This window comes from Lissotriton helveticus, chromosome 6, assembly GCF_964261635.1.
Source record: "Lissotriton helveticus chromosome 6, aLisHel1.1, whole genome shotgun sequence".
Taxonomy (NCBI): Eukaryota; Metazoa; Chordata; class Amphibia; order Caudata; family Salamandridae; genus Lissotriton; species Lissotriton helveticus.
The window spans coordinates 126,401,976-126,546,154 of NC_136067.1; positions in this window are offsets into that span (position 1 = coordinate 126,401,976).

A 144,179-nucleotide genomic window follows, 5' to 3' on the forward strand; every position below is an offset into this window, starting at 1 on the left:
CCCTCCACGGCCCGCGGCTGCTTATAAGTGTTGCTAACTCTTATTCATTTACAGCATGTTAACATACTGTCACCATTCGCTTTTTATGTACTAGTAACTATGCTGGTAATTTTGCTACTGATAATATGTGTACTTGTATTCTCCACCCTGCTTCTCCCCCTCCCCGCCTCCCTGCCTCACCGTAACTCCCTCCACGGCCCGCGGCTGCTTATAAGTGTTGCTAACTCTTATTCATTTACAGCATGTTAACATACTATCACCATTCACTTTTTATGTACTAGTAACTATGCTGGTAATTTTGCTACTGATAATATGTGTACTTTTATTATCTAAGGTACTACGCCTGAGAAGACGGCATTAGTAAATAAACATTTCAAATACACATGTGTTCTTCTTAACTCCATGTTCTGGTTTCTAAGAAATATATAACGACCGACTGTTCATGAGTTCCACGTATCCTGAGGTACTATAAGTTCATATTATGGATTGTCTAAACATTGAGAGTTTGTTATATCCAATGTGACACTGTACCTAGCTTGCTAAATAGTTTTTGATTACTAACGTGAGTTTTGGGACACCCTAATTCGCCGAGGTTCCAATCCTCTGTCCACAGTTCTGTGTGAGAACAGAAACCCTGCGACAGGGGCACCCCCGACCCTTGCTGGACCTTCATCACACTTGCGATACAACTCCAGCAATGCGCCACCTTTACGGCACAGATACATCACGCATCTGTGCTGTTTTTGCCCCGTGATGCGCCGCATTGTAAATGCAGCACACCATAGGTGACGGAACAGCGGCACAGAATGACTAACACATCCCTGGTGATGCGCCAGTCATCATAAATCTATCCCTATGCTTCTTATCTTGTTAGAGATGAACCGCCATATGTATCATCAAAGTTATTTGCATTTCCTAAATAGCGAACTTTAAGGAATAAATAGCGATTCTTTACCATTCCTAGTTTGCGATGAGCTATTTGCTAATTAGCCGAATGTAGCCCAATGAAGCCCAATGTAGCCCAATGTAGCCCAAAGATGGCCGCCAGACACACAAAAAAACAAATGTAGCCCAAATATCAGCCAGATGTAGCCCAACTATAGCCCAGTGACAGAATGACCAATCAGCTTCGCAAACCTCCGTTACGCGAAGCGGAGCGCTGTTACAGATATATATCTTTTTTTGAACGTTAATTTCTCAAAATCCACTGGAGCACATATATTGAGACCTAGCAAAGGCACATCGGGCTACCAGTCCCTAATATTTTGCCAAGTTTCGTGCAAATCCATTCAGCCGTTCAATTATTATTTTTATTATTTTTTTTTGCCCCGCGGGGCCCTTTTAAAACCTCCACATCAAACCTAGGGGGTCAGCGAGGATCTACTATGCCCCCTTATAGTTATTTCCCCCTTTGTTTTGACCTCCTCTTGTCTCTCGATCCTACCGAGAGACAAGATGGCGGCCGCTACGGACTGTTTGGAATGTTGACAGACGCCGGAGAACCAATCAGCTTCGCTTCACAAAGCTCCGTTGCGCGAAAAGTCCGCGAACCAGAGCGCTAACCGGTCCGCTGTTACAGATATATATCTTTTTTTAAACGTTAATTTCTCAAAATCCACTGGAGCACATATATTGAGACCTACAAAAGGCACATCGGGCTACCAGTCCCTACAATTTTGCCAAGTTTCGTGCAAATCCATTCAGCCGTTCGGGCTAAAAGTGAGGCCAACCGCCCTATGGAAAACTCAATGTTAAAAACACGTTTTGGGACCCCCCTTTTTTCTCGGCCCCCACTGGACGAACCCCCCCCAAATTTTCAAGGGCTGCTCAGAAACAAAATGTGCCATTTTCCTGAAAATTTCAGCCAATTCCGTCCACAAACGCCAAAGTTATTAGACATAGAATTTTCAAAAAACCCATAGAGAAAAAATCCTAACTATATATACCTACTGGCGACCGCCAGTAGGTAATATATATATATACATATTTTGAGAATGTCGCCATTCCACAAAATCCTGCTTTCATTCGGAAAGAATAACGAAGAGTGGACCCAATTTTTGTGCAAATCCTTAGTGCTTTATTTTGCTAGTGAGCAGCCAGCAATCCGCCACGACGCGTTTCGCCTCTAACGAGAGGCTTGATCACATGGTGTGTCATAGACATAGAGGTAGGTATTTATAGTATGTACAAAAGAGAGCGAATATCAGCACTTAATGACATGTACATAAACAGTGAGGAAATACTTCCAAGTAGTAGTGCGACATTTAAATAAAAGACATAGGGGCCCATTAGGATGTCGGGCGGATTGCCTCCGCCAGGGTAGCAGTGGCCACCGCCACCCTGGCGGAGGCAATCCGCCCGACATCCTTCCCTGCATTCCCCCCGCCATATTACGATGGCGGAGGGGACCGCAGCGGTGGGACGCACCGCCCGCCTGTTTTTCGCCCCGGTTGCCTTGCGGCCAGGGTGGAAAAGGGATAACATGGTGGCGGTGTCTATCAGACACCGCCAGCCATATTAGCATGGGCATTTTGTAATGCCTGCCGCCACGGAAAGGCAGGCGGACTTCACTCTGGGGGCCCCCTGCGGGCCCCCAGAGTGAAGCTCAGTAGGGGGGTGCACACGGGGGGTACAGGTACCCCCCTGCATTTGCATAATGAAAGCGGCAGGCACCGCGCGGCGCCTGCCGCTTTCATCATGCAAATGCTGCAATGCATTTTCAGCATTGTGCAGGCGGTGCAGAGAGCACCGACCGCCACAATGCTGAAAATACAGGATGTGCCCGCCACTGTGGAGGGCACATCCTAATGGCACTCCCGGGACCCCTGCCCTTAAGGCGGGCCGTCCCGTTTTCCGGTAGGGTGCCCGCCCGCCATCCTAATGTGCCCCCATAGTGTCTATAAAAGTCCCCGTTTTTTTACAGATATAAGTACGTAATAGAAAAATATATATTTGTCAGTTCAATAAATACATGTATCAAAATCTATCACAATTACATATAAAATATAAATTCATATATATACACTCTTATTTTATTTATTTATTTTTTACACTTGTAATGCGCACAGATACCCACAAAGGGTTTCCCGGCGCCATGGCTAAGAGAACGAAATACAGAAAAGCAAATATCGTCAGAAGATCAACAACCATTTATGTAAACAGTTATTTATTAAACAGCCAGGTTTTAACTTTTTTCTTGAAACTGGCGAAATTTTCCTCTTTACGCAAGGCTAAAGGGAGGGAGTTCCAGAGAACTGGTCCCAAGTGGGAAAAAGATTTACCTCCCATTCGGGCCAGTTTGAATCTGGGAACCACAAAAGTTGCTCCATTTAAGGAACGGAGATTCCGTACAGGAACATGGGGCCTAACCAAGTTCTGCAGGTACCGTGGTGCGGTTCCTGCCCTGATCTTGAACATATAGGTCAAGGCCTTAAACCGGACCCGGCTTTCAACCAGTGTAGGTCTTTAAGGTGCTTCGAGATCCTTGCTGACCTAGGGATCTTACACAACAGCCTGGCTGCGGAGTTCTGGACCAATTGTAGTCGTCTGACTACGGCTAGATTGGAGCCCAGGTAGAGAATGTTACCGTAGTCAAGCCTAGATGTTATTAGCGCATTGACTACGGTCTTGAGTTCAAGACCTACCCGCTCTGCTAGATCAGCGCTATGATATCACTCTATATACATACAAATTTAATACCCTATAAGCAAAAAACGGTTTTATATTACGACTAGGGCCTCCTAATTATATTGCTGTTCCATGAGACACTCATTATCAATCATTGTTACACATTGTATGTCGTACCTATACAATTACTGCCTCCCTCACTGTTATTGATTAAACTCATGTGAGTGATCTCAAACTGCACTTAATGCTTGACTTCGCAGTCACTCTATTCAATCTCCTCCTCTGGGTGCTGTATATCAGAACGTGAATGTGAAATGAATAAGTGCAAGTGCTTTAAGAAAAATTTCTTTCATATACAGTGGTAAGGTGCTGTCGAGCCAAATATAGGATCAAACTATCATTCAATCAACCCCAGAGCCCTGGTGAATGAAGGAATAAAAAACACTCTTATTTCGTAATTATACTAGTCTGATCCTGTTTATATCCCTATCCTTGCTGGTCGAAAAAGAAAAGAGAATAAAATCCTTATCCCATGACTTCTTAATTACAATTAAAAGATCATAAACATGTAATCAAATCTTCAGTCGCGTTGAGACCCCCCCGGATTCTTACTGTCCATCTCCAGTATATAACGTGTTTCTAATGACCGTGACCGTCCTGACTTGCTCAGAAACGGTCGCTCCTCATGCTCCCTGGCCATCTGGGTATCGTAGCGCTATACTGCTCACTGACGCTTAGAATTATTTGTGCATTGCTCGCATTGACGATATTATTATTATTATTATGTTTCTTATATAGCGCCTGAATCGACCCCCGAAGGGGTATCTCCGCGCTTGCCTTGGGAACCCGTCCTGGCTTTTCCCTGTGAGATAGCCCCTACAGGGCATCCCCAAGGTGAAAGCCAGGCATCCCGCCGCAGGGGGGCCGTTGTGGAGATTAAGCAAGCTTAATGCCCAGAGTTGCAGAGTGTGAACCCATGATTAGGTCAGGCACCGAAGCGAGAATTATCGAGTCCATGGACATTTGAGCTCAAGACCCTGCCGCGTCAGGAATTGAACCCTGGTCCCGGGTCTGACCTCTGCTTCAGGGTCTGCCTGCTCTAACCAGTGAGCCACACTTCTCCACATGCGCTATACTGCTCACTGTCGCTTTTAATTAATTGTGCTTTACTCTCATTGACTGTATCGTAGCGCTATACTGTTAACTGCTGCTTCTAATTAATTGCATTGCTTATTTAAATTATCTGTGCCTGATTGTGCCGGTGCCACTGCCCATAGCATTGCGATATTACAGATTGTGCCCCAATCTCGTCCTGTTTCGCTTTTGTTATTGCTGCCATCTTGTTGTTGTGCCTCCTAGCCCATCTCTCCACCCCGCTCCCGCCTCCCAGCTGCTCCTCCCTCCCACTGAAAAGTTGAGGATCGACCCGTGTGTGCTAGCGCTGTGACCGTCCAGACTTGCTCAGAAGCGGTCGCTCCTCACGCTCCCTGGCCATCTGGGTATCGTAGCGCTATACTGCTCACTGACGCTTAGAATTATTTGTGCATTGCTCGCATTGACGATATCATAGCGCTATACTGCTCACTGCCGCTTTTAATTAATTGTGCTTTACTCTCCTCATTGACTGTATCATAGCGCTATACTGTTAACTGCTGCTTCTAATTAATTGCATTGCTCGCATTGCTTATTTAAATTATCTGTGCCTGATTGTGCCGGTGCCACTGCCCATAGCATAGCGATATTACAGATTGTGCCCCAATCTCGTCCTGTTTCGCTTTTGTTATTGCTGCCATCTTGTTGTTGTGCCTCCTAGCCCATCTCTCCACCCCGCTCCCGCCTCCCAGCTGCTCCTCCCTCCCACTGAAAAGTTAAGGATCGACCCGTGTCTGCTAGCGCTGTGACCGTCCTGACTTGCTCAGAAGCGGTCGCTCCTCACGCTCCCTGGCCATCTGGGTATCGTAGCGCTATACTGCTCACTGACGCTTAGAATTATGTGTGCATTGCTCGCATTGACGATATCATAGCGCTATACTGCTCACTGCCGCTTTTAATTAATTGTGCTTTCATCTCATTGACTGTATCGTACCGCTATACTGTTAACTGCTGCTTCTAATTAATTGCATTGCTCGCATTGCCTATTTAAATTATCTGTGCCTGATTGTACCGGTGCCACTGCCCATAGCATAGCGATATTACAGATTGTGCCCCAATCTCGTCCTGTTTCGCTTTTGTTATTGCTGCCATCTTGTTGTTGTGCCTCCTAGCCCATCTCTCCACCCTGCTCCCGCCTCCCAGCTGCTCCTCCCTCCCACTGAAAAGTTAAGGATCGACCCGTGTGTGCTAGCGCTGTGACCGTCCTGACTTGCTCAGAAGCGGTCGCTCCTCACGCTCCCTGGCCATCTGGGTATCGTAGCGCTATACTGCTCACTGACGCTTAGAATTATTTGTGCATTGCTCGCATTGATGATATCATAGCGCTATACTGCTCACTGCCGCTTTTAATTAATTGTGCTTTACTCTCATTGACTGTATCGTAGCGCTATACTGTTAACTGCTGCTTCTAATTAATTGCATTGCTCGCATTGCTTATTTAAATTATCTGTGCCTGATTGTGCCGGTACACTGCCCATAGCATAGCGATATTACAGATTGTGCCCCAATCTCGTCCTGTTTCGCTTTTGTTATTGCTGCCATCTTGTTGTTGTGCCTCCTAGCCCATCTCTCCACCCCGCTCCTGCCTCCCAGCTGCTCCTCCCTCGCTCCGCCCCCCTCCACTTTCCACTAATGTCAGAGCAACATACGCGCATCGGTCACGCGCAGCCGGCGCGCACTATGGGCGCCGAAGGTGCGCCAAAGGTAAGCCCGTCTACGCCCGTCCGTGCCTGGACCGCGCCCAGCGCCAGACCCCCTGGTCCCCGCAAAGTCCACCCCACCCGCATAACGTACGACACCGCAACCCTCTCTGCACTCAACTCCGGCCGTCTCCCAGACTGCTACCAAGCCGCCCCAGAACGCACCCATGGACCCTTCATCTGCCACTCCTGCAAGTTCGACTGTATCAGGACCCACACTAAATCCACAAATGCCAAACAGAGCTCCGACACTAACCACTTGAAGTGCATCCTACTCAACACCCGCTCTGTCCACAAACACGCCACTGAACTATGGAACCTACTGGACACCACTAAGCCGGACGTCCCCTTTCTTACAGAAACTTGGATGAACGCCTCATCAGCACCCGACATCGCCATAGCCATCCCGGACGGCTACAAGATCATTCGAAAAGACCGCATCAACCAAACAGGAGGCATAGCCATCGTCCATAAGAACACCATCCGCATCACAACCAGTTCCGACGACAACCTGGCAGCCGCCGAACACCTTCACTTCCAGATTCACACCGACCCTAAGACCACACTCAGAGGCACCCTCATCTACAGACCACCAGGACCCCGCACACAATTCAGCGAAGACATCACAGACTTCATCAGCCCACACGCCCTCCCCTCCGAGGACTACATTCTACTAGGAGACCTCAACTTCCACCTGGAAAAGAACAACGACAGCAATACCACCACCCTTCTGGACAACCTCGCCAATCTCGAACTCAAACAACTGGTAAACACCCACACCCACTACGCCGGTCACACGCTCGACCCAATCTTCTCCTCCAGCAAACACATCTCCTTCAACCACGCCACGAACTCCATTGGACGGACCACAACTGCGTCCACTTCAATTACAGAAAGACCACAACCTACCACCACCCACAACAAATCCCCCGTAGAAACTGGAACAAAATTACCACCGACCAGCTCACCACGTCGCTCTACCAAAACCCTCCCACCAAATCCCTAGACCCGAATAAAGCAGCCATCAACTTCACACAATGGATCACACATAGCGCTAACGAATTAGCACCCCTGAAAAACAATCTAAACAAGCCAGGTATCAAAAAAGCCCCCTGGTTCAATGACGAATTCAAGAAATCCAAAAAGATCTGCCGCACCCTCGAAAAAGCCTGGCGAAAAAACCCAACCACAGACAACATGACCGCCCTCAAGAACGCCACCCGCAAACACCATCAGCTGATCCGTTCCACCAAGAAAACAACATTCAAGGATCGACTCGACAACAACGCCCACAACAGCAAGGAACTCTTCAACATCGTCAAAGAGTTTACCAATCCCAGCACCGGCACCAATGACATCACTCCCTCTCAAGACCTCTGCGACTCTCTAGCCTCGTTCTTCCACAGCAAAATCACTGACATACATAACAGCTTCGGTGACCAGCCCACCCCCCTACCTCCAAACCGAAGCCCCCCACCACCTACCTTTGCACATGGAACCCAATCAGCACTGAGGACACCATCCGCTCGATGAACTCCATCCACTCCTGATCGCCAACCGACCCATGCCCCCACCACATCTTCAACAAAGCCGACTCCATCACCGCACCCCATCTCCGAGATATCATCAACTGCTCCCTCAACACCGCCACCTTCCCGGAAAGCTGGAAACATGCCGAACTCAGCGCCCTCCTGAAGAAACCCACAGCAGACCCCACCGAACTTAAAAACTACCGCCCCATTTCGCTCCTTCCATTCCCTGCCAAAGTCATTGAGAAAACCGTTAACAGTCAGCTCGCCACCTTCCTCGAATCTAACGGGTCCCTAGACCCATCACAGTCCAGCTTCCGAGCCAAACACAGCACCGAGATCGCCCTCATCGCAGCCACACACGACATTCGAACACTGCTTGACAACGGAGAAACAGCGGCCCTCATCCTACTGGACCTCTCCGCAGCATTGGACACGGTCTGTCACAGCACCCTCATAAAACGCCTCAGCAACGTCGGGATTCAAGGAAAAGCATTGGACTGGATCACCTCGTTCCTCACCGGAAGGACCCAGAGAGTCTGCCTCCCCCCTTTCAGATCAGACGCCACTGAAGTCATCTGCGGCATACCACAAGGATCATCGCTCAGCCCCACCCTCTTCAACGTCTACATGAGTCCCCTCGCATCCATCGCGCGACAACACAACCTCAACATCATCTCCTACGCTGACGACACACAGCTAATCCTCTCCCTCACCAAAGACCCAAACACCGCCAAAACCAACCTACACGAAGGGATGAAAGACATAGCAGAGTGGATGAAGAACAGCCGTTTAAAACTAAATTCAGACAAGACGGAAGTCCTCATCCTAGGATCCTCCCCTTCTTCTTGGGACGACTCATGGTGGCCACCGGCCCTGGGCAGCGCACCCAAACCAACGGACCACGCACGCAACCTGGGCTTCATCCTGGATTCCTCCCTCTCGATGACCAGACAAGTCAACGCCGTATCATCATCATGCTTTAACATCCTACGTATGCTCAAAAAGATCCTCCGTTGGATACCCACGGAAACAAGAAAGACGGTCACCCATGCTCTTGTCACAAGCCGACTGGACTACGGAAACACCCTCTACGCCGGAACGGCAGCCAAATTACAGAAAAAACTCCAACGCATTCAGAACGCCTCCGCCAGACTCATCCTTGACATCCCCGCCAGAATCACATATCCGGTCACCTAAGAGACCTCCACTGGCTCCCAGTCAACAAGAGAATAACGTTCCGTCTCCTCACCCACGCACATAAAGCCCTCTACAACCTAGGACCCAAATACCTCAACACGCGCCTGACCTTCTACACCCCCACCCGCCAACTACGATCGTCCAATCAAGCCCTCGCCGCGATCCCACGCATCCAAAGATCCACCATGGGAGGAAGATCTTTCTCCTACTTAGCGGCCAAAACGTGGAATTCTCTCCCCACCCACCTCCGCCTTACACAAAACCACCTATCCTTCAGAAAACAACTCAAAACTTGGATATTTGATAATTAACGTACCCCCCCTCCCTCAAGCGCCTTGAGACCCTCTGGGTGAGTAGTGCGCTATACAAATTCCAACTTGACTTGACTTGAACTCGACTCTAATAGTCTCAATTTCGATTCCCTATCTCCACCTCGTTTAAGAGGTGGTATAGTGTATACTAGAAAATACTGGAGATGTCTAGGGTCACTGTCATGCAATGTCTCGAAATGTCGAGGCACAGGGTATGCCTGATCTTTTGGTGAGATTGCCCCTATGTGCTGCATGATCCGTTTGTGGGCGGGCAAACGTGTTCTGCCCACATAACATAGCCCACACGGACACTGCAGTACATAAACCACATACTCCATCTTGCACGTAAGTCTTTTGTTAATAGCGACTGGTTTGCTTTTAAAGGGGCTGACATAATGGGTCTTATTTATGCCAAAACGGCATGCTTTGCATGACATGCATTTTTTAAAACCCCTGCTTAAGGACATCCATGTACCTGATAGCATGGTGTCAATGCTGTTACTGACTAATGCATTGGCCATTGATGGAGATTTTCGGAATGTTAAATCAGGTTTATTAGCAACCAGACCCCCAATGACTGGATCTCTTCTCACTAGATTCCAGTTTCTGGTAAAGATGTTTCTGATTTGGGAATGCTGTCTGTTATACGTTACAATGGCTCTTGCCTGTATCTGGCTATTGTCAGCTTCTAGAAATGTCAGTTTGGATTTGGGGACCAAAGCCTGTTGTCTTGTAATCGATCGTGTGCGGTCTATCGCTTTGTCTAATATTTCCTCTGTGTACCCCCTTTGCATAAAGCATTTCTTGCTTTCATTTTGGGCTTTTACACAATCCAAATCAGAACTGCAGATTCGTCTTAATCTTAACATCTCCCCATAAGGGATGCTACGGATAAGGTGGCGTGGATGTTGACTTGTTGCATGTAGCAACGCATTCCCTGCAGTTATCTTTCTATATAGTCTAGTTGCTAGGCCATTGTCTTTGATGAACACCTCAACGTCCAGAAAACTTACTGATTCTTTGTGTATGTTAGATGTAAACTGTAAATTAAAGACATTCATATTTAGTTGTTCAACAAAGTCTTCAGCACTTTTCTTGGATCCTCTCCACACCATAAAAAGATCATCAATATATCTCAGATATAGCATGACATTTTCAGACATAATGTCTTTGTGTTGGTCCATGAGGACCCGCTCCTCCCACAGCCCCATGTGCAAGCACGCGAAGCTCGGGGAGAAGCAGGCCCCCATGGCCACACCATGCATTTGTTGATATACCTGATTGTTGAAAACAAAAAAGTTTTGTTACAAACACAATTTCAACATTCCGATGATCATTTTGTTATGCTTCAAGTGATTGATGGAACGTTTTTCCAAGTAGTGTTCCACAGTTTTTATGCCATCAATATGTCTTATCGACGTATAAAGAGAGGTGGCATCCAAAGTCATTAAAAAATATTCTGCATTCCACTTAACCTCTTCCAATTTGCAAATGAAATCAGTGGTGTCCCTAACATAGGATTTTAATTGTTTGACCCAATCTTGTAAAAAGAAGTCTATCAGATAGATTCATCATTGTCCCGTTTTGCGAGTCCTTAATAGCGATTACTAAGGAATCGCTATTAAGGACTTGCAAAACGGGATTTATGTAGGAATTGTAAAAAATATTGCGATTCCTACATCTTCCATATTTGCGATTAGCAAATTGCTAATCTCAAATAAGGAATAACTCCCCATTCATTCCTATGCGCCTAAAGGCCCATAGGAATGAATGGGGAGTTATTGGGGAGTTTTTCCTTATTTGCGATTAGCAATTTGCTAATCGCAAATAAGGTTGCGATTTCAAGGGTGCCAGGGGTGTCCAAAGGACACCCTGTAGCACCCCTGAAAAGCAAATGTACACAGGTGTTGCGCACACACATGTCCAAAGGACATGTGTGTGTGTAACATGCAACTGAGAAAAATGCACTAAAGTGCTTTTTTCTATTTTTTCGCTATTTATCACGAAGTCAGACTTCGCGGTAAATAGCGGCCAAAAATTGAAAATGGTTAATGAATTGCATTTAAGGAATCTCAAATAGAGATTCCTTAAATGCAATTCCTCGCAAATTTGCGAATTTGCTATTAGCGATTTTTGCATTTGGGATGATGAATCCCAAATGCAAAAATTGCACTTGCAAAGGGCCAGATTCTCAGAATCTGGCCCTTTGCGAGCCGTTTTCGGCTTGATTAATCTAGCTGTATATATTTTGAGATGTGTTCAGTTGAACTTTCAATGGCCGATATTATTGGCCTGCCAGGTGGCCTCTCGGCGTTCTTGTGGACCTTAGGAATTAAATAAAAACTCGGGATAACTGGATGTTCTTTTTTAAGGAACCGATACTCATCATTGGAAATCAATCCTGCACTTCGCCAGGCCATCAGCTTAGAGTGCTGCCCCCCCCAAGCTGCTTTGATGGCCACAATATTGCTTTTCCTATAGCAGGAGGAATCCCCCAATTGCGATTCTGCTTCCTTGATGTATTGAGTTCGATCTCATAGCACAATATTGCCGCCCTTATCTGCTTGTTTCACAGTTACATTCCCATCAGAGCTCAATTTTTTAATCATATTGAAGTAGCCTTGATTTTGTCTGTTGAAAACGGAATGTTTTTTGTTTGTTGCAGATGGTGACTGTTCTCTCTGCGTCTCCTGTTGCAGCTGCTCCTTAAAGAAATGGATCCAAATTTTACCATTCTTGTGGCTTCTTCCACTGAGGGCTAAACTCTTTGTTTGAATATTTTGCGGCTGAGCCCAGTCGCGGAAGCAAAGCCCGCTGCTTGCTGCGGACCCGTGATTGCGCCCAATGGTGCGATCATTACACGGGGGAGTGGTGTCCAGAAGCAGCCAAGAGGACACCCAGAGCCACAGGCTCACCAGCCCACATGGGTTTTAATCGTAATTTTATTAACTGCCACAATGATGAACTCACACGAGGTACATGGTGTATGCACTACAGGACCGAGAAGGCCATTTCATCTGACCACGCCCTTGTAGGCAGGCTTTAATATCACGAGTGCATACTGCATCATCATTGCCAAGCAGGAGCCATTGAAGAAGGGATAGACTCCCGAAACCGGTCTGGCTGTACACGAACAGATGGTGACTGTTCTCTCTGCGTCTCCTGTTGCAGCTGCTCCTTAAAGAAATGGATCCAAATTTTACCATTCTTGTGGCTTCTTCCACTGAGGGCTAAACTCTTTGTTTGAATATTTTGCGGCTGAGCCCAGTCGCGGAAGCAAAGCCCGCCGCTTGCTGCGGACCCGTGATTGCGCCCAATGGTGCGATCATTACACGGGGGAGTGGTGTCCAGAAGCAGCTGACCACAGACAAGAGGACACCCAGAGCCACAGGCTCACCAGCCCACATGGGTTTTAATCGTAATTTTATTAACTGCCACAATGATGAACTCACACGAGGTACATGGTGTATGCACTACAGGACCCAGAAGGCCATTTCATCTGACCACGCCCTGGTAGGCAGGCTTTAATATCACGAGTGCATACTGCATCATCATTGCCAAGCAGGAGCCATTGAAGAAGGGATAGACTCCCGAAACCGGTCTGGCTGTACACGAACAGATGGTGACTGTTCTCTCTGCGTCTCCTGTTGCAGCTGCTCCTTAAAGATATGGATACAAATTTTACCATTCTTGTGGCTTCTTCCACTGAGGGCTAAACTCTTTGTTTGAATATATATATATATATATATATATATATATATATATATATATATATATATATATATATATATATATATATATTTTCACTGGGAAAAAACAAAGGTTATAAAGACGTTATAGTTAGCAAAGAGAATTTTTTGCAAACTTAGAATTTCACAAGGACATTACATTTAGGGGCTGATTTCATTCCTACAAAGCCAGAGAAATTCAGGGCCCGATTCACAGAACTAACAATACAAAATCCTAAACTTACTACCATTTTGCTATTCACAGAAGGCACTTACTCATTTTGGTATTCACAGAAGGCACTTACTCATTTCGGTATTCACAGAAGTTAGGAGTCCGAACTTTAGGACTCCTAAATGCCTTCTGTGAATACAGAAAGTCTTAAAGTTAGGATTTTTCTCAGTTTGGAAGTAGTAAAGTTAGGACTCCTAATTTTACTACTCCTAAACTGAGAAAAATCCTAGTTTTAAGACTTTCGGTACTCACAGAAGGCATTTAGTAGTCCTAAAGTTAGGAGTCCTAACTTTACTACTCCTAAACTGAGAAAAATCCTAACTTTCAGACTTGCGGTATTCACAGAAGGCATTTAGGAGTCCTAAAGTTAGGACTCCTAACTTTACTACTCCTAAACTGAGAAAAATCCTAACTTTAAGGCTTTCGGTATTCACAGAAGGCATTTAAGAGTCCTAAACTTCTGTGAATACCAAAATGGTAGTAAGTTTAGGATTTTGTCTTAAGTTTGTTCTGTGAATCGGTCCCTCAGCCATTAGTTACTTGAGCTAACTATAACTCGCACCCCCGCAATGCACTGCTTATGACCTCAGATATTTCATCACTCATGACATGGTCAGTGACATCACTCATGACTTCTCAGTGGTCTGCTCACGGGGCATTTTTAGGCTTGGGGACCCTATCCCCCGGGGCCAGGCAATTTCTTTTTTTGACATTTCTTTTCTGTTAAGGGGGGCATACTGCCCCCCTTCCCAGGCCGATTTCAGCCCAGGGGACCTCAACCCCCAAACCAGGCCATTTCTTGTTTTTATTAAAAAAAGGGAGGGGGCCCAGAGGCCATTTTCGGCCCTGAGTACCCCATCCCCTGGGGCATTGCAATCTCCTTAGGGACAGCGGGGATGCCTGAAGCCCCCGCGTTCACGTCCTGCAGTAGCAAGCATTGCTTTTTACCCCCATGGAGCTGCTAATATGCAGCTCCCTGAATGTAAAGTGCAACATGTGCTCCGCTTTGAACAAGCGAGAGCATGTGCTCTCATTTGTTCAAAGCGGAGCACACTGTTTGCTATGGGATGGCGGGAGCATTGCTCCTGCCATCCCATAGCAAACTGCAATGTCCCAGGGGTGGGCCCCCTGGGACATTGCTAAAACCCGACGTGGGGGGCGCCGGCCCCCAGGGCCATTTACGGTTCCAGGATGGGAGCCATGGGGCCCCCTTCCCATTTTGAAAATAGCTCGGGAGGTGGTGGTCCCCGGGACTGAAAAGGGGCACTTGGCCGACCCCTAATTTTAGTATGCTAGTCCCAGGAGGTGCGATCCTGAGGTCTGCATGGGCGGGCTGGAGCCCTCCACGCATCTTATTTGAATATAGCCCCGGGGCCGAAAATAACCCAAAAGGGGGCTGCTGGGCCCCCCTGCCTTCTAAAAAAACACCAAGAAATGGCAGGTCCCGGGGTATGAGGTCCCCGGGGCTGAATTTGGCCTGGGAAGGGAGGCTGCGCGCCCCCCTTAAAAGAAAAGAAAATTTAAAAAAATTGCTTTGTGAACTGCACTGATCACTTCAGCTGTCTCAATGTGTTCATCTGATTTACTCCTCCACTGCAGGAATCTTCTATCAAAGATGCTTCTGGAGGTATAAATCAATGTCTTGTCATAATGTGTGCTCTTTTCTATCGAGAGTGATATAAAACTCTGAAATCATTCACTATGACTTCGTCCCTTACCAGTAGTCCCCCTCTCCTGTCTTTGATCTTATGCACCCTCTCAAAATTAGTTACTGCCATCCGTTGCAGAGCAAATAATTTCCCCGCATTTGTCCCCAGCTGAGTATTTTCTTTGCTTGGTGCACGTTCAAGCATACTCCACTTTATCATATCACTTTATTATAGTCCAGTGCTTTCACCTCAACACTAGCTGCCATAAAAAAAATGCTTTTATCAGACAGTTAGATCAAAAATGAATTTTGTAATAGGAATATGAAGCGCATGATGTTGATGCACTAACATTTACAATCTTCACGCTCTGCTTTGGAGCATGCACAATTTGTTTGGAGTCCATTTCTTTTCTGTCTTTTTCTTCTATCTTTGATTCTTTTTTTTCTTCTCATGGGTCTGTGAGTATTTCATAAGTTAAGGCATTTTTGATCTAATAGTGTCTTATTTTTTTGTTGGTTTGTAACTAAGAAATTTTATTAGATTCCTTAAATAAATAAAGTGATTAAGTGTCATATTTTATTATATCCTAACATGTTATTTCTGTTCTCTTCTTTTTTGTTTGGTTCTTCCTTTGATCTATTGAATGCTGGCTTTTGGTCTCCTTTTGACAGTGACATGTAGCCTAATTATACTTCATTTTGTACTTATTAAGCTTGCTGGCTCTGACAAAATGACAGGATAGTCATGAAACACGTGTTGGGCTTTTTTCATTTTTCTTCAAAACATGGACTCATATTCTTGTTTAATTAAGGAATAAAAAAATATCAAGAATTTTCAGAAAAATAATTAGTCCTGTGTTTTGTCAAGAACTGTGAAAGACATTCTAAAGAAGCTGCCATAATTATAAACATTACTTTACCTTCAGACCTCAAATGTTGTCGTTTTACGCTTTATGGTTTGTTAGTGCATGGGGAAGGCACTACAATTATTTTTGCAGTCATGTATGTCTGATTATAGGAGCTCCTTAATTTTCCTCCTTGGGAGCCAGGTCACAATCTTGCAGTACCTACTGACAGATTGTGTTTGACCCCAATGCTTTGGTATTCCTTTTAAGATCTGCTAATTGACTCTCCATTGCTTCTCTTACCCTAACCTAGACCTTTCTCACACATGATGCTGCAGAGATAAAATGTCCTCTCAAGACAGCTTTTAGCATACCCTTAAAATGCAAGGGTTACACCCGGGGAATTCAATCACAAAAACAGGCTGTTTTTACAATATTCGTGGGATGATTAGAGAATATTTTGGACTCATACCAACTGGATGTACAAAATCATTTTGGAACTTATTTATTGTGGTGCACTTCACATTTGTGATTGAATCAACTTTGGTCCTTGGGATTGCTCTCTGGAAACAGCGGGAGTAGTGGATGTGCACACCATACAACAACATAATTTTGACTACTGGACGAATTGTGGGGGGCTATTGTGGGAGGTACGTTTTGCTTCTTAGGCTTGCTGTTTCGCTTTGGTTGTACATAACACCCGGGGAATAATTGTCTATCAAGTAGTCTTAATTCCTTAGGAGACATCTGCTGTAGTTATGGGATCTAGTAAAAGAAATGCAAATTTGTTTAATGCCCACTTATGTAGGGTTGTGTCAAGAGAAAAGTAATGTAAGTGAATACTGATTGGTACAATATCGGATATTTGCGATGTTGTCTATTTTCACTTTTCAAATTAAAAAGTGTCATCTACTTCGTCCAGGTGAAGATATTGCCCCCCTTTACCAACCCCTTCTCCTCCAACCACTCTCTATGGACTATGGTAGACAACCTCCCCCAATAAACCTCTGAGGAGGGAAATCTTTTGCCGATCTTGTGCTTGCCTTCTGCTGCTTTATCTGCGTGCATCCACAGTATTGCAATTTGTTACTGCACAATAATGCCACCAAATTTTGTTACCAAGGGAGCAGAAATTTGTATCAAGAAGTACCTGGATTTCATTCTATAGCAATCTTTTATTAGGAGGTGGGTCGATAGACATATGTTGCACCCGGTGGATCTTAAAATATTAAAGATAGCATGCCTTTTCTGTGGGGATTTTAGGTCCCTGACTTTGAGGCTAATTATTTTAACTAACCCACACGGCCCCATAGGTAGTGGTGAACATGTTCAGGTCTAGTGTGCCACCAATGATCACCATCCTTTTGCCAACCCTGTCTGCAACATCCTAGACCTGGGCTCACGACAATATTGATCACCTGCCCCACCCTTTCCACTCTGAAAACTCTCTCTAGCATCCCAGGCCCCAATGCCTGCAACCCATTGGTTGAATTGCACGTCCCATATCTTGAAGTAAAATAAGCATTCTGCTTCATGTGCTCCCCAAACGCTGCTCAGTATCAGAGCCTATACTCTGCCCCCAGCTCCCCATCCTGCGAAACCCTGTACGTTTCACTGAACTTAAAAAGTTAAGTCAATCATGGTGCACAGAGTATAGAGGACTGCCACCAGGTCTTGGCTGTTCTGATGGGGTTTTTCTGTAAGGATTCCAACTTATTTTATTGTCTATTGTTTAGCTTGTTCTACTTAATTTTTGAAGGGCAAATTACACCTTCTATTTTCTCGGAAGATCGTCCAAGTTTGAACTTTTCTTTCTTATTTCAGATTCGACTCCACCAGCTCCTGTGATATCTCCTTGTCTAGAGTGCCAAGTGATGGTCTCCTTTACTGTTTTGTTGACATGTTTCTTACAGTTCCATCAAAATATCACCTGAAAGGTTGACCCACATTAACATGACATGTCATGATTCTTCAAGCATTATGTGATTGCTCTAAACTCTTGTCAAATCCTGACAGTGCTTGAAGCTACATCCTTAAAGAAGAGCATCTTATGGCATTCAAACTTGACTGAGCCACCATTATGCACCAATAACATAATTTACTACTTGACAAATCATTGCTTTTAGATCCAAAAGGGATTGTCTGCGGCCCCAGGTGCTGATAATCAGTGTGCCCTGTCATTTCTGATAGGAGGATCATCCGATCTGTTGCTTATTTGATGGACTGCTGCTACACATTGACCAAGAAATCTGTGCCTTCGTCTATAGTAGGTAGGCCCCTGTCAAACATTGTTTTGCTTAGATATGTTCTCCAAGTGTTCGTGTTTAAGAGCTAAGTCTTCATATTCTTCTTCTATGATCACCAGTCTGACACCAATATGAGGTATTTCTTCAGGAACGGTCGTGGACTCCGCATTCCATCTCTCCATCCCTTGCTCCAGTGGCATGGAGACCACAAAGGGGGGCTTGTGTCACAAATGTGAGAGACCACTGCCTCCTGCCAGACAATCATCAGGCTGGGAAGGGATAACGGTGCACAGTGAGACCATCTTGTAAGATCTCCTTCATCACTTCTTAAAAGAGATAAAAGATGAATTAGGGGCAATCAGGGGTGTCTTGAAGAAACACCTGAAGGAGATTTGATGTTTTTTCCAGGGTGCTAGTTTGTCGGCGGTTTGGGTTAACCATTGTGTGAGGTTGATGGCGGCTTCGCTAGGGTTCGTTGAATAGGCAGGGGGTTTTTGAAGAAGCGATGTTGAGATCTGGTCGGTGGTAATTTTGTTCCAATTTCTTCGCAGAGTTGGTTGAGGGTGGTTGTGGATCGTGGTCTTATTGTAAATGAAGTGGATGCAGCTGTGGTCCGTCCAGTGGAGGGGTGTGGTGTGAGTGAAGGAGATATGCTTGCTGGAAGTGAAGATAGGGTCGAGTGTGTGTCCTGCGTAGTGTGTGGGGGTGTTAACAAGTTGTTTGAGTCCGAGATTGGCGAGATTGTCCAGAAGGGTGGTAGTGTTACTGTTGTTGCTCTTTTCCAGATGGAAATTGAGGTCTCCCAGTAGGATGTATTCTTCCGAGGGGAGGGCGTGTGGGGTGATGAAGTCAGTGATGTCTTCGCTGAATTTTGTACGGGGTCCTGGTGGCCTGTAGAGGAGGGTGCCTCTGAGAGTGGTCTTGGGGTCGGTGTGGATCTGGAAGTGAAGGTGTTCGGCGATAGTGAGATTGTCTTCTGAGCTGGTTGAGACGCGAATGGTGTTCTTGTGGACGATGGCGATGCCTCCTCCTGTTTGGATGGGGCGGTCCTTACGGATGATCTTGTAGCCGTCCGGGATGGCTATGGTGATGTCTGGAGCTGAGGAGGCATTCATCCAGGTTTCTGTTAGGAAGGCGATGTCCGGAGAAATGGTGTCGAGTAGATTCCAAAGGTCGATGGCGTGTTTGTGAACCGAGCGGGTGTTGAGAAGGATGCATTTAAGGTGGTTGGTGTTGGATCTCAGTTTGGTGTTTGTTGGCTTGGTGTGGGTCTTGATGCAGGTGAAACTGCAGGAGTGGCAGCTGAAGGGTCCATGGGTGTGTCCTGGTGCTGCTTGGGCGCAGTTAGGGAGTCGGCCGGGGTTTAGTGCTAAGAGGGAGGAGGCGTCGTAAGTAATGCGGGAGGGGTGGGTGATGCGGGGACCAGGGGGTCTGGCGCTGGGCGCGGTCCAGGCGCGGACGGGCGTAGACGGGCTTACCTTTGGCGCACCTTCGGCGCGACTGGGGCGCGACCGCTGCGCGTGACCGCTGCGCGAGAAAGCATCTGACATAAATGGATAGTGGAAGGGGAGGGGCGAGGGAGGGTCAGCAGGGAGGTGGGATCGGTCGGAGAGGACGGGCTCTGAGGCACAAACAACAAACAAAATGGCATCCAAGTCTAATTGCCTAAATCAAGGGGCACACCGAGTGAATAGCGGCTTCACAGCACGGTAAAATGAAAGTTGGACACTCGCCAATGCTTACACACACGAGCGCAATGCTAAGAGGCAGCTGGCAGAGACAACAGCTGAGTATGCGCGTGTAGCACCACGATAGTGCTTCAATCGGTAAAGCGCTAGTAAATGGAAATAATGCACACGCTTGGTCTACTGTTGCATACAGTGCAATGACAAGCAGAGGGTTTAAAGCACAAATAACACAGGCAGTAATCACAGGCTGGGTAGCAATACGATACCACTGGAGCAGGGAGCAGGGAGCGACCACTTCTGAGAGCGTAAGGACGGTCACGAAGTTTCTGGGGGTGGGGGCTAGGTTATGTACTTCATGGGAGGGAGGGTCAGCAGGGAGGCGGGATCGGTCGGAGAGGACGGGCTCCGAGGCACAAACAACAAACAAAATGGCATCCAAGTCTAATTGCCTAAATCAAGGGGCACACCGAGTGAATAGCGGCTTCACAGCACGGTAAAATGAAAGTTGGACACTCGTCAATGCTTACACACACGAGCGCAATGCTAAGAAGCAGCTGGCAGAGACAACAGCTGAGTATGCGCGTGCGATAGTGCTTCAATCGGTAAAGCGCTAGTAAATGGAAATAATGCACACGCTTGGTCTACTGTTGCATACAGCGCAATGACAAGCAGAGGGTTTAAAGCACAAATAACACAGGCAGTAATCACAGGCTGGGTAGCAATACGATACCACTGGAGCAGGGAGCAGGGAGCGACCGCTTCTGAGAGCGTAAGGACGGTCACGAAGTTTCTGGGGGTGGGGGCTAGGTTATGTACTTCGTGGGAGGGAGGGTCAGCAGGGAGGCGGGATCGGTCGGAGAGGACGGGCTCCGAGGCACAAACAACAAACAAAATGGCATCCAAGTCTAATTGCCTAAATCAAGGGGCACACCGAGTGAATAGCGGCTTCACAGCACGGTAAAATGAAAGTTGGACACTCGCCAATGCTTACACACACGAGCGCAATGCTAAGAGGCAGCTGGCAGAGACAACAGCTGAGTATGCGCGTGTAGCACCACGATAGTGCTTCAATCGGTAAAGCGCTAGTAAATGGAAATAATGCACACGCTTGGTCTACTGTTGCATACAGCGCAATGACAAGCAGAGGGTTTAAAGCACAAATAACACAGGCAGTTATCACAGGCTGGGTAGCAATACGATACCACTGGAGCAGGGAGCAGGGAGCAGGGAGCGACCGCTTCTGAGAGCGTCAGGACGGTCACCATGCTCTACTGCAGCATGCTCTACTTTAGGAATAAGAGCCTAATGAAAAATCTGTCAGTAGGTACTTAATCTGCTTGATCAGCCCAATTAGATTTATGTCACTGAAGAAGCCAGTTGTAGAACCACTAGGTACTGCTACTAATTTATGACTCGATCTGGCCAATGCGATTTATGACCCTGCCTGTTGGCCACTTACGAGACCCTGCACCAGTTCTCTTTTGCCTGCCTTGGGTTTCACTGGACAGTGTTTTCTTCATAGTCAGTGTTAGACCTGGCACCGTTGGTGTGGGTCTCCCTTCCATTTTTGCTGTTGCCTCATGTATTTTTGCTGGTGTTAGATGCGTTGGGCACTGTGTCACTGCTCTCCAATGCCACAGTGCAAGTGCTCCCTATTGTAAATTGATGTATTAATCAGTGGTTCCATGTTTGGCTATTTGGTTTACATGTCAGACCCTAGATTAGTGCACTGAGTGTTCCCAGGGCGTGTAAATCCAAATGCTGCTCGTGGGCCTGCAGCACTGGTTGTGCCACCCACGAAGCAGCCTTGTAAAATGTGTCTAAGGACTGCCATTGCAGAGCCTGCGTGCAGTCTGGTACTGCCATGCTGACTGGGCAAGTGCACCCACTTGCCAGTCCCTAAACCTTCCCTTTTCTTCATATCAGTCACCCCTATGGTAGGCCCCAGGGCAGGGTGCATTGTAAGTATAAGGTAGGACAAGCCCTGATGTGTGTGGCATGTCCTAACAGTGAATTAGAGCCATTTTCGTTTTTCACTATTGCAAGGCTACCTGTTCTCCATAGGCCAGAATGGGCTGTTAGATTATTACATGTTTATAATCCCAACTGTCTCAGAGAACATGGTAGAAATTCGAGTTTAGTATGCCGGAACTCAGAATGATAAAATACATCTGTTAGTGAAGTTGGTTTTAACATTCTGTGTTTGCAAATACCACTTTTAGAAAGGAGGTATTTGCTTGCCTAACCTTTCAAGCCTGCCTCTGCTAGGTTGTGTATTCCTTTGTCTGGTTTTGTGAGTGACAGGGCTGGAGGATTCCAAGAGACAGGATGAGTCAGCCCAGTGGTGAATAGAGAGATCTGCATCTAGATGGGAGGCAGGAGTTGCACCTGAACCTTGAATAGGGCTGTGCCTGCCTTCCACAATGCTGTCTCCACCCCCTTGGGAGCGGCTGATGTCTCTGCCCTGCACACTGAAAGAAGAGAAGGAGTCCTCTAAACAAAGTGCTCCAGGACTGTACTTGCCTTCCACAATGCTGGCTCCACCTCCTGTGGGGCGTCTGATGTTTCTGCCCTGCACTGTGAAAGGAAAGGAGAAGTCTGGTAAACAGAGTGCTTCAGAACTGGTTTGGACTGGGCAAAGGCCCACCTCCCCTCACAGAACAAAGGATTTTGGGGTATAAATATTGGGACTCTGATCCCATGAAATTAGATCACTTTTGGACTACAAGAAGAAACCTTTACTGAGGAGAGGAACCTGAAGAAACTGAGGAGAGACTATTCCCAAGCTGAAGTGCTGCTTGGGGGATTGGCCTGCAGTGGTTGCCGTACTGCCAAAGGAAGGAGAAAGGAACATACTTTGCTTTCAACTTGTGAAGGATCTCCAAGGGCTTGGAAAAGAGCTTGCCTCCTGCTGAATTCTCAGGGACAACAGACTTCACCCCCCAGCTCCCCAGAGTTCTTTGGAAGTGCCTGCTGCTGTTTTTGGGCCATCTGAGGAACTGCGTGTCGCAAGAAGCTGGAAGCGCGACTCAACGAGAAGAAGTGTGTCGCGGTCGCTGTGCCTGCTGTCGCAAATCCAAAGGAGGGTGTCGCCGCTGGAACTGTTGCACTGCACCGCCTCTGAGAGAAGAGTGCCGCAACGAAGAGGAAGCGTGTCGCAGTCACTGCTGCTGCCGTCGCAACTCCGAAGGAGGGTGTCACCGCTGTAGCTGTCGCATTGCACCGCATCAAGAGAAGAGTCTCGCAACAAGGTCGGAGCATGTCGCCATCGCTGAGCCTGCCATCTCAACTCCGAAGGAGGGTGTCGCCGCTTGAACTATCTCACTGCACCGCATCGAAGAAGAGCACCTCACATCCCTGAGAAGCACGCCGCCATCGAAGCTGCTGCCATCGCATCGTGGATGTCGCCACTGTATTTGTCGCATCGAGCGGAAGCTTCACGCATCGTGGGAGAAGAGTGTCGCCGCTGGAGCTACTGCCGTCGCATCATCAGGGGGTCGCCGCTGCAGTCCATGCATCGAACCAAGAACTTCTCGCATCCCCGAGAAGCGTGCCACATCTGGAAGATCTTCACGTCTTTATTTCATTGCACCTGAACTTTGCCGCATTTACCTCGCTGCGACATTGCTTGTCGTGGAACCGCAACACAACCTAAGGTACATTGACTCAAAGTGTTGCATCTAAGAACTGAACTGAACTTATCTAAAATCTACCATCTTAAAGTAATAGTATTGTGTATTTTTGTCGGTAATGGTCTTGTGGTAACTCTATATAAAGTCTACTTATTTTTTATATAAAACCTGTGTGGTGTCCACTTGTAGTGCTGTCACTGGGTTACTGTATGTGGTCACAAATGCTTAACACAACGCCTCTGAGATAAAGCCTGTCTGCTCGTGCCAAGCTACCAAGGGGGTGAGCAGGCGTTATTTTAGGAGTGTAATCCCCTTATCCTGACTAGAGGCGAGGGTCCCTATTTGTCACAAGTACCTACTTGTGCCAGTCTACTTCAATTTCCCCTCTGGGGCTTCACCATCATAAAGCAGTGCCATTGTGAGCAGGCTCACCCAAAGGGAGTGTCCTGCTCCACCATGATCCAGTGACTAGGTCACACACTGCACTGTTCTTCCATCAGGGGGGACCCGCATCTAGGCCTGATTTGCTCAGGATCCACATGTTACCAGTTGAAATGAAAGGTGTGCTCAGTCTGTTGCTCTGTTGTCCCTGTGAGCTTGCATCACCTAACCATGGCCTGTCTGGACCCCAAAGAAGACCTCCCGTTACCCCCGGGCACTGCTCACTATAGTGTTTTGCTTCTCTGTGATCTACCTGGCTTTGTCTGCATGCCTCCTGGTGAAGTTCCCTCATGGTGGTCCCAACCCACAGACCCGATCTTCTTTTCAGCCACCTGTGATCTCCGTGTGAGCAGGTGCACCCATAACACCGATTTGCTGATCCCGTGTGCATGCTCGACCTCCCTGCTGCCTGTTGTGAGGAACGCACTGCTACTTCTTTGTCATTTGAGACCCACTTCCAAAGGCATTGCGTTGCTCGGTGGTCCACTTGGCACCATTACCTCATCACCTGCTGCAGCCCCCATGGGGAAGGAACACACCAGAAGCTGATGACTTTACCAGCTGCTCACAGCATACTCAAGAGTCTCTGGAATGCTCCTGGCTTTAGTTTCTTCACTATTGTGAAGTGGGAGGCAAGGAGCCACAAATCTGCTTATTTGACATCTGTATAGATTTGCCCCCATAGATTTAGTTTTTAGGGTGGACTGGGGGGTGCGGATGCACACTGATTCTGGGAGCAAGGAGCAGAGCGCGAAAACTCACGCTCACTCCGTTTGCTCACTGGTCATGCCCACCGAGATATACCTTTAATATCTTAACAGTATTTTATTGTGAGTTTTTCTTGCAATCAATTTTCATCATTCACCTTGAGTCAAGCTTTGCCCTCTGCCAAACTATCAAAGTGAGCTATTCTTTATTTCTGTGAGTAACTGAGCCTGGATGTTTTGGGTGTTGACAATATATATTCAGTACTGTGGAGAGCATTTTGAAAAGTATTACAAGGCAAAAAGGTGAGCCTCAATTTCACACAGCTTTATGCAAACGTTTTTGAAGCTCTCGGCATGCCATATAGGCAATCCCTACCCTATTAATATCTACTTTTTAAGTCCCTCCAAAGAAAGATGACAGCCTTTTGTGGCAATCTCAGATGACAGAGTAAGGGAGCTCCTGGTAGTGACTTTTTTTTGCTGTGTCAGCCTTTCCCAAACCATATTGTGGAAGTGTGTTTAATTTTTATGTGGAATCCATCTTGTTTTGGTCAGGTTCCATGATATTTAATGATGACATGGCCTGAATAACTTGAAGAAGTAGAATGACCTTGTGTAGACTAATGTACAGTGCTAAAATCTACTACACTAAACAACTTGTAAGGCAAGGCTTGCTCAAGCACACTACTTGCAACATGCATTAGCTCACTAGCCCAACAACAGCCATCCTTAGCATACCATATATAGATAGGACCAAGTATCTGTCCCTGATTGGACAAAGTATTTAGCAAGCTATGCCGTCGCCAAGTTCTGGAAAGTCCCCAATGTCTCAATCGCTGTGGAATGTGGACATCACACACACAGCCATATTGTATCAGGCCGGTGGCATGTATCATCCTTCTTCTTTGATTGGCTATAAGCCGCAACATGGTGTAATTCTGTCTTGTCTGAGTGACAACACACAATGTATTTGCTCATGACAATGAAGAAATTACCATTTTACTGTATTCTGATTGGATGTGTGTTTAACCTGCCTTTTGTGATTTACAGGCATAAAAGACCTGAAAAGCCTCCGTACTTTGGGCATCTTGCTATTTGAGCTTGGACCTCTGTGATTCATGCATAAGGCTGTCCATGAAAATTGACTGTGTCTGTGACTCTTATTCAGATTCTACATTTGGTGTAGATTGTGGTCCTAGTATAGGTGATGTTCGGCGTTCACTCTGGAACAGCGGACAGGCGATGGGGGGGGCTTCTGACATGAGAGCTCTGCCCTCCCTGCCCGTGTGGCCTGAGTATTAGTATCATTTGCGCCCCTCCACTTCGCCATAGTGACAGTTCGCAAGTGTCCGTATCCTCATTGCCCTCACCCTAGCCAATCCCCGCTCTTGAATGGTTTTGCTTTTTGTAAGATATTGTGACATTATAGGTTTGATAGGCAACTTTACTTCAGGATATCCTGCTAAATGTAATGTTTTAATATTTAATTTTGTTTAATATTTTCCTTGCTGTGGTCTCTTTTCTGTTTATTTTTGGCTTTACCTGTCCCCTCGTGACAAAATGAAATTCTTGCAGCACTTGACAATTTTTTTTTTTTACAGAGTTTTATATAGCGCGAACTTGACCCGAATCGGGTATCAGAGCGCTTTACATAGCACCTGTTGCATTACATGAGGACACATTAATTTTTTTGTTAGGCACAGAGGGCCTCATTTATGAGGCCGTGCGTCACTTTTACGCCGCCGGTGCGTGACTTTTTGTGACGCACCAGCAGCGTAAAAAATGTGCCTTGTTGCACCATATTTACAAAGTGACGCATCTAGGTAGATGCGTCACTTTGTAAATCCCTGCGCCACATTATACCTACGCCAGGTATAATGTATGCAAGGGGGGCGTATTGACGCAAGGAAGGGTCGTAGAAGTGACGCAGTGAAATCTATGAGTTTTCACTGCGTCACTTTTAGGACGCCGTTGCGTCAAAATCTTGCGCCTGCCTCACAGCAGGCGTAAGACTGACGCAGGCCCTTTCACATGGGGCTTGCCCCATGTGAAAGGGCGCATTGCTGGAGTTGCGTCACTTTTGTGACACACCCCAGCAATGCGTCACTTTTGCGCTTACAGATACGTCAGAAATACTGACGTATCTGTAACTCCTTGCGACATGATGCATCATACATTAAATATGACGCATCATTGGTGTCGCAAGGAGTGCGCAGTGAAAAGTGACGCATCGCTGGTTTCACGCAGCGATGCGTCACTTTTCATAAATGAGGACCAGAGAGATTAAGTGATTTGCCCAGAGTCACAGGATGTTCAGCATCGTTGCCGAGACTCCAACCCAATTCCCCAGATTCGAGGCCGGACACCCTAGCCGTTGACCGTTCCTGATTGTTGGGTGTCCCTCACTTGGTGCATAAACCATATGACACACCTCAACCATGAAAGTTCCTGACAGTTGAAGGTCCTTCACAGGAAGGTGGTCTTTCCGGAATTACGCTGAGTAGTGTGTGCTTTTCTCTGTCGCCCTTGTGATTGGCTGATCTCTATGTTCCAGACACCTGGAGACTTGGGGGTCTCTAGTTGTAGCCAGGTGCAGAACACCCTGGTTACAAGAGGAGAGTTGTTGATTATGTCTTTGCCACACTTTGCCAATAACTGACGTTTTAGCATTTTAGTATTGCCACGTGGTATATATTGCTTATTTATTTTCTTGTGCTTGTGAATTTTCATGTTAGAATGCAGTGACCATTCTTCTCCCATTGCTTCGCAGGATAGGATTTTGGGTGTTTTTGATGTGTGGGTAGGACACACCTAGGCTATATAGTGTATATAGGTACTGTTCCCCCTTTTGCTGTGTGCATGTATATTTGACTGAATGAGGGTTCATCGCTTTCTGCAAATGTTCTTGTGTATGAGACATCAGAGGTGGATTCCGTTGGTTGCCCTTTCGAACTTAGCCGCACCTGTTCCCAGGGCGAAAAGCAAGGAGGTTCAGACACTTTGCTTATTCCAACTCTTTTTGTTGCCTCCATTTTGGCTGCAAGGGCGCCGTGGGAAAACCCCAGCAGCTTTAGCCTCTTTTTCTCTATGACGTCCTCTTGTGCGTGCCTCGTGATGAACCAGTAGTGTAGGATCTGTTCTCGGACTGTCGGTGTGATTGAACGCTCGCACTGCTTCTTACTAATAATATTGCACAGGGCTGAATGCAACCAAGAGAGGTATTTGAATGTGTTCCCCTTCCCCACTGTCATTCATGGGTATGAGGTTTGAGACTTAGGGGTAGATTTACAAGCCCCTTGCAAAACATTTACGCCACCGTTGCGTCACTTGTGTGACGCAGTGGCGGCATAAACCATGCGCCACGTTGCGACTCATTTACAACGTTACATATCTAGGGAGATGCGTCACGTTGTAAAGCCCTGCGCCACATTAAACCTGCGTCAGGTTTGATGTATGCAGGGTGGGCGTTCCGTCGGAAAAATTCTCGTAAAAGTGACGCAGTGAAATCTACAAGATTTCACAGAGTCACTTTTCAGAGACCACTCAGACAAAACCTTACGCCTGCTTGAAGCAGGTGTAAGGAGTGGCGCAGCACGTTAGGTATGGGCAGTCCCTGAACATTGCTGGAGTTGCATCGCACTTGCGACACAACTCCAGCAATGCGCCACCCTTATGCCATCAGATGCGACACGCATCTGTCTATCCCTGCGCCACTGTGGGCTGCATTGTAAATGCGACGCATCCGTGGTGGCGCAAGGTTAGAATTGCTTGTCGCATCGGTACTAACACATCCCTGCTAATATGCAGGGATGTGCCAATCCTTGTAAATCTGCCCCTTAGTTTCAGTTCCTACTACATCCTTGTGTCTAGTGTGAGTAGAACTATAGGGACAGTGCAAAATACAATTGGTGCCTCATGAGTACAAGGGGTATGGACAGCAGTAAAGTTCCCATGCCTAAAAATTCTCCTGCCTTCCAACATTATGGGGAAGGTTGGCAAGAGGAAATAGATACACCGATCAGTTCTACCCCCATGATTTCAAGTGCACATAAATCAGGAGACAGGGTGGGAGATGACTTGGTGGAACTAAGGAGACATCCACCAGGTCAGGTGCCAGAATTGAATGTAGGGAATGTATCTTCTCAATTAGTGCATAGGGAGCTAGTAAAATGTGTTTTCCTGGTTTTTTTTACATAAGGGAACACTGTACAACATGTTCCAGACTGCTCATTGTGACGTGGCAAATGCATAAACAAGTTCTATATAATATTATTCACCAGTGTTCTCAAGAAGGTATAGGCATTCCCTCCTGTGCGACACGTGACCTTGCTTGGCCTCATAAATATTATAACCCTTATCTCTTATCAACAATACCGGTCTCTGCACTTAATTGTCTCTTGTTGGAGACAGCTGCTAGAGTGCCAGAATGGCGTACATATCAGTATAATTTGTTCCAAGAGTTAAAAGAGGATAGAAATAATAAAAGGGACCAGAATGAGGTTGAAAAACCTCGCCCCACACAAATGCTTTTCAGCACAAAAAGTAACAAATGTGCAGAACTTATAGATAAACTAACTGATTTACAAATTGAAATCTTGAAAAGGCCCCAGTCTGTGGGTTCCTAACATCAGATGGCTGAATTGCTGCGCCTTGCTTGTGACTGGGCGACGGAGGACTTGTCTCTTTTCTATGGCCTCTATAATAATGCATTAGATTATCAGGGGTATTGTTTGAAGATAGCATTGGAGACCAGAGCATGCCAGATAAGTATAACATGGCTTCTGATGTGTTGTATTTTACTGCAGGTGAGCTGTGCCCCTATGAACATTTAGGAAATATATTCAAAAGATTAATGACCAAATGGTTAGTTTACAAATATGAGAATTGTCACCTCCTGGCATATGTGTATCCATATCCAGATCAATAGAGAGTAAACAAAGAGGTCTGACGTGTTCTCCTTGCCCGGTTCTTAATACAATGTAATGATGTGTGCCACTTGTCATCCTCTGCACAGGGTTCAAGATCAGTACATTAGTTGAAAAATAAATAATTAGAATGAGGATGTCAACCTTGTAGGCAGTGGAAGTCGATGTTAGTGAGGCCTGTCGCGCCCCAGCTTCTTCTACACAACTGCCACCATTCAGTGCATGGCAGAATAAACAATTACAAGAAGGAAATACTAGAGCCTGGAATTCAAATTAGTGCTATAAGTAGTGGAAGTGGCAACAGGTGCGAAACGCACTGGGCAGCCCTCTACTGATGCACACGAAAAACAATGTTGCAGCATGCTTTTATATTACTTGTGTGAAAAGAGATTCACTTCCCCATTAATCCTCACCCCACCACAGGCTCTGGGCATTGCTCCGAGAGCAAAGCCACGGATTGTTGCAGTATCCTGTGACGAGACAGATAGAAGTATAATGCGCAAACAAGTGGGCAAGGATAGCATGATGGGTTCACCGTGTGTTCTTGGTAGGGGAGAATGACACCGAATGAACAAACTAAATGTTGATGAAAAATAAATATTTGAATTTTTAGGTCGAGCTGGCGTTGGAGCGCGAAGCGCTCCCGCCAGCGAGTTCTATAGTCACCGTGTTAACTGGCAAGGGAGATAGAGCTGTGCACGAGCCGCTACTGGCCTGTGCACGAGCCGACTCAGCTCTGTGAACGCGCACGTCTCCGGAAGACGTGCTGCGCCCGAGCCGCCTCCCGCTTGTTAGACTTCCCTGCACGCGAAACACTGATTCTACTTCCTGGAACTTTAGTAACTCACGGAGTGAAGCCCTATCCAAAAGTTACATTTCGATTTTTCTATTTCATTGGTCAGTTATCTTTTCCTTTCAAAGCTCCAATGGAAAAGCAAAATACAGAGAGAGCTGATCTGTTCAGGGGCTCGGGCTTCGTTCCAGTGACTGGTCGGTGATGAATCCCAGAGGCTGGAGCAGAGCAATGTTCTTAGCCGCCTAAGAGGCACTCAGATACAGATTTGACGCACTGAATGATATCCGGGAAAAGTGCAAGGGAGTGTCAGTGAGTCAGAACCTTGACGAGCTCGGAGTTAAGGTTTTATAAGAGGGCAGCGCTTTCAGCCTTAGCGCCTCGTTTTGCTCGTCAAAGTAGAGTATTTTCCAAAGTATGTACGTTTAGAAGCGCCTGCATGGGCTTTACTGCGGTTAAGATATGAGTCATTCATGGTTCCTGTTGAATAAACCATAGAGGCAGCAGTTTACCTTGCATTGTTTTTTATTAAATTATTTGAAAAACACTGCACATATTTTAAGTTTGCAAAACATGTACCTTTAATGTATACTTTCCAACTTGGCATTGTACAAGAGTGACAGCCAACCAAAATCATTACCAAAAACACACACTGGGACATCGAATCAAACGCGGACATGATGACCTCATAACACAAAGGTAACTTGTTTGCTTTGGTTTTGTGAATATTACAAGTCTGTGCACAAAAGTGATTCTTCCATCCTGTAATAGTTCAACCAGTTTTCAACCATTCAGGGCATTGGAGGCAAACACTTGTATTTGGAATGCAAAATTAGGATCGGTTTGGTTTATGGCTAGTTTTAAAAAGGCTTTAGTGAGAGCAGAGCTATGACACATATTGGTTTCCTTGAAGTAATACAAAACAAGCATTTGCAATGCAATAGGTCTCGCATTTACGACAGTTTGAGTTATTGGCATTGTAAATGGCAATGACTTTTATTTAGTTTTTTTTTTTTTAAATAAATAAAAGGTATGGTCATTTACAATGCCAATAGCTTAAACTCGCATAAATGTGAGTCCTATTGCATTGCAAATGCTTGTTTTACATTGAAGGTTTGTAATATTTGCCATACACCCTGGACGCAGGGATGCATAAATATATATATTGTTGATTCAAATAATTGGTTGGTGCAAAAGTATTTTTCCTTCCATGTTCGTCCTAGGTTTCAGAACATAGACAAAGACATGTGTTTTTGTATGTATCTTTCTATGTTCTCTTTCATGTTGTTTCTATTGTTTGTGGGAATTTTTGGGGTACATCTTAATATATTAAGTACAGTGACATGCATTTGCCTCCATGTGTCAGCAGGTCAAAATTGCATACTGCCTGTTTTCTTTCTCTCTTTATCTCTTATTGCTTATTTGCTATTTTTCATGTCCCTAGAACATACATTGGCTTTAATATGTTAATGAGAACGAAAAAACTCGCATGCGTAATTTAGACAGGATAGTGTGGATGGAATATTGGATTATTTGCTAAAGTTGGAGACAGCCTCGTGCAACGTGGACTTTTGGGACAGGAACAGAAGGGTTTAAAAGGATGTGAAGTAGGTGATGTTGAAGGGTCAGATGGGAAAGGGAAGGAACGTTGAATAAAAGGTATATGTTTGAGGAATACAAAAAGATGACGAACGACGCAACCATGAATGAAAATATTATGTGCACTGATTATCCAATGATGATGGGTTAGTAACGCTGATGGCACTTTTTATTTTTTAAATATTATCTTTCCCTTTCCTTTTCAAGTATAATTAGAGAAGTTTATGTTGCAGATGTTGCATAAAGCAGTTCTCAAAAAGATTTTGAGCCAGATGTAGGAAGCCTAATTCCGGTCGGTAATGGCCGAAATTACCGAATTTCGGCCGTTACCGACCGGTATTGGGCATTTGGGATGTAGGTGGCTACATTTAAGATTCGGTAATTTACCGAATCGGTAATTTAAGGAATCGGTAAATTACCGATTCCTTAAAATAATGAATCGGTAACTTACCGAATCTGAAATGTAGGGAGCACTCAAATGAGTGCATTGCACAGTTAAGGATTCAGTATTTACCACCAATTAGAACATTGGAATGTTGGGAGCTCCATTGAAAACAATGGAGTGCTCCGGGCTTATAATGGCTGGTAAAAGCCTGGAGCTCCAACTTTCTTTCAATGTTTCTTTGTTCGCAGCTCTGGCTGTGAACAAAGGCTTCGGTGAGTCTGAGGAGATTCCAAGCCCCTCACGCTCCAATAAGGCTTTGTTCTTTTTTGTTAGAACATTCTGCCCTCTAGTGGCAGAATGTTCTAATAGCCTGCATAGCCATTCATAGCTGGGCTATACCGGCATTTAAAGTCCCTCTCCCTTGTTAAAGGCCCTCGCCAAATCGGTAATTCCCAATCATTCCTATGGGCCTCCAGGCCCATAGGAATGAATAGGAATTACTGATTCGCTAAATACAGAATCGGTATTTACCGATTCGGTAAATACCGAATCGGTAATACCGGATCCTACCAATTCGGAAAAATTTACCGAATAATTGGCTACGTCCCATTTACCGATTCTGAAATACCGAATCTGTAAAATTCGGTATTTTAGAATCGGTAAAATAGGATTACCTACATCTGTCCCTTTATTTCCCTGCACAAATTAATGTCATGTTTCAATAGGCTATGTGCTTCCAAAGACATGACATGATGAACAGAGGAGGGAGCCTGCTCCGATTAACCACCCATACTGGTTCCCCTGATTTAGGAATAAGATGCATATGCACCTGGCACTGTTTCAGCCCTACTGAGTGTAGTCATGAGTTCCCAATATATTGCCTTTGATATATGGTGTGAGAGTGAACAATTAGTGTTACCATCTTGGCTATGTTTGATAGAAAGGAAGTTGTTCCATTAGGTGTGATGTTGAAGGTTACATGCCTTATGATTCCAGGGATTTTATTACGAGTTACTCCACACATACTGTATAATAGACTGTGAATTAGATATGTGCGAAGAGAAGGGTAGGGTTTACATATGAATAATGAGTTTGTTTCCATCTGCAGACCCTCAAAAACTAAAACACTATGACACTGATTGCAAATATTTGTTTATGACTATTGTCACAAATGCAAAGAACTAGAGGCTCTCTGAACAAATAAAAAGACCAGTTAACTAAGACTGTGGCCAAAGCACCTACAATGGACCAGTGTTTGTTTCCAAATTGATCAAAGGTCTTGGGGTACTGCAAAACTCCACTGTACCTGACACCCTCCAATAGCGGGTGCAGTAGGGGAAACAACCCTTACAACGCAACTATTACCACGCACACCGTTACAACGCACAGCATTACAACGCAGGATCCGTTACAACGCATGCCTTTACAACGCATGACATTACATAGCAGATGCTATTACAACGCATGCCATTACAACGTAAGTATTGGTAAGTATGTTATTTTTTTAAATCATTTTTTTAAAATGTAAATTAAATAAATTAATTTAAGTAATAGTATATATTTAGTTTTGGGTTATGGGGTACAGGGGTATTTTTAGGTTTCAGGGTTAGGTTTGGGTTTTGGGGTACAGGGGTATTTTTAGGTTTCAGGGCTAGGTATGGGTTTTGGGGTACAGGGGTATTTTTAGGTTTCAGGGCTAGGTATGGGTTTTGGGTACAGGGGTATTTTTAGGTTTCAGGGTTAGGTTTGGGTTTTGGGGTACAGGGGTATTTTTAGGTTTCAGGGCTAGGTTTGGGTTTTGGGGTACAGGGGTATTTTTAGGTTTCAGGGCTAGGTTTTGGTTTTGGGGTACAGGGGTATTTTAGGTTTCAGGGCTAGGTTTGGGTTTGGGGTACATGGGTATTTTTAGGTTTCAGGGCTAGGTTTGGGTTTTGGGGTACAGGGGTATTTTTAGGTTTCAGGGCTAGGTTTGGGTTTTAGGGTACATGGGTATTTTTAGGTTTCAGGGCTAGGTTTGAGTTTTGGGGTACAGGGGTATTTTTAGGTTTCAGGGCTAGGTATGGGTTTTGGGGTACAGGGGTATTTTTAGGTTTCAGGGTTAGGTATGGGTTTTGGGGTACAGGGGTATTTTTAGGTTTCAGGGCTAGGTTTGGGTTTTGGGGTACAGGGGTATTTTTAGGTTTCAGGGCTAGGTATGGGTTATGGGGTACATGGGTATTTTAAGGGTTCAGGGTAACGGGTATTTTTAGGGTTCAGTTTTTAAATAAATAATTTTAAATAATTTAAATAATTAATTTTAATAATTTTATTATTTTTTAATATTAGTTCTTTAATAATAATTGTTATTTTTAAAATAAACTATTTTTTAAAGTATATATATTTACAAATTAATTATTAAAAAATAATTTAATTTATTAAATTAATTAAACTTTAATAAATTAAATTTTTAAAAAAAATAATATACTTACCTATACTTACGTTGTAATGGCATGCGTTGTAATAGCATCTGCTATGTAATGTCATGCGTTGTAAAAGCATTCGTTGTAAATGTATCTGCGTTGTAAAAATTGCGTTGTAACGGTGTGCGTTGTAAAAGTTTGCGATGTAACGTCATACATCCGTGCAATAGACCATGAAAGGTGTGCAGAAAGAATGGTTTGTGCATCCACTGAACTGCCCTGGATTAATACACTACACTACCATCTGTTTGAAAGAGTTTTCCACTGTTAATAGCAGATACTTCATCATCAGGTGCTGTAGGCATTTCCTCGCTGAACACAACAGCTGGATATGATCTCCAAAAGAGAAATTGGGACTGGGCCCTTGCCAATGCTCTGATCAGACATCACTGCATCTTTCATGCAGTTCCCCCGTATGATATGACTGCCACAGCCGCAAAATGTGAGGCTGATCTCCCCACGCCATGAAGGTGCCCCACGACTGGAGCAACAACAAGCACCAGAAGCACCAACTTCATCACCGTCATTGCCTGCAGTTCTGGCCAAATGACATCGCAAGGGGTGGCTCATCCAGGAAACCTCTATTGTAAAGTACTTAGAGCAGCACTAAGAAATGCTCTACGGCATCACCGGAAGCATAGGATTTTTCTGGATCATCTTGATTTTCTTCAACTACTTTAGCCACCCACACAGATAATTATGACTAATACTTCCCCACAACAGGTATGTGTGATACTTAACTGATCATAGAGTCTGCTGAATTCATACAGATACCTCTTACTCCAGGATAGGGTCATTTAATGACACTGAGACTTTAACTCTTTCCCAGATTGACAATACAATTAGAAATAAAATGCCAAACATGCTTTGAGGACAAAAAAGGACGTGTACCTATGTTGAAGTGAAAGTGAAATATGATGCAGTTACATGTAGTATATCATCTACTATTTGTACACACCTGCTCCAGCAGTGCCTAGTAGACAATAACTTAAAGAGTAATAGGGAACGTCACATTTGACCAATTACAGCTGTGAAGTAAATATGACACTTGGAATCTTAAAGTAACTCGAAGGTAATTAACATAGAATTGATAGATGCACACCAAAAAGCATGCAGTGCAATGCATACTATATACTAGGTTACAGTCATTCGATTGTGAATGTAGGTTAAGTGTATGGAAATGATTTATGGTTGAGGTTGAAGCATTGCAATCTTGGTTGCCTCTGGGTGATCGCAATGTGCCTTCCTTCTTATGGAATGATTTATGAAGGATGGTTGATGGCTCAGACCACTCTTACATCGGAATAGATTGTATGCGTGTATAAGTTATTTAGTGGCTTAAGAGTGTACTACGCAAAGAAAGCCTGTAAAATGTAAAATCAAGCTTGATAGACTTGAGGTTGTTCTAAGCCAGAAAAGATTAACATGATTTATGAAGTCCCTTTCCCAGCTTTGGAAAGTTCTACAAAGTTCCCCAAGACAGACAATAAGACAATACGTTTCAACAGTATGCCCATAGTTCCTAACTTAAAAATAACCATTTCGGATGTTTTAAATAATGAACTATCTTTTATAAATCAGCCTGTTTTGGCAATGTCAGGCAATATGTCTACATAAAATGGATAGTGTAGATTCCTTTTAACCTGTGAGTGCTGATATCCACATGTTTAATCAAGTATAGGCGATTTTCCAGAGCTGGGTGTTTAATCTGTTAAAATGTAGTGTCACATTAAGTACACCAAATTGTCTATACATGCAGCACTCTGCAAAAAAGACAAAATAACATGATTTATTACATTTTCTCATTTACTGTATTTTCCTCTAATTTTGAAATGAGAAAGTCCACTTCTTTATGGTTACTAAACATTTTAAAGTCTTGTTTTGAAAGACTTTCCCTCTTCACAAGTGTGTGTATCACTTGACAATATAATTATTTAACTGTATCAATATTCTTCTTGAAATATTTTGTTAGTTAATGAATTGCATATTTTTCCCAATCTTTCACATTTTATAATATGTTGTCCTCGTCTGTGTGAAGTAACTAATATGCTTATAAAGTGTCACATGTTCCATTAGCACGTCACCAAACCAATTGTAAAACAAATATACGATTGTAGCTAATAGTCAACCCTACCAGGAGCATTCATCTATACCTCAACAGATAGGGATTTTCCTAGGCAATTTACACTGTTCAACTTCAATTAACACTCACTACAGATGTGACTTTATTTGGTATCACCAATTGGAAATTAATTGCAGGGAAAATTAAAGGTAATTGGGGGACTGCAGCACTTATCATACTAGCAACTAGTGTGATGGAGAAAACATGGTTTTGTATCTAATGGTGTAGCCGAAGTGTTGTAGTTTAAATCAGCAACCCAACCTGTGAAAATAAACATTTTGGCAGGTGAAAACTCCCTTGTAAATATTAGTAAGTCAACTCTATGTAGCCCCCGAGCCACAAGCAAGTGCTTATGGGATTTAAAAGTGGTACATGTAGAAAAGTGTTGTTACAATGTGCCTACTGTGACAAGACCCCTAAAACTATTTTCCCTGTAGTACTTGGGTGGAGCTTCCCTGTACAAACCCTGACAGGTAGCAGTGTAAGGATCCACTTATCCTAATAAATGATGACAGGTGGTCCATGGCTGACTTGCAAGGTGTCACGAAGGCCTGAAGTTCTCTCACAGGAGCAGTCCCGAAGCTGTACCCAATCACCCCTCCACCAGTGACCCCGCCTAATAGGCAAAGTAACCAGCAAAAGGGAAAAGGGGAAGTGGATAAGAAAAGAGACAACTTGAAATCTTCTGTCACCCTCTTCAGACTGCGTTATGTAGGAAGTCTTGCTGTCTGTGTTACACGGGTGCCTAATACACAAAATGGGAGAGAACATAAACAACCCACCTTATGACATTACACTCTTATAGTAATAACCAAACTTGTCCTACCAGAATTTCCCAAGTTATTGCCCCTCTTCTTGTGGAGATTAGTTAGACTGCAGGATTCTCTTATCTGAAAGAATAGGACTCAACATTACTATTGCTCTACCTATGATAACCTCCTCCCCTCTAATGGAGTTTCTGTTACCTGGAGAATATCCTGCAAGCCTTTAATAGGGATTCTGTTGGTAGATGCTGATAGAGAACCTTGTCTTTGCTGCAGACTGAGTTTCAATCCGGAGCGCGCAAAAAGGTACCAGGTAGGGAAAAGGGGGGGAAAGGAGAAATTAGGGAAAGCGCAATATGGGATTGCTTAGTCTTACTTGCAGCAAGAAGTTAGTACATTCAGTTTTAAGGTTTGCTTACTACTTTCTTCGTGATGCAACTCTTGGTAATATTCGTGCTCTCTATCCTGCTGGTGCTCTCCGTCGTGATGGATTCTCTGAAGTGCTTGACTCTCCGTTGTGCTTAATTCCTCTTACGAACTCTGGCTTCACCTCAGAATCTATGACTGACTGGAAATGCTGAGTCTCCGTTGCGGTCAGGATATCCGCCCTTAACTGTGGAGACGAACATAATTCTCGCTAAGGTCCTGACTTCTTATTTGCTAGACCTAGACTACACTAGAACTTCCTTAGATAAGGAAACCGATTTTCTACTTCCTAAACTCCTGTCACGAATACAGACACGGAGCAAGGAATTTAGCGGCCGTCTCAGGAAACAAACAGTTGAAGTGCGCAGATTCAAAGCTGCGCGCGGGGCTCACTGACTAGACCTGACGCTGCCTTGAGTTTAACTCTAATGTCCACAGCGGCAGCCATCTTAGGGAGGGACTTTACCTACAATGTGAAAACTATGTACAACTTAACTGTGCATCTCTCCTATCGATAAGGGTGCCAGACATTCACCCAATGAGGTCTGGAAACAGTCTTTACCCTCCTTACTGATTTGACACCTGATAAGGCAGCAATTCGCAAAACCCTGACACAAGGCTGACCTTTATTCACTTATATTAATCCTGGAGATAGATTTTCAGAGTTGGGTCTATTTCCCATAACATAACTAATGTGCCCCACATACTGGAAGGTAGTTCTCATTGTGGTAGGGATATTTTATAACAGTTTTGGTATAGGAACACCATATTCTAAAAAGAGGTCCCAGACAGAAATAATTGTGGTGTAATTGGCACCAGAGAGTCATCCTTATATGCTAATATCACAATAACTTATTGCTACTTGTAAGACCCTCATTCCAACTGATATGTACAAACCACAGTCCACAAATAGTGAATTTATAGATTTTATTATTTCAGATTAATAAAGAATTAAGAAATTGGCATAATGTGCTAATTTTGACTGTTGCCATGTCTTTGTGTAATGGTACCAGTGATAGAGGAAATAAGACTGGAGGAATGAATCAACCATTCGCCCCGATCCTGCACCATGGCAGCTGGGAGACAGCCTTTACAACGTTGTCTTTAGAACGTAATGCCTTTACCATGCATCCTTTACCATGCAATGCTTTTACCACGCATGCCTTAACACAAATATGCCTTTACCATGAATATGCCGTTGCCAAGCATGTCTTTACAACGAAAGGTAAGTGTGTGTGTGCGCATGTGTATATATGTATATGTATATGTATATGTATATGTATATATATATATATATAAATATAGTCATTTTGTAGTAAAAGTTAGGATTCCAATAGATAGGAACTCCTCAGATAAAAGAGTGGTAATAACTTTGCCACCGTTTGATGATTCTCCACGAAACTTGGCAGACCTGTTCTTTGCTCTACATTGGGTGATGAGGCAAAGCGTTGTGGTGATTAAGTAAAGGGGTGCAATGAAAAAAGGGGAGTCCCAAACACATTTTTCCACCAATGCACTTTCCAGAGCTTTTAGACATACATAGTGACAAAATGGATGAACAAATTTACATGAAATTTGGCAGGAATATAGATTATGGTGAGGATTGGGTCTTTTTTTGTTTTTTGATTTAAATGTGTTCAGCTGTTTTAAAGTTATAAGGGAGAAACATGAAGTGATATATAGGGCCACAGTAAACTGGATAATGAAAGCCCTTGCAAAATAAAAAGGCAGCCATATTTTTTAGAATGCACTTTGTCTTTGTTGTGGGTTTGAACAAGAAATATCGCTTATTAAAGGGTTGGTAATCCAAAGGAAGAAATGAGGCATATAAGCAAAGTCTGTATTGATAGATAAGAGTATATTTATTGTTTTCTATATTTTCAGAAAAGTTTACGGAGTACCACAGTCCTTTCTCAAAATTATCTATTAAGTACCACTTTACTTATTGAAATTAAAAATAAAATGAACATATGTCAAAAGACATATGTTAACTACACGTAGACTCCACTGTACGATGTGCTTCTCCACTCTACAACACGCCACTTCACTCAACGACATGCCACTCTACTCTGACATAATACTCCGCTCTACTCTATGATACGCCACTGCACTCTACAACACTCTACTCCACTCTATGCGCGCCACCCTACGTCACTCTACTCTACAACAGTATATGAAAAGCCACTCCACTTTATGACATGCCACTTCACTACATCACACACTGGTCCACTCTATACCAGTCCACTCTATGCCCCCACTCTCTAATATGCTCTATGATTTGCCCCTCTATGCACATCACTCCACTCTACTCTACTGCATGCCACTCACTCTATGCCATTCCACTCTGCAACAACACTCTACTGCACTCCATGAAATTCATGCCCTCATTTTCCGCGTGGTTTACTGCTAATCTCGATCATCTGCCATGCCAGTGCAATAATCAACAGAAACAATCGATGTTGCATTTCTTATTCTTCTGTTATTATTGCTCTATACTGACCAAAACGTTTTTAATTCCATATTTTAAAGCCTTGCCTGAGATAGATTATAAGGCCGCATATGGGAAGGTGTTGGCTTTAGAAAATGATGAGCTAACCTTTACGGTTGGCTCCTTCTTGAAGGCGGCGGTTCGCACTCGCAATTCTATGTGCCCCTGTTGAACTATTGCACTTTATTCTGTTGTTTTATATGCTATTCTAATGAATTTTGCATATCCCTTTGTGTACGATATTACTGGACGTCCAATTTTAATTGCAATTTTAACTGGTGTTTTAATTTTATTTTTGGTTGCTGATTTTATTTGTTTATTTTGTTGTCTGTTTGTACTTTTATGGATATGTACTTGTATCCGAATAAAGTTTATATTGATTGATTGACTGCACTCTAAGCCCTTCCACTCTAAGCCACTTTATGCCACTGGACTCCACTCTACAACACGCTTCTGTACTCTATGATATGCCTCTCCACTCTACGACACGCCACATCACCCTACGACATGCCACTCCACTCCACTCTATTACATGCCACTCAACTCTACAACATGCCACTTCACTCTACAACACTCCATTCTATGCAATTCCACTCTAAAGCACCCCATGACATGCCACTCCTCTCTACAACATGCCACTCCACTCTACAACACTATTCTCAAATCTATGCCCCTGCACTCTACTGCAATGTACAGCACTCTATGAAATGCCACTCCACAACACACCACTCCACTCTATGATATGACACTCCACATTATAACTCACCACTCCACTCTACGACACTGCACTCCACTCAATGCCACTCCATTCCACTCCACTGTATGACATTCTACTCTATTCTATGATATGCCACTCAACTCTACAACATACCACGCACGCCACTCCACTCTACACCCTCCACTCTTTGCCTCTCCAGTCTAAACCACTCCACTCTTCTTTATGACACTCCACTGTGCACCACTCCACTCTACGCCACAGTACTCCATGTCTCTCCATTGTACTCCATTATACAATATGCCACTTCACTCTATAAAATGCATTTATACTATACAACACACCACTTCACTGTTCGGCACTCCACTCCGGTCTATGATGCTCCATAACACTCTATTTTTTATTTATTTTAATTTCTTCTATATGATGCTCCATAACACTCTACGACATGCCACACCAGTATAAGGCACTCCACTTTATGCTCTTTCACTCTAAGACAGTCTATAACACACCACTCCAATACTCCAATCTACTCTACTCTATGATACACTAATACACTCTATGCCACTCAAGATTACTCAACGACATGCCACACCACTGTACACTACTCCACTTTACACCGATCCACTGTACTATGACTCCTACCTTCCCCATGGCCTGCTTATACCCTTTCATATTACATCATTTATAACATGTTAAATCACATCCATCATAAGAACACTCATCCCATCTCAAATGACATCATTTATGAGAAGACTGTGTATGGCAGAGGGCAGAGTTATAGTTAATTTAGTCTGGCTGGTAAATTGACAACACTCTGTATGGAACTGCACGGAAGCTTTTTTCAGTGGCATGCCCCATGCTGACCTGGAGCACCTCATACCATATTTACAGATGGAGACTATGGAAGAACACCAAGGCCCCTGGAGCCCCCCAACCCCGGCACTCTGTCCCATCTCGTATTGGTACCAGCACGCGGGAGGAGCTTTTCTTTTATTCCCGCCATGTGGGAGCAATTCTATGTTTCCCTGCCTCCAAGATGTAAATATACAGAATTTGTTTTCTTCAAATCGTTTTTGGTCCAAATGACCCACTCACCAGGCCACATGGGCAGGGAATCCCTACTCAGACCCCTTATATAATGTATCATAATTTGTTTCAGGACAGGGGACCAAGTCCTGAGCTCTAAAATGGCTGCCGCCACATCTTTGTTGATGTGGCCTCATCTAGAGATCTGTTGGCTCCACAGTTCCTCTGTGGCATGAAAGATGCGCAATTTTTGAGCGTTCATTTCTCAAAAACTGAACAGGTTTGCACAAAATCCCAGAAAGCACGCTTTCTAGCCCAAGATTTAGCTTACTTTAACCTTTGGTGTAATTCTATTCAGCCATTTTCTCTGTAGCATGTTCCTAAAATCCCAATAGAAATTGCATCGGGAAAATGCATTTTTGAACTCCTCACCCCCTCCCCCCACCTTTTTGAGACAATAGTGTTAAGAAATATTTGAATTTCTGGAAAAATCGGGTGATGACTCGCAAGAGTTCAGCGGTCACGCAAAATCAGAAAATAGAAGGATGTAATTGGATGAGATGGCTTTCTTCCTGTTGGCCATTTAGCTCCAGTGGCAGTGAAATGCACTCATGAACCCCCCTCCCTCGGGAGTAGGTGCTGTGATTGGCTGGCTACAAAATGAAGAAAACTGTTGTGGCTACCATTTCAGCACACAGGGGCTCAATCCCGTGTCCTGACATTTAAAAAAGAAATGGTATATGGGAGCAAGGTAAGAGTACCCTGACCCCTGGACAAATGCAGGAGGGTCTCAGAGGCCCCCAAAGCCCACATTTAAGATAAAAAACATTGGAGGATTTTCACAGAGGGACTCACTGGCTCCCACAGGACACCTGCAGAACTCCCAGGAGTTAAAGGTTTAAAAATGGGGCTGGGTCTGAGGTCTGCACTGGCTTCCAGGGGCCAACCGTACTTGGAGGTTGACTGTTTGTGGGGGTTGGAAGCAGTCTCTGCTACCAACCATACACAGAGCATAGACAATGGCCCTGCACAGCATGGGGTTGGCTTTATGTATGGAAGTGAAAATTATTACCTAACATTAAAAAAATCCTAGAATTCACTCATAAGAACAAAGGTTAAACTGACATTACAGTTAGGAACTGTAATTACATGTTACTTTATATGAAAAAACCTTAGAAATTGACCAAATCACCAAAGGTTAAAAATACATTATAGTTAGGTGAAAATGCCATTTAAAAAATACCATTTAAACCAATAAGCACACTTTCAAACATAACTCTGTAACCCTCACCTGGTACGATCAGCCTTTACCTTGTTTAACATGGAGTACTTCTTCCACCTCAAACTTGAGTGCTTTGTAAACCGTGCCGGTGAGTAGGTTGAATAAACAGATGTGGAAAAGGGATGCAGTCTTATGCAAATGGTAATATGGAAAACGAGGCATACAGCGATAGAAATGAAATAGCGTCTTTATTAACAGATTACCCGTTGTGAACTCAACATCAATCTCAACTCATAAATATGCAGTTAGGCCGGCCCTGAGACCTAGGCCCGGGAATTGGTAATTGATAGATCACAGGTAGTAGGGTGCACAACTGGCAGGCTAAAAACTCGGGCAGGGAAATCTTGATCAATCCCACAGGTAGGCACAGCAACATTACAATGGTGAGGGGATATTGCCCACATGGGTGGAGGGGGTACATACTCCTAAAACACCATAAAGTCAGATGCCACGTGAGTTAGGAACACATGCCACTTAGTGATCACGCGCTCCTCATGCCATGGACCCGGACACATTCCTCACTGGGGTCACCGTGTCCACGTGAGGTCGAGACCCACCTGGAGTGACCATTAATTTATTACTTTAAAGGCAGCAAATAACATTCTTCACCATATATGGGGCGTCGTTAACCTTTTATTGCATATTCTATCTTGTATATGAGAACACCAACCAAATGTAAATTGAGACTGTCCTCCGAACTAATGCCTGTAACTGTTCTCCTGGAAGAACTGCTTAATTAAATAAATTGTACCTGTTTAGCCAAATGCCCCTTGTCATCAGTTTTTTACGGAATTCTACTTGAAGCAACACACAAATTTCTCCCTTTAACAATTTTTAGCCCCTTTTATAATACAGTAAATTACTCAAATTGCTAAAAACCCACACTTCCCTTCACATTTTTAACTCTGTTATGTCAGCATTAAAAGCTCAAAGGCTTTATATTCAACAGCTCCTATTCCAACAAAATGGGGTTCAGCATTGCCTCACGTTTGTCTTGAATACAATACAACATGTTGATGCTCTAATTCTTTATTTAGAACTCTGTAGTGATGCTCCAGTTGATTATTAGCATTTAACTGACAGACAGCTGTATTGATAGTATTGTTTCAGTTGACAAGGCAGTATATTTGAAAATGCATAGAAAATGTGTCCTCGTTTTCGCTTTCTATGGCACTAAACATAATTTCTTAATCAAAACAAACTTCTCCATTTTGTTAATTTCTAAAGGACATGTTTTAGGTTTTACAGCTTTGATTTCATTAAGATGGCTTGTTGTGCCAGAGTTTTGTCTTGAATACTGAATGTTTATGCTCTAGTTGTTCATTAGAACACTGTTGGAAGCTCTGGTAGAACACCAGGGAATCAACTGACAGGCTACTGCTATTGGAAGAACATGTTTTACAAAGAATACCAGACTTTGTTCTCAAATGGCTGAGGAGGATAGGGTGAAAATACAGAAAAATGGGTCTCCTTTTAGGTCCTGGAGGACGTTGCATATCCTATGGGAGACAATCATGAGAGAAAGCAGTTTGCTTACAAACATGGTCCTTCAAATCCCAGCAGAGGGTTATTAATTTATTTTCACAAGGTGAAATCACCTTAGGATAGAGCACATTTTGAAAAATGAGTGTGGTACCATCACCAAATGATTTATATTGTGACTAAAATCTGTTGTCACTGAGGTAAAATCACCTTGGTGCACTTCACAATTCCTAAAATTAATACAGTACCACCAACAAATGATTTATGTGGTGACTAAATTAAATTTGTTATCAGCCTTCTGCAGGTGCTACTTTTTGTGATCCTCAAAACCTGGCACTCACTACAATGTATTTCATTGGGGACCCACTCCCTAAGTCCTGTGATGGCAGCGATAACATGCTCTTTGAGGTCAGGGTGTGCCCCCTTATATTTTGTACATTAATTTTCAGGTCATAGGTAACATGTCCACATGCCCCTTGGGGTAAGGTTGTGCTTACTTGACCTCTTAATTTTTTGTAATTCATTTTCAAGATGCAGACACTATGTCCCTGACTAATGTAATGACTGCCAAAACATATTGTGTAGGGTGTGACCAGCCAATCAGAATTGACTAGACTCATTTAGAGTGGCTGTTCAGAGCATATCGTGAAACTAACAGTCCACAATTATCTAACTTTTTAACCCTTCTCCAGCAGGGACGTTTTTAAACCAATTATTGAGAAGCATGGTTTCTGAGTAAAGTCCTAACTTTCTGCCAAATATGGTGTAGTTCTGTTCAGTTGTTATTTTCTCTATGGTTTGACAAAATTGCCAAAGGGCATTAACATGGTGAATCAACATTTTGCCCCCTCCCCCTTTTTCTTGGCCCCCGCTTGACAGATCAGTGTGAAACACTCCAGGAACTAGCTAATATGGATTAACGTTTTTTGGCAAGATTGGTCAAACAGCGGCAAAGTTATTAGTAAAACAAAAAACAGTCTTCCTATGGTAGTTCAGATCTAACTATAGCTACACAGTGTGGGAAAGTGGATGATTAGCTCAGTTAGATGGTATTTCACCCAAGGTAATATTGTTACTACTCTTTTTAGGTCTATTCAATTGATCAGTAATTTAAACTTGAACTGAACCCCTGGTAGCTATTGCACACAACAGGGAGGCTTAACTTAGGAAAACATGTAAAGCATTTACAAGTATCTAAACTGTTAAAACGTCAAACACAACACAATAAAAATCCCATTCCAGTTTATTAAAGTAGAAAATAATTTAATGAAGAAAATGAGACCAAAAATCCAATAAAGGGAACCAAAGATATGAATTTTTAAAGTTTAAATTATATTTTAGCATCAAGAAGCGCAAATCACCAACCACAGGTAAACTGGTCGTACAAGAACAGGCCAAGGTCAAGGTTTAAGACTGAACACAATGGAGCATGGGTAAGAGACATTGCCCAGGCAGGTCCCAGTCTAAGAGTACCCTTGAACTTATTATTTTTCTAACAAGGTAGAGTCCTCAATGGGGCAAGGCAGCATGCTGGATCTGAAGACGGAATCGTCATAGATAGATTGCTGCTGGACAAAGTCTCAATGTAGCTCTCAGGAACATCTCAGAGTGGGAAAAGTCGAGAGATTGGTACTAGGAAGCTGTTGACATTGATTGGATGCTGCTCGGCATCGGGTCTAATGAAGATTTTTAACTTTGGACATAGGGCCTCATTACGATGGTGGGCGGACCACCACCGAGTGTCTGTCGGTGACGGTCCCCCCGACACCCAGGCCATTGTTCTGACCGAAGGATTATGATACCGGCCGTCCAAGCGCAGAGGGTGGGGGAAAGACCAAAGCCTCTGACAGGATCCAAGATCCCGTTGGGGCGGCAGTCAGACTCCTATACCTCCAATGGAGGAAGTGCCTATGCAGGCACCACCATAGGGATAAGGATGTCCTTTTCTGACTGCTTTTTCATGGCAGTCTGACAGTCATGAAAAGACAGACAGAAATTGACTTTGGGGGGCCCCAAGCATGGAGCCGTCCCACGTGGGCCACTGCTAAGAGGCCTGGGGGAACATGTAGTGCTCCCCTACACATCCATACACTGTGTGCCAGGCGCCACATGGTACTTGGCACATGGTGCAAAATGTGCACAAAGTGCCTTTTTCTGCTGTGGTTTGTACTGCAGCCCTTTTCCTGGGCCGCAGCACAAGCCAAAATAGAAAAAAAAGCATTTTATGACCACCTGCATGGTGGTCCTTTCTAAATCAGGCAGATGGAACTGCTGTATTATTGTCGGACTGTTACCTGCCCGATACAATGGCGGGCAGCCATCTGACTGATGGCCTTCATAATAACGGCTTTAGCCTCTTTTTTGGTAGCCATAGAGGGTTTGGGCTCGACGTCGGTAATTCAAATGGGCCCTTTGAATCAGATTTGCTGCTGCAGACAAGAACCTAGCAGCTGCTTTGATGAAGTCAGGACCACCAGCGATTCACCCTCAGCAGATTGGGCTTGTAGGTAGGTCATGGTCTCCTATAAGGTTCACCCAAGTAACACATAAAAAAAAAATCCCAGCTTGTACGGTTGGGTAGGAGAAGGACACTCTGACACTTGTCTAAGGACCCCAGGTCATTAGGGACACCACTCAGAGGTCAGGGGGCACTCCAGAAGAAGCCACCAGCAGGATCAGGACAGGTCCAGTTGGGACTGGCCAACTGGATTCTTAAGGAAAGTGTGATTCTTGCAGCTGATTGGTCCCTGCAGCTTAACAGAAGGCCAGCCAACTGACTACTGGAGTCCCCTTCTGAGTGGGCAAAGGTTCAGCCCTTGGTGGTCTCCACACAGGTCACAACAGCAGGTGCAGGCTTCCATAGATCTAGAGATGTTCCGAAGAGGGTACTGGGGTGCCACATTTATGCCTTGTGCATATGGGTGGAGGAAACTTGCACTTCCTGTGTATTTTACTGTAAACTATCCCACAGGGCCCATCTCTTCCTGAAGTCAACATAGCAAAAGCTTTCTTCCCCTGTGCAGAGCTTCCTGTGCCCATCCAGAGTGGTGGCTATGATAATGGGCAAGCCCTCCCTTGTGGTCACTCATAACCAGGTCTATGTTTGGATTGATGTCCTGCTGGCTAGCAGTACGATGAAGGGTTATGGTGTGAACTACATCTGCTTGCGACAGTGCAGGCATCCTTTGAAGATAATTCAATTCCCAGGCATAGTCCAGATGTCCATTTTGTCAGGTAGAACGTCCCCCCACAGCTAAGGTCTTTGTCCACTGTCTGACAGCAAAACATATTTCACCACAGGGGTGTTATCAACAGTGACACTGAACACTGGCAGAAAGGCACATTTGGCTCAGACAGTAAAATGCCAACTTTCTAAAAACAGATTTTTCAAAGTAGCATCCTAAAATTCAACTTGATCATTAAGTTGGGTTTTAAATTATCATTAAAATGAGTCATTGAATAATTTTTTCTAGCTATTCCCAAACTAAAGTCATGCATTATACGGTGTTATAATGTAACCCAGTGCTTTTATTTCATAGGCCCTAGAAAGAGCCACTGAAATAGCCTGTTCTTACCGAAGAACTCACACGAGGCAGCTCTGAAGGTCGGCGAGCGAGGAGTGTGTCTGTAGGAGTCACGCTGTGAGAGGGCTGTCCCGGTTTGCCAGAGGCTCCGCAACCTCAACGTTGCGCTGTTGAAATCTCCTGATTTTTGCCACCAGATCCGTCACGTCCCCGAGGCTGTTCCGAGATCAAGGTGAGGAGCTAGAGGGATCGCGCAGCTGGTGAGAAGGTTACCAATGGGGCAAGGCAGCAAGCTGGATCTCGGTTCACCTCGGCTCCCTAGAGACCCCAGAGGCAACACTGAGGTACAGCGTTGGAGAATAGGTTTGGGAGGGTCACGCCGTAGAGAGCAGACTGCCTGATTCACAGAAAGCAAGGAGACGCAATTGGGGGCAAGGAGGAAGGCTTCTGGAGAACTCTCCTGCCTAACTGCAGCTATCGGCGGCGAGGAACAGAGAGGTCGCGCTGCAGGGGTGGGCTGCTCTTGATCTGAAGAGAGATCAATTGGAACCAAATCAGAAGGCTTCTTGGAGGTTTCTCTCGCAAAGCAGCAGTCAGAGCGTTAGGATAAGGCTGCGCTCTGTCTGAGCTCAAATGAAAGAGTTTTAAAACCGTGATACAATAACAGTGGTTTGGGTGATGAGTCAGAGCAACATGACGCATTTAGCCAGAGCGGTGGGATCAGGAATGGAGGAACAACCGGGGAGAACTGGGGGTTGCTGCCTGCAGATGGCATCAAAATGAATCAACTGGTGAGCAGAGTGACGCAGGTTGAGAGGCCGCAGAGTACACGGCGGATTGCCGCGGCCGAGAGGGCAGGCCTAGGCGGCGATTGATCACCGAAGGGACTGGTGAGCTGGAGTGGCGAGATACCCCCCTGGCAGCGATGGCGGAACCCCCCTCACATAATTTATCCTCAGACCCTCAGTCGGTGAGTCCAACGCAAGTCCGACACTACAGGTGGGGTGGGGAACAGCTGCGGGCGGACTACGGCCCACTGGAATATCCCTTGGCCTAGATGACCGGGGCTGAAGCTGCAGTCGTGGACCGCACTAGCCTGGAGTTAATCGGGTGGCGGCATTGCCCCGACCCCGGGGTGGCTCTCACATGTGAAGGAGCAAGCCGTCTGGAACGCGTATGACCCGGGGACCTGCGGTCTTTCTGCAGTGTGCCTGACAACACAGGCTGTGATTGACAAACAGGTAGCCCCTCGCCACAATTGTCACTTGATGCGAAGAGGCGGAGGCACCCTCTGCGAATGGGTTGTGGCCTGGAGGCTGGGGCAACCCAGTAGTGATAACACAAGAACACCGGCTTCTGCCCAGACCCCCCCCCAGGCACCAGTGATCGAATGCTCTGATCGTGTTGTGGGGGGAGTCTCGTTTCTTCGGCCCATGAGGATTCAAATGGTGGAGGGGCGGCGCCCCTGCACCTTGAGAGTTACCAGCAAATGGTTACCGCATGTCCCCCTCTCCAAGGTCAGAATCCCCTGCCTGACCCCAAGATGGCTGCCACAGTTTTCCCTTCCACCGGACTCCGACAAGACCTTGATCACATCCCCCATTGGCCTATATGGTAGCCCCAGCTCCCTTTCTGGCTTGTTTTATGCCCTCTCCCCACCTTCTTCTTTTATCTCTATCCTCGTAGTCTATTCAAAACTGTTTTTCCCGAACTTTGAGACCTGAGCAACATGGCTGATGCCCGGTGGAGTTGCTAGACAACTAATGAGGAGATTGGCCCTGGTTTCCCCCTCGACCGTCACCTACCCAGCCGGACATTGGACACAGTTCTTCCTCATCTCCCTGCTATGGTACCCTCCTCCCCTCCTTTCCTACAAATTCGCTCAACCTCGTTGTTTGTTTACTGTACCCTACCTCACTATTGTAACTGATGTAATTTGTAACGCAAGGTTCCTCTGTTATAGCGCTCTGATACCTCCGGGTCTAGCCAGAGCTTTATAATCCTTTTGATGTACCTTATAATGCAACGATCCCTTTGTTAAGCGCTCTGATACCTCTGTGTCTAGACAGCGCTATGTAACCTCCGCAAATCAAATAAACAAAAAACTTTTTTCTGAACGATGATACCAGAGCAACATGGCTGATGACCGGTGGAGGTGCTTGACAGCTAATGAGAAGATTGGCCCTGGTTTCCCCCTTGACCGTCACCTACCCAGCCGGACATTGGGCATAGTTCCTCCTCGCCTCCCCGCTATTACTACTTCCTCCCCTCCCTCCTATGAATTATTGAAACATTGTTTAGTTGTACTGTACCTTACTACTCTTGTATCTGATGTAACTTTCAACGCAACAATCAAAAATGTAAAGCGCTCTGATACCCTCTTGGGTCAAGTTTGCGCTTTAAAAAACTTTATAAATAAAATTAATAAATAGGAGAGCCAGACTTACCACAGTAAAAAATGACATACATACACATGCCCTACTTTTTTAATGTTGTGCACTCTGCCCTATGGGCATGTAGGGCCTACTTTAGGAGCAATTTATAAGTGTTAGAAAACAAGATTTAGACATTTTGCCAAGTTGAATTGGCAGTATCAATACCACCTACCGGGTCTGCAGGGGCAGGCCTGGAAACATGCTTTGCATTGTCATTGTAGTAGTGGAACAATATGTGCTGCGATTCACTAGTGACATTTAGCTCACAGGCCCTGGGTACACTTTGGTACCATATACTAGGGAATTATAGATACATTAAATATGGAGGACATTGCAACTGTTGATGCTTAAGAATGTCCTGAAAATCATCAACAACGTGAGACCAGCGACTCAACTTTGCTTAACCCCTTGAAGGAGAACCAGTGATGCACATGTAGTCTGTAGTTTGACACCTGGTCCACCAGTCTGCCATGAGGTGGCTAGACTGACCAGCACTCGCCAATGCTTCTCCAACAAATTTTAGCACTTGATGGTGCCACACAGGCAGAGCTACAGTTGAAAAAATTGGTTCCGCCTGTGACCTTCCATTTCGGACAGGGGGTCTTTACAAATTCTTGACACTCCACTTCTTTCAACAAAGAAAAAGATAGGAAGTCAATTGATAAAAAAGTAGTCATCTTCCAACTATATAAATGGACTAGCTTATGAGTTTGGTAGTATGCAAATCTCCGTTGAACATAGACATGAAAGTAGGTTGTTGTGACTTTTGTTTTCATCATGAGAATACTGACCAATGGGCAATACTTAATATGTAAAAGAATGATGCTGGTGCCCAGAGACCGCTTCAGTGGTGCTATTTAAAATCTTCTTAGGCTGCCTTGTTTTGAATTCAAATCAGGACTCTTTAATCCACCAACAGACAGTGCTGCTTCTTTATCACACTCTTTCTGGCCCATGCTTTCTCCCTTTGTGATGCTTTTTCTCTTTCTCTCCTCCTCTGTCTTTTAACATTATGTTATTTATCCCTCTTGCTCGCAGTCAAGGAGAAATAAGTGCTGCTTCACAAAAATTAGACATGGTGGGCCGACCAGCAACCACCATCTCAAATTAAAGACTGCCTTCAGGTAGGATGTACATGGCTTGGATGCTTTTAGGGTTACTGTAACACACAGCCACAGGGCTACTAATCATGATGCTAACATGTGTTTCCTCATCACTGCCAACCTTCTAATTCTTCAACTTCTTTGTCTCTCTTGGAAGCAGCTATCCTTTTAAGGTGCATTTTGTTTTTGAGATGGCTCAGTTGGCCCCAGTACAATAACATCCACCTGGCTTCCCACAATGCAGTGGTTTGAGGCAAAACGTACAATCCTTGATGGGATCTTTATGCGACCTATGTATGAAAAAGCCCTGGCTCCAGATGCGCTACAGGAGAGTATGCAGCTCTTTCTGTGGGCATAGATGGGAAGTAGGCGTCTAGGAGGCTTTCCACTGGCATTGCAGTGGGTATTGGAACACCCATGGATTTTCACGCTGCCCCAGATTTACAAAGTCATATAAACCTGGGCAGCGCCAAAACCTTACGGCTCCCCAGAGCAGACATGACGACGAGAATTTTTTTGTTTTTACAGCGTTTTTTTTCCTCTTTCCATCGGTGTTGCATTCTGCAGCATGGATACAAAGAGGAAAAAGCCTCTCGGATTGCCAGTCTTGGGTCACATGCCCGGCTATAACTGGCAGTGAGGTTTTGAACTGAAAAGCCGGTGCTGTGCCATCACACAATGGGCCTAACGACCCAGCATTGTCGCTTCAGGCAGCTTGGGCCAGGGAAGGCAGGGGATTCCATGCACTTCAAAGCTGCTTCCTGGAAGCTTCTCCCACCTTCCAGAACAAGGGCACCATGAAGTAAAAGAAGGACATCAGACACCAACTCGTCAGTACACTTCTGGAACTGTGAATTTTCTGCCAGGAAGAAGGACTGCTGCGCAGCTACAAGGACTGCCATGATGCTGGACTACTGCTCTACAGGAACTGCTGCCCTGCTGTGCTGCCCTGCTGCCCTCTTGCCTGGAGAAGAAGAACTGGACCTGCAACTTCATCTATAACTCAGGACCCCAGATAAAACTCAAAGGGCTAGTCTGTTGGCCTCCTGATCTGAGCCACAGAGGCATAAAAGGCTCCCCATCAGCTCCTGGACCCGTCTGCAGTGAGTCCTGGACCCCAATGTGTGCCTCCTAGGTCCTGGACTGCGAATGGGCCCATTCACACCAGAACTGTACCGCTTGCACCGAAAATCAGCATGAGCCACCATTTCACACAGCAGTAGTGACAGTCCGTGGAGGATGTATGACGTTACAACGCATACTTTTACAACGCCTACCATTACCACGCAATTTTTACAACGCAGGATCCATTACAACGAAGTACCATTACAACGCATGTATTTACAACGCAGGTACCTTTACAACGCATACCATTACAACGTAAGTATTGGTAAGTTTATAATATTTTTTTTAATGTAAATTAATTAAAATTAATATAATTTAATTTAATTTAATTAATTTTATTTAATTGAATTTATTTAATTTAATTTAATTTAATTTAATTTAATCAATTTAATTTAATGTAATTTAAATTTAATTGTACTTAATTTTTACCCTGTACCCCTTTACCTAAAAACCCAAAACTGACCCTAAACCCTAAAAATACCCCTTTACCCAAAAACCCAAAACTGACCCTGAACCCTAAAAATACCCCTTTACCCAAAAACCCAAAACTGACCCTGAACCCTAAAAATACCCCTTTATCTAAAAACCCAAAACTGACCCTAAACCCTAAAAATGCCCCTTTACCCAAAAACCCAAAACTGACCCTGAACCCTAAAAATACCCCTTTGCCCAAAAACCCAAAACTGACCCTGAACCCTAAAAATACTCCTTTACCCAAAAACTGAAAACTGACCCTGAACCCTAAAAATACCCCTTTACCCAAAAACTGAAAACTGACCCTGAACCCTAAAAATACCCCTTTACCCAAAAACTGAAAACTGACCCTGAACCCTAAAAATACTCCTTTACCCAAAAACTGAAAACTGACCATGAACCCTAAAAATACCCCTTTACCCAAAAACTGAAAACTGACCCTGAACCCTAAAAATACTCCTTTACCCAAAAACTGAAAGCTGACCCTGAACCCTAAAAATACCCCTTTACCCAAAAACCCAAAACTGACCCTGAACCCTAAAAATACCCCTTTACCCAAAAACCCAAAACTGACCCTGAACCCTAAAAATACCCCTTTATCTAAAAACCCAAAACTGACCCTAAACCCTAAAAATGCCCCTTTACCCAAAAACCCAAAACTGACCCTGAACCCTAAAAATACCCCTTTGCCCAAAAACCCAAAACTGACCCTGAACCCTAAAAATACTCCTTTACCCAAAAACTGAAAACTGACCCTGAACCCTAAAAATACCCCTTTACCCAAAAACTGAAAACTGACCCTGAACCCTAAAAATACCCCTTTACCCAAAAACTGAAAACTGACCCTGAACCCTAAAAATACTCCTTTACCCAAAAACTGAAAACTGACCCTGAACCCTAAAAATACCCCTTTACCCAAAAACTGAAAACTGACCCTGAACCCTAAAAATACCCCTTTACCCAAAAACTGAAAACTGACCCTGAACCCTAAAAATACCCCTTTACCCAAAAACTGAAAACTGACCCTGAACCCTAACAATACTCCTTTACCCAAAAACTGAAAACTGACCCTGAACCCTAAAAATACCCCTTTACCCAAAAACCCAAAACTGACCCTGAACCCTAAAAATACCCCTTTACCCAAAAACCCAAAACTAACCCTGAACCCTAAAAATACCCCTTTACCCAAAAACCCAAAACTGACCCTGAACCCTAAAAATACCCCTTTGCCCAAAAACCCAAAACTGACCCTGAACCCTAAAAATACGCCTTTACCCAAAAACCCAAACTTATAATATTTTTGATAAAATGATATACTTACCAATACTTACGTTGTAATGGTATGCGTTGTAAAGGTACCTGCGTTGTAAATACATGCGTTGTAATGGTATGCGTTGTATTGGATCCTGCGTTGTAAAAATTGCGTGGTAATGGTAGGTCGTTGTAAAAGTTGCGTTGTAAAGGTTGTATACCGTCCGTGGATGACCATCAATGCGATGCTCCTGTCTGCCCGTCCACGATGGCCGGCTTGTTCTTTCCACCACACCGACCCCCGCATATGATGCTCTCCTTGCTCCCAGTGATGCTCTGTAATGCGAACAGGACTCTTGGCTCAAAAATATGAGAAGGTACAACTTCAGCAGAACTAATCTGGGACTGTATCCCGCCCATGCCCTATCGATGGTTAGCATTGTCTAGTTGCTAAGTTCCCTCAGATCCTTAATTAAGCCAACGCCTTTCGACTTTCTGTGTTGGTGTGCGCAGTTTTTAACTGCCATTTTGACTTGGCAAAGTCAGCTTTTTGCCAGGTGTAAACCTTCCTATTTAATACATTTGTCACCCCAGGGTAGGCTCTAAGCAGCCCATAGAGCAAGGTGCAGTGCTTTTCAAACAGTTGGACATGTACATTTACGTTTTACATGTCCTGGTAGTGAAAATTTCTCAAATTCATTCCTCATTTCTGTGAGGCCTACCTGCCCCATAGGATAACATTGGGTGCCTTTTTTTTTTTTTTTTTAAGGTTTAAATATTACCAATTGAGTAGTTGGGCAAGCACCATTCCAAAAGGAGATTTAGACCCGGAGAATTTAGAATCAGAAATGATTAGCGAAACGGCAATAAAGAAAGAAGTATCAAAATGGTATTGGGCATTAATTGAAACAGAAAAAGAAGACCATACAACTGTTGAAAAGATATGGAAGAAAGACTTGCAAAATGAAGTTTCAGATCTTTGCCAACTTTGGAACAAATCAGTAGAAAAATGTTGGTCATGTGTAAAAGCCGCTCCATTAAAAAGAAACCACCTTTTCTCCATACATAGAGCGTACTGGACTCCTAAAAAGTTGTCAAAATTCAGAGGAGCTACAGTAAAATCATGCAGTAAATGTGGAGAGGAAAAAGCGGATGATATACATATGTTCGGTGGGTGCCCTGCGCTTATACCATATTGGCAAGAAATTGGTAAGACTCTAACTACAATGCTGGCAACTCCAATAACTGTGAGTACTATTTTAATTATTTTTGGGATACACTGTAATACTCAATTTAACCAGACAATGCTAGATAAACATCAAGAAAATTTATTATTTGTCATGATTCTCTTAGCACGTAGAGAGATATGTATTAACTGGATAAAACCATCTCCCCCAACACATGAAAGCTGGTTAAACACTGCAATAAGAATTAGTAACCTAGATAGAAAAAGGAAACAAAACAAAAATATGAAATATTGGGAGATCTTGGAAAAGTATATCGAATCTAGACAATAACTCATTTTTCTTTACCAGAGGCCCCTTTGCTATGTTTTTCCTTTGTTCTTTTACTCTTTTTTTTTTTTTTTTTTTTTTTTTCTTTTTTTTTTCATTCTTTTTTTTTTTTGATTCCAATGATTAAGCGGACAATAATTCCTGGCATGACTGGAAGTCTGCCAATTATCTAATGGGTCAAAGTTCTACCGAAACGATGGAATTATTGAATAAGATGGAGGTATGCAGTGGAGAACGGATCAGACCAAGTATGAGGCCTACCCCTTGAACCCCCCGTTAGACGATCGGGGGCGGCCCAATTTATAAAACTTGGCTCGTTGGATGCTGGTCTCCCAAATGCCTGTCATTCTTTTCCTTCAACCGCAATATGAGGATAATAAAAAAATAAAAAAATTATAAAAAAAAAAAAAAAAAAAAAAAAAAAAGAAAATTGGGTTGCCTTATTATATTTATTAAGTGCTAACATATGATTGGAAATAGGTAAACATATCATGTTTGGTGTCTGAGAATTTGTAATTAAAAATACTCTTTGATGCTTAAGTCAGATTTTACATTACGATTTTGAAAATGACACTTTAAAACATTGGCATTATTCTGCTTTAACAACTTGGTGCCTGAAGACTGTTCCCCGGTCATATGACTGAGTGTGGTTGACAGTTCAACTTTTATCTCTCCCAGACAACTACACAATAAAGGGATTAGATGTGCCTGTGCGGGCCATAAACTGGCAGTATGGGGTGGCAGACTTGGGCACAGGTTAACTTGCAACTGAATAGGCTGTGCCCTGCCTTCACCAAAGGACTTGTCACCACTGCAGTGTTCATGAAGCTCCCTTGGAGCCAGAACAAGAGAGCCAGGAAATGTCAAGAACTTCAACAGAAATTCTCTAGAAACATTTCCTATTTCAAAGCAGGCACCAGATATAAAAAGTGGACCTTCTGGCCCAACTCTTCAATGCACTCCTGAACCTGTGGATGGTACAGAAGAAGGACTGTTGTACTGCTTTGCAGCCAGAAGGACTGCCATTCTGCTACCCCACTACTCTGCTGCGTTGTGGCCTTTTTCCCTGCATGCTGAAAAGGAAGACTGGACCTGCACCCTTCATCCTAGGTTGAAGTTACTCTAAGGATCAATAGACTGACCTCCTGTTTGGAGCTACAGGAACATAATAAGCTCCCAGGGCTTCCTTCAACTACCCAGCTAACCTGCTGCCAAGACCTGCAATTGGACCTGCCTGAGCCTTTTTGGCCTCTGCTGGCCAGAGCTCCACACCCCCAAGAACTTTAGTCAGTTCCTGGACCGTTGTTGTGGCCTCAGATGAGCTCCTCTCCAAAGAAAAGGAGAAACCCTGAAGTTTTGGGGTCTTCACGAATGCGAATGGGCCTGTTTGTGTCAAGATCTTGCTGCCCACACCACCTGCCAACACAAAGTTCCTTGCACTATTCACACCACACTTGCGTTGGGGGGGCTGGATAGTGGAATAGTTTAATTTTCTATTCCAACTCCAGTCCCCGTGGATAGTAGGGAAGGTGTTGGATAGAAAATTCAACTATTTCCCATCCAACAGCGCCCTCCTGCGAAAGTCGTTGTAACGACTTTCGTTGTAATCCCGGCGTTGTGATGGTAGTGCGGGGTAATAGTTGCGTTGTTAAGGATGTTCCCCGATTTGCACACACATCAAACTAATTTTGCTAACTTCACAGTCTCTCTGCTTCATGCACAAGCACTTTTAACATTTGCTACCTGCTCTGGAGCCACTGGAATTATGTAGCAATGGGGGACAAAATGATGCCGCAGTGTTGACTAAATTATGCAACAAAAAAAAGGCTACAGCGTCATGCAATATATTTTATTATACTTTTTATTTAGACATTTTTACACATGTTAAGTCTCTGCAAAGATTCTGCCTCATCAGTATCAGTGTAACATGCAAATGCAGCAGTGAGAAAGGTGATCAGTCAATTTTTGCAAAGGGCCGTCCTCTTTGCAGCAAGTCAAGTCACGTTTTTAAGTAACTTTTTATCCATTTGAGCTAGAAAAATGATTGGTTAAAACTGTAAGATTATGCAGTGGATGATGTATTATGTGGCAAATATGGCAGAGCCATAATTATATAGAAAACATTTGCAAACTAGGATATTTTGCCATTCATGTTTGAACTGTTTGTGTGGAAGAAGGGAGGAGAAGTGCTAATGAGTGAAACTGCATGGCTTGGAGAAAAATGGCTTGTGATTCCACTTTTAAGCGTATTTGGGACATTGTGTGATTGGAAATATATCCCAATTTGTGAATGTATTTAAATGCCAATAACTCCTATTAAGCCTGAAATAATCAAGTGTATCCATTGGTTGAATTAAATAACTCAATAAGCTGTAACTGGTGAGTGAAATGCCAATTACGAAAAATTGGGATCTTTGGCACATTCTGGCCACACCTCTGACTCCGCCCACTGATCCAATCCTTGGGTTATCCCCGCCCTCGGAGTCTCTGCCCACAGTTCCCCTTCTTTTTCCCCCCCACTTCGACCACTTGCCACACACACATCTTTGCACCATAGTGCAAGGTGGTGTGGGTGAGCCTAGCATAGGTTTTGTACTGCATGTAGAGACAGGCCTTCCAGAACAAAATACTATGCCTAGACAACATTTAAAAAATGTCCCACATTGTATATGTGCTGTACAGTGCAGCACCCATGCAAAGTCGGAACAGAATGGTCCCGCTTTGCCTGCTTTTATCCTGCTGCCATTGGTCCAAGGAGGACCACAGGAGCCACACTGCCCTGCTTCACTTGCGCCCACTAACAGCATCAGCAGACAGCACCTGGAGGCACTTTAAAACCGGACACGGGATCCCACAGCGCGGGATGTGCACAGGCAGACCCGTCTGCGCCTGTCAGCGACAGGAGGAGACAGGGCTGGGCCCCCTCTCTTTAGCCCAAAGTCTACATCTCTGCTACTCTCGTAAGACTCTGCCATCTGCGCAACTGTTGCTGTCTGCAGTCACACACTGAACTTTAACAGTGTGCGCAAACTTATTTTACTTCCTGGTCAACCTTGATGCAGAAATCTGCCAAGTAAGTTTAATAATTGACCAGCTGCCAAGAGAAGCGTACTTGCTGTTTCCTCACCTTTACATGATCCTCTTGTATGCGCAGTTTCCGAAGACAAGCATACAGCATTTCACTGTCCGAAACCATATGAGACTTTTGGGGCAGTGCTGCAATCGTTCCTTGTGCTTAATTCAGGTGTTGTACCTACTTGAGGGATCAATTGGAAGAACTGTATTAACTGCATTTTGTTTTTATGTAATGCTTTTACTGTCTATGAACGCTGTGACTTTAATAAATGGTTATATCTGGGGGGATTCGTTTTCATAATCTAGCTACTCCATGTTTTGTATCTTTACAACAAAGGTTGACTGATTAAGTAGCTCAGCCGGAAGCTGAAACGAACTGTGATCTTAGGGGCATACAGCAGTGATAATGGGTAAGAGGAAGGCCGTAGAGGCCGCGACGTGTGGTTCTGAAAATTCTGGACTCGTGTAATAAAATTTGCCGCAGTATGACGATTTTGTTATCAAACGACCGAGAATGGCTAGTACACTATGTACAAGCATTTTCGTCATATTCCAGTAACAATTTCACCTCGAAATCGTCATTTTCGTCCTGAACCCTTGGCTTCCATTTTGTGTACAGCAGCCATTTTGTGAGTTGCCCTCATATAGGCTTATAACTACAGCCAAATTCGATTCCAAAGGACACGTACACCTTAATTGACTTCTCTGTGACCTGGGCAAGCTGAAACCATTGCCCCAGGCCGATCCTGCCCGGCCAGTTTCTTCCCCAGTGGCCGAGCGAGATAGCATCAAGGCCCAACATGCCATAAACCTTTTCAAGGCACACACACCCTGCCTAACCTTGCTCACTTCTGTCCCTGATTCTTTACATATGTCTTGTTTTATGAGGAGGAGGTGCCCGTTTTTATTGGGGGTACACTGATATCTGATGAAAATGTTGGGCCTTGCTGGGTAATTTGTTGTGGGCTGGACGAACTGAAATGTGGGCTTGTCATCATGACTCTGCTTTTTCTTTGTAGTGAAAACATGTGAATGGTCTAAAGAAATGTAAAGAATGTTTGCCTAAAGCTTAATATTTTGTATAAAAAGAGAAGCCTGGCTTCGTAAGATTGAGCAGCTCCCTGAGAATATACAACGTGTTGTACTTCTAGGACGCCTGTTACTTGGTTGCAGCCAATAAATTCGATCTTTGACTTCACCTAGAAGACTCTGAGTTTCTGTGTCTGAATCAGGAAAGTACTCGAGGTCTTTGGGTGTTGTCCCTGGCACCGCTGGGTTACCGGTTCAGTACCGGTTCTGAAAAACCCAGTACCTCAGCTGGCGCCCAACGTGGGGCGATACCAACGGTACCGGTCCAAGCCAGAGGTTCGTGAGGAGCTTCGTGTGAAAATTCTGGAGGAAGGCCGCCACTTCATCGACCCCTGCATGTCGACGTGGTCCGAAAGTCTTTGCTGCGAGGTTCCCCGCTTCCCGACGGCTACGAAGGACTGCTGCCCTGGCTATCGCCCTGATTTGGACCCTTGATGTTTGGTAGAGCGAAACGATAGACGAGTCTTCTGGTGACGTCATCGATATCTCAGTTAAGTATAAGTGGAGCGTCTCCCAGTCCTTAGTTGGTTCTTAGTTTTGGGTATCCCTTCGGGATCTTTGATTTGGAACTTGCAAGTACCAAAGCCGAGGGACTCGTGTATTCACGAGAATATCGTATTCGATAATCCTTTGAAGTTTGAAGCTAGACTAGTGAGCGAAGATGCCTGGTCTTAGCAGACTTGGAAATTTGTTTTGTCTTGGTTGTAATAATAGGGATTCCCGATTGGAGGACTCGTGTCCGGTTCCTCCGATTGGAACTCCAACTTAGGAATTGTATGTGAAACATGGAGTAGGCCCCATCACTAAAATGAGGTATGGATCAGATACACCAGAAAAGATGGTGTTTTAAAATGGCCCCAATATGGTAGCTTTGACACGGAAATCCTAGATAATCTAGAAGTTAAACTTTTCAAGAAGAAAGCCCGGCCGGCGATGTTTGACTCTTTCCGCCTATGGCGTAAGGAGACCAAACAGAAAGAAATTAAATTAGAGAAGAAAAATAAGAGAGAAAGGGGTATTTTGATAATGCAAGCTGCTATGCAGTATAAAGATAACGAAGAGGAACAGATGAGCGAGCAGTTGCACAGGCAACGTAAAATGGTAATCGATAAATGTTATAAAGGTTTTGCCGCCTCTTCAGCAAGATGCAGCAAAAGACCTTGACAAAGATCCCCTAATGTCGCATTTATTGAGTTCACCACCCCCCATGCGCAAAATGCTACAGCACCTCCGCAGCCTTTAGCTGCGCAACCTTTAGTCGTATTGCCTCCTGCTCCTCCACAACCACCAGCTGTCTTTCAGTTGGCTCCTATTCTTCCGGTGCACCCTCCTCAAGGGCCACCGCCTTTGACATCTGCTCTGCCTTTACTTCCTACAACTTTGACTACTGTATCGACTATCACCCCTGGTATTCCTTCTGACACTGCCTCTGCATCTGCCTTGCCTCCCCCTGCTTTTCCGCTTGTCTTTTCATCCAATTCTCCCTCTGTTCGACAAAGAGTGACTAGCACGGTCACTAGTCTTCTATATCCCTTCTTTGGGGCAACAAGCACGACCCCCACCTCAGAGCGTGCACAGTTGCGTAGTCAACTGCCTGATTCTAGGGAGAAGGAAACGTTGAATTATTTGGCACGTAGATGGGTTACTGACTCAACGGGTTATGACCTAGAGTCTGTTATGGATGTCTTCCATCAGTAGGAAGCACCGAAGCAGAGATACGTTTTTGAGAAAATGTGTGTTTTTCTGTGTGAGGATTTAGAGGACAATGATTTGGAACCTAATGCGCCCGAGTTGAGCCGTGTACGGTTCGAGTTTTCAAAGGGAACAATTGTGGGTTCAGATGTTGAGAAAGCGGTTGCGACATTGCTATCCTTCAGGAGTGAAGGCGTTTCTCGTTCATTGTTTGATTCCTCTGTTAAAAAGAAGGTGAGACAGTACCCAATGAGAGAAGTTCCTCCGGTATGGAAGGAAGCAATTCAGGCTGATGCCGCTCTTCATATTGATGCTGTACCAGCTCACTTTCAGCGTGTCTGGGTACATGTTCCATGGAAGCGAGCTGAAGTTTTGGCCCTTAAACAGACATTGCCTGATCCCCGTAAAAATCCTGCAGGGTATTACAAGGAATTGTCACAGACTGCAAGCTCTTGTATTATGAATTTAGCCGATATAGACATGTTGTTTGGAAATGTTGTTCCACAGCCTTTATGGGGAAAGATTCGTCATGCAGATCATGATCAGGAGTTAGGTGACTCATGGGCTAATATTACTGCTGCAGATGCCCGACAAGTTGGTGGTGCTAAACCCGAGCCTTTAGTAGCAGAACTCCCTGGTAGGATCATTAATTATATGAAAACTTTAATGCCTGCGATGCGTGTGAATTGGGATAAATTGTCTGCGTGTAAGCAGAAGAAAGATGAAACAGTGTCTGATTTCTTCACCAGGTTTGAAGAAACGTTTGTCGACCACAGTGGTCAAGATATGAGTACAGAAGGTGGTCAACGGTGGTTCGTTGACAAGTTTGTACACAATTTGCTTCCCGAGTTGTGTAAGAAATTGAAAGATTCAGAAAGTTCATGGGCTGTATCCTCTTCAGCACAGATATTGGCTACTTCACAGTATTATAAAAATCGAGATAAAGATGAGAAAGATAGAGCAGACAAGAAAGCGAAAGAGTTAAAAACAAAGGTCCTTTTACAGCAGGCGTACCCGCCTCGTAGTAGTCAGAGTAACTATCAACAGCCTCAGCAGTTTCAGAGAGACACGCAAAGGACCGAATATCTTCAACAACATTTTCCTGTAGGCCCTAATCAGTGTGCATACTGTAAAGAGGAGGGTCCTGCTTTATTACAGCGCATGAATGGTGTTTCCAGCGCAAGAGGTCGAGGTATTTCACAAGCACCTAGAGGTAGAGGACGTGGAAATTTCCCCCAGAACGCACGTTCCTTTCCGTCTCAGAATTCAATGAATAGTTTTGACCAGCAGAATAACGCGTCTGGTAGGATGGCCCAGTACTATGCTGATGATTACAATGCTGAAGATGAGCATATGGAAAGTAATGATTGCTAGGACAGCCATAGACAAAGAGAGGGAGTTGTTTCAGTTCCAGTAGATCAGAGTGGACCTTACGTTGAGGTGATTACATCAGGTGTGTCAGAGCCTGTTCTGTTGGATACTGGTGCTACAAAGAGTTCTATTATGCACTCAAAACTCCCTGGCGCACCTTTGTCTGGCGAAACGAATGTATCAGTAGGTTTTTCTGGTGCCCCAGTTAGAAATCTGATTTCTGACCCTTTGTCTCTTTCTGTTGGTCCTTGTGAATTCGAAGCACCCCTTATTCTGACAACAGGTTGTGGTGAAAACTTGTTGGGATTGGATCTGTTAAAAAGATTGTATGCGACTTTGTACTGTTCTCCTTCGGGAGTACAACTTACAATGGGTAAGAAAGTGGTTTCTCCAATGTATTTGTCAAGGGATAAACTTCCGTCAGAATTGTCGTTTCTTCCTGATATTCTTTGGGCTACTGGTCCTAATGATGTGGGTCTTTTGGAAATACCACCATATGTTGTGACATTGAAAGCCAATGTTAAAATGCCACGCATTCCCCAATATAAAATTTCTAGTGAAGGTGAAAAAGCTTTACTAGCGATCATTTATGATCTGATTGAAAAAGATGTAATTGAAGAGACAAGAGGCAACGTTTGTAATAGTCCTGTTCTGCCTGTTTTGAAACAAACTGACCCTTCCCAGCCACCTGTTTACAGATTTGTGATTGATCTTAGAGAGGTGAATAAAATAGTTGTGCCACAATTTCCAGTTGTTCCTGACATCACTGCCCTATTGACTATGATTCCAGCTTCTGCCACCTGGTTTTCGGTGATTGACTTGAAGAATGCTTTCTTCAGCATCCCGATTGCTGAGGAGAGTAGGGATATTTTTGGCTTCAGTTTAGGAGGTCGAAGCTTCCGCTTTAAACGCGCTCCCCAGGGCTACTGTGAAAGCCCATTGTTATATAGTCAAGCTTTAAAAACACAGCTTGATACGATTGTTTTACCTGATGGCGCTACCCTCATTCAGTATGTTGATGATTTGCTTGTTGCTGCAGATACTGAGGAAATCTGTAAAGAAGCCACGTTGTCTTTATTGCATCATTTGTGTGAGTTGCATCACAAAGTGTCTCTCTCAAAATTGCAATATTGTCGACAAGAAGTGACCTACTTAGGTCATCTCTTATCGAAGGAGGGAAGGAAATTGACCCCAGAAAGAATTGCAGGCAATGGATACCAAATTTTTCCTTGCTGGCCAAACCTTTGGTGGCATTAACTTGTAAAGATACACCGAATCCCGTCCCATGGTCTGAAGAGTGTCAGAAAAGTTTTTCCGAATTGCGCGATGCATTATGTTCGGCTCCTGTGTTGGGTACCCCCAACTACAGTAAGCCCTTTACATTGTATGTCCATGAAAAAGAAGGTTGTGCATTGTCAGTGTTGACACAGTTGTTTGGAGACAAGCAGCGTCCATGCGCGTATTTTTCGTCGACTTTAGACCCGGTAGCTAAAGCATTGCCAAGTTGCTTGAGAGCCACAGCGGCAGCAGCTGTTTCTATTCGACAGTCTGCTGGTTTAGTGATGAATACCATGTTAATTATGATGGTTCCACATGCAGTGGACATGTTGTTAAACAGAACCAAGACACAGCACTTAACCAGTGCTCGATTGTCAGGTTACGAGTTAACAATGTTAGCGAGTCATGTGCACATAAAAAGATGCAACACACTTAACCCAGCTACGTTGTTGGCGATTGTAGAGGAATTAGATGCTTCAGAACAGCATGATTGTTTTCTTAGAACAGAAGAAGAAACGAAAGAAACGAAAGGTAGAATAGACCTCAAAGATACTCCTCTTGCAAAGTGTGAAGGTACCTTATGGGTGGATGGTTCATGCTTCAAGCTTCCGAATGGTGATACGACTGCAGCATATGCTGTCACGACTTTGCATACAATTGTTGAAGCTGCACGTATCCCACATAATTCAGCTCAAGCAGCAGAGTTGATTGCACTTACAAGAGCATGTGTGTTGTCGAAAGGAATGAAAGTGACCATCTATACCGACAGCCAGTATGCATTTGGAGTGGCTCACAGTTTTGGACGATTGTGGAAAGAACGTGGGTTCCTGACTTCGCATGGAGCTAAGATACAGCATGGTCAGTTGGTGAATGAGCTTCTTGAGTCACTTACTTTGCCGTTGCAAGTTGCGATTGTGAAATGTAGCGCACACAAGAAGGTGACTGATGATGTTGGTCGTGGAAATGCATTTGCTGACGAAATCGCAAAAGAAACAGCGAGGAATGTAATGAGCCGAATGTATGTTGCAGGCCCTGCAAGATGGATTGGTGATTGTGTGAGGACACGATAGAGAGTGTGAAGTCTATTCAAGCTGAAGCTACAGAGAAAGAATTGAGTGTGTGGAGAGAAAGTACGGGTAAAATGGATGCCAATGGTTGCTGGATTGAATTGTCAGAGCATCAGAGATGGTTGTTACCCGATGCGTACGTGCTTGCAGTGGTTACAATGGCCCATGGAATGGCTCACATCAGTGTGAAAGGGATTTGTAAGTTGTTGGCTCCAGTATGGCAAAATGCTGGAATTCCCAAGTGTGCAGAGAATGTGGTCAAGAATTGCATGGTGAGTCTGAAATACAATCCTGGTAGGGGAACCCCAACTCCAGCTGGTCATTTTGCACCTCCTACGTATCCGTTTGAGGTCTTGCAGCTAGATTTCATCCACATGGAAAGGTGCAACAATTTAAAATACGTACTCGTTGTTCTTTGTGCCTTTTCAAGATGGGTGGAAGCCTATCCACTAAAGGACAATACTGCCCTATCCACAGCTAAAGCCCTTGTGAAAGAGTTCTTCCCTAGGTTTGGAATGCCGAGAATGGTCTGGAGTGACAATGGGAGTGAATTTGTGGGTCAAGTGATGAAGAAAGTATGTGAAGGGCTAGGCATTCATCAGAAATTTCACGCTGCAAATCACCCCCAATCAGCTGGATTAGTAGAATGTTACAATGGCACGCTAAAGTTAAAACTGGCCAAAATTCAAGCGAGTTCTGGTCTTAAATGGCCTGACGCTCTTCCTTTAGCACTCCTATCAACCAGAATGACTGTGCATTCGCGAGTGGGACTTAGTCCTTACGAGATAGTTTTTGGCCGCCCGGCCAACATATGGGGAGTGCCAAGGCCCACAAAATTTAGTGAAATCGAACACCCTGTTTTGCTTGACTACTTGTACGAATTGACGGCTAAATTGCGTGTTTTACATCAACAGGTGCATGATACACTGCCTCAGGTCTCTGAAGCTCCAGGACATCAGATCGTTCCTGGATCCTGGGTGCTGGTCAAGAACTTTCAGCGAACAAAGAACGACCAGCCCAGGTGGACCGGCCCACACCTCGTCCTTCTTTCAACAAGATCAGCTGTTCGAGTGGAAGGAAAGAAGCACTGGATCCACGGTGTACATTGCAAGAGGGTGCCTTTGCCTCTGCCGTACGACCGGTGGGTCCAGGAGGGTGTCGCCGACTCAGAGACTGAAACCGTGCCTCGTGTTCTGCCTTTCAGTGATGCACGTGTAAAAGGAACACTTACTGAAAAAGAGAGTGACAATATTTTGCAACCGGCTGTATCACCGTCAGTTCGATTGGACACTACAGAACCTGAACTCTTGTTCCGAGACCAGACAATACCGGGAAAACAACGATATAATCTGAGGCCGAGAACTATGAACTAATAAAAAGATATTCCTTTCCTTTGCTATTTTTGAAAGTACAGCTCTCCCATCTGGGAAACTTTTTTATTTTTGTTTTTTGAACCACCATCCGGGTTCCGCTGTAGGGTCGCGGTAGCCCAAAGTCTTTGGGGTGCAGCTGAAGACGTTAGGTCGACAGTTCTGGTTGGTCTAAGTGAGTTGCCCTGGACTGACAAAAGCATTCCTTAGCATAGAACACCCAAACATCGCGAGCAGCATATTATAGAGGATGGAGTTTTTCGAGATGGAGAGACCTGCCAAAGAAATGAACTTTAAAAGCAGAATATGTAAAATGATGACAAAGAAAAGCTTTTTGATATTGTGCATTTTCATGTTATTCAGTGTGATGATATTTTTAATAGGGTATGTTTTATTCTCTTTTCGAGTAACATTTGCACCCACTACATCGCCTACACCTCCTCTTTCTACTGTTTCCTCTCATTCTTTTCAGCCCCTTCCTGAACACGAATCAGCTAGGAGATTAGAGTTTATTAATAACTCCTTTGTTCAGCTTTTGCACCAACACCAACTAGTAATGAACACGACTAACTGTTGGGTGTGTGGTCTTATGCCTCACACAACGGATAAAGGTATCCCTTATCTGGCCCTGCCATTCAGCCATAATGGTTCTGTGTGGGCATACAGAACAATGTTCATCTATGCACATGAAGTCTACCCCCTAAGTTCTGTAACAGACAATCCTAAGAATAGTGCTCTAGTTAAAGGTATAGTAGATATGATTAAGGAAGATATTTCCTATGAGACTATCCCGAGAGATGAGACACTAGTATACATAGGATGGAACGTGACCGGATATGGAGCTACTCTGAGTGAGAAACACCAAGCTAAGAGATCTTCCCCGATTTGGATTGTACCCCATCATGGTCACCTGTGTCTGCAAGGTACTGGCAAGAATCCCAGAGCTCAGTTAGGGAAGAGTATCTGTACTGAAACGTATGTTTTTGCATCTCAGACTTCCCCTTCGTTTTTAGCAGCTAAGGGTACCTATTTCATCTGCCATGATAGAGCCTATACATGGTTGCCCCCTGACTTTTCGGGCACATGCTTTGTTTCGTTCCTGTTGCCTCCCACCTACACAGCTGCGGCAGATTACCATAAGACAAGGATAGTTAGAGGTGTCTTTAGTAAAGAAGACACTGCAGGACAAGAATTTGGGGACTTCGTAAAGGGTTTTCTGCCGTTCTGGGGACCAATGGTTAATAGCAGGAACATAAGGCAATTAACAAGGGAGGTTGAGTCCACACTAGTTGAAACTGCCGGTGCCCTTAGTAACTTGACTGCTGAGCTCCAGTCGGGCCGTCTTATGACCCTTCAGAACAGGGTCGCATTAGATGTCATACTTGCAGACCGAGGTGGGGTATGTAAATTGATCCAATCGAGTTGCTGTGTTTTCATTCCAGATAACGCTCCAACAGTGTACCAGGCCATCTCCAAACTGCATAAGATTTCCGAATCTATTCATGTGGATAAAGGAGATTGGTCGTTAATGGGATGGTTCTGGGAACTGATATCCGCCTGGGGGTGGAAAATTCTGATGGTCATTGGGATGGTCTTAGCCATTCTTTTCCTGTTCTGTCTGTGCGTGCAGTGTGCTCCTGCAATATGTGGCCTCTGTGCTACATCATGTGTAAGGAAACCTGTATCAAGAGACGAGCTAAGTACTAGGATGATGTTACAGCAACATCTTAATGACTTTAGGAAAATAGACCTGGACTCGGATTAGCATGAGGATAGGTTAAATTGCCTATGTAAGGGCAAAAGGAGGGTTTGTGGTTCTGAAAATTCTGGACTCGTGTAATAAACTTTGCCGCAGTGTGACGATTTTGGTATCAAAAGACCGAGAATGGCTAGTACACTATGTACCAGCATTTTCGTCCTGAACCCTTGGCTTCCATTTTGTGTACAGCAGCCATTTTGTGAGTTGCCCTCACATAGGCTTATAACTACAGCCAAATTCGATTCCAAAGGACACGTACACCTTAATTGACTTCTCTGTGACCTGGGCAAGCTGAAACCATTGCCCCAGGCCGAACCTGCCCGGCCAGTTTCTTCCCCAGTGGCCGAGCGAGATAGCATCAAGGCACAACATGCCATAAACCTTTTCATCGCACACACACCCTGCCTAACCTTGCTCACACCTGTCCCTGATTCTTTACATATGTCTTGTTTTATGAGGAGGAGGTGCCCGTTTTTATTAGGGGTACACTGATATCTGATGAAAATGTTGAGCCTAGCCGGGTAATTTGTTGTGGGCTGGACGAACTGAAATATGGGCTTGTCATCATGACTCTGCTTTTTCTTTGTAGTGAAAACATGTGAATGGTCTAAAGAAATGTAAAGAATGTTTGCCTAAAGCTTAATATTTTGTATAAAAAGAGAAGCCTGGCTTTGTAAGATTGAGCAGTCTCCTGAGAATATACAACGTGTTGTACTTCTAGGACGCCTGTTACTTGGTTGCAGCCAATAAATTCGATCTTTGACTTCACCTAGAAGACTCTGAGTTTCTGTGTCTGAATCAGGAAAGTACTCGAGGTCTTTGGGTGTTGTCCCTGGCACCGCTGGGTTACCGGTTCAGTACCGGTTCTGAAAAACCCAGTACCTCAGACGGGGAAGAAGAAGCTTGCAAAATTAAGTAGGCCAGCTAAGTCAGCAGCAGATAATTGCACTCTAGCAGCAATTGTTAACCTTATAGAAGAAGTGGAAACAATCCTAGCTGGTGAAAGGGACCTAACATGTAATGGCTTTAAAAATATATTTTCATACTATAATAAACAGAGCAGGCTAGACACTGTCAGACCTCCCATTGATCCTATTATAGTCCATCATGTGAACAGTGAGAATATCGCACTTATTCCTTCATCCTCTCCGAAGCAAAACCAGATCAAGCTTTTTTGCCCCACCCCTGCTACTTTGAGGCCAGTGGCCAGTGGCACCTGACCAAGTCACTTTATTGAACTATGAGGCTCCGACAATACCCTGTTACAATAGATACTCATTGTTAGAAATTCGTCTTGAGGAATATCAGGTAACTCAAACTCCAGATACTCCCAATGTGAGAAAGCCAGTAGTAGGGAAATCAAGACCCAGACCAAGAGCACAGACATCTATGCCCTCATGTTTACCCTACACCAAAGATTAGGGATCATACAAGATGAGATAAAACCCTCAAACGAAACACAAGGGAATAGTAAACCTCCAAGGGGGAAAGTCACCTGTCATCAGAACTCAGGAACAGCAGATAGGTGTTCACCTTGATCTGTCCCCATTCCTGCCCCTATGGAGGCTCCCCGTAATAGGAACTTTTTAACTGGCAATGATTTTTGTCAATCCTTACCAGCCAATAACTATAACCTACATACCAGCTCAGCTTGGAGGCTAGGCCAAGAATGCCCCCATTTTTGCGGCTAGGGGCTCCAATTAACAATCCCTGTAAGATTCATACACAAAATGGCCCAAACCGTTGGGGACAGGAATGGCTGCGTCAGAACTCCAGACCAGATCGGGGAGTTATAGGTAGCCAACATCTAATGGGATCTTATCTATTACCCCGATACATAATTAACCCTTGGGAAAACGCGTATAGTATTTTCCTTAACAATGTTCCAAGTTTAAACAACAAAACTAGAGAGTGTCTAATAAATAAAGTCATGCATTGGATCAGAAATAAACGCCAATGCCACTCTATAATAAGATCTGATATTATAAAAGCTGAACGCATCCGGCAAGAAACAGGGAACCTGGACCTTTTTGTGCTAAACTATCGTGGATAATTTGATATCTATGAATTTAAGAACTCACGTTTATAGGCAAAAATCAGTTTTAGATTAACAAAAACATCAGCGGTGGTGAAAAACAGTCTATCGTTGGCACTTGAGGGGACTCACAATCTAGAATCAGTTGATTGACTATATGTGTGGCCTAGACAGACTCCATTCAAGGGAAGCTCACATAGGTATACAAATCTGAGGCCCCCGAATCCTGAGCGGGAGCCTCATGTTTTACACGATGCCCATTTGCACAGAAACCATCTACAAGATCCACTAATAATCAATATGAACACTGTCAATAATAGACATAGTTCCCTAAGCACAAACCCGGATACGCCTCCCTCCGATAAACTTTAAAGATGTTGTCCTGGAATATAGCTGGGCTACACCAAAAACTTTCTGACCCAGACTGGCAGGACTATGTTAATAGCGTTGACCTCTGCCTCTTCCAGGAGACCTGGGGGGTTGAGCCTTTGTATAAACTAGGCTATAGAACCTTTCATATAGGAGCCATTCCATCGAAGAGAGGAAGACCCTCGGATGGGCTGATCATCGGGGTGAAAATCTATTCCAATTACATGGAAGGGGGCTGACATCGTCCCTATCCACAAAAAGGGTAGTAGGGATGATCCAGCGAACTACAGGTCTATCAGCCTGATAGACATTACCCAAAAGGTGTATGGATTGTATTCGAAAAACAAGGGTGTGGAGGGTCGAGGGGAATATTTAACGACCTGTCTACTCACTCCCCTAACCTAAATATATAACACACAGAAGAGCAGACCAGGTCTGGAGGTGGTGTGTGTCCATACAAGCGACCGTGGAGCAGTTGGATGTAGATGTAGGCGAAAAAGCTGTTGAGTCACAGACGTTTGGGTGAGTCCCATCAGCCCACCCAAGTGGTGGGATTTCATCATGTGGGAATTGGTAAGTACTCAAAACCTCGCCCGACCTAATAGTGCCGGGAAAAATCAAAACTTCATGTATACCGTTCCTCAACATAATAATGTTAATAAAGTGCAGTGCTCAAGTGATCGTGATAGATAAAATTGACTACTGAGACTCAAGAAACGTTCAGACAGAAGTCCAGGTGTCAAAAATTCATTAAAAACACGCCGAGTAGTTGAATACTAATACTACCCTATGGCGCTAAGCAGGATGGTCCTGCTTAGCGCCTGATGGGACTCACCCAAACCTCTATGACTCAACAGCTTTTTCGCCTACATCTACATCCAACTGCTCCACGGTCGCTTGTATGGACACACACCACCTCCAGACCTGGTCTGCTCTTCTGTGTGTTATATAGTATGGATTGTATGCCAAACAAATTTTGACCAAGTTACATGCTTGGATGGAAGAGAAAGCCATCCTCTCACCTTGTCAGGCCGGTTTTACACACATAATAAGCACAATAGATCAAGTATTTAGACTCTTCAGTATAGCTTGGAAGTACACACAAAGATAAAACATGGACACTTATATGTTGGCTTCATAGATCTGAAGGCAGCATTTGATTCCATTCCCAGAGATCTTTTATGGAAATCATTACAGAGTCAGGGAGTCCCATAGAAGATTTTAGATCAGATTATAAGGCTTCACAACGGGAATTTTGCAAAGGTTAGCAGGGGCCCAGGAGTGGAGCTGACGGAAGAAAACCCAATTAGAAGAGGGGTGGGCCAACCCTGCTCCTATTATACTGGAATGACATGGTAGAGTATCTACACTCAGCTTTACATGATTCCCCCAAGCTTGGAGGCACTCACATTTGTGCCCTCAACTTTGCAGACAACAGAATACTGTTGTCGCAAACACCTAGGGACCTCCAAAATTTACTTGATAGCCTTGATAACTATTGCAAGACAAACCCCCAACAAAACTAAATACATGGCTATCAACTCACATAAAAACTTTCCGAAAAGATTAACATTGAACGGGGTGCTTTTGGAATGTGTCCCCAATTTTGTAAATCTAGGTGTTACACTAGACTTAAAACTTACATGGAAGTCTCAAATTAATAAGTCAAATACAATCCTAATACAGAACTCCATTCCTGTAGTAAAGAAACAGCACTCCACCTCATCAAAGGACATTACCCCTGCATTAGAAGTTTATAAAGTGAGAGCTCAATCAGCTACACTCTATGGATCTGAGCTATGGGGAGGAGAAAATCCCCAGCCTCTCATCATTGGGGAAAACAAAATCATGAGAATGCTTACACGTTTGCCCAAAAATACCCCGATGATTCCTCTTACACATGATACTGGAGTAAAAGAATAGGAAATCTTGCAGCATCGAGGCAATTGGCCTATTGGATCAGAATTTGGACAACGGAGGAATTAGAGATTTACAGGCAGACCTTGAGGGATCTACTGCACTTTGATGTATTTGCCTCTCTTCCTTGGATGGCCCACATTCGCAATTGGCTACCGGCTTAGGTTTGATCCGCTACTGGGCAACCCCGAGCTTGGAGACCCCTTATTCAAAGAGAGAGATCAAATCTATATACTGGGAATTCATAAGGCAGAAAGTCACTTTAAACCCTGAGTTGGGGAGACTGACTACTCAATCTTTGGGGCATATTATCAAGGGCTGGCGATATAATTATCGCCGCTTTATCGTCTGTTTTCGGGGTGAAAAGCAGCAATAATTATATCACAATATCATTAAGGACACGCTAGTGTGTGTTTTCCTTTCTTAGTGCCCGTTTCCAGCACGCCTACCATCGCAGCACAAATGAGATGCAAAGTAGGCGTGGCTGTCGAAATAACACGGGTAAATATCGCAAAGAAAGCTCTGCGATATTACCAACGAGTTGCAGTGATAATTTTAATCGCGCTAACTCTGCCTTAACACAGGAATTTAACGTCTGCTAAATTCCTGACTAAGGCATACCTAACATGAGGGATGGATTGGGTTGTATGTCATTACAACGTGGGCTTTTACCCCGCATGCCATTACAACGCAGGGATTACAACGAAAGTCGTTACAACGACTTTCGCTGGAGGGCGCTGGATAGTGGAATAGTTTAATTTTCTATTCCAACTCCAGCCCACGTTGACAGTAGGGAAGGTGTTGGATAGAAAATTAAACTATTCCCTATCCAACAGCGCCCTCCAGCGAAAGTCCTTGTAAGGACTTTCGCTGTAATCCCCGGGTTGTAATTATAGTGCGGGGTAATCCCCGCGTTGTAATGGCTCTTCTCCATGGATTGTGCAGCTAAGGTCACAGGGCTTTATTATCAAGTCTATCGCCTTTTTCCAAGGAACATCGCTGGAAAACCAGCGATGTTCCACGTAAAACCCCGCTATCGTTGGATTTCTTATCGCCTTTGAGATAATCGTTGATAATACAAAGCTATCTCAGCGATTAAATCCAGCGATAGCCGGCGATAAGAATAACAGCGCTAAGTGTGCTTTGCGATATTTATCGCAACTCCTTGGTAATATGCCCCCTTGTCTTTTAAATTGACCTCGAACTTTGAGCCCTTTTCAGATGACATTGAACCACCACTGGCAAAGTCTCTCTATATGAAATTCAGGTATGAGATATTACAATTATTGTGATCCTCCGAGCACTCAATCATGTAACAAAAAGTCTTTATATAATTTCCACTGTATCTTTAATGTTCAGTCTTCTTGTACATTCAATCCAACTGTCCTCATAAGATATTCGCAGCCAACGCACGTTTCGTCTAGTCCGTCTAGGACTAATGACTTCCTCAGGGCTGCAACCCAAATGCACATAATCAATTTATATTCATACTCGTTAGAGATAGCAAAATAAATACATTTCACATTTTCCATCAATTAACTAAGAATCATTCTTAATGATACATTCGACCATAACTTAGGTCCAATAGGTAATTGCAATTAATAACAGAATAGTTCTTAAAGAAACCCACTTTTGCCAAATTCGTGTAAATCGCGTCATTGAATACAAATCAAACATATCAGAAAATCCAAAACTATAATTACATACGAGTCATATGCAAAGTGCTTCAGTAAGGGTATAAGGTTTTGGTCACTGATAACAACCTTAGCCTACAGGTTATCTATTAAGTCAAACACTCTGACTGTTTAGACACTCACCTATTCCCAGTGGCGTATCCACTCTTAATTAGTCCTCATATAGTAAACCCGTTATATCTCAAGTGTATGTCTCCACATCTGTAAATACAATCATCAGATACTACTGTCAAATACTCAATATGTATCTCAGACTATTCTAGTAGTAACTAGAAGCTCACTGTGGGCAATAGAACTGCAAATAACCAATTGTAACACTCACCAAATCATATGGTAAGTAGTTCCACAATAATATTCCCGTAGCGCGTGCACCAAATCATAATACTCAAACATCCGAGTAGATCCCAGTCCAAAGTATCCTTATGTCGGATTACTCCATCACTACCTGCGGTCGAATAATAGCATACTCAGTATTTAAAATTCTAACTTCCAAAGTCCAAACAAAGTTGTAACAGGCTGCATAAGTATATCATATGCTCACCTTGTAACTCTGTATCCGCGTTTCCCCGTATTTCTGATATCTTCAAATTTCACATATTTAGCCCACGTGTTCGTGTCTGACAAAACAATAACGATTGAATATATATATAAGTGACAAGAGTCTCACGTAGTCTCAGAACCCTCCATAATCACTAATTACACGATGATCTTCATGTAGCGTTCTTACCAGCAGTCTGCCTTGAGTATCCCGACTTCGGCGTCCAGCGCGGGGGCCATCTTGGAATGGCAATTTATGTTAAGTTACACGGGCGCCATCTTGGAATGTCTAACCTCTAACGCGAACTCTCATACGAGTAACAAAATGTGGTTAATCGTAACTTGTGTTATAATATCCTAACATTAGTGTTGACACAAGTACAACTTCCCATGTTAAATATTTAGCGTCCATCGCGAGTGCCAACTAGGAGTGGCATTTTATATTACTTTTCACGGGCGCCATCTTATAATATCAATTCAAATACTGCAAAATCCCATACAGGTACCATAACTTAGTAAATCATGGCTCGTATTATAATATCTTAACATCACTTTGAACACCAGTATAATTCCACATGTTTTGTCAGTTGATAGTTATTATCTCATCTAGGTAAATGAATCGGTAGAAAGAAAATTTGGGTTACAATTCCATTGCCCACAGTCTGATTTACAATATTTACGCAAATATTCCTAACTAACAGTCACCATAACCTGCAAGCCTCGGGAGTCCTCAGATCTACCACCACCTTTCCCCATAGTCATCTCATAGCATACATTAATTTCAGTTGCTTACCAAGAACAAGACAATTTCATGAGGCAGTAAGTTTCCTAGTAGTCACAAACAATTCAAAATTCAACCTCAATACACCATATCATTGTAATGTACAATCTCAGAAATCATTGTACTTTCTCATCATACAGAGTTGTTAGCGTTCGGAGACATTTATATACATAAAGAATAAAGTAAATGATACCCTCAGCTTCCTAAGTAAAACTCATACTCATGGTCCACATTGAGACCACACTCAACCGCTTTAAGTCTAATCAGCCAAAGTACCTCACGCTTCCTCAGAGTCAACAGTCTATTGCCCCCTCGTGGGTCTGGTTTGATGTGGTCAATCCCATGGTAACTGAAGATATGTTGGTCCTTGTGCTCGAAATTTTGAACAATGTGTGACGCAATTGGGTATCTTGTGTCACCATTCTTTAGAGCCCTAAAGTGTTCAGCAATTCTCTCCCTGAGCCTCCTCTTAGTACTCCCTACATAAATCTTGCCACATTTACATGAGATTACATATACCACATAGGCTGTGTCGCAATTAATAAACATACCAATAGTATATTTAACAGAACCATTGTATTCAAAACACAGCACCTTTTTCATCGCCCATCTACATGATATACATCTTCCACACTTGTAAAAGCCTTTGAAGCTACTCAACCAGTCTGATTTGTTGTGTTTAGTAGGGTAACTAGGACTCAACAAATTCTTCAGTGTTGTCCCTCTTCTAAAGGTCACACTAGGTCTTTCCAAAATAAACGGTTTCAAGTCATTATCTACACAGAGTAGGTGCCAATGCTTATTTAATATAGTGAATAGCTTAGAACTATCCATCCCATAGTTGGTTATCAGTCTTACCTTTTGGTCTGATGGTCTACCCGTTTTGTCCCCTCTGATCAGTGTGGTCTCTCTCTTCACTCTCCTCACTCTCGATACAGCTTTGGTAACCACACTCCGTTTATAACCACGATTGGAAAATCTTGACGACATATCCACTATATTCTGTTCAAATTCAGTATCAGAAGAACAATTACGCCTAGCCCTTATTAGTTCGCCATAAGGTATGGCTCTTTTCTGGTAATTAGGATGGCAGCTCTCAGCATGCAAAATCGAGTTACAACTTGTAGGTTTGCGAAACATTCGACTTAATATCTTAGTCCCTTCCACATACAACTCCACATCCAAGAAAGTAATCCTCTGCATATCATAAGAGGTGGTGAATTTCAAGTTACATGTATTATCATTCAAAAAGTCGAAAAAACCTTTCAGTTTCTCGACTGTGCCAGTCCATATCATCAAACAGTCAGAAGGGACTAAGATATTAAGTCGAATGTTTCGCAAACCTACAAGTTGTAACTCGATTTTGCATGCTGAGAGCTGCCATCCTAATTACCAGAAAAGAGCCATACCTTATGGCGAACTAATAAGGGCTAGGCGTAATTGTTCTTCTGATACTGAATTTGAACAGAATATAGTGGATATGTCGTCAAGATTTTCCAATCGTGGTTATAAACGGAGTGTGGTTACCAAAGCTGTATCGAGAGTGAGGAGAGTGAAGAGAGAGACCACACTGATCAGAGGGGACAAAACGGGTAGACCATCAGACCAAAAGGTAAGACTGATAACCAACTATGGGATGGATAGTTCTAAGCTATTCACTATATTAAATAAGCATTGGCACCTACTCTGTGTAGATAATGACTTGAAACCGTTTATTTTGGAAAGACCTAGTGTGACCTTTAGAAGAGGGACAACACTGAAGAATTTGTTGAGTCCTAGTTACCCTACTAAACACAACAAATCAGACTGGTTGAGTAGCTTCAAAGGCTTTTACAAGTGTGGAAGATGTATATCATGTAGATGGGCGATGAAAAAGGTGCTGTGTTTTGAATACAATGGTTCTGTTAAATATACTATTGGTATGTTTATTAATTGCGACACAGCCTATGTGGTATATGTAATCTCATGTAAATGTGGCAAGATTTATGTAGGGAGTACTAAGAGGAGGCTCAGGGAGAGAATTGCTGAACACTTTAGGGCTCTAAAGAATGGTGACACAAGATACCCAATTGCGTCACACATTGTTCAAAATTTCGAGCACAAGGACCAACATATCTTCAGTTACCATGGGATTGACCACATCAAACCAGACCCACGAGGGGGCAATAGACTGTTGACTCTGAGGAAGCGTGAGGTACTTTGGCTGATTAGACTTAAAGCGGTTGAGTGTGGTCTCAATGTGGACCATGAGTATGAGTTTTACTTAGGAAGCTGAGGGTATCATTTACTTTATTCTTTATGTATATAAATGTCTCCGAACGCTAACAACTCTGTATGATGAGAAAGTACAATGATTTCTGAGATTGTACATTACAATGATATGGTGTATTGAGGTTGAATTTTGAATTGTTTGTGACTACTAGGAAACTTACTGCCTCATGAAATTGTCTTGTTCTTGGTAAGCAACTGAAATTAATGTATGCTATGAGATGACTATGGGGAAAGGTGGTGGTAGATCTGAGGACTCCCGAGGCTTGCAGGTTATGGTGACTGTTAGTTAGGAATATTTGCGTAAATATTGTAAATCAGACTGTGGGCAATGGAATTGTAACCCAAATTTTCTTTCTACCGATTCATTTACCTAGATGAGATAATAACTATCAACTGACAAAACATGTGGAATTATACTGGTGTTCAAAGTGATGTTAAGATATTATAATACGAGCCATGATTTACTAAGTTATGGTACCTGTATGGGATTTTGCAGTATTTGAATTGATATTATAAGATGGCGCCCGTGAAAAGTAATATAAAATGCCACTCCTAGTTGGCACTCGCGATGGACGCTAAATATTTAACATGGGAAGTTGTACTTGTGTCAACACTAATGTTAGGATATTATAACACAAGTTACGATTAACCACATTTTGTTACTCGTATGAGAGTTCGCGTTAGAGGTTAGACATTCCAAGATGGCGCCCGTGTAACTTAACATAAATTGCCATTCCAAGATGGCCCCCGCGCTGGACGCCGAAGTCGGGATACTCAAGGCAGACTGCTGGTAAGAACGCTACATGAAGATCATCGTGTAATTAGTGATTATGGAGGGTTCTGAGACTACGTGAGACTCTTGTCACTTATATATATATTCAATCGTTATTGTTTTGTCAGACACGAACACGTGGGCTAAATATGTGAAATTTGAAGATATCAGAAATACGGGGAAACGCGGATACAGAGTTACAAGGTGAGCATATGATATACTTATGCAGCCTGTTACAACTTTGTTTGGACTTTGGAAGTTAGAATTTTAAATACTGAGTATGCTATTATTCGACCGCAGGTAGTGATGGAGTAATCCGACATAAGGATACTTTGGACTGGGATCTACTCGGATGTTTGAGTATTATGATTTGGTGCACGCGCTACGGGAATATTATTGTGGAACTACTTACCATATGATTTGGTGAGTGTTACAATTGGTTATTTGCAGTTCTATTGCCCACAGTGAGCTTCTAGTTACTACTAGAATAGTCTGAGATACATATTGAGTATTTGACAGTAGTATCTGATGATTGTATTTACAGATGTGGAGACATACACTTGAGATATAACGGGTTTACTATATGAGGACTAATTAAGAGTGGATACGCCACTGGGAATAGGTGAGTGTCTAAACAGTCAGAGTGTTTGACTTAATAGATAACCTGTAGGCTAAGGTTGTTATCAGTGACCAAAACCTTATACCCTTACTGAAGCACTTTGCATATGACTCGTATGTAATTATAGTTTTGGATTTTCTGATATGTTTGATTTGTATTCAATGACGCGATTTACACGAATTTGGCAAAAGTGGGTTTCTTTAAGAACTATTCTGTTATTAATTGCAATTACCTATTGGACCTAAGTTATGGTCGAATGTATCATTAAGAATGATTCTTAGTTAATTGATGGAAAATGTGAAATGTATTTATTTTGCTATCTCTAACGAGTATGAATATAAATTGATTATGTGCATTTGGGTTGCAGCCCTGAGGAAGTCATTAGTCCTAGACGGACTAGACGAAACGTGCGTTGGCTGCGAATATCTTATGAGGACAGTTGGATTGAATGTACAAGAAGACTGAACATTAAAGATACAGTGGAAATTATATAAAGACTTTTTGTTACATGATTGAGTGCTCGGAGGATCACAATAATTGTTTGGACCTTTTGGTTGTCTTGGTGACTGTGGTAACCGGTCACCCACCTCCTCCTGAGCACCTGACGGACTTATTGCTTTATTACGTGTACCTTGACTTGTGCTGTGCGCTCATCTATACCGTTACCAATATATAAATTTATGAGATATTACAAGTCAACACTTATACAGCTAAATGGGCAAAACCTCAATTGATGGCTGGTGATCCTGAATGCTCACTGTTTATATTAGGTGCTAATGAGGATATTGTGCATGTTCTATTATTTTGCGCAGCATATGCTACCCCCAGATTAAAGTGGATTAAAGCCCCTGTGCAGAAGTTTGAACATCAGGAGCTATTTAGAGTCGCTTTGAATCTAAAAATCTGACAGTGGCCAACTTATTATATTTAGCGTTAGTACATTTTTGTTAGCTGTCAGTCATATAAGATATAGGAATGGGCTTACGTTTTAAAAAGTTTAAACAATGACACCGGAGCAGGACAATGATCACCCGGTACTGAATTGCTATTCGATGGGCATGGTACCTGCATAGCGGACTGCCACAGGACACTGGGCTAAGGGACTCCGATGAGGGTATGAGGGGCCGCCGACTCCGGGGGGTCCCTCACCCCAACAAGCAAGTATTTTGTGTGTGGGATGGGTTAAACACTCTGCTAAGTTGGGGGGGCGGGCGGTTCAAGGTCCGTATAGCAGGGAGGCAGAGAGGGGGGAGTTGCAGGGGGGGAACGTTTATATCTTGTTATTTCCTCAAAGAGGGGAATTGTTTACTGAATTGTTGCCTCAATTTGTGGCAGCAGGAATTGGCAGCGGTAGCACACTGGTGGTGTGGCTGAGGGGTAGGCCAAGCGCACTATCGCCCAAATCACACTCATGTACTCGTATTCTGATTGGGTATGACACACGTTACACAGGATAACACCTTAGGTGCCGGCATCCAGGACACACAAGTAGCACCTCTACAGATCATGTCATGGAATGTGAGGGGCCTGGGTGACAAAATTAAGAGGGGACTGGTTATGCAGAGCATAAAGAGACTAGATCCAGCGCTGGTTCTCCTGCAGGAGACGCACCTTGTGGGCGCAAAATGCCAGGCTTTAGATAGACGAGGCTATCACATGGTGGTACACTCCGAGTTCACTTCTGGATCACGCGGAACAGGTATAATATTACGAAAGTCATCCCCATTTATACTCAAGCACACTAAAACAGACGACCAAGGCCGCTTTGCGGCAGTGCATGGGCAGTGGGAAAGGCAGGCCTCTGACCATAGTATCAATTTACATTCCGCCAGCGCTACACGCAGTGGCTTTACCGGCACTGGGGAACTTCCTCCTAGAACTACCAGAGGGTGACCTAATCCTTGGGGGGGGTTTCAATGCAGTGGCTCATGACACGCTAGATAGATTCCCGACTCGGACACAGACACCTGGACCCTCGCGGTTTAACGATTTTCTAGAGGCACAAGGGCCCATAGACATATGGCAACAAATGCACCCCACTGAACAACAGAATACCTACTACTCTGCATCACACGGTAGTTTGTCCCAAATAGACTACTTTCTCACCTTGGGCGAGGGCCTTCTCACTATTGACGCTGTCCAAATTAGACCCAGGGGTATCTCAGACCATTCCCCCATAACATTAACATTGTCCTGTCCAGAAAGAATTCGCCAGAGGCTCTACCCGATCTACCCGGGCTACCTAAAGGTTCCGTCAATACGGAGAGATCTGAAGAAAGCGACCCGATACTATTTCACTGAAAACACATCATCGGTAGAGTCCCCCTCGGTCCTATGGGAGGCATACAAAACAGTCTTGAGAGGACAAGCAATTTCGTCCATAGCGGGTCACAAGCGTACACAGAGAAGGGAATTAGCGGAGCTAGAATTAGCTCTACAAATGGCGAACGCAGCTCACATGGCAGACCCAACGTCAGACACGCTTCATGCACTGCAACTACGCCAACAGCAGCATGATGACCACTTGAAGCGCTGGACCATAGACACCATAGCGGCGACCACACATAGAATATACGATATAGGGGACAAGGCGGGTAAGCTGTTGGCCTGGTTGGACAAGAAGAGGGGGGCAGTAAGAGTATCTTGCAACTGTGCGCTGCCGATGGAACTCTCCTCACCCACCCGGCAGATATAGTTGACGAACTGGCGGACCACTTTCACACAGTGTACACCCCAGGCGAGGAGGTAACGATGGAAACAGCTCTGGCTGCCCTCCAAAACGTGCCGACACGCACTCTCTCACGGGAAGCGGCAGCCGAGCTAGAAGCCGATTTGACATCGGAAGAGATACAACTGGCCATTAACGCAATTCAATCCGGCAAGGCTGTGGGCCCCAATGGGATCTCCATTGAATGGTACAAGACAATGGCAGAGGCGCTGAGTGCGCCCCTACTGGCCATGTATGTCAAAAGCTTAGAAATTACAGTTCTCCCGTTGGACCAGCGCACAGCGACAATAATAGCAATCCCAAAACCGGGCAAACCGCCGACAGAATGCACGTCATACCGCCCAATATCGCTTCTCAATGCAGAAGCCAAAATACTGGCTACTAGGTTACTGCCTCACCTCTCACACCTGATTCACCCGGATCAATCAGGCTTTATGCCACACAGGAGCACTGCCTTAAACCTTAGGCGAGTCCATGGAGCGGTGGCGCGTGCACCGCAACTACAAGTACCGGCGGCAATATTATCCCTGTACGCCAGAATGGCATTTGATATGGTCAAATGGCAATATCTATTTGCAGTACTTACTCACATGGGGTTTGGTCCCAAATTCATATCTTGGATAAAACTCCTATATGCGAGTACGACGGCGCATGTATCGGCAAATGGTCATATCTCCCGCATGATACCGCTGGCTAGGGGGACGAGACAAGGTTGTCCGCTGTCACCCCTACTATTTGCGCTGGTCCTGGAGCCACTGGCCACCTTGATCAGGACTACTCCGTTGTTGAAGGGGATCGGCTGGGGGGAAGGATGGGAAGACAGAGTCTCCCTCTATGCCGATGATATGCTGATCTAATTGATGGACCCGGAGGTGGGGATCCCAGAACTTCTGGAGCTGTGTGACACTCACGGGAAAGTGTCCGGTTACACGATTAATTGGACAAAATCAGTGATCTATGTGCTGAAGGGACCAGCACCGATCCTCCCCCTGACTGTCCGCTAGAGATAGCGGACACCGCCTTCAAATATCTGGGAATTCATGTCACGCGGAACGCAACCGACTTCTATGAACAAAATCTAAAGCCGCCACTTGTTCGCCTACGCAGCGACGTGCTTCACTGGAAGGCCTTGCCACTGACGTTGCTGGGAAGAGCAGCGCTATTCAAAATGATGGCGTTGCCGCGCTTTCTGTATGTGCTTGAAAATACCCCCTTCCTAGTGCCACCGCGCTATTTCCAACAAGTAACAGCGAAGATAACCGGTCTTCTGTGGGGAGACCACCCGGCACGAATAGCACACGTGAAGATGAACAGGAGCTGGTACGAGGGGGGATAGCCTTACCAAACATACAGATATACTACTGGGCAGCACAACTTAAAGTCATTAACAATTGGTTGCACGTCCCCCAGGACGACCCGGCTTATCAGGCAGACAGAATACAGCTGGGCACGCATAGTTTACTGGCGACGCTATACCACAAGGGGCGTGCGGCAAAACTGGTGGGACCAACAAAGCACACAGTGGCGCTGTGGTATAGGGCACAGGTGAAACTTAAGTGGGATGGTGTCATCACGAAACTCACCCCTCTATGGGACACTAAGGTGCTGGGTCATCTGCGACACAGCAAGGGGTTCACAAAGTGAGATAATATTGGCATTTCCACGGTGGGAGACATGTGGACGGACGGGGGGGTGGTTCCCTTCTCCCAACTCCAACAACAATACGATTTAGGCCCCAACAAAACTTATAAATATGTCCAAATTATACATGCACTATTGACAGCCATACCTAAGGGCACCGATGTCCCCGAAGCCTCCCCATTAGAGGACCGCTTGCTTACTGACTTCATGCAATCCAGCGCCACTTCCCTTACATACCGTAAGCTATTAAATAACCTACCAGACCCCATGAACAAGCTGCGAGAGAAATGGGTGGGTGAGTTGGGAGACATGGACGAAACGGACTGGAACGCAGCGCTGGCATCCCCGAAGGAAGCGGGTATTTCGGCTAGGTTTAGACTTGTGCAGCTTAAGATACTGCATCGGATTTATTACACAAGGACCACACTACATAAGCTCCACAGAGCGGACCACCCATACTGCCTTCGAGGGTGTGGGGAGGAAGGCACTTTTCTGCATACAATTTGGGAATGCTCGGTTATAATTGACTACTGGAGGCAGGTGATGCGCACCATTTCCCAAGTGCTAGAGGCGTCCCTTCCACCGGAACCACGTGCATGCTTGGTGAATGTGTGGGCACCTAATGATCTCACGCGCCACGGTCAACTTTGGGTCATTGTGGGTATTATGGTTGCGAAAAGAGACATAGCGCAGAAGTGGGGGGCGGCAGACTCGCCTACTTTGGCACAATGGTGTAGAAACATGGATACACTCATGGTGACGGAAAGGGCGGTGTATAAGATAAGAGCGAACCCCCGAAAATGGAATAAAGTATGGCTGCCGTGGAACAGTTACCGAGGGGATTTGTGTGATCCATTGAAGGAGGATGATATTGATAGCTCAGGTGACGAGGGGGAGGAGGACTGAGGGTCTTTACCAAATTGACATGAGAGGAGTTAGCGTAGTCAGTAACCGTTTAGAAACGTTGCAGAGCTGAGGTATCAAGGTATTTAATGAACCTGAGCCGAGCAGCCTTGTGCGTCCACATTATTGATACCAGTGTCAGAACGTCGTCCACACTGCCACAGAAACAATTCAACGAATATATAAGCTATTGAGTCCTTCAGTTTTGTTATGGTTGTGATAAAACAAAGTAAGACGCTAATTGATACTAAGTGAGCGATGCCAATACAATCGATGCTTATCCGAATAATGCCGCCGGACCTATGGTTGTCGGCTGAAGGGCTGTGTACTTTTTTCGATCTTTTGTTATTTTATCTTGTCGCAACCGGCCTCTGGGTTGTAGGCTCATCGTGTGCAATAAGGGTCAAGACTAAAAGGAGAACATTTAAACAGTAAATATGTCTTGCATTTTAGACCCTTGTGAATAAAACATGTTTTTATGTTTATATTTAAATTATTGTAAATTATAATATGTAGGAAGATTTATTTTATAAGCTTTGCTGATTCTTTGAATTGAATAAAGATTTTTGAACATAACAGAACAGAACAGAGAAATGAAAAAAAAATCTTTTATCGGCTGGTTTCAAATAGTGGTAATTTTTGACGCACAACCCTGTCCCCACTTTTTGGTAGATAGGGTTTTGCATCAAAAAGCATGGATGTTTGCATGGGAACATCCATGTAATACCCCCTTGACACTGAGGAAAATAAAGCAGTACTTTGCGCTATTTTGCATTGCTTTTAGGCAATTTCCAGCACAAAACAAGTGTTGCTCTGGAAAGTGAATCACAGTAAAACATTTTTGCTGGTTTGCATCACATTTGTAACGCACCCATGCAATTGTAAAATGTTGGCAAATCTGCCCTTTAGTTTGCTTTGAAATGCTGAAAACCTTCTGTTGGTAATAACAGCACACTGGTACTGTAGTGTAGTTCCTATTTTCCCTATAGGCTCTGCACATTGGAATAACATAAACAGCAGTTTAGATGTAGGACTGAGGTCATCTAGGTCTGTACTGACTATGTTAGATTTAATTAGGTGTGCCAGCTAGCTCAGAGGTCACTAGAAACGTTTTTGAGTAAACAAGGAGGTGTTAACTTCCCTGAATAGACAAGAAGGGATTAGCTTCTGACAACCGCATAAACATGACAACTTTGCTCCCTCAGAATAATGAGTGTATCTCTAGAGTCGTGTGAAAACAATAGACAACTATTTCACTTAGTCAATCGTGCATGCTTAGTCTCACCAGAGTGCAGAGAAATAGAGAGACGGGCGTTTTCAATAAAAGGTGTTATTTATTGAGCAGTCTTCTTTCTCATGCAAGAGAAATGAATTGCCACAGTTGCAATACTTATCATGAAGTAAAGTGCGTACAGTAAAAGTAGTATTATAAAATAATACTGTAAAAGCATTGATATGGTTTCTTGGCCATATGATACTTTAAAACGGATAAAATGTATACATACATAAAAACATTGACTAACGCACTCAACTGGTGCTTCTAAGATACGCCTACCCCGGTGTACCTGACCTAAGCCTAATACGTGGGAAGGAGTAAGTAAGTTGCAGTTTAAGTTAAGTTGTTTTTTTGCCAAGAATCTGAATCAAGAATTCTCTTAAGGTTTTAGTCAGCTCCGTACCTTGGTTCTAGAATGTAGGAGGTCTTTTATCTCTCTCTCAGGACTCCATCTCCCAGCAACCCGCAAGGGTGACTGGAAACACCGGAGCTGGATTTCTCGGCAAGAGAAAAGACAGAGTCTCTCTCAGTGCGTCAAGGGAGGGTGAATTCCTTCGGCTCTCGCATCAGCTGGGCGTCGGGCAAGTAGATAGCCGCTCTGCTCCAAACCACCACCGTGTGTTTGCTTAAGGCAACGTTGGTATATTTATACCTGAAAGGTGCCGTGTTTGACGTAAGGTTGGACATAAGACGTCACCAAGAACTAACAGTTCTTTCTGGACTCCAGGAGTTCTTGTGCAAATCAAAACAAAAGCAGGGGGTATTCCCGGGCTGCTGGAGGCTTGGTTTGTTTAAAGAACATGTTGTGCTATCTAGGAGTCTATGGGAGTAGCCTTGCCGTATTTGGACTGCATGGGCTATGCCTGAATATGGACATGATTCCTATGCCTTTATAAGGGTATGTTTTGTTATAACCGCATAAGGGCATGAATCGGGGATATCTAATTAGGGTCCTAGATAGATTCACAACAGTACTTACATCAATCTCTTAGTTAAGTCCTTAAATATTTTTCCCCATTGATCGTATGGACCTTTGTTGGTTGACTTGAAGCGCTGTACGGGAGAAGACATCAACGATAAATCACTGGCTTGTGAAGCCAATGTGACTCCACAAACAAAGACCAGAAATCACCAAATATGGTTAAATGCACTTTTTTTTAAACACTAATCAATCCAGCATATAAGCAATATGAAAATAAGTTCAAGAGATACAACACCTCAGCAGGTAAGCAGAAATATCTCAGTAGATTGAGCCGTAATAAAATGAGGTACAGAAAAGTGACAACCACTATAATATTGAAACAAATTAAAGTAAATGAGTGTTCCATTAAAGAAACGGCTCTCCTCTCTTCTAAACAGTATTTCTATTTAGGGAGTTTAGAAGGTGTCCGCATGACATAGACTTCTGTAGAAGTCTTGGAAAAGTAAATAAGTGTCCTGCCTAAAGCTACACACTTACAGGAAAAGGTAAGGAGCGGGGTCTGTCCCTCTCCAAGTCTAAAGTGAGGCTGTCTCCATAACTGTGGGAACACCAATTAAAATAACAGGAGCTTCAGAAACATCCTTATCTCCTCTCACACTAGCAGGAACCAACCAAATGGTTACATGAGTGAAGCATCTGCACCCTTCCATCACACCGAAAATGGGACAATAAACCGCAACCTTGAACACCCCACCGTCCTGGTACATGATGAACAGAAGGTCTCTTTTGATCATTAGTTCTCCACATTTACTGCCAAGTTCCTCCCTTCAGGTCTGACTATCAACAGTATAATACAAACAATATGCCTTTTTCTAACAAGAATCATGATAATGCACTTGCAAAAGAAGGAAATAAAATATACTGGCAAGGCTAAATGCATTTCAACAGAGGCCCTGTAGTCAGGCTAAGGTAACTCAGCAGTCAGTATAAACTTCGTACACATGGTTATACATACACAAGTATACCGTTAAGAATAAGTGCAAAACGTGAATAAAAGAGTACATGTTATGTTTCAACTGAACATTAGTGCACTCATTTATAAAGCACTAATCCCTTTGATGACTACAGTTTCTCAAAACATATAAATGCTTTCCACACATTATGGAAGTTAAGACACTATGAGCTTCATTAGTGAATGGATGTATTCTAGCCAATTAAAACGTAATCCCGATAAAACAGAGCTTGTTCTAAATGGAGGGTCCTCCAACCCCTGGAACCCCAGCTTCTGGCCTTCATCTCTGGGCACCCCTCCTCGACCTGTAAATTCTATAAAAAGTCTTGGAGTTATCATCTGTAGCGACTTGTCCTTGAAGCCTCAAATCAATGCTGTAGTTTCCTCCTGTTTTTTCCATCTCCGCAGAATTCTGAAAATCTGTAGGTTCTTGACCACAGAGGCCCTTACTCTTGTCATCTTGGCCCTGGTCGACTATGCAAATGCTCTTTATGTTGGCATTCCAGCATACCAACTTCATCGCCTACAGCTCGCACAAAATCAGGCAGCGAGGCTCATTTTTCACCAACCCAAGCATCAACATGTTAGACCCCTGATGAAGAGCCTTCACTGGCACCCGGCAGCAAAACGCTGTGTATTTAAATTAGGCTGTACCATCTTTAAAGCCCTTGCTGGTCAAGGCCCTGCTTTTATCTCTTCCAGGATCCAACGTTATGTCCTCTCACGCGAACCCCATTCCTCTCACCTTCACTTGCTCACTCTCCCCACTTTCAAACGAAAAAACATGGTGGTCTTAGGTTTTCTTTTTTGGCCCCCTGTTTTTGGAACTCCCTCCCCAATTAGATGAGATTGGTAACATGCTATACTCAATTTAGAACTCTCTTGAAAACTTTCCTGTTCTCACAAGCTTATGAATAATGTTCCAAGAATCTCTTTGTCGCAGTCCTTCCGTTCTTAGCGCCATGAAACCGCTTGGTGTAAGTGCGATTTAAAAATAATTTTAACATAACATAACAAGACACAAAGTGAATACAATGTCAGCTATGCGCACATAATTGCAAATTGTAACTACTAAAATCCTGCTGCTCAAGAAACTCCAACCATTAGAAACATATGTCTTAAATTAGGTTTTTCAGCCAGTGGTACTGCAATTTGGAATTCTCTAACATCTTCAATCATGAAGGATATTTTCTGTAGGAACTTCAAGGATGGCTACAAGGCTCTTCTCCTCCAATGCCACTTGCAGCTCTGAGTTTCATCTGTATAATTTTCAATGCAGGGCACACCAAGGATTCTGGCCAGCTGCCAATTTTACATTTTGACACACACATAATATATAGTCTACTGATTTTTTGTTTGCACAGTTATTTTCTCTTTGTTATGTCTTAGTGGAACATCATGAACTGTAGTCAATGGAATATATATAATATTTCCACTGTATAATCGTATTCCTGTAAATAAATATTGCTTCTGTAAAACTCACTTATTTCCAAGGGGCCTGGCTAAGCTACATAAAACTACAAATACAGTTAGTAAACAAGTAAAACATATTTAGTCAGGTTAACTAGAAGGACCAGGAACATTTGTGATCTTTACAAAGGCCAATGATCGGCATCTTCACAAAACATTATTTGAAGATCCATTTCCTGTCAGTAAGTAGGGTAAGAAATTGTTGGGATGGGTGTTCTCTACCAACATAATAAGCTCACACCAGTTATGCCTCAACAAGGACTTGGAGAAGCCCTGCCTAATCCCTGGTACCTAAGGCACAACAAGCAGGCAATTCCCCAGGAAATAGGTTATGTTCAAGCAGTATCAACAATTTGATAGTTAGGAAAAAGCACCATAAAATTAAGCTAAAATAGATCAAAAGCATTAACATTCATAGAATTAAACTAGATATATGAGGTTTCTAAAATGTAAGGCAAAAATTGCTTATAAAAAATAAAGCACAATTTGAAAACTACAATTCATGCGAGACCGTGACCTAGGCTTGATATCAGGCTGACAGGCACGCAGTGGGGGTTGGATACCCCAAGAAGGTCATCCTAGTCACGTTTTTAGCTTTTGGACTTAGGACTTTATTTAGAGTCTGGCAGAGAGAATACTCGATTCAACATGTGACAATTATCCTGCCAGTTGCCAAGTGCTTTAAAACCTTTGGTTTCAGTAAAAATGCAGGCTGATATCCTCCACTTTTGTCCAAAAGTATCCCATCTTAGTATCCCATCCTCCAAACTCTAAAAAAGGCTGCAAATCTAATGGAAGCCAAAGTCCTTCAGCTGAGCAAAGTCCAAGTCTGGGGCCAGCGAGAGACCCTCAAAGCCAGATATGTCCATTGAGTTCCTGTTGAAACCATTAGATTTGGTGCCAAAAGTTCTGAGCAGGTCAAAGCTGAGTTTCATAACCGGTGAGGTCGCTTTGTTACTTGGATGTATTTGGCAGCTTGCCTCGGTCCAGTGTTTTACCTTCAGACTCAGTCACTTTTGAATTTTCCAAACTTCTCCAGCGAGGCAAGGCTGGAAGCTGTAGCAGGCTGGACTCCACGAGGCTGGATACCTTTACCACAAGGTCCTGCTGATCCAATTTTTAGTAACTGCTGAGAAAGTGCTTTCTTTTTACTTGTAGTACCCTGCTCCTAGGTAGGCAGAGTAGGTGTCTAGGTACTGGATCACTTTCTTGTCCTCCTGCTTTTTGTGTCCCTAGTACAGGCAAACAGGAGGCAAACCACTTGACCCTCTGAAAGCAGTTCTGTTCCTTAGGGGTCAGTAGGAATAAGGACTACTTTGACCTTTGAGTCATCTTCTTGTAGCAGGAATCAGGACTCTTCTTTCGTCCACTAAGGAAATTAGATGTAGTCTTCTGAGTTCCATGACTTTTTTGAGGAGGTAGTGGTGAAGGGTTTGTCTTATTCTGTGTAATAGCCAGTGATTGGAGAATATTCTTAACCAAATCAAGTTTTGTTTTTGTTCTATGCCAGCTGCTTTTTGCAGCACTAAATTCATGATGGCGGGCCCTACTTCCCTCTTGAAGATCTACAGGCAGGTCAATAGCCACTCCCATATTTAGATTAGCTCTCCTTCTGATAGAGCGCAGGCTCACCTGCTCGTTTTACCATACGCACCTGGGTCCATATAAACATACACACTTTGAACAGATAAACCTACGCTAAATCAGGATTTAATTAACCATTTAGGACCTATACCATTTGACTTACCAATCCTAGTCCCTGGTACCTAGAGTCCTAAGGGATCAAGGATGTTAGAATAATAGGCAGTAAATAAACATTGGCAATCATAAAATAACCACAAACTCCGTAAATGTTTAAACACTTTATCTATGTAATTTCTTAAATGTCAGAGTCCATACCAATTCAATCAAAGCTCGTTCAATTAGAAAGAATATGATCAAAGCAAGATGATGTGAAAATATTACGAGACTTTCTTCATACATTGAAACATAGGAGGGGTAAGTAAAGGCAAACAGTACAATGACATACCCACACTGATTTATAATTACCTAGAATGGTGTGAAGACCAACCCTGGCCATGGGCTGGGATAAAGGACAGAACCCTGATAGTGCAGGCACCAGCAGGATAGAACAGGTGCAGACCCGAATCAGGACAGGTACGGACCAAATTGGATTAGGACAGCTCCACCGCAGGTCAGGACCGGCACCAACAGCTAAAGTGCAACGCCAGCGTCGCAACCCTCTCTGCAGCTAACAATCGGACCCCAATTGGGTTATCGAACTCCTTCCCAGAACACCGATTGGGTGACAGGTCAGCTATTCGGAAAAGTCGGACAATCTAACTAGCTAAGTCTAGCTTAGATATACCATTTTCCAGGGCAATGTACCACCCCCAATGTTGCAAGTTTGTGTATTCCCTCAATTTGATTGGTCAAAATGCGAGGAGAGGTAATCACACCATACCAGTTATTGAGGTTACTTCATTCATATATTCAAATTAATGTTCCCTCCCATAATTTTATTTTCCCATGCACTTTTAGTCCACCCGACAATGGATGTTCTAATAGTAAATACAATGTTAAATAATTTAACAAATTGTCTTCCTCTTGGAGGTTCATATCGTCGGGTTCCCAGGTTCAATGCCATGATTCGAGGATTCGTGGACTCTTGTGCGCAGACTCAAGTCTTTCAAAATGGAGTGCAGCAAAATTACATCAGGCCCATATATGAGCTAATAGCAAATTAGAAGAGAAACAGTTTTACTCTATTCCCATTACTTAATTTTAACTACAGCATTAGGAATTAAGCAGAATGAACAATTTAGTAAAAGCAGCAATGCAAGCATTAGCATGTGAAAACATAGAGCAGCCATCTTAGTTCTAGTGCGCAGAAGCAAAGTTTCCCCACCAAAGCATGAATTATGTCATGTCACGTGAGTATGACAGACGCATGCGCAGAAAAGTTCCCACATTCCGACGGCCATTTTAGGACATTCAAGTTACTATTAGTAAAAAAACACATACGCAAGCTTCCCCTAGAAACTAGAAATGTTGTGTGGTGCATTGTTAGTAAGACGAAACATGTTTATTAGTGCATTACGGTTTTATTTCAAGAGGATTGAATCCGAGCAAGTCTCTTTATGAGCGAAACCTTGCTCCATCAATCCCCTCTATTTTTTTTATCATCAGATATTACAGTAACAGATGCCGACTTTTCAACATTTACTCATTTCAATCCCCTCAAACATTTTATTTGGGATTTTCTCATTATTCATTTGGAGATTTTTCATCTTTTTATAGAGATTCCCATTCAACTCTTCTAACTCAATTTCATCAATATTTCTCTTCTTTTCTTTCTTATTTACTGTACATGTCTTTTTATGCTTGCGGCACTTACAACAAATTGTGATCCCTAGATTCAGTAGGGCTACTCCCACCATTGGCATCAGTATTCTACCTACAAAACTTTTCCCTATGTTAGAAAACCAACTACTTATAGAGGAGAGACCATTAATTAATCTCTTTCATGCACTGTCAACCTCCAGTGATTTCAATTCTTCTCTCAAATGTGTAATATTTCTTGCGTATTTCTGCGTCTTCAGCATTCTACAGACCCCACCCTCTTTTGCCAATAATATACCAAGAGCAAGTCGATTTTGTAAAATCATTGATCTTACCGCAACTAATTCGGTATTGATCATCAAAAATCCACTAGCAGTGTCAGTCGATAAGCGATCCATCACTGTTGATAATTTGCAAATTTTTGAGTGTCCTCAGGACACCCCCGTGCCGCACGGCCACCAGCTGTTGTGTGCGCTTCTCACCCCGCTGCTGCCCGCAGCCTCGCTGAGCCTGCCTTGCCGACCCCCGTATTTGCGTGTACTGTAGCTCTTATTTTGTTTCCTTTTTGTCTCCCTGCATTCTGTTAATATCATTATTGTCTCCCATTTGCTGTTTTGATTTTGTGTTATTGCCCGTGCTGTTGTCCTGTCTCCTGTGCCTGCCCGCCCTGCTCCCCGCTTCCCGCCACCGTGCTATCGGCCACGCCCCCTTCTCCATCTGTGCCCTCCCCACTCCCGCCTCCCAGCTGCTCCTCCCTCCCTCCCACTTGGCCATAAATGGTGACCGCGCGGCGCAGGTGAGTGTAACCTGTTCTCAGGACACCCCCGCGCCGCACGGCCACCAGCTGTTGTGTGCGCTTCTCACCCCGCTGCTGCCCGCAGCCTGGCTGAGCCTGCCTTGCCGACCCCGCCCCCGCCGTATTTGCGTGTACTGTAGCTCTTATTTTGTTTCCTTTTTGTCTCCCTGCATTCTGTTAATATCATTATTGTCTCCCATTTGCTGTTTTGATTTTGTGTTATTGCCCGTGCTGTTGTCCTGTCTCCTGTGCCTGGCCGCCCCGCTCCCCATTTCCCGCCGCCGTGCTAGCGGCCACGCCCCCTTTTCCTTCTGTGCCCTCCCCTCTCCCGCCTCCCAGCTGCTCCTCCCTCCCTCCCACTTCGCCATAAATGGCGACCGCGCGGACGCGCAGCGGTCACGCGCAGGGGGCGCGCCGATTGAGCGCCGAAGGAGCGCCAAAGGCAAGCCCGTCTGCGCCCATCCGCGCCTGGACCGCGCCCAGCGCCAGGACCCCTGGCCCTCACCGACGCAAGAAAACCCGACAGACCTACGACGCCGCCGACCTCAACGCACTCAATTCCGGCTGGAACCCCGCCTGCTGCCGGGCCGCCCCGAAACGCTTCCACGGACCCTTCACCTGCACAACCTGCAAGTTCACCTGCCTCCAAACATGCACCGCGCCTGCCAAGCCAAACTCCAGCAGCGATCTCAAGTGCATCCTGCTCAACACCCGCTCCGTCCACAGACACGCCATCGAACTCTGGAACCTGCTCGACACAACATCACCAGACGTCGCATTCCTCACTGAAACCTGGATGAACGCCTCCTCAGCCCCGACATCGCCATAGCCATCCCGGATGGATACAAGATCATCAGGAGGGACCGCGTCAACCAGACCGGAGGAGGAATCGCCATCGTCCACAAGAACAACATCCGCATCACGACCAACGCCGACGACACCTTCACCGCCGCCGAACACCTCCACTTCCAGATTCACACCGACCCTAAGACGACCCTCAGAGGCACCCTCATCTACAGACCCCCGGGACCACGCACACAATTCAGCGAAGACATCACGGACTTCATCAGCCCACACGCCCTCCCCTCCGCCGACTACATCCTCCTAGGGGGCCTCAACTTCCACCTGGAGAACAACAAGGACCGCAACACCGTCGCCCTGCTGGACAACCTCGTCAACCTCGGACTCAAGCAACTGGTCAACACCCCCACCCACTACGCCGGCCACACACTTGACCCCGTCTTCTCATCCAGCAAGCACATCGCCTTCAGCCACTCCACCGGACTTCACTGGACCGACCACAGCTGCGTCCACTTCAGCTTCAGAAAAACCACTACCCACCACCACCCGCAACAGGTTCCTCACAGAAGCTGGAGCAAGATCACCGCCAACCAGATCACCACCTCCCTCAGCCAGAACCCACCTGCCAGCACACCGGACACCAACGAAGCAGCCCGCAACTTCACGCAGTGGCTGACTGCCTGCGCCGACGACCTCGCACCACTGAAGAACCCTCCCAGCAGACCCAGAAGCAAGAAGGCCCCCTGGTTCACCGACGAACTCAAGGACTCCAAGAAAACCTGCCGCACCCTCGAGAAAGCCTGGCTCCTCGACCGGACCACTGACAACATGACCGCCCTCAAACACGCCACTCCCAAGCACCACCAGCTCATCCGCACCACCAAGAAGAAATCACTGAAGGATCGACTGGACAACAACGCCCACGACAGCAAGGAACTCTTCAGCATCGTCAAGGAGTCTCCAACCCCAGCACCGGCAACAATGACATCACCCCTTCACAAGATCTCTGCGACTCCCTCGCCTCATTCTTCCACCGCAAGATTGCCGACATTCACAACAGCTTTGGCGCACCATCCTCGCACCCAACCGTCGAACCAACGCACCCCACCGCCACCCTCCGCACCTGGACCGCAGTGACCACCGAAGACATAGCCCGCACGATGAACACCATCCACTCCGGATCTCCGACTGACCCCTGCCCCCACCACGTCTTCAACAAGGCCAACTCCACCATCGCACCCCAACTCTGAGATGTCATCAACACCTCCTTCGACACCGCCACCTTCCCAGAGAGCTGAAAGCATGCCGAGCTCAGCGCCCTACTGAAGAAACCAACAGCGGACCCCACCAACCTCAAAAACGTCCGCCCCATCTCGCTCCTCCCTTTTCCTGCCAAAGTCATCGAGAAATTCGCCAACAGACAGCTTGCCGCCTTCCTCGAGACGAATGGATCCCTCGACCCCTCGCAGTCCGGCTTCAGAGCCAACCACAGCACGAGACCGCCCTCATCGCAGCCACCGACGACATCCGATCCCTTCTCGACAACCGGGAAACAGCGGCACTCATCCTCCTGGACCTCTCCGCCGCGTTCGACACTGTCTGCCACCGAACCCTAGTCCAACGCCTCAGCAACATCGGCATCCAAGAGAAGGCATTGAAGTGGATCAGCTTGTTCCTAGCTGGAAGAACACAGAGAGTCTGCCTCCCCCCGTTTCGTTCCGAGGCCACCGAAGTCATCTGCGGCGTCCCACAAGGATCATCACTCAGCCCCACCCTCTTCAACGTCTACATGAGACCTCTCGCAGCCAACGCACGCCAACACAACCTCAACATCATCTCCTACGCCGACGACACCCAGCTGATCCTCTCCTTCACCAGAGACCCCGACACCGCCAGAACCAGCCTCCACGAAGGGATGAAAGACGTCGCCGAGTGGATGAAGAACAGCCGCTTGAAACTGAACTCAGACAAGACGGAAGTCCTCATCCTTGGACCATCACCCTCCGCCTGGGACGACTCCTGGTGGCCCCCAGCCCTGGGCACCGCCCCCAAGCCGACAGACCACGCACGCAACCTGGGCTTCATCCTGGACTCCTCCCTCTTGATGACCAGACAAGTCAACGCCGTCTCCTCTTCATGCTTTCACACCCTCCGCATGCTCCGCAAGATCTTCTGATGGATCCCAATCGAAACCAGGAAGACAGTCACCCAGGCCCTCGTCACCAGCCGGCTGTACTACGGAAACGCCCTCTACGCCGGAACCACAGCTAAGCTACAGAAAAGACTAAAACGCATCCAGAACGCCTCCGCCCGACTCATCCTGGACATCCCTCGACGCAGCCACATCTCCGGCCACCTCAAGAACCTGCACTGGCTCCCCGTCAACAAGAGGATCACGTTCAGGCTCCTCACCCACGCACACAAGTCTCTCCACAACCTGGGCCCCAAGTACCTCAATGACCGCCTGACCTTCCACACGCCCACCCGCCAGCCACGGTCCGCTAGCCTTGTCCTCGCCACCGTACCACACATCCGAAGAGCCACCGCCGGAGGCAGATCCTTCTCCTACCTGGCGGCCAAGACATGGAACTCCCTCCCCATCCACCTTAGACTGACCCAGGACCACCTCGCCTTCAGGAGACAACTCAAGACCTGGCTGTGCGAGCAGTAGCGGCCCCCTTCCCCCAAGCGCCTTGAGACCCTTCCGGGTGAGAGGCGCGCTATACAAGTGTTATGATTGATTGAGTGTTCAGAACCACTCCCATTGAACGTATTATTGCACTAAATATATCACCTACAATTTCAGCAAACGTTGCTCTTTTACTACCTGTTAGTCCATTAGTTTCTTCATTGCTTCCAGTGATTTTCTTTACATGGTATACCTTTGGGAATACTATTCCAAACTAGCAACTCCCATACCAATGATCATGCAGTGTAAATAGGCCTTGTTCCCACTGTAATAAATTCCAGGTTACACAGGTTCAGTTCCATCTTTGAAACCCCAACCCCCAATAACTTTGAAATTATGTTCACATTCACTGGAACCAATGAATATATTGTTATAATAATCTGTTTTCTCTCTATGGAGACAGAGTTTCCCTTTCATTTTGAAATCCAGCAACATAGCAGCTTGAGTTTTGCCATTAGAGGTAAACTCTTTATTTTCAGCCCATTTAGGAATCTTTCGTTTATGATCAGTCGCTTTTCTATGGAAATCCTGTCTCCTTTTCTCTATTAAATCTAGAAAAATCTTTTCTTTTTCTTGTAATATACATGTTAGATTGTTTCTGGGTGCTTCAGCTATGTCTATTGATCCTACAGTTAGAAAGTAATCACCCATGAACTGTGTAGAGTCTCTAGTACTAGAAATGCAATTCAAATTTCTACGTACGCAGAGAATACTACATCAAAATTGGAATAATAACACTGCAATTTTCCAGTTCTATAAAACAGAATAGCTAAAATGCTACATGAAATACCATATGTCAGAGGTAAGTGATGGTAAGTGATCCCTTCAGCTACTGATGTGGGCAATTTCATGCACACATAACAATCACTGATCTCCATAGCTTCTACATAATGTACTAACAAATTAGCAAATACATTTAAATTAGTTCTGTTTTTAGCTCTCTTATAGTGTAAATCTCCCTCACCTGGTGCTTCTAATCCTACTCCAGGTCACTTAAGACTAACTGCTTTCTCATGTGTATGTGTATCTATTTTCCTGGGCGAATATAATTGCTCAGGTATATTAGTGTTATGCTACATTTCTTTGCTCATTATGTAAGGTATAACTAATGTCAATCCAAACCATACTATAACTACTATTGATATACTACATGTGCATATTCTACATCATGTCTTTAGACAATTTCTTTTTGGTCTTCCATTAACATTATAATCAGCCATTTCTGACTAAGGAGACTAATCCCCTCTTAGTAACTTTTCCACAGACTTTAACCTGTGAATCGTTTCTCCAGTTGGTCCCAATTCACCGTCAGTCTGATCAACAATCAGTTCGTCATCACTCAGTTCTAGATTTTCAAAATCTTCAAGTATGACATAAGTCCACTCAGGTCCTTTGAACTTGTTATTCAGTCTTTTCAAACGTGGACTTCTCCTTCTTGGTTGCTCTGTGGATGGTCGAGCTTGGCTTGATATTTCATTTACTTGCTCTGGTTCTTCATTTATTGTTTTAAGGCGAAATTTCAGTCTTTTGACAAAACCAGGCCACTTATCTCCCTTTCTGAGCCTTTTAGCTGGCACTGTGCTTTGACTTTCTTCAGATGCTCTTTTATTTTCATTCAGTTGTGGCACATCTGGTTCAATGTCGTCCTCTGTATCCCGCTTTATCTGACTTGGTCCAGGTCTTATTTTTGTTCCTTCTGCCTGGATACTGTTCTGGCCTTGTTCAGGAGTTAACTGTGTTTGACTTTGACTTTGAGTTTGACTTTGTTCGCCTTATTCTTCCTGAACACGTTTTTCTACATATATCTGGTCCTGCTTAGGTCTTTGGATTTCTTGATTGTCTTCTGCCTGAGCGTTCGCCCTAATACCTATCTGTCCCTCCTCAGACTCAGGAGCCTTGGCTGGAGTTTCAAATGTCTGAGTACATTGATCTCTACTTATCTGGTCCTCCTCAGAATTACTATTGACTTGGATTTCTGTAATCTGAGTACCTTCTTCTATTTCTGACTCATCCTCACTATCACTCTGTCTATCTAGATAGGTTTGACTTCTGGTCCTCCAAATTCTGCAGGAATGTCGATCACTGGAATCCATTCATCCTGACTGGTGCTCGGTTGTTCCTCATCAACTCCTTCGGGATCAACTTCTTGAGACCCCTCAGCTGCACAACCTTCAGCTCCTACTTCATCAAGTTCTGTCACTCTCTTGGTGTGACCGGCATGGATACAATTCGGAATCCCCCTGCACTTCACAGCTGTGGTGGTAACCAATATCACTTGATGTGGCTCTCCCCACCTTGGTGCTAGGCAAGATTCTCGAGGAGGTTCTTTTATCACTACCCAGTCACCTGGATTCAGGTCATGTGCTGGAGTTGAATGTCTGGTGACAGCGTCTTCCCCAACCTGGTGAGAGATAGAACGCACTTGGTCAGCCAGTTCTTTGCAGTACTCGAGCACTAAATCATCAGATATATTTATTAGCTTGTGTCCTGGTACCCATGCTTGCCTCGTTGCTCTTCCTATGAGTATCTCATAGGGACTCAAGCCTGTGTTTCTGTCTGGGATGCTTCTGAGTCCCATCAGAACAGGAGGTAAAGCATCAGGCCACTCCAATCGGATAGATTCATACATCTTTCCCAATCGTGACTCGATTGTACCATTCAGTTGTTCCACCACTCCAGAAGCTTCTGGGTGGTATGCACAGTGCACCCTTTGCGCAATTTGGAAAGCTACACATATCAGACAAATTATTTCATTATTAAAACGAGACCCTCGGTCTGATTCAATTGTTACTGGAAAACCGAATCTAGGTATGAGTTCCCTGAGTAGAAGCTTGGCTACAGTGATGCTATCATTTCTGCGGGTAGGGTAAGCTTCCACCCATTTCGAGAAAAGGCATAAAATGACAAGGACGTACTTCAGTCCTCGGCAAGGGGGTAACTGGATAAAATCAATCTGGAGTCGTATGAAGGGCCCTTCTGCCTTTCCAATCTTTCCTGGCAACACTACAGTTCTTTTACCAGGATTCATTCATTGGCATGTTAAGCCCCTCTGGCAACGACTCTCTGCTACATTCCTGAACCTCGCTTTCAACCAACTCTGTCTGAACAGTCTAACCATTGCGTCCATACCTATATGTGAATTTCCATGGTACATCCTAGCCATAGGAGCAAGCATACAATCTGGTAACACAGGTCTCCCATCAAGGTAAACAATAACACCATCCTCAACCCTTCTCCGACATCCTATTTTCTCCCACTCCTCCTTTTCCTTTAGTTCTGCCTCATTTTGCAGATCTCTCACTTCTTCCCAGGTTTTCACTCTTTCAAGCAACATGGTATGGTATTGTATTTATTTTTATAAAGCGCACATATCACCATTCGGTCTCATAGCGCTGACAGAGGGTTTGGGAGATGCAGAAAGAGGGGTATTATGCCATTGCCTTGAATAGTAGTGTTTTGAGTTCTCTCCGGAAGATTTTATGATTCTGGTTTGATCTTAAGGCCGTAGGGAGGGAGTTCCATGCCGTAGGGCCAACCTTCGAGAAACTCCTATCTCCATTTCTAACAGTTCGAACTCTTGTTATTTTTAGGAGATTTTTGTTTGAGGAGCGCAATGTTCTTTCCGGGCAGTATCCCTGAAGTTTGGTTTTTAGATATTTGGGGCCCTGTCCATTTATTAATTTGTGCACTAGGCAGCAGATCTTGAATCTTATGCGTTTTCTGACTGGGAGCCAGTGCAGCTTCTTCAAGCACGAAGCAGAGGGAGTGCGTGGGGGCAGGTCGAGAGTTAGTCTAGCTGCTGCATTTTGGAGTGTCTGCAGTTTAGTTAGTATACCTTCATTCACATCTGCCAAAAGTGCATTGCCATAATCAAGGCGGCTGGTGATTAGGCCTAGTATCAGAGGTTTGCGGTAAGGCAGGGGTAGCCATTTGAATATTTTCCTTAGGCTTCTCATAAGACCTATGCAGGTGTGGACTACTTTGTCTATGTGGGGTGCCATGGTCAGCTTGTCCTCTAGGGTAATGCCCAGGTTCCGAACGGTGCTTTTCGGAGATGGGCAAGGTACGAGTTCCTGTGGCCACCACTCCTGAGACCAGATGGATTTGGCAGCGCCGAATAGCATTATTTCGGATTTACCTGCATTCAGCATCAGGAAATTATTGGTCATCCAGGCCTTTATCTCTAACATGCATTTCTTAAATCTCACTCTTGTCTCTGATGGCTCAGGGCCAAGGGTTATGAGGATTTGAGTGTCGTTGGCGTACGACACTGTGTCGAAGCCGAAGTCCCTGATTATTTTGGCCAATGGTGATACGTAAATATTAAATAGGGTTGGGCTTAGAATTGAGCCCTGGGGCACTCCCTTATCATTATCGATCGCCCTTGATTAAAAAGGTCCTGATTTGACCCTAGAGCTTCGCCCCGCAAGATAGCTCTGGATCCAACCTAGGGCTTGGCCTTCGACACCCATCCCCGCCAGTCGTTTTAATAGGACTCTGTGGGATATGGTGTCGAAGGCCGCCGAGAGGTCTAGCAGGATGAGGATAGCCGACTGTTTGGAGTCCAGTGCCAGCCGGACGTTGTCCACCACCTTTATCAGTGCCGTCTCTGTGCTGTGGGAAGCTCTGAATCCTGACTGCGAGGAATCCAAGAGCGTATGTCCTTCCAGGTATTTGACTAGCTTCGTGTTGATAATGGATTCCATCGTTTTACCGAAAAGTGGTAACAGAGATATGGGGCAGTAATTTATCGGTTGCTTAGGGTCTGCGTTATTTTTCTTCAGGATTGGCCTCACAATGGCTTCTTTCCAGAGAGTGGGGAAGACGGCGCGTGTTAAGGAAGCATTAAAAATAGATGTTAGTGTGGGAATCAGGGCGAGTGCTAGTTTTGCTAAGATCTGGGCGGACGCAGGGTCTTTAGGAGATCCAGATTTAGCTTTTTTTAGCTTGTCAGCTACCTCGTCCTCAGAAATTGTTCCAAAGTCAGATAAGTTCTGCTTAATGGGGTTTGTGGTGGAGAGGTCTGTGTGGCATACTTCACTTGTTGTGCCTGTTTCTGTGGGGAATGATTCATGGATTATATTTATTTTATCTTTAAAATAGGTAGCTAATTTGTCAGCCCAGTCCTGAGACTCCTGTGCGACCATTTGGCAGGCAAGGGGGTTTGAGAACTCGATAGAATAGAGTTCTTTCTGTGAATTTCCTGCTGCTTTAATTTTTTCCCCAAGATAGGTTTTCTTAGCAGTGGCTATTTTGCTCATGTATTCTTTATGTGCAGTTTTGTATTGTAATTTGTCATCGATGTTTTTTGATTTGCGCCATAGTCGTTCCGCTTTCCTAGTAGATTGTTTGGTGGTTTTCAACTCATCAGTGAACCAGGGTGATGTCATTTTCGGGCAATTTATTTGGCGTTTAGGGGCTATAAGATCTAGAGTCTTACTGATTGCGAAGTTGGCAGCTGTTTCCACATGCATCAATTTTCTTATTTATTGCCATCCTATGTTTGGCACAATGCTGTGCTAGTTGGCCAGCATATTGATTACCTGCTGTCACTTTGTTATTTCCAGATTGGTGAGCAGCACACTTGACCACAGCCTTTTCTTTTGGCAATTGAGTTGTTCCAGCAAGTCTTTTACAATATGTCCATTTTTAATAGGAGTACCCGAAGAAGTCAAAAACTCCCTTTGCGTCCAAAGTTGGCCAAAGTCATGCACAACTCCGTAACCATACTGACTATCAGTGTATATGGTTACTCTCAAATTTCTCCCAAATTTACAGGCTTTTGTCAATGCAACTAATTCGGCTACTTGTGCAGACTTGACTCAATGTAAATAGGATGCTTCAACTGGACCCCACAAGGTACACACAGCATAAGCAGCACTCAATCCTCCTTTCTCATGTCTCATGCATGTGCCATCCACAAATAGCTCATATTCTGAATTTAACAATGGCTCTTCTCTTATGTCTGGACGGGGCTTAGTACTGTATTTGGTGAGGTTGATGCAATCATGCTCGACTTCCCCTTTCACCTCTTCAAAGTGTGAATCAGGTAATAGCGTAGCTGAATTTAGAATAGCTGCATCTGGCAATAGTCACATTCCCTGCACCTAGAATAATTCGCTCATCCTTAGTCATCCGACTAGGAGTCAAATACTGAGTATGTGTTCTGGTTAACAGAATCACCACTGAGTGTGGGACATACACAGTTACAGGGTGTCCCATAATGATGGGTTCACTTTGCTCAACACTCATGCAGGTTGCAGCTACTGCTTTCAGACATCCCAGCAATGCAGATGCCACTGGATCTAATGTAGATGAAAAGTATGCCACAGGACGGCTCATCAAGCCATGAGTTTGGGTCAGAACAGACAATGCACAACTGTTAGGCGCATCACAGAATAATGCAAACTCTTTTGAATAATCAGGCCTCCCTTAAGCTGGAGCTGAGCACAGACAGTCTCGCAACTTCAAGAAGGCAGTCATGCTTTCGTCATCCCACTCTACTGGGTCTTTTGCTCTCTTCATTGTCATTTGTATCAGAGGTTTAGCTAAGACTGCAAATCCCACAATCAACTGCCTGCAGTAACCTACAATCCCAAGAAACATTCTGATTTATTTCTGTGTGTGAGGTATATTCATGTTTCTGATTATTTTGGTTCTTTCAGAGGTAACTCTCCTGGCCCCTCTCTCCATCTGGTGCCCCGATATTTTACTGATGTGGTGCAGAATTGTATAACTTCTCAGGTGACACCTATTTCAGCAATGCAATGGTATCAACAACACAGTCATTTCGAGTCTTAGAAGCCACCAACAGGTTGTCTATATACTGCACCAAGACAGACTGCCCAGGCAAGACCAGAGATTCAAGACATTTTTTCAATTTCTGATTGAAGATTGATGGACTTTCTGTGTACCCCTGAGGGACACGATTCCAGACGTAAACATGGTCATCGAATTTGAACGAGAAAAGAAATTTGCTATCTGGGTGTAATGGTATGGAGAAAAATGCATGGCACAAATCAATTACCGTGAACAATCCGGCTCCCCACGGTATTTGATACAGAATCACTGCAGGATTTGGCACAACTGGGCAACATGGGACGACCATTTTATTAACTTTTCGGAGGTCATGTATGACCCTATAAATCCCGCTCGGTTTCTTTATGCCATTTATAGGTGAATTACATGGACTGCTCTTTATTTCTTGTAAAATGCCTTGCTCAACCAAAACAGTTTATTTCTGCTGCAACACCTACTTTTATTTCAGGGCTCATTTTGTACTGTCGAATGTTTGGGTAAACTGCACATTCTTTCACTGTCACTTTTACCGGGTCAACATTTGCCATTAATCCTACATCTTTCCCAGTGAAATCCCATACTTCAGGATTCACTGTCTGCTGCAATTCTTTTGGGAGATCTTCTGCTACCATCTTTTTATTTTAAGTTTCTTGTTTGGCTAACATTAATTTATAAACTCTGTCTTCATCTGGTGTTTGAATTTCAACACCCCTTGTTGTACAAACGATTGTGCAATTTATTTTACACCTAACAGCTCTTTATTCCATCTCTAGCGCCTTGACGCCCCTGGGCAAAGTAGCGCTCTATAAATTCTTCCTCAACTCAACTCAACTCAACTCAACTCAACTCAACTCAACTCAACTCAAGTCTCTACCCAATAGATTCACTGGACTGGAATCGCATACCACAAATTTGTGCATTTCTTTGAAATTCCCCATTCTGACTTCAATTGGTGCTGTAACAGGGGTACTAATTTGTTTATTAGAAACGCCCACTACTTGGATGGCTTCTCCCGAGAGGGGTAGGTTTGGAACGTCTGCTGTTCTCACAGTAGAACGGGTAGCGCCAGTATCCAACAAAAAGGTAACATCATTTCCTTCAATTTTTCCCTCAATGTATGGACCTGACTGATCTACCGGCAAGGATGTGCCAAGTATGCACTCCTCGTCCTCCCCTCTCAGGCACCATCAGTAACTATCTTCCTCGAAAAATGCGTCAGTCAAAAGAAATTTTGAGGCCACTGGGTCTCTCCTTCCACTTCCCTCCCAATTTGTGGTTTCCACACTGTAATTTTCTTGGCTCCCAGAATCTGGCATAGGTGCAAGTGGTAACTGGTTCTGTATTACCTGTTGCTGTGGCTTCCTTGCCACCCCATTCTGCATCTGTGGATTCAAAGTGTCATTTTGCACATTATTACTCAATACATCCTTACACTCGTTTCTCCAATGCCCCATTTTTCCGCACCCATGAAAAGGAAACTTTTTCTTAGCCTCCTCTCTGTTCATTCTTCCTCTTGGTTTACCCCCATTTCCATCTCCTTGATTCTGATTATTTTTCAACTGATTTAGTTGGAGTTCATGTTGCTCTGCTAACTTTACTTGTGCCCACATTACTTTTTCTTCTAAATTCTTTTGTTTATTATCAATTTCATCCCCACAATATTTTGCATACTTGAGTATTTCATCCACAGGCTTGGCCTGCCTGCAGATTTTATAATCTTTAATCATTTGTGAAATTTCTGGCTTTAACCCTGACACAAACCGATAAATAAAATGTGCAATGTCTTTTGTGTCAATGTTTTCCAACCCACTGTACTGCTTGAATACCTGTAAAAGGCGCTCATAGTATGCATGCACTGATTCATCTTTATTTTGGGTAGTTCTGTCTATTCTTGTCCAATTTGTCTCTTTTGGGGGTACTTTCCCTTTCAGGAAGGTTATGACTTGATGGTATTTTTTAATCACATCATCGGATGGTGCTCCTGTCTTTGGGTCTCAAGGGTATTCATCACTGGGCCAATCAATAGTAATTTTCCATTCTGTCCATAAATCTGTGGGGACTACAATATCAAACAACTCATCTAAATCTTTCAACAGTACTTTGGAGAATTTTACAAATCTTTTGACTTGTCTGTACAATTTTACAGGTTTCTCTCTGCGTTTTGGAAAATCATTCGTAAATGATAAAATATTCTGTCGGGACAATGGGACATGCACATAACCTCCTCGTGGCACTTCTCTCATCGGGCACAACCTTTCTACCTTTTCTGGTTCTTTTAATAAATAGTCATTTGTAGTAAATTTCGTTGGACTTCCTCCTTTTTCTTTGTCCATCTAGCTTTCCACTTGTCTAAGTCACCCCACTTTTGTAACAATGACAATAGCTCCTTTATCTGCACTTTCCTTCCTGACACATTCATGTTTTCTAAATCTTTGTCAGAAAATTCAGCTCGATAAGGTTTCTGCAATATTTTAAATTTTCCAATATCAATTCCCATTTCCAAAGCCAAATTCATAAATTTTTCATGGAATTTTTTTGTATTTTGAGTAATACTTTGACATATAAACAACAATTCATCTTCACTGAATGTATTTAATCTATCTAACCCCACATTTCCAGCACGCAATTCTTCTAATTCAACTCTTAATTTGAAAATATCCAATGCTTTCGGCTGTGATTTTGGCTTTTCTATTTCTCGAGACCACCTCTCTATTTCTTCTGGGGTTACTACAGTAGCACTTCTTGTACCTGTTTGAGCTACCTCTGGGTTCCCTTATAGGTAAATCCATTACAGATACTACCGACTCGCACTCACTTGCTTGGTCATCAACAATCAAGGTTTCCTTTCTAGATTGTACTAGGTGTGGTCAGAACAGGAGTTTTAGGACAGATCTGTTTATCTCCATACAAGGGAACAACAGGATCTATAGTTACCGGTATAGTTAGGGCTTCAGGACTTGTATTCAGCTGGGACATTTTCTGAATCAATTAATTTCTCTGTTTATTTATTGCCTCTCTTTCTCGTTCCTGTAAAAAAAATTCTAATGTGGTTTCATGTATAACTTGCGGAACCAAAGATGGTGTTATGAACGGGGCACTAGGGTTAACTCTACATGCTTCCTCATGGTAAAGTGGCGGATTTTTCATTAACAAATCTTCCAAATAATCATCATCAGAGTCACCACTAGTCATTAAATCTTTCTTTTTCTCTGTGCACTTGCTTCCTGATGATTCTTCTAAAGTCAGTACAGGATATAATCCTTCCACTAACATAGACTGTCTCCACTTCTTCATTTGCTTATCTCTTGTCTCTTTAGGAAATCTGGGATAAAATGTACTCCAATTTCTGTCACTTCTGGGTCTATCTCGCTCAAAAGCCTCAGTTTCCCATTCTTCTAATGCTTTGTACTGGGTCAATCTAGGTCTGGGATCTAATTCATTCATGCGTGTTCTCAAATTGTACAAAATTCTACCATTAAAAGTACCATTTTCTGGAAATGCCAAAACACTGTCATCATTAGTGTACTCCATCCAATTTTCTAACCACACACAAGTGTGATAGCCCCTTTCTACCATCATGCATGATGCGGGCATATTCGGTGGAGGAATAATAATCCCTTCTCTGGTTTTAATTTTCTTGAAGAAATTCTTAACTTTCTTAAAAAGCAACATTTTTCTCTTTCCTCCGTACATGATATGAGGTCTTCCTCTTATGAACTGCTCTTGCGCAAAACCTAAGTACCTCCTATCTGGTCTGTTTCCTATAATTGCTGGATCTATATGCCACATATGATTTGCACCGATAAATTTAATATGCAGCTACACTCAATTGTTTACTAAATACTTCACCAATACCAGCACGTTTCTTATTTTCAAGAATCAATCAGTGATTAGGATCCAAATACATTTCAACCAATAATTGCGCTGCTTTTCTCATGAGACAAGTTTTTTTAATGCTCCTGCACCCACCCCTCCTTTACAATTATTACCTCAGGTTACACACCCGCTGTCTCAACCAATACCAGCACAGCTCTTGGTGACGTCAGCGCAGCACTGCAACTGACTCCCAATATGCAAGGTAATACGAAAATGTATTTCTTTTCACTTTTAAATGCAATATTCATTAATTAACAACGTAAAACATTCACCACTGTGGCTAAGTGACTAATTCAAAGGAAAGATAATTTTGATATACTGCGAGTAAATCCCTTCTGCTTACTCTTCATTCACTTCGAGCAAATCCCTTCCGCTTACTCTTCACACCAACATTAGAGAACCTGTTACTCCCTCAGGCTTACCCTTTCTAGGTGATATAAGGCCAAAATTTCACCAGCGAACTCCTCTGCTCTCATTTGTTCACACATTTATAAAGAAAACCCTAATTAGTGCTTCCAGTTTTACCTAACCATGCACTTACTTCCTTAACCACTTGGCTGCTAAGGGGTGTGCATGTAGGTCCATTGACTTTCCATTGAAATCAATGGGCCCTACATGACGAGTTACCCTTGTCATTAGCACTGAAGGGGTTAAGCAAGTGACCTCACTGCAAAGTGGCTTCCATTTACCACCTGCTAATCTGCCCCCGGGGATTCCAAAACAAACATAGAACAATACAAACAGGTTTTGGTTAATACATAAAAATCAATACAAATTCAAAAATAATCCATTTGCGACTAACTACCTATCTTAACTAAAACGTACCCACTACTCTGCTACCAAAAGAATACTGATAGAGCGCGGGCTCACCTGCTCATTTTACCATACTCACCTGGGCCTATATAAACATAATCACTTTGAACAGATAAACCTAGGCTAAATCAGGATTTAATTAACCATTTAGGACCTATACCATTTGACTTACCAATCCTAGTCACCGGTGCCTAGAGTCCTAAGGGATCAAGGGTGTTAGACTAATAGGCAACATTGGCAATCATAAAATAACCACACACTCGGGAAAGGTTCAAACACTTTATCTATGTAATTTCTTAAATGTCAGAGTCCATACCAATTCAATCAAAGCTCATTCAATTAGAAAGAATATGATCAAAGCAAGATGATGTGAAAATATTACGAGACTTTCTTCATGCATTGAAACATAGGAAGGGTAAGGAAAGGGAAACAGTACAATGACATACCCACACTGATTTATAATTACCTAGAATGGTGTGAAGACCAACCCTGGCCACGGGCTGGGATAAAGGACAGAACCCCGATAGTTCAGGTACCAGCAGGATAGAACAGGTGCAGACCTTAATCAGGACAGGTACGGACCAAATTGGATCAGAACAGGACCACCGCAGGTCAGGACCGGCACCCACAGCTAAAGTGCAACGCCAGCGTCGCAACCCTCTCTGCCCCCGATTGGGACCCCGATTGGGTTATCGAACTCCTTCCCAGAACCCCGATTGGGTTATCGATTCTTCTGACAGAGTGCTTCGCCAGCACCTCTGCTCTCGATCGCCTATTGAGTGCGTTGGGTCAGTGACAGGTCAGCTATTCGTACAAGTCGGACAATCTAACTAGCTAAGCCTACCTTAAATATACCATTTTCCAGGGCAGTGTACCACCCCCAATGTTGCAAGTTTGTGTATTCCCTCAATTTGATTGGTCAAAATGCAAGGAGAGGTCATGACACCACACCAGTTATTGAGGTTACTTCATTCATATATTCAAATTAATGTTCCATCGCATAATTTTATTTTCCATGCACTTTTATTCCACCCGACAATGGATGTTCTAATAGTAAATACAATGTAAACAATTTAACAAATTGTCTTCCTCTTGGAGGTTCATAAGGACGGGTTCCCAGGCGCCGCATCTTCAGGTAAGACAGTCACTGGCACAGGTTCAATGCCATGACTCGAGGATTTTTGGACTCTTGTGCACAGACTCAAGTCTTTCAAAATGAAGTGCAACAAGACTACATCCGGCCAAAATACGAGCTAATAGCAAAGAAGAAGAGAAACAGTTTTAGAACAAAGAATAAATGAATGCACTGTATACCACTTATCTCTACTCTATTCCCATTACTTTATTTTAACTACAGCATTATGTTATGTTATGTTATAATAATTTGTAAGGCGCACAGCTGCCACAGCAAAGTGGCGTCCCGGCGCTATGTTGGACAGAGTAACACAACCAAATGGAGATACCAGACAGAGCTAAAGGAACAGATTAAACTAGTGGGAACAAAAAAGTTTTGACAGCTCTTCTGAAAGGCAGTAGATCCGGTATGGCACGGATATCAACGGGTAAAGTGTTCCAGAGACTCGCTGCCAGGACACCAAAGGAGCGGCCACCAACTTGTGATGTATTCCTATAGGTTCTGTATCGATTCCCCTATTCCCGGCCCTGTTCTGGTTAATACTTAACTAGCAGCCGACCCACGGTGCAAAAAACCGTTATCTGATTAAGCCACACCACGGCACAGAAACGTGTTATCTGATTAGGTAATAACGCATGCCATCTAATTAGACAAGCACTATTCCTCCAGCCCCTGATAAGGCATACGGAGTTCTCAAAACAAATCAAACCTATGACAACCTGGGAAAATCCCTGCGGCCATTGTTTTGATTTCACCGAGAACTTCAGCAAAAGAATGTGCGAACAAGCCCGTTCGTATGACATCCTTATTGACGCATCCATGTCCATCCTTACGTCAATCTCGACACCTTACAGGTATAAATATTACCGACATTGCCTTAAGCAAACACACGCGGTGGTGACGAGATCGGAGCAGCGAGATGCGCTGAGGAGCCCAGCAGAGAGCGAAGCAGGCAGCTGGAATATCAAGACCAGAGACGAGAGATACCAGCCCTCAACCATTCTAGATCTCAGGTACAGAACTGAACAACCCCTTGCAGAGAATTCTTGAGTCAGTCACTTGGCAAAACAAACTTAACTTAAACTGCTACTTATCTACTCCCGCCCACGTATTAGGCTTAGGTCAGGTACACTGGGGTAGGCGTGGTTAGAAGCACCAGTTGAGTACGGTTAGTCAAATGTATATATGTATGTATCTATTTTATCAATTTTAACTATCATATGGCTTAGAAACCATATCAATGCTTCTGCAGTATTATTTTATACTTCTGCTTTTATTGTATGCACTTTACTTAACCATAAGTATCGCAATAATATCGATTCATTTCTCTTGTACGAGAAAAGAGACTGATCAATAAATAACATCTTTTATTGAACACGCCCGTCTCTTCCTTTTCTCTACAAATTGGTAAAACTAAGAATGCACGTACTGACTGAGTAAAATAAGTTGTCTTTTGTTTTCACACGACTCTAGAGATACACTCTTGATTGGGGGAGAGCAAAGTTGTCATGTTCTATGGTTGTCAGAAACTAAATCCCTTCGTGTCTATCCAGGGAAGTTAAACTCCTCCTTGTCTATTCGAGAAAGTTTCTAGTGAACTCTGAGCTAGCTGGCAAAACCAAAAACTTTAAGTCTAATATCGTCAGTAGAAGACCTAGTTAACCTCTGCCCTAGGTCTATACTATTGAAGATATTATTCCAATGCGCAGAGCCTATTGGGATAATAGGAACTACACTACATGGCGCCCAACGTTTGAATAGGCGATAAAACTAACGCAAGACATTAGAGTAACTCAGTCGTGCTTTTTCACACAGAACCCCTTTTTTCCCATAATACTCCAAAGACGTCTGGAGTGGGTAAAAGGTCATATCCGCCAAACCACGCAGGAGGAGACTCCTATGTATGGTTCTTGGTTTATTCAACGTTGAAGGATACACTGTTCCAAAATATTGTGCATCTAATCTTTGTTTCCATAGAAACCTGATCTGCAAACAAACAGAATAACCTTCCTGTCGGTAAAATGATAGACAGTGATGAAGAAAGGGAGACAGCTAGAATAGCAGCTGAACTCCTAGTAGCAGACACTACTCTGCTGGAAAATGACCCGGATGCAAAACTCATCCCGGTCAACATAAGAAAATCTATAACTTTAAAACTTATAGAAAATGGACTGACATCGAGAGGTGGTACAGTCATATTCATAATTGAGGCACACGAATATCGGCAGACAGAGGTATTCTATTCATGGATAAACTTTCCAGCAGCAAACGCTGTAACAAAAGAATTCCACTATTATAAAATAGAGGAACCACCGGATACCTACACTCCTTTCGAGGAGGTGGAAGTACCACTCAAATTCCAAGAGCACCTGCTCTTGTTTAATGGCGCCCTAAAACATAATAATCACATCACCAGGCTCGGTCCACTAGGTAGACCAGGAGCAACGTGGCCGGTCCTAGCCGGATATACACCACATCCAGACATTGAAGAAATGTCTGCACCAGATCTTTTAGCACAGCTAAAACAACTAATCAAAATACATAGACAATTAGTCCAATATGTAATGCGGACTTCAACAATCCAACCAGCAAATAAAATTCCACAGCTGACCCCTCATCAGGGTAACACAAATAAAATTACACCACAGAACATACAGTCCTGTCTAGGTAAAGTACCCGCAAAACGGGAACAAATTCCTTTCTGGCTAGCACAAAAAATCACTCAAATAGAGGCGGTGTTTCCAGACACCACCCCTGTAGATAAACACAGGATTCTGACTATCTGTCTTCCAATGGGAATCGCACCACATGTGGAGGACTGTGACACTTGGGGTACAGTCTTTGCTTCCATATACGCAAAAACACATGGTGTACCATCCATGTCAGTAATACCAGATGTGCTAAAACAAATTCAAGATGAATATGGTCCAGTACCCGCTTTAACTCTCGGTATGAAATTACTGAAGGACTTCAAGCAGGTCTCGGCTATATTATTAGCCAACATAAAGGGAGAAGCAGCAAACGTGGCGATCAGTTAAAAGATATAGCAGACCAGCCAACTGAAATTGCCAGAATCATAGAGAAATCCTACGAGGAACTAGGAAGGGATAGTCTGGGTGGAATACCGGTAAAACCTCAACTGATTGAAAGTCCTGAAAAGATATTTATTAAAAATAATTTAAACACTCAAATAAAGAGCTGGGATGGAAACAAACAATCCAATCCTAAAGAAAAAAGATTCCAGTCCAGAGGAAGGTCTCCTCGGCGGAGAGAAAGATCTCCGAACCAAGGACACAGGTCTCCCCAAAGTGAGCCCTCTGGGAAAAAATACAACCTTAGAAATAGGGATAATATAAAGAAACCTGATAGATATCAAGATAATGATAATCGTCCCTCTCAATCTTTTCAGACTTCCTCGCAGAAATCGGAAAGAAGAGGACGATCAGAACACAGGGAAGAGCACGTCAAGTCCAAAGACAAGGAACCTGCTCATCCGAATAAAAAGTTACAATTTCCAAAAAAGAAGGTAGCCAGTATTAAAGTAATCAAAGATGCCGAGAATACTGAGGACACAGCTGAAAAACGGAGAATGGGCTCAGACAATGCTAGACAGCGCAGCAGAAGTGAGCATAGCTCGCAAAGTCCTTATGAATCATCTGGAGACAGTGGACACGAATGAATATATTCAAGTGGAAACTGCCGACACCAGAGTTAGCAAACCTCACAAAATATATGAAATTACATTGCGTATAGAGGGGGATAAGACTAGAAAAATAAGGGGACTATTTTGGGATAATCTCTCCCAGGGCTATGACATCCTTCTAGCTGAAAAAGACTGGCCACCCTAGTTCGTCAGAGAGTGCCCTCATGGCGAAGAAATAATTATGCCTGCCTTCTCAAATCGCATTCCAATTCATAAAAAATATACACTTGCTAGAAAGTGGGCAGTAGCTCAAGCTCCTGCTTTATATAAAAATCATGTAGGATGGGATGAGGACTCTCCTCCTCACAAAATCCAGTTAAAATCACAACCTACTGCACAGAGGCAGTACCCAATTAAGCAAGAAGCTAAAAAACAGGTAGAAGAGATCCTAGATCAACTTGAATACCAGGGGGTGATTGAAACTTGCACCTCACAAATGAACAATCCTTTGTTTCCTGTCTCCAAACCAGACAACTCATATCGTCTAGTTTTGGATTACAGACACCTTAACTCATGTTGCAAAACTTTTGCAGTGCAAAACTCACATAGTGCTGCACTAATGAATAACATAGTACGCAAAAAATACAAAACAACATTAGACATCTCTAATGGATTCTTTTGTCAAAATATAGCAACAGAGAGCAGATATTTGACTGCGTTCTCGGTAAATGGCTCGCAAAAAAGTTTCTGCCGTTTACCCCAGGGGCACAAGAATAGCCCAGGATTATTCTCAAAGAGAGTAACAGAATTACTATAAACATACGATGACGAGGCATTATCATATGTCGACGACATTTACCTAACAGATGATGACTTGGATACTCACTTGAAGAGAGTGAACACCATAATACTTGGGTTCGCAGCAGAGGGTTAAAAATTCAACTTTAAAAAATCAAGAATTGCCCATCTAACGGTCCTGTTTTTAGGATATGAATTATCAAGTGAAGGCAAAAGCCTGGCTGACAATTTCCTAGAGAAATGTGCTGTACTCCAAGCTCCTAGAACACTAAAAAACTTACAATCAATTCTAGGCTTCCTAAATTTCGGAAGAACATACATTGCAAATTACGCAGAAAGGATCAAACCCCTTTATGATCTAATAAAACCAGATTTTAAAAGAATCAATTGGACTCAAAAACACACAGAAATTTTGAGATCTTTACAAACAGACATGCTAATTAAAACAAAATTAGAAACACGTGATAACACACGCAATCTTGTGATTCGAGTCATCCCAGGAAGATGCGGATTCACATACCTGACCTCTAATGAGGGAGAAAAGGTACCAATTGCATACAAATCACACTTGTACACAGAAGCTGAAAAGAAGTTCAGTATTAAAGACAACATTGTTCATGCAGTTCAAACGGCTATAGCAAGAGAAAAAGACAACGCCGACGGTAGACATATCACAGTCAGAACAGCGGAGTCAGCCTTTGAGGCATTAACAACCCCATGTAATTTACCAAAAACAGCGTTGAATCCAGAATGGATACAATGGGTGAATTCAATTGCAACGGACAAAGTTAAATACTACTTTGATCCAGAATTAAAGGAATTAAAATGTCTAGAATATGAAATAATATACCCTCTGCCAATCGACATTCTGCCTTTACGACAGTACGCCTGTGTAATACATACAGACGGGCATGCTCAACCCTCAGTTTGGGGAGAGCTGGCTTACAAGGCCACATGCGAAATTGTAAAAGAAGTGTGGTGCGGAGGTAAATTAAGACCTCTACTCACAAAAACACACTCAGTGGAAAATAATTCAGAACAACAAACTGAAATAATAGCATTAAAAATGGCGCTAGATAATGCCGATCGCGAATTCCCAACACTTATTATGTGCGATTCGTATTACTGCGTCAAATCATACCATAACGATTTACAGAAATGGATTCAAAACGGTTACAAAGATGACACAGGTGCAACAATAAAGCAAAAAGTGCTTTGGAAACAAGTAGTTCATTTGCAAAAAGAACTACCAAAGACTCACGTGATACATACACTGAGTCATCAACGTGATGGCGTTCACGTTGCAGGGAATTCATTGGCTGAGAAAGCCACAACGGCAGCAACTGAATCGGCTTCCGTAGTCAAGAAAAAGCATGCAGTAAAACACATTGACGGTGAAACTATGCTGGCGGTGAAAACGTCATCAAAAGGCGACTGCTCAGCACTACCGATCAACTATCCACTCAATTATACATACATAATCGATGCAAACTCCGTTCCTTTTGCTCGAATCCCTGGAGTGGGGGACAGAGTGATTCCAAACATGGACAGGAGAGGTTTGTTAATAGCAGACGCACATATGGATGAGGGTCTCAGACACCTTAAACAAAAAGATTCTCTGGAAGAATTACAATCAATGTACTGGTGGCCAGGTATGAGCCTGCATCATCACATCTTTGTAAAGAACTGCCCAGACTGCAATAGAGATCGCAGTGGCGAAAGAAACGGTATATTAGCATGGCGTTTCACTCCAGAATTGATCAACAATAAAAACTAATGCGTCCAATTAACATATAAAGACTAGTTTCCACTTGTGATGTAGACCCCAGCACTCGGCTGACGTCTGGACTGTTAGAAAAAGATTTGCGAGTCTATAATGGCATATACGCTAGAAGCATGCTACGTTTGGCTGAATGTTTTTTCTTCTTGCCCTAAAGCATATGAAAAACATGGCCAAATGAGCATAGCATAGCGGGACTCTTCTCACTTCCTACCTGAGGGAACGGGATGGTGTAAAGAAAAAACCAAAGGCATAAAGCAATCTATAACAGCGAAGGTATTAGGTTCGGGAGCTGGGTGGGTCAAACATCTAATAAGTGTCCAATGTATTCTAAATAACCTGCCAAGAAATTCTCTGAGGGGATTCAGTCCGTACGAACTATTGTTTGGAACTAGAATGATGGTCTTAGATCTTGACAGTCAGACTTCAGTGGTTAAAGAAAAAAGCTTTGATATCAAAGATCGTTTGGCTATTTTACAGGACTTAAAAGAAACAAGAAAAGACCTGAGCAACATAACGTTGAAACAACAGCCAACGACCACTGAAGAAATACCACCTGTCCCAGCAAGACCTGACTGGATTCCAAAAGTCGGGGATCTAGTCAGAGAAAAGATCGCGGTAAAGAAGGAATTTGGGCCTTCTTACAGAAAAGCAGTTCCTGTCTTGTCTATCAACGGGACAAGATCAGTAGTACTACCGCCCCTTGCTGGTAAAAAGGAGAACCGAGTTGTATCCATCGACCTGGTTAAACCACAATCATGTGGCCGATAACAAACAGTAGGCCAAGTGGACTCCCGATAAGTAGTAGAACACCAAGGTTTGCTACAAACACAGAGGTTCAATCTAAGAGGCTACTCACGTTTGAAATGCCAAAAGAACAACAACAAGGTCTATGCAACAATGCTATGGAACTTAAACCTCTGAAAACCCAAATAAAAACATTTAGCAGAGACACACCAATCTACAATGAAGTAATGAATGACTATGCTGCTGCAACAAAACACACGGATAAAGCAAATATCAATCCTGAAGCTATTGGAACAATAGACAGAACGGCATCCGGTTACTTCATCAACTTCAGCGATTCATCTGAAAACCTGAGTGAATCAAAGGAACAAACATCAACAAAAACCTTTAAAGACAAAGCTAAGGAACTTTTTCAACAACTGAAAGAAACCTATCTGATTTCTCCATGGATTGAATTCTGGGTGGCCTTAGGTCCACTTATCCTCATACTTTGGCTCATCATGGTACTATGTTTGGGACACTTCATTGAGGGAAAATATGCTAAAATGGACACAGCAAGCCAGAAAATCAACTTGGTCCTCAAACCACACACGTCTTCACACATCGAGAAAAGGGAACTTTCTTCAGTCAACTTCACAGCCAATCCTATACCCGGTGGGGTAGCATGGGACAATACTGATTATGAAATCTATGGTCCGGTTGAAATCCTGAAATATCCACACCAAATCAAGATCTCATTGAGTGACTTTGTAAAACCAAGCTCAGTTGCTGATGATTGGGACGTGGAAAGCATTAATAATATGATGTCTGACCTAGTGATGTCTGCTAAATTTACAAAACATGATTATTTGCAGGGTTCGTCTAATTATGATAAAATGTTCTGCTATAATCACTATAGTAATCATTATCTGCATAAATCTGCACAACCTAGAAATGTTTTAAATTATAATCAATGGGAACACTGTGCAACCCCTCTAAAGCTCAAGAACTTTTTATGACAAATATTCATATTTTTCAGGGTTCAACACAAGTAATGCAGAAATATTTTATTTCAAATTATCAAACAAACAGGTACAAAGACCATGCTTACAAACACTAAATTGATATATTCAGACTCGTTTTTTGAACAAATGAGTACGTTTGGTTTTGAATACTGGGACAAAAATGTTGAAGTAAAAAGTGTTTGGGGTACAAAGGAATGGCAAGTACAAGGTATAGAATCATTGTTTAGAGCCTGCATGATCCCAGAACAAATGATATTTTTGAATGACACTATTCAACAAACTACCTGTCTTGGCCTAGCCAAAATCAAAGATTTAAACAAACCGTCTATTCCAAAGCCAACGATAAACAGTAATAGCTCGACAGATGAGGAGATAGACGTAAACCATATATTAAGCCAAAACAGAACACATCCAGATTGGAAAAAGTGGTTAATCTGGCCCACAGATACTAATAACTGTCAAGACAGATTCCTGAACAAAATCCGGGGGTTCAAATTGACCAGGCCAGACCCTAGATATTCCCAAAGACAACACCCAGGGATAATTACCACGTACAGTGTGGGCAAGCTCTGCCTTCAATGGCTACAAACATCCACACTGGCAGAAATTAAGCAACACCTAACTTTACTTACTGATGGTGCTGACTTGCGTGATTTCATTATGGGACCACGCAAACAGCGTCAAAAACGCTTCATAGCAGCCTCTGTATATGCAGCTTATAACGAAGCCTGGAAAATAACTCAAATTGAAACATCAGAGAGAATACGGGAAATTGACCGTATTAATTTGGAAAAATCACTTTCTGTAGTGGACAATGGGTTAATGACTCTGTCCTCCAGAATATACTCTTTGGACAGCATTGTGTCTTCAGCAATCGACATAATATCGCAAGACTTACTGTTGTTACAACACGGTCAGACCCAATTGTGTTCTATTGTACAACTTGGCTGGACGTTACAAAATCTGCGTTCAGGCTATGTGCCTTGGCGTTTAATCAACACAACGTCACTGTTCAATATCTTTAACCTTACTGATAAACAAATCAGTATGGCACAGAAGGGTGCTGATTATACAATCCTGAGCATTGAGAAACTCGAGAGATTACCATTGACAATGTCAGAACGACCTGTCAGTGAGTGGATAATACATGGAATAATTAATATTCCAATATCTACTTTCAGGTTTCAATACTGCCAAAAATATATACAGGCTGGCATGTACGAAAAATTGGGTAAAGGGTACATTAAGTCAACATGGAACTTGCCCTATTCACATGCTTGTGTCAGTAATAAAGGCCGGAAAGTGTTTCCTAGTGGCAATAAAAAACAACTGCTGAGGTCTTTTAGAAATCCAGAAACACTGGGCGCACACCTGGGTAACCGCTGGATAGTGAAAAGCAAAAGTAAAAGGTGTAGGCAATGGGGCGAGTGGTAATACCTCACAACCACTCAAAAAGACCAGAACCTGGTCTACAATGAATAAGAACAACTTTGCCCCTGCACTAACATAATACATGGAAAATTTCAAAATTTTTGAGTTGAATTCTTTGCATGTAATGGTAATATAAATTACATCAATCTAAACAGATAGTGGAGGTACGTAATTCAGTGACAAATAGTAGAGGTAAGTCAATTAGTAGTCTGTAAGTAGAGTGTCCATTTTCTGTTTATTGTTCCGTTTCAAAAGCCAACACGTGTTTCATCGCAGGGAACAACTGCGAATCTTCAGGGCTGGGAGAAGTGGCTTAAGCGAGTAGGATAAGCTATATCAGCTAGAGCACAAGACGGGGCGTGAATAGACCGGTCAGTACGTAGACTCGGGAAATCAATATTGTTTGTATTAGAATTCGGCTCTAAAGGTAGAGTTTCCCGGCGCCGTGTTTCAGAAACGTCCGTTTCTGAAACACGGCGCCGGGAAACTCTAAGAGGGGGAATATCGTCTATCAGGAGTATGCACTCTGTGGTTCGAGGCGCACCCGCCCCAACTACGAAGACCTTTCTCCTCCCGGTCTCCGCACAAGTTGCAAATCTATGAGATCTGGTCCTACACTAAGGACACGTTTATCCGTTAACTCGACACTTGGAATTCCGCCCCGATTGTGGCAATTACCTTTAGAGCCGAATTCTAATACAAACAATATTGATTTCCCGAGTCTACGTACTGACCGGTCTATTCACGCCCCGTCTTGTGCTCTAGCTGATATAGCTTATCCTACTCGCTTAAGCCACTTCTCCCAGCCCTGAAGATTCGCAGTTGTTCCCTGCGATGAAACACGTGTTGGCTTTTGAAACGGAACAATAAACAGAAAATGGACACTCTACTTACAGACTACTAATTGACTTACCTCTACTATTTGTCACTGAATTACGTACCTCCACTATCTGTTTAGATTGATGTAATTTATATTACCATTACATGCAAAGAATTCAACTCAAAAATTTTGAAATTTTCCATGTATTATGTTAGTGCAGGGGCAAAGTTGTTCTTTTTCCTAGTGGCAATAATTGTGCCATGTCACTAAGCGGTACACTTCTGTGTAATGGTATTAGTTTACACGGAGCCTGTGAAGGGTCCTCAAATAACCTTTCATGTCACCAGCTAGGCACACCTGCGACACAAATAGAACCATTCTTTAGGAGACTATCGAACGGGAGTTACATTATAATCGTAGACCGCAGATGTTGTAGCTTGGTGCCCGGAATACCTTATCTCATAAGTACGACTGCGAAGGTCATGTGCTGTGAACGAGTATTGTTCCCCAGCGCAATGCCAGACAGGGAGGCAAGGTTATGGCCGAATTTGAACATTTCTTCCATTAGAGTTGATACTTTAAGCAGAATGAAAACTGTGCTCCTTCAGACGCCGACCAGGCTCACGTCATCAAAAGAAACGTATGATCTCCAAGTTGCAAGGACAACGGCAGAGATTCATTCATTGTTATCAACTAATTCCCCCATACATTTCGCAGAAATCCTGAACGAAATCTTAAATATTTCTGATACCAGTGGGGTCTCAAATGTATTTAAGACAGTGTTTTCAGGGGCTCTAACACCATTTAAAGCCATTCTGGGTATTTTTCCAGACTTTGTCCATTCCATCTTTGGTGGACTTCCTCTCCTTTTGGGACTAGTGGCAGGAATCCTATTTTTGATCCTGTTATTTCGCTATGGCAAACCGTGTCACAGACAAGACACCTGCGACAAGGGAAGAAACAATCCTAGCCATTGGATACCGGGACCAGATATCTAGAATCCTTGGACTGTCCCGGCTTAGAGACCTGAACATGACTTGGTTTCTTTCGTTTAGACCTATGTGGCAAAGCTGTGTTTTACCTGTATTAAGGTGCTTGCTATGCGGAGAAGAATGCGTGTTAGACACCTGTCTGACGCTACAATCGGATGCGCCTATGGATGCAGAAACTTTGTTGGGTCCGGTCACGGCTCATGCATTGTGCTGTCCCCAGCGGCTACCAATCCTGATGACGGCATTCGTGGAGACTTCACCACTACGATTAAGGGGTAGTGAGGTTCAAGATGAAAGCAGCATCGATCAGGTACGACCTTCTGTCAGCTATGCTGACCCAAACATCAATGAAGGCAATCATGCTCACGAATGCATGGTAACATCTTTTTCCGAGTTAATGGAACTTTCACAGGAAGCTGTTGACAGCTTTTTCGAGAGTCTAAATGATATGATGTTCTCACCAGAGCAGAAATAATGACTTTTGAACAAGCTAGCACAAGGCGTTCCCAACACCAAGAATTTGGCCTTCAACTTTGATAATAAAGTATCATGAACAATTTTCTCCAGTTTACGGACAGCGGAACATTATTTTTCAGCGGCCCCAAAAATACTTTACAATTTTTCGGGACACTTATCTTCTGCTTAAAGTAGAAACTATTCTTAGATAACTATATTTCTATTTTAGGAACTTTAGAATCATTAGCTGCCCTCTAGCCTGTTCATAAATATTTTATTTTGTGATGAAATGGTCTCGCATTTTTTTTCTTCTGTATTAAGAGCCATTTCATGTGTAATTTTCATATTTTATTAATAATGATGTATGAATATGCGTGATATTTAGCATTAATATACTGCTTGAGTGCATATAATGTATATATATATATATTTTCGTATATTTCATGTTTCAAAATGCATATGGATGTATTTTGGGGTGGTACGGTATACACATGCTCTACTAGTGTATTTGCTATGCCTAGATCTTGTAAATATGGACATAGTCAGCGTGGAGTGGGTGTGATGTATTCCTATAGGTTCTGTATCGATTCCCCTATTCCCGGCCCTGTTCTGGTTAATACTTAACTAGCAGCCGACCCACGGTGCAAAAAACCGTTATCTGATTAAGCCACACCACGGCACAGAAACGTGTTATCTGATTAGGTAATAACGCATGCCATCTAATTATACAAGCACTATTCCTCCAGCCCCTGATAAGGCATACGGAGTTCTCAAAACAAATCAAACCTATGACAACCTGGGAAAATCCCTGCGGCCATTGTTTTGATTTCACCGAGAACTTCAGCAAAAGAATGTGCGAACAAGCCCGTTCGCATGACATCCTTATTGACGCATCCATGTCCATCCTTACGTCAATCTCGACACCTTACAGGTATAAATATTACCGACATTGCCTTAAGCAAACACACGCGGTGGTGACGAGATCGGAGCAGCGAGACGCGCTGAGGAGCCCAGCAGAGAGCGAAGCCCACACGCGCTGACCCGCCTTCCTGACGCGCTGAGAACGAGAAGCTGCTTTTCTCCTGCCGAGAAATGGAGGGGTGGATACTTTGAAGGTACGCCCTGATAGAAATGAGCGAAACCATTCAAATGCTGTATTCTCCACACCGGCCTCTCTCAGACGTTGAAGAAGGATGGAGTGGGAGACAGTGTCGAAAGCGGCACTAAGATCCAAAAGGATCAGTGCCGCCGTCTGTCCTGAGTCCAACATCCTCCGCAAGTGCTCCACCATCGCCAACAGGGCAGTCTCCGTGCTGTGGCCTGTGCGGAAACCATTCTGAGATGGATCTAGGATGCCTGAATTTTGAAGATGGCAAGACAAGATTTTGTTGGCGTGGGCCTCCGCAAGTTTGGATACCCATGGGAGGAGAGAGATGGGTCGGTAGTGTTCAGGTTTTGATGGGTCCAGGGTGGGCTTCTTTAAAACTGGAATGACCGTAGCCTGCTTCCATTTACTGGGAACAGTCCCGGACTCAAAGGATAACCTAATAAGATCATACAAAGGGGGAAAGCAAACCTCAGCGGATTCTTTAAATTGTATAGGTCTTAGTGGATCCGCAGGCGAGCCCGATTTGACTTTCGTAACAAGAGATTTAAACTCTTCCTGAGATGGCTTAGGTAATGACGAAAGAGACCTAGAGGTCACAGGAGTGCATCCTAGGTTATTAGCAGGCACAGTATGAGGGGGGAATGTTCGGTAAATCGCCTCGACTTTCTCCAGAAAGAAGGCCGCTAGCTCTTCACAATGAGTCAGGGAGCGTTTTTCCATTACCGCAGTTTTCTTGCTAGTAAGATCTTTACAAACCTTAAAGATAAGTTTTATAGGGTTAGGGCTGTTCTTAAACTCCAAGGAGTAAAATGTAGCTCGGGTTTTGCAAATGGCTCGATGGTAGAACTTAATACTAGCCAGATAAATCTGCTTAAGGTCGGGATCGTATGCCTTACGCCAGGCTCTTTCAGCCCGTTTACATGCAGTCTTAAGAAGCCTGAGGGAATCATCATACCACGGGCTAGAGGGGCCAGACTGGACTTTACTCCATCCCGCTGGGATTAAGGTGTCCAGGGCTTGGGTCAACCACTCGCAGAAATGGTCATATCCCAAAGAGGCATCTTTAGGAGGGTCCGGTGGATGTAGTGACAGAAGCTGATGGAAGTCGGCCAGTCTCAATTTCCTCCAGGGGCGCTTAAAGACCGCCGGAGTGGCGCTCTTACAAGGAGAAACATTCAAAATAAGCCGAACTTCGATCAGGTGATGATCTGTCCAGGCCATGGGTTTGGGTGGAAATGTGATAGCATTATGGAGATTCGTCAGAAAGGGATCTAGAATATGTCCACCCACATGAGTCTGATGGTTGATAAGCTGATATAGTTGTAATGCCTCAAGGTCTGCGAGGAAACCACTAACAGCAGAGGAAAGGGGAGTATCCAAGTGGAGATTGAGGTCACCTACTATACTAAAGTTAGCCGATCTGAGGGCCAGAGAAGGGACTACCTAAGGGAGGGCAAGCCGAAAGGCGGCGTAGGGGCCAGGGGGTCTATAAATGAGAAGTCCGGAGATGGTAAGATGAGGGTTTATGGAAATTGCAAAATGGGCGCTTTCTCAGCCAGCTATAACAATAGCTTTCCATAAACATGGGTAGCATGCCTTAATCACAGCCGCAATCCCGCCACCTCTTGAGTTACGATTCAGAGTGTACATAACGTACTCCTCAGGTAGCGCAAGATTCATAGCTGCTGTGGCATCGTCGTGAAGCCATGTTTCCGTCAAAAAGAAAATGTCAGGTTTTTCGTCTGTGAGTATTGTAAAAACATCTAAATGGTGACAGACCAATGATATGACATTAAGATGGAGTATTTTAAGTGTTGTCTGACGGTGAGTAACAGCAGGGAGGTCAGCTCCACTAAGGGCCGTTTGTGAGGGCTGTAAGTCGGTGATAGGGAGGGGCAACGGGAGCTCAAAAGAGCACGTAGGACACTGGAAAGGCCCACAAAGGGGGTCGAGCGCGTCGTGAGCGCAAGAGCTTACCTTATGGCGGAGACCGATTAGAAAGTAACCAGAAAGCATAGTGGAAGTGTCCAGAGTGTCCTGCCCTAGCACTGCCTTAGCGCTGACGGGTGCAGACGGGCAGGACTCTGGCACGACTCAGACACAGCGAAGGCGCACCCGCTGCGCTAATCCGCTGTCCGAGGGGACGAGCATTAAGTAGGCGTGTTGTCGGCGTTGCAGCGCAAGAGCGCTCACCCACAATGTGCAGAGCATCCTCCCAAAATGGTGGCCAAAGTTCCAGACCCCGGGAGCCCGGACCCGCAAAGTAGCTGTGCTGTTTTGGAGGTTTTAAAATGCAAGTGAGGGCCGGGGGGGGGGGCGCGGCGATTAAAAACAGGGTACGAAAGAAAATGCAACAAAGATACAAAACGTAGGTAGTTTTAAAAATATAACGCAAGCACAGCGAAAGCGCTCTAGAAATAATTGCAGCGCATCAGGTATCGTAGAGTAGTGGTCACCTTATCCAGGCTGACCGGCAGCAGCTCCTCGCCTTAAGTAGGCGTGTTGTCGGCGTTGCAGCGCTAGAGCGCTCACCCACAATGTGCAGAGCGTCCTCCCAAAATGGCGGCCAAAGTTCCAGACCCCGGGAGCCCGGACCCGCAAAGTAGTGGTGCTGTTTTGGAGGTTTTAAAATGCAAGTGAGGGCCGGGGGGGGGGGGGGGGCGGCGATTAAAAACAAGGGTACGAAAGAAAATGCAACAAAGATACAAAACGTAGGTAGTTTTAAAAATATAACGCAAGCACAGCGAAAGCGCTCTAGAAATAATTACAGCGCGTCAGGTATCGTAGAGTAGTGGTCACCTTATCCAGGCTGATCGGCAGCAGCTCCTCGCCTTAAGTAGGCGTGTTGTCGGCGTAGCAGCGCTAGAGCGCTCACCCACAATGTGCAGAGCGTCCTCCCAAAATGGCGGCCAAAGTTCCAGACCCCGGGAGCCCGGACCCGCAAAGTGGCGGTGCTGTTTTGGAGGTTTTAAAATGCAAGTGAGGGCCGGGGGGGGGCGCGGCGATTAAAAACAAGGGTACGAAAGAAAATGCAACAAAGATACAAAACGTAGGTAGTTTTAAAAATATAACGCAAGCACAGCGAAAGCACTCTAGAAATAATTGCAGCGCGTCAGGTATCGTAGAGTGGTGGTCACCTTATCCATTAGGAATTAAGCAGAACAAACAATTTAGTAAAAGCAGCAATGCAAGCATTAGCATGTGAAAACATAGAGCAGCCATCTTAGTTCTAGTGTGCAGAAGCAAAGTTTTCCCACCAAAGCACAAAGTACGTCATGTCACGTGAGTGTGACAGACGCATGCGCAGAACAGATCCCACATTGCGACAGGCATTTTAGGACATTCAAGTTACTATTAGTAAAAAAACACATACGCAAGCTTCCCCTAGATACTAGAAATGTTGTATGGTGCATTGTTAGTAAGACGAAACATGTTTATTAGTGCATTACGGTTTATTTTTAAGAGGATTGAATCCGAGCAAGTCTCTTTACGAGCGAAACCTTGCTTCATCACTTCCCTCTGTTAGAGACAGAACTAGTTCTCTCTCCTGCTGGGACTAGAGCCAAGGAGTCTAGGAGGGCTCTGGGAATGAATGAGAGCGGATCCTTTCACCCCTGGTTGTGCTCATATGTACTAAGATTGTCCTTTGTTCTGTAAGCTGTCCTGTACACCTCCTAGGTGGCTAATCCCTGCTAAGTGGCCAGTTGTTGACAGCTCTTTTTCCTCTGTGGGTCCAGGGGGCTGCTTTTTTACTTTAGGCTGGCAGAATCTTCAATTCCAGACACAAATGTGTATTGGGCACTTGAGATGTTTTTAAACCAGTTTCTAACTCAGACAGCGTCAAATACATTTTAGAAATGTACTTCTATGCTAAAGTTATAGAAAATATGAATTCACCATTTCTTTTTGGGAATTTTATATAGCACAAACTAGGGCCAATTTTATTGGTGCACTTTACTTGAGCACCAGATTGATACATAAGGTCAGATTCTTCTTTTAGGCACAGGGAGATTAAGTGATTTGCTCCACAGCCTGACTGAGAATGCAAATCAGCCCAGACAATTAAATCGGCCTGGCCAGGTGTGGGGCAGTGGACGGGGGGAACACTGCTGCTGCTTTTGTTACAGGTGGCAGATATTGCAGCACTGCTGCAAAACCGACCCCCAGTTACAAAAAAATCCCTGTGCTCTGAAACTGGCCCCCACTTTTCCCTCCCTACCAATGGGAAAATGCCTAGTGCTCGCTATGGCCATTCCGTCCCTGATTTGCTCATAATCACAGGGTGTTCAGCCAATGAAAGGACTAAAACCTGGTTACCCAAATTTTAGGTTCACAGCTATGGCCATTAGGCCACACTGGTTCCATTAAATCAGGTTTTAAAAAAACTAAAATATAACCTTGTAGAACTTCTCTAGCATTAATTTGCAAGTGAACATGTAAAATAATTAATTTAATCACACCCAGGTTTGTCTTATGAAAAATGTTGCTGCACCTACACAGTGTAAATAGCTTTATGGCCTTCAGTCACTGTTATAACAGTTATTGAAAGTATACAGTGTGCCACTTTTTTATATTGTGGACACATTTTAGGGGTGATTTATTATATATATATAAGATAGTTTTTTTAACATCTCACAGGTATTGTTACTTTCCATGTGTCACTGCACTGCTTTCATACTGCAGCCAGAGTAAAGCGGGCTCCTGGCAGCAATATCTTTTGGTTTGATGTGAGGGTAGTGTGGGAAAGTGGATTATTGTGCATGGAGCCTGGCTAGGCTTCACTATGCAATCTCACAATACCCCAAATAGAGCCTTTGGATTCACAATAATAAATCCCTAGCTGAGTCCTGGTAGCTTGGCACAGAGCAGTCACGCTAATGCATTTCAATCTTGCAGAACAATTATGATAAGATCAATACACTTGCTGACAATCCGTCACTTGCAGGTCAAATGCAGTGGAAACCACTAGGGGCGTAAGGTGAGGCAGGTCCCAGGACCATGCTCTAACAGTCAGTTGATTTTTAGGTGGCTCATATGGTCCGGCTGCAGAGTAGTCCTGGCTGTCTCTGGTGCTGAAGAACGGGAGCCATGGTTGCTGGTTAAACAGTGCTGGAGAGGAATGGGGTGCATAATCTCGACAACGGGGCCAGAGAGGCATTGGGTTGAAGATGCTGTGGGGTTCCTTCGAGGCACGGCATTGAATAAAGATAATGGTAACCTGATTGCCCACTAACAAGCCTTGGTACAGAGAAACTCAGAATTCAGTCACTTTGAAATCCTGGAGTCCAGGGGAAAACAGGAGCCACCTGAAATGTACTGAAGGTCAGGGCTACATTTCCCACATCACACTAAATCATTTACTTTTGGGTGATTCCCTCAGTGGTCCAGATAGTCAGTGTTTCTTTAGATCCGGGTATGTTGTTTGCCAGTAGGTCACAGGGGACTACTACCTGTAGTCCAAGGGAGTTCTGGAGTTGCCCTTGGCTTTCAGAGAGGTTCCTCTTTCCGTTGGAACCAGTCTCTGGTCCAGGAAGAGTCGTAGTCATGCAGCTGCAGGGTGGTCCCCACAGGTGCAGTCTTTGACGCCTTTTCTATGCGCATGTCCTGAAGTCGCAGACTCGGGTCTCTTCTTTGTCCTGTAGTTGCAAGTCAATCAGATCTGAAGTTCTGGTGCCAAGGGAGTCCCTCAAATCCTAGATTTAGGTGTGTTAGGGGTGTGTGAACTACCTGCCTATGGGCTACTAGCCCCAACAGATAATTTGCCCCTGAAGTGATCACTTCCTGTGGAGTGTGGCACCTTTTCTACCCATAAGCCTCTATTCTGCCACTTTTAAAATGGCAGATCTCTTCGTTGGCTGTACAGATCATGTTGTCCACCTTAGGGGTGTGGCTAGCCCTCTAAGGGCGCACACCTCCTGACTATCTAAACTTCCTGCCTGTCTGCGTTGCAAATGCGCATGGGGATGGAGTTTTCTTCCTTTGGGCGGAAGCCTGGTTGCATATCAGAGGTGGTGGGAGGTTTGAAAGTCACCACCTTGATGTGACACTTCACCAGCCATCTAGTAGGGAGGGAGGTGACAGCTCCCACTCAGGCATGCCCTTACTTCTGACTCCTGGGAGTGTTCACACCTCCTGGCAAGGGGTCAGATTCCTGTCTTAGTGGCAGCAGCTGCAGGCTGATATCCAGGATACAGGAATAATATAGCCACCTGGGAGCCTGTCAGATTAAATTAAACTTTTGGAAAATGTTGAGTCTGATGAGACAAGTAGTTTGATACCAAACATGACACTCTTCAGTGGGGCCATAATGGACCTGGCTTCCGGGGTGTGCCCGGGTGCCAGGCTGTGTTATCCTATGACCCCCCTGAACACTCATAGTAGCCACTAATCAGAGTATGCTACTATTAGGACATATACGCTTACACTTATATGTCCACACCTTTAATATAAATGCACCCTGCCTCCAGGGTTCAGGAGACCTACAGTAGGGATGACTGAAATATCTTAATAATAGTGCTGTGGCCTTGCCACTCATGGTGAGGGCAAAGTTGAGTCTGAGCAGTTTTCACTGTTCCTTCAGTCTGCAATGGAAGTCCTGCTGTCATCTCCTTAATTGGGTCACTCAGGGTGGCATAATCAGTACTGCGGGCCCTGGTGAGCCCTTTAACTCCCATGCCCTGGGTACCACTAATACCACTTACTAGGGACTTACAAGGGGGTTTAAGTCCTTGCCAAATGGGGTTAATAATCCACATGCATCATATTTCAGGAAGAGAGAAACTGGCTCTGGGGCCTGATTCACAGACTCCAGTAAACTTTCAGATTCACAACCATCAGCAATGGGGGGAAAAGTGTTGGGGTGACCATACAAAATGGGTACCTTCCTATTTACACCCTGCATCTGACATGTGATGTTTAACTTCCATACCATGGCTGTATTCACTTAGGTATTTACCAGTGGAGGCTCCTCTCCTAAGGCAGAGGAGCATCGCCCCATTGCTTTATGCAGTGTAAAAAAATGAAAAATAAAATGATAATAACTCAAGATTATTATCATTTTTTTTCCCGTTGCTGCGTCCTTGTGGGGCGGGGCTGCTGTCGTAGCAGGATGAGGAGTGGTTTGCACTCCCTATGTGAGCATGAGTGCTTGGCCAGCCCTCTTGGTCCACCCAAAACTGTCATGAGCACATAGCATGTTCTCCATGCAGGCTGCACAACAGCCTGCATGGAGAACAGGCCCACCCCTGTAGCTCCTGCCTGAGCGTGTATCACGGCTCTCAGACCATTCACAAAGCTACATGGCAGCATTGTGATTGGCTGTGGGGAGCGTGGGAACCCTGGTGTTTCCTGCTTCCTGTTTCCTACATGAAACCAGGAAGAGGACGCAGCAGAGGCGGCAGTATCCGGCCAGCCAGGATGTAAGTGATTATTATTTTTTGTTTTAACTGATCCCCCCCCCCCCCCCGCCTCACTGATGCTACCAGGTAGCAGCAGCGACTGGTATTTACTGTGGCCTTACAGGAAAGTTAAGTAAGCCAGATAGAGCACTCAAATAGGGTACTCAAATGCAAAGTGCATGTTTCAATTGTAAAATGCCCACATTATACTAATGGTTTGCAGTGGAATAGCGCACAGAGACCTACAGTCAGAAAAACTAGACAGGACGATTGGGAAATGCCACTGATTAGAGGTGACTGAGCTTTGACATACTTCTATGTTTACCACTGGACAGCACTGGGCAGGAGGCTGATTACGTAGCTCAAAACCCCATTTTGTACATTGGGTCAAAGCTATTTTAACACCTATTTTATTAAGGCTTTGTAATTCTCCTTCTAACTTGTTCCCTAACTTGTTCGGTTTGACAGTGTAGTTGACTTACTCTATTATGTGGCAGGATGTTTGTTGATATTTAAAGGTGTCCCAAAATTACAGGCAAAGGCCTATTTCAGAGCAACCTGCATTCTCACCTACTTACAACATGAACAAGAGTTCACTTTAGATTCAACCCGAATTTCAGTTACTGTATCAGCTTGATAATCTGAGAGTCTTCAATTCTCTTGCCAATGTTGGTATACCTGGTCATGAATTATTTATGTTATCTGAGCTTTGCAATTATTTCAGGATAAAAGATTATGCAGATTATTGGCCAATAGACCTCCTTAGGCAAATGTTATCTTGTTTTTGTTAACTCCTAAACAAATTGCACCACCACTGAAACTCCATTTTTATGTACTAGAGAACTGTGATAGGTGCTATTTATAGCTCCTAAACTGCCATCAAGATAGCATTGGTCATTGTAAGAAGCAAATACTGCTTCTGATAGCACCACAAACCTTGATCCCTCTGTTCAGAAATGCAGTAGTACTTCTTTGCTTCAGTGTAGGCATCTATCCCTGCCCATTGGCCACATGCTTAAGGTCGGCGTTGGATTACATCACACGAACACCTGCCCAGCTGCACCGTCTATTACAGATAATGCACTGCAGAAACAACTTATTCGCTGCTGGTTTGTCCTAGGGGCCTTCTTTATGAAGGTCTGGCGTCACTTTTGCGCCTCTGTTGCCTCACTTTTCGTGACCCAGCAGTGGCATAAACAATACACCATGTTGCGCCATATTTACAAGGTGACGCATCTAGGCATATGCGTCACCTTTTAAATCCCTGAGCTACATTATACCTGCATCAGGTATAATGTATGCAGAGTGCGTGTATGACACTTCACTGCCACACTTCTAGAACGCCACTGCGTCAAATCCTTACGCCTGCTTCATGGCACAGGCTTACCCCATGCATTGTTGGAGTTGCATCATTGTTGTGACACAACTCCAGCAAAGCGGGACTTTTGCGCCAAAAGATAGATCAGGATTCCTGACGTATCTGTCATTCCTTGGGCCATGGAGTGCTGTACATTAAATATGGTGCATCCATCATATCGCAAGGAGGGTGCACAGAAAACGGTTGCATCGCTGTTTTATCTCAGTGATGCGACACTTTTCATAAATGAGGCCCCAGGATATATCTGCTATTTTTGTACACCATGGCTTCTGAGATTATGGTACAAGACGCTAATGTTTTCTTTCAAGTAATTTCTTTTTTGCTGATTTGTGGCGAGCATGGATTCCAAACTACCATTTTGGTTTTACACTTTGCATTGTAATTTGTGCACTGTTATTGGCCCTACATTGTTTTATGCTATCCCTTCTGGCACATAACACACAAAAACATTATGTACATTTGTGCGACCTTTATCTTGTCCTCTTGCTACATACTGTTCCTTTTTTCGAAACGATTGTTGCAATTTTTTCTTTTTCCTCAGCCTATGACCAGGGAAGCTTAGTGCAGGTTTGATACATCAGCAAACAAACATCTTGGATTTTTTTTACTATTGATTTGAGGCATTAATGCACAATTGACAGGTAAGAACACCTGAGGCCACCTCGTACTGATAAATGTGCTTAGTGCCTACAATATGACTGAACATGGCATCCCTCTAGACAGGCTCCAACCCCAAGGACAGACTGATCGCCTTACCATAGAGTGCTCACCCTGAACAGGCAGAAATGCTCAGCATGATGGATACCGCCGCTGGTACAGATGTGCCAGAGATGTCACATCTCTTTCACAGAGGCGTCTGTCTCTACAGGCCTGCCCCATCTCTGTGCAGACACATCCTGATGTTATCCTGAATAAGACAGAACTGGTATAGGTTTAGCTCGGTGCATCGATCCTAAATCACAGGCTGTCTCCAGAATCTTGTGCACATGGGTTGAGATGCTAAGGCATTTCACAACTAAAGTGTACAATCAATATCTGCCCAATTGAAATTGTTCTCCACTTTAAAACGTCGAGACAGAGGCATGAAGATTTTAAAGAAATGTGCACTTTTAAAGCTATTTGAAGCGGTTTGTACTTTACAACAAACAGCGATGCTATAAAGTACAGTAAGTATTTAAAAAGATAAGACAGGCCAATGAGTCCGAAAGATGTTCAGCCCATCTAAAAAATGTCCACCCTGTCTCTTTGCACCTTTATGGTACTAGCATATGAGATGCCAGTGTAGCACATGGTGTAGGCACTCACTGTCCGGCTGTCTTGCTCCCTTACAAGCTGGTCCTATCCGCACATAACACAGAGGTTGTGCACATGTGAGCTAGGGGCGATCTGAGAAATTCTATTGACAAGGGACTGGGGTCAGCACGTGTAATATTGAACTTGTTTTTTTTTAATTGTTATTATTGACATTTGGTGAGATAATACAGAAATAAAACACTACCACAATTGAGAATCAATAATACACAGAGTGATTAAAAAAAGGGCAGGGTGCAAAGAAATTAGGAACGATTGCGGGTGGGGTAAGAGGAAGGACTGGCGGTAAGAATCGCAACATAAAAGCATGTTATACATTTACACAACTTATGAAGGCAGCTGAAGCGAATCTCCAAAGTGCATCATATTACCAGACAGCAAACAGCCCTTCGACAAAAGTCATCAGATGTAGTGCGAAAAGCATGTAAGGAAATCAGGAGTTAATGTTAATGTTAATGTTAAAAAGGATTTATAGAGCGCTTGGCTACCCATAACCCCCACACTCTGCCTCACTCCCACATGTAATCCCAATACCTTTTCCTTTCCGTACTTCCCCTCCCGCCAAGAAAGCCCCTACACTTCTTGTCTTTGTAGTGGTTATTTGTTGGCCGCAGTTATTAGGGTTACAAGGAAACAGGTATATCTTGCATTTGCATGTTATGTCATTATACATTTCCCTGATATTGTCTCTTGGCCCTTCTGGGGCGGTTCTTTTGTAGCTTGGACTTTCTTGCGCTTCCTCTGCGCGGGAAGGGGATATCCGTTGTCCCAGAGTTAGGCCGCCTCGCTACCATGTCCGACTTTGTTGTGCCCTGCCATTCGGCAGGGGCTGGGCTGCGAGCGCCGTCTCTGCTAGCTACCCCTTCCCTTTGTAGCCATGTCACCCAGCCGTGAAGCCTCCCAAAGTCGCTGTCCTTAGGCCACCTCACCCAGCTGTGCGGCATCTGAACGTGAGTGGGCCTATTCTGGTGCACTGCCCTCCGGTGTGCCTCCATACCAACCGTTCTCAGCGTAGCCCTTCGCCACTCCATCAGGGAGGCTGCCGTCTTCCTGCGGCTCCCCCCTACGCCCTCCTTAGTTACTGACAGCCTGCCAACACCATGGCGCCCCACAGATTGTTCCAGAAGATCTCCATGCCTTGCTTGGAGAGGTGCACTCTGTCGCTGGCGTAGTATTCCGGGCGGGCCGTGTGTATCAACCCGTGCCTGATTGATCCCAGGCCTTTTGCCCTGCAGAACTTACTCACTGTGAGGTTCAACTTCTTCCATGAGTTCTCCACCCCTTTGTACGATTCCGCCCCTCGCCATTCCTGTCTGCTGATCAGCTCGGACCAGATAATTGTCGTGCCCCCGAACGCCCTGGAGGTTTCTGCGAGGTCGTTCTGTATCCCGAGGAGGAGGGCCCTCCGCCCCAAACTGGCCAAGTCGTTCCCCCCGAGGTGTATGATCAGGATGTCCGGGTGGTGCTCTGCCTCCTCCCGTAGGCTTTTGAAGGTTGCCGCCAGTTGCTCCCATGCCCGACCGGCCGAACCAGCCAATGTACGTGCGCCGTGGTCTGTCCCTGTGCGTGCGGCCCGTGCTTTTCCACCAGGCTCCCATCCGGATGATGAATGAGTGGCCCACCACCCATACCAGGTGGGGTCGGCTCCCTGTCGAGGCAAATGGAAAACGGCCGGTCACTCCCTTGCTTACCCCGTGTGCCTTCTGGTCATAGCAGCTGGGGCCTCATGTACGTCTTGTATGCGTGCGAGCGCCATCTCCCAACCGCCTGTATCCCTTTCTCAGACATCCCATGCTGTGCTGCGATTGCGGCCTCCCCTATCCGGAATGAATGGGACCCAAAGCACCTCGGCGGCAGGCCCGCCCTGCTGAGGGCGAGGCGCATTACTGCTGTGAACTGGAACTTGCTCAGCTGGGACCCGACTTTTTGTTTGAATAGGGGGCCCAGTCCCGCTGGGCGCACTGTCATGAAAGCGAACAGGCAGCATACCACGCAGAGTCTCTGGTCTTGGATGCAATGTAACCTGACTGTGGCCCTGTTGGAACTGGCCCTTCTTGCAGGGTCATCCCAAAACTTTTTGCTTCTTCCTCCCTTATTTTTCCTGACCCGTGGCTGTTGGCAATAGGACTCTGCGCACTTTACCACTGCTGATCAGTGCTAAAGTGCATATGCTCTCTGTGTAAATTGTTATTCTGATTGAATATACATGTTTGGCATATTTGTATCACCATGAAGTCCCTAGTAAAGTGCACTGGGTGTGCCAGGGCTGGTGATGACAAATGCTACTAGTGGGCCTGCAGCACTGATTGTGCCACCCACAGGAGTAGCCCTAAAATGATGTCTCAGGCCTGACACTGCAGTGCCTGTGTGCAGTTTAGAACTGCCATGTCCTCCTGGTCAGTGTCCCCACTGACGAGGCCTAACCCTTCCCTTTTTGTGCACATCAGTCACCCCTATGGAAGGCCCAAGGTACCCCCCTGGGCAGGGTGCAGTGTATGTAAAAGGTAGAGCATGTACTAGTGCAGGTGACATGCTCTGGTAGTGAATGGCAGCCATTTTCGTTTTTCACTACTGTAAGGCTATCTTGCTCCATAGGTTAACATGGGGGATGCTGGCTACAGTGGTTAACAGCATTTCTTCCCGTAGGAACAAGATAGGACATAAGTATCTAGTATCCCTGAACTCAGAATTTAATAACACATCTTTTAGGAAAGGTTGTTTTTAAATCCTGTGTTTGAGAACAGCACTTTTAGAAAGTTGCTGTTCTCTTGTCTGACCCTTCTGTGTGCCTGGGCCTGTTTGTGTATTGACTGTCTGGTTTGAGTGTGACAGGGGCTGGGGATTCCCCAGGAGGCTGGCTGAGTCAGCCCTAGGCTGAATGACTGCATTTGCAACTGGAGTAGTGGGAGGAGTTAGCACCTGGGCTGAATAGGGCTGTGCCTGCCTTCCACAATGCTGGCTCCACCCCCCTGCAGGGCGGCTGAGGACCCTGCCCCTCACTCTGAAAGGAAGTCAGAAGCCAGCAAAACAAAGTACTCAGGAAACCCCAGAACTGGTTCAGACCGGGCTCAGGGCCCACATGCACAGAGAGAACAAAGACTTTAGGGGTATAAGTACAGGACCCCTGACAACAGAAAATTAGATCATCCTGGAAATCAAGAAGGAACCTTTGCCAAGGAGAAAGCTGAAACTGAAGAAGGAAGATTGTCCTGCTGTTGCTCTGCTGGACTGACCTGCTGTTGCTTTGCTGCCAAGGAGAGGGGAAGGACTTTGCTGTGTGCTGTGTCCCCTGTCTTGAAGGAATCTCCAAGGGCCTGAGTAGAGCTGGCTCCCTGTTTTGAAGTCCCAGGAACAAAAGGACTTCACCCCCAGCTTCCCTGAACTCTGCTGAGAGAGTTCTGTCCCTCCTAGAGTGCTTGATCCAGTTGTGGGGCCTCTGGAGGTTGTACCTGTGCTGGGAAGCTTGAAACTAAGCTTGAGTGACTTTTGAAACTGAAAAGTGTCGCATCGCTCGCTTGCGGAGCGCATCCCCGACAGTGCGAGAAGTTTCCCGCCGCTACGAAGGTCGAGATCGTCGCAGCGCCTGACGCCGCTGCCAGAGCCGTCGCATCCTTTGTTTGCGGGACGCACCAGACCGGTGCGGGAGAATCGAACATCGCTGCGAGTATCGTCGCAGAGCCTGTCGTCGCTGGGTGAGAACGTCGCACCGCTTGCTTGCGGACCGCATCACGTCGCTGCGAGCATCGTCGCAGAATCAACGCATCGAGGAGCTGCGAGAGAGAGGATCCCCGCTGGACCGCGCATCGTCGCAGCCCCTACGAGATCGTCGCATCGTGCCTTTGCGAGAACAGACTTCCTACGGAACCTACGCACTGGAATCCATACAAGTGGCCTTCCTCCCCATACAGACCGGATTCGTCGCAACACGCCCGCTGCTGCAGCGGGGCTGTCGCATCGCCTCCCCAGGGTCTCAGGAGCAACGCATCGCTTGTTTTCCACCGCACCAGCTTCTGCTTTTGGAACTTTGTTGCAACTAAAAGGTACTGTAAGTAAACGTGACGCAACTGTGAACTTTTCACGCATCAGTAGAGAATTCTATCGCAACGTAGAGAATTCTATCGCAACCTAAGAATTTTAACGCAACCTTAAGAACTCTTTTTGAAACCATATTCTTGAACTGTGTATGTTGGATTTTTGTCGTTTTGGTCTTGTGTAGTTTAGATTAAAACACCTTTATTTTTCTAAACTGTTGTGGAGTCAGTTTGTGGTGTTTTCACTGTGTTACTGTGAGTGTTGGTACAAATACTTTACGCATTGCCTCTGGTTAGCCTAGACTGCTCGTGCCAAGCTACCTAGAGGGTGAGCAGGGGTTATCTCAGAGGGTTATCTCCTTGCCCTGACTAGAAGCAAGGGTCGCTATTTGGACAGTGGTACCTACCTCTGCCAACTAGAGACCCCCAGATCTAACAGGCCCCCTTTCCAGCCTGATCTGTCTTCGACCGCCGCAGCACCAACTCCACTCCCTTTGCCTTTGGCGTTACATTGCTGGCCTGTAAGCAGCGCTCAGCTAGGCCCTCCCTGGCAGGGGCCACTAGTTCGCTGATGCGGAATGCCCCAAAGAAGGCCGTGGTAAATGTTGCCCTGAAGATCAGCCGCTTGTATCCATCTTATGCTATGCTCTCCAATGCCCCCAGCAAAATCTATTTGGCGCCGTGTATCCACTTTCTTTCCCTCTTTCCTCCTCCAGCCTTTTATTGCTGTCTTTATGTAGAGGGATGCAATTGGGTTGTGCCCTGTTTCTAACTTTCCATGGTGCGGTACGGCTGCCAGGTGGGCTTGTGCCCAAGAGCTAGATCACTTGTCCTCGTAAGCCCATCCAATAAATTGCTCCCCCGCCCTGCGCGTGTCTCCCGGATTAGCCAGGGATTGTATGCCCCCTACTCTCATCACTGTCGCTACATATTTATTGTACTGTTGCGCTGCGCCGGGGGTTAGTGCGTGTTTCATCAATTCTGAAAGGTCTACCCTGCCAGTTTCCACAGCTGCGGTGGGAAGGGGTTCATGTCTGCGTCTGCGCTGGGCGCCAATTCCCTGAATTTGCTCATCTTGGCTCTGGATAGGGCATCCGCTATTTCGTTCTCCACCCCTGGCACGTGCTTTGCTCGCAGTTCTATGTTGCCTTCCAGCTGCAAGGTAACCAGTAGGTAGTCTCAGTGTGTCCGGCCACCTGGCCGACCCCCTGTTAATTGCCTGCACTTCGCCCTTATTGTCAGACCGTAGGGTCAATTTCATGTTCCGGAGCTCCTCCTTCCAAATCACCAGAGCTACTACAATTGGGAAGAGTTCCAAAATGTTATATTGCCCGTTACGCCTTGCCTATGCCAGCTGCTGGTCCGCTGTCCTGCGCAACACTTGTCCCTCAAGATCGCTCCAAACCCTGTGCTCCCTGGCGCATCGGTGTAGAGCTCGATCTGTTTGCAGGTCAGCCAGCCTTCCCTCCATATTAGCACCCCATTAAAGTCTGCTAGAAAGGTGTCCCACATCCCGAGGTCCCTTTTTACTACCGCCCCAAGCCGGACGTGGTGGTGCTTGTGGGTGAGGCCGTGCGTCAGTTGTGTCAATCGCCGAGCAAACACTCTGCCTGCTGGGATGACCCTGGTTGCGAAATTCAACTTCCCAATGAGCTGCTGTATCTCCCTCAGTGTGGCTTTTTCGCGCCCGTATAGGCTTTTTATATCTTGTCTAAAGTCCTCTACTTTCTCGGGGCGAGGCGGAGCCTAGATGTCCCGGAGACTGAGTCCAGCTCGATCCCCAGGAACGTGATTTTGGTCGTTGGTCCCTCCGTCTTGTCTTTGGACAAGGGGATCCCTAGCTCTCCTGCTAGCTTAATGAATGCCCCCAGGGTGTCTTTGCACTCAGGGGACACCGCTGGGCCGGTAAGCAAGAAATCGTCTAGGTAATGTAGCTTTCCGCCCGCCGGGTGGCTGTCATGTACCGCTCATTCAATGAACGTGCTGAATAACTCGAAGTATGCGAATGACACTGAACATCCCATCAGCATTGCCTTGTCATGATAGTATTGTCCCTCCCACTAGAAACCACACAGGTGGAAGCTGTCGGGGTGGACTGGGAGTAGGCGAAATGCTGATTCAATGTCTGCCTTTGCCATGAGCGTCCTGCTGACTGTCGCCCTTATCAGGTCTATTGCATCATCGATCGTGGAGTAGCTCACCGAGCACACCTCCGACTCAATCCCATCGTTAACTGACAACCCATCCGGGAACGACATGTGTTGGATCAGTCTAAATTGCCCTAATTCCTTTTTTGGTACCACTCCCAGTGGAGAAATGACCAACTCCTCACCTTCTGTGGCTGGGAGGGGGCCCTCGATCCTGCCTAACTGCCTCTCCTTCACTATCTTTTTGGCTACCACCCCCGCCTAAATGAACTGGGGGCTCGCCGCCGGGTTATGGCGACGGCTCTTGAGTCCCCTTCGGTGGCCCGCCTCTGCGAAAGGTTTCCCAGCGCCAAGCAAGTGGACTAATGGAACAACAGAGAGAGAATAGGCGATTCGTTGGCATCGATACACACGTTCTTTCCTGAATATTACCTCTCGAAGGACATGGCAACCCAACACAATTTATAAACAAAAAGGTGTCAGTTGGCAAGAGGGCCGGGTGTCTTGTTGGGTGAGACCACCAGCGCGAGTGCTCCAGTGTGTCCCTGGTGCGCAGAGAGGCAACCAGAGGTTACCATATGTCTTTGGGGCGTGGCAGCTGCGGCAATAATTCCCAGAAGTGGGAAAGTTGCTCGGAACAATATGTTGCATCCTGCAGCCAGGCGTCCACCGGTATTCATAGCTGTAAGTCTACGGTCTGTAGCTGGAATGTCATGGACACAGCTCAGTATCCCGATCAAGGGGATACATTGAGCTCGCTGTTCAGTTATTGCATGTATGGTTGAAAAAAAAATCACCGTAATTGTTACCACTGTCTTACACGCCCACGCCAGGTGGAGGAAGGAGGCTTTTGACGCAGCGCATCAAAGGCAGCTGCAGTCAGGGTGTAGTCCTATTTTGAATAACTGTGCTGGGGTATGATACAAACAATGCAGAGATTTAAAATGTATCAACCGCAGTCTATAATTTGGTGACAGAAGCTCCAGCTGCCCACAGCAGAATGACCACTGAGCGCCTGTACGTGAAGAGCCAAATCTAATTCCCATAGCACACGAGCACCTGGAGTTGCAACTGGATATGTATTCTGCAGAGTATTGCACAGACGGGTTATTAATGTGTGAGGGGTGGGGAGAGAGTGGTAAGAAAGTGTTCAAGTGCCTGGAGTGTTGGTGACTAGGCTGGGAAGGTGTCATGAATGGTGGGGCATGTGGCCTGATTTGATAGTATAGAAAGAAGATCCGATGTAGTCGGTGTTGGTGCAGAGTTAGCGGCAAAGCATTGCAGGAAGGTGTCCTCCAGGTACTGATCAGAACAAGTGCTGATGTTATGTTGGCGTGCTCGCAATACAGTGCCCCAGTCCTGCAACAGTAGCATCATGTTATGGCTTAAAGGGGTAGAAGGTGCATAAATGCAGGATAGTCAAGCCTGTTTCCTAAGGCTGTCCAAGGCTCTGCAAAACACATCCCACCCGGGCATATCAACAAAGAGATCATTTAGAATATTACTTCAGAGAGGCAGTGGGGGTGCAAATGCTCCAAATGGGAACAATGGAACAACGTTTTACTGGTTAGATCAGTGGCACAGGGAACACTTCAATCTAGCAGCTTAAGCTGGGCTGCCTTTTGGCTCAGTTGCCTGGTGAACTGCCTCCCACTAGAACATTTCTTTGTTATTTGTGGGCCTCTTCATCAGCAGACACAATTCTCATAAATGTCAATGTAATAAACCACAAAATAGGAACGTGGCCTTTTGGTTGCTGTTCTGTGAAGGAAACTAAAAAAGAATGATGAGAATAGGTGAAAACAGAAAGTGGCTTTCAAATTGAGAAATTAAGCTTGAGAGAAAAAGATAAGAGAGGTAAAAGGATGCATACAAAAAGATGGATAGATAAAGGTATAAAAGAATGGGAGGTGAAAGGAAGGGTGAAAAGAAGTAATGGAATTGTCAAAGGAAAGAAGGAAGAAATGGAAAAAGTTATAATTGAAGAGCAGAAGGCTGGCTAAGTGGAGGGGGTTCAAATATGGAAGGTTGAAATGAAGAATAGATGGAAAGATGAACGGATGGATGGAGGAGTCGAAATAATTGCTAGGTGAAAGTATGAATTAATGAAACTATTGGCAGATGAGTGAAATGATGGGCGAATGGATAGTGAAAGGATGAATGGGTTAAAGGTTGGATAGAGAGATTAACAAATTGTTGATGAGTGGATGGTTGTAACACAGGATATATATATGAAAGGGTAACAGGATGGAAGGAAGTGTGGTTGAATGGGTGGATGAAAATATGAAGGGAAGGACAGGTGGATGAATGAAGATGGAAATTAATAGCTAAAAGGTAAAAGGATGCATGAATGGAAGTATGACGAGATCTATTTTAAAGAGGGTCAGATGTGCCCGCTTCACGAGTTGTGTGATTAGAGGTTTGGCTCGTGGTTCCAGTGGGGGGTATTTTAATTTTCTGACTACTCCTTTGGGTATGATTCATATACTTGCTAAATTTTACTTAATTTTAAGCACCTTTGAGTCAATGTATTAAGAACCAGATACATTTCATGTAAACCCAAAAAAAGTAACATTTTGCCAAAGGAATTGGAAAGAAAAAGCTGCAGGATTCATTTTTAAATCAGTACCGGGATTATTATGAGTTTGGTGGTCCAGTGACCGCCGTGCCATCTATGGCAGAAGCACCGCCACAAGTAGGTGGTCCAACTGCCCGATACTGCACCACCACCACCAGTAAATCTTGACCATGGCTGTGGCGGTCAAGCAAAAAGCATCTGTATGAGGGTGGAACGCCAGTCAGATTGCCCGCACAATCATGATGTGCTTGACCCTCGACGACGATCAAACCACCACTTTCGAGCTGGCAGAAATGATATGATAAAAAGCTGAAACCGACCCGTGTACAACTATACATGTCCTGTGCTGCTGTGGAGCTGATCTTACACGTCCTGCCACTGCTGTACTTGATGGACGACTTTGTGAATGCAACCGATGGTAAGCAATACACCTACCCGATTCTATCAATTACACAGCAAATAGATGGCCCGCCATGTACCTGGCAAGAGCTATGGGGTCTCTATACCACACATATTTTGTGGGCCCCCTTCAGAAATATTCACAACTTACAATTCAATTATAGCTACATGATGCCCTCTTTGGCCAGGTCACTGACACTGACATTTTGATGTTGGCAGTCACTTACCATAAAACAGCAGCAGCAACTCATGAATATAGCACTTATCATTTTCTGTGACACCCTCCCATTTTCCATATGACAGGTGGTGGTGTCATATCAAACATTTTTTTTAAAACAGATTTTTATTAGTTTATGCGTAGCAAACCATTGAGAACCACATTACAAAGGCTGCCATTTCACAGATGGCTCATGCTGCCGCAGGATAACAAGCAACTATCAAATATTCCTCCGTCCCCCCTAAACCCCAAACCCCCCCCTCCCCCTACTCCTCCCTCCCCCTGTCAGTGTGCCTCACTTCAGTAGGTCCCAGGAATATCAACCGGCTATCCAGCCGCATAGCTAGTGGAACAAAGAGAAAACAAATGCTGTATCGAGTTAAAGCGTCTTCGCGGAGATGGACAAGGCCCTTCGACCACAATTGAATCCACTGACATCGCCAGCCCTGGATTTCAGGTAGGCTTCCCTCCAGGTCACTCACATACCGCATCCACACTCAACGCATTCTCTATCCGTCTGGTGCTATAATTTGATCCCCCCGAGCGGGCTCAGCTGCCTCCTCTCCATCCTCCTCTTCAGTATCTGCCGACGGGGGGAGCAACTCGGCCACCAGCGCCTCCCATGCTCTCGCTGTTTCTAACGCCTTGTCATTAGCTGAGCGCCTAGCCATCTGCAGGCGGAGTGTTCCCTCGCTACCCGCCCAAGTCAAGAAACTCCCCCACCACCCCTGGTAGCTAAGACCCGTCCGAGACTTCCAATGCCTGGTAAGTTCCCTTTTTGCCATGATCAGCCCCAAGTCATAAAACTTGCTAGTGACTTTCGTGCTGGGGGTATGTGGAAACCAGAGCAGCAGGCAAGTCGCCATCTCAGCCTCTAACGTCCGCCCCGTTACGTTGTTCAGACACGTCACCACCTCTTCCCAGTAGGATCTCAGTCCTGCACAGGACCAGAACATGTGCAGGAAATCAGCACCATCTACGTTACATCTCGGGCATGTGGAGCAAGAGACGCCAAAGTACCGTAGAATCTTGGCCGGGGTTAAGTACGCCCTATGCAGGGTATAAAACTGTACCAGCTGAAACCGGGCGTTACGCGTGCCGTTCCATGCCCGCCGTAACAATTGGGGCCACGTCGTCTCCGGTATGGCTCTGCCAATGTCCGCCTCCCATTTACCTTTCAGGGCATCCAGGGGTGAAAGCCGTACACGCGACAGGCGCTGATAGAAGCAAGTAACAGCTTTAAACGTACCCGCCGCCATGGAAACATACGGACATCCCAGCGACGTCGGAGGTTCCTGCAGCCCCTTCTTCCAGCGGCGCTGCAGCCCCACCACCAACGTAGCGTGTAATAAATAGTCGCCCCGGGGCAATTCAAACATGTCTTGTAATTCCTGAAAAGACAGCAACACTCCGTCTCTATACATATCTCCCACCATGTGGAGGCCGAGCTCCTCCCAGACTGC